We start from the raw sequence: 110,833 nt of genomic DNA, 5'->3' as shown, positions 1-110,833 counted from the left end.
GGTCAGACTAACCATGCTGCCTACTGCCTATTGTCTACTGCTAAAAAGGTCTACAATTCCATAATAAGCCTTATTTGTGTTTATTTCATTTATTTATGTACAACATTTTCAAATAATATGTTTTTACAATGAGAACTTTTGCACTATTGGAAATTTTTTTTGGAGATGATTAGTCTATCAATTTGGCATCAATGCATATCTGGAGAGTCTATCATGTCAGAGGTGTAGATTATTCCATGCAGAGAGAAAGCTTTGCGTTCTCTTTCACAGAATGCTTCAACTGAATTGTAAGACAGGAGATAAATTAAACCTGGACAGAGGAAAGGGATGTGATGATTTAAATCCATCTGAATATATTCACATCCACACTGACATGAATGAGTCTTACTGCTGAATCCCGTCTCACATCCCAGTGGGTGTCCAGCCAACCGTTTATTTGTGATAAATTCTGGAACATTCAAGTTCCAACTGGAGTGAGCAGGAAATTTGGATGACAGTTTGGCGCTGAAGCTGAGAGACATCCCTCACACAGAGTCCTCCTTCATCCCTGACCAAGTGTGCTGACAAACTGCATAATGTGCCTATTTATGTATCTAACCACTACTGTGTTTTTACCATCGCTGGTGTTTAAAATCAATTTTCACGGATGGATGTAGTCTCATGAATTCTTCAGAAACACTTGATCCTTTTGCTCATTCATCGAGCATCTCATGTGTCAGTGATGCCAAGTGATAGGTAACTGATGCTTCCTTGTTGAGCCGAGAGTCTTCCCTAGTTTGTAAAGTTTTTCCATGTTTGCATTTGTAAGTGCAGACAGTGGGTTTGCAGAGAAACTTTGTCGTATAGTGACTGCAGTACAGTAACTAGCTGGCTAGCTCTGTGTTTTTGGGGGGTCAGCAAGGCTTGAAAATGGAATAAATACGGAAAGGGGAGGTTGAGGGGTTGTGGTGGGGGAGGGCAAAGATAGATTCTTATTGTTTGCAATGTTATGTACAAAAACTGATGTAAAATATTCACCTATAGCCTGCCAGTTTCAGATTCCAGCAATCGTGAGTGCTTGCAGAAAAAATGCCTGTACTCCACCAGTGCTGTTTAACCTGGAGATCATGTTATCAGAGAGTACAAAAAGGACAGGTTTTTAAAAATACTTTCAGACAGCATGTGAACAAATTTTCATGTTATCACAGCCTAAAACCTTTTATTTCTGTTCTATTCAGCACACCCTTGCAAACATTAAAAGTCACATGCAAGGTCTCTATTGGACCATGACCTAACAATTCTGGAGAAATGGCAAAAAGAAAGGACAGTGATGTGAGGAAAATGAACAGAAAAAAAGTGTGATCTGGTGGGACTTTCCGATGGACAGAAATGAAACCATCTGTATGAAGCATTCCCTTCAGAGAGAGAAAAAGAGAGTGCATTATGGAGCTAAGAAGAAACATTAGAAGACCCCTGAGAGAAAATCTCCTTACTATATAAAATTATTTTTAGATTGTATAAATGTAGATGCTCAAATATATGTTTTATCCATTAGGAAATCTTCACAGTCCAAATAACTGATTACTTTAGAATTTAGTTCCACGGTGCTGGCATCTAGCCTGATATAACATGGATAAGAATACAGAGGCATTAAAATCATATTATAATTTAACGTTGCCAATGGACCAGAAGACTACAACACAATCCATATTATCAGCATGCCTTGATGTGGCTAATCAGTACACAATAGTTTCATGAAATGAGGCTTTCATGATGTAATCACACTATGATTCATGTGCATCATGCAGTATGATAGAATTTAAAAGTGAGATATCTGACACTTTGAAACTGAGCAGTGTTACATCCCGGGACATATTTCCTACGTGTTCTGAATGGCTGGCTGTGTTGTTGTGTCCTGTCTCTTTTAGGTTTACGTCGTGGGAGGAGTTGAAGCCTACAAGCTCCACCTACCATCTGCCTATTGGTCACCTCCACCTATATAAAGAGACTTCGGACAGTGTTCAGGAGGTCCCCAGGGTCTGCTAGGCCCTTACTCTGTGGGAGGTCCCCAGGGTCCACGGAGATATGCAAGGAGCTCCGTTGGGGATTTCATTTGTGTGTCTTGTGGCTTTGTGTGATAGACCCTTTGTTGTTAGCCTGTTAGCTTTATGTGCCCTTTTTGTTAACTTTTGTGCGTTTTTGAGTTATCCCCTGCCTGAAAATCCCTTTAGGCTGTTTTGATGTTGGTTAGTTGGGCTGAGTCCACTGTTTTATTGTACCTGTTAGCTCACTGTTAATAAAAGCACTGTTTGTATGCTTTGTTTGGTTGTGTGTGTGTGTGTAACAGGGGACGTCCTCCTCTCCACACCCTTGTCGCGTTTCTTACACCCCTAGACTTAGGAACGTGACAAGCAGACCTGTGGTTCCAATCATTTGGTGACATGAAAATATGTAAGATTCACAAGACTTACACGGAAGAGCAAAGGACAATGGGAGAAGAACATTTCAAAGGCATTTCTCAAATGCAGTTTCACACACAAGCCATCTCAGCCAACCTCTGAAAAGGTTGTCTTTATGTTTTTGTCAGGCCTGTCATGCCAGAAACTGGTCCTGCTGAGTCAGCTGGCACATGCCAGAGGCTGTAGTACTATGTCTCCACATGTAGCAAATATCCACATGAAACCACAATTGTCTGAGCCTTTTATGTGCTGCGTTGGGGCCACCAGCTGCAGAGACTCAGAGACTTTTAGAAGATATTTCCGTCCCAACAAGAAGAATAAATATCAACATCCCTCGGTCTGAATATGCTTCACAGCCCTAAATCTAAGGCGCGGTTACAGTACGTATCTGTGACTAATTTTGGGCATGTCACAACACCAGGGGAGCATTTAGAAGCTAGCTACAGCAGGGAATATGCAGTGGACAGGAGGGACTGTGGGTTCAGATACAAGGCATAGCTTAATTCCAATTGATTAGTCATTAGGATTTATAGACATGCATTGATAATTGATATATTTCTCTGCAACTGCATGCCTGCATTCCATGCAATGTAAAAAGTGACAGTAGTTTATGGCCCAGCAACGCGAGCGCTTACTCTCTCCTGAGCCACTTTTTCTTACTGGCAACTTAACCAGGGTGCCGCAGACTCTTCACAGACCACTGTCACTCGGTGGGTGGCAGGGAAAATGTTACCCTCTCATTCCTACCCACCTCCCCAGCTTTGGCCTTAAACCACTGCCACCCCCTTTACAACTCTCTCCAGGATTGAGAGCAGCTGTCACTTCCACACTTGCACCTTCACACACAAATCACAACTCTCGCCCCCCAGGACCAAGGTGTCCTGAGATTAGGAGCTGGACTCCTTCACAGTGTGTGGGGGCTTATCAAATTCTCCCTGGCTTCACAGTCCAGCCTGTTTAACCTGCACATGGGAGGAGGACACCAGTGAAAATAAAGCTCAGGGTCTCAGAGGGGCTGAGAAGCATTTCAGATGGTACAATAATCCGGCAATCGAATTATCATATCTTTCAGAAACACCGTATAAATAACCTGGAATTCTAAAAAGAACATTTACATTACCACTCAAAAGTTTAGGGTGATTTAAAAGGTTTTCATAGAAAACAATATGGTATCTGGAATGGCTGTTAATGAATGGGACATTTAGATGAATGTTGAGTTCCACTGGAATGGTCTATTTTATTACTTCATTGATTATTATAAAACAGTTCCACCTATTAAAGAAGCAATTTCTTTCTAAGAATGGTTCTAACTTTATTAATAATGGGTTCATTTTGAAATATTTTTCTATTAAAAGTAACCTCATAATTTTGTACATATAGAGATAGATATGCAAAATTCGAATCTAATGCATTGACGCAGATTTTTAGAGATGTTGGAAATAATCAAAATGCAAAGGAGCCTTTTGTTCCCCAGAGAAAAATGCCTTTCTGCAGGCGTGTCTTATAAAACCGACGCAGAGGGGTCACATAGAAACCCACACTGAGCAACTTGTTGACTAAACCAGCTGTGAAAAACACATACACCATCTGATCTTGATCTGACCATGACTCATATCTAGACATCGCGTTCCAGTCCAGTCTTTCCAGGTGCCGGTTTTAAGATGAATTTAAATATGTTTCTACGTTTATTCATTCATATATCGTTTCATTCATTCTTTCAATCGTTCCTGTATGATGACTTTTGAATAAATGTTCAGTCCTTCTGGATATATATCAAGTGCATAAAAAATAAGGCAAACAGTAAATTAAAATGACAAACAGATTAACTGTATTATTCAGGTATGTACTGGGTGAAGATATCTGATCTGAAAATCACAGCATGTACCTGTGGTTTCCAAAGTTTACATGTTGAAGCGTTTTCTTCCTAAACTATACTCAACTGATGGTCGCCACTCTGCTGGTAAAACTAATTCTGCTGCTTTATTCATCCTGACAAAGAATTTATTGTGTTCCAGTAGCTTAACATCCAAATAATAAGCTAAATGGAGAAATGACAAAATAAATTATTTTTAAAATAAATTAAATGTCAGATTTAAATGATTTGAAAAGCTGACATGCTTCACAGCAGCAAACAGTAAAATCGTTTCAAAATTTATGTTTTCATTGCATCCTGTCATTAATGCATAACGGGGACATTAGACGTGTTCAACTAAATTCTACTTTAGTTAATATTCTAGTTGTATGGAATGTTTCTGGAATTGTAGATTAGCCTGTAGATATTATTTGAGGCTAGTGCCAGCTAACTAGTGTTATTGCTAATGCTAACATTAACAAACTCACCTATCGCTGTGGGGATCTACTGGTTATATTAACCACTACTGGTAACATTTAACCAGTGTAGAGGAAGGCACATTATCAGCTCTGAAACTGAAGCTGAATGAAACACTGGCCCATGCAGCTGACCCCCAGCTGACCTCTGTTCAATTTCCGTCCCTTAATCCCCCACTTTTTCAGACGGACTCAACCCTTCCTCGAAGAGGACTCTCATTGGGTCTTGTTTAGATTTGAATATCACTTTCCAAAGCAGTGGATTTGGAGGAGATTTGGAAAGAGAGGAGGCAATAAAAGAGCAGACTACTGTACCTGCATCAGGCCAGGAAGAGAGGTTTCTCTGCACCGATGCCAGGGACACATTACTGCTGCGCTACAGTAATAGACCTGGATATTGCTGTTTTTGCATTATAAATTCTCTCTAGTGCTTGGGCAGCTGTTCTCTTATATTTGCTGTAGTTAAACCAGAAACTTTCGGGAACCTCTAAAAAGAACATTATCAGATCATCCAGTTTATTGCGTGATCGAATGCCCCAGAACACTAACATCCTGGAACACTCCGTTCCCACAAAGTCCCAGGATGAGAACCAAAAATAGAATTGTTAGTCTTTTAAATAAGTACAATGAGAAATCCTTCCATGTTTTTGATCTCTAACACACAATAGGATCTTCTCCACCATGACTACCAAAACAAGAATTTGCAGCGTGGGATGGCAGTGATCAGAGCCGAGCGCTACAAACCACAACGGCCTCATCTCCAAAAAAGTTCAGAGCAATTATCCAGCTGCTCCTCCTTTACCTCCTGCTGCTCTGTGGTCCCAGGGCCATGGGCGCCGGACACCATCTAAAACGCACCACAAATAGAGCTGCCAGGGTCAATGCGGCCTGTGCGGAACGTACCAGAGACTGCAAAAAAAAAAAAAATAAGTGGAGAGGCTTATTCCACAAATTTGTATGTCACCATTTGACAGCAGCTGTGTGTGAGATAAGAGTCGGGACCTGGTCCCCGAGTGGGGGCGCAGCATCTGCTTTGATCGTTTGGACGCCTACGTGTCCTCGCCTGTAGATGCTCTTTAAATCTCACTCCGTGGCTTGACCTCTAAAATGCCCCTCTGAAGCCCGTCATAAACACAGCGCTGTGAGAGACATTCTGCATGGTGAATGTGCACAGAGATTTACTGTGGGCATATTTGCAACGTCATTGGGCCACCAAGTGACAAACTAATTATAATTTTAAGAGCACCGCCATTGTTCACGTGCTGCTAAGCGCTCTGCTTTACTGCAGGGGTTCCGTTTTATTGTCTCTTAAATGTCAAGAGTGGGTGACAGGTGATTTAAGAGCAACTTTCGGGACAGCCTGTGTTGATCACACCGCATTACAAGCTCATCAATAGGTGCAATATCAAGCCAGGCCGACGCAGCAGAATTAAAAAATGGAATTAAAAACAGCCAGTGGGCTGTCCTGGAGGACACACTGACCCATGGATCAAAGCCACACCATCTCTGGTGCCACTGAGGGTTACCAGCTGTATTATTCTAAGATTTCCTGAGTGGCAGGCACTCCTTGACTGACGGAACCTTTGTCCTGTTCAGCATCTGTCAGAGCCTCGTAAATCCTGACAAGCCACCCCCACCCAGCACTCTTCCCCCCATTCCTGCCGAATTAACTCAGCACCCTGGCATCAGCTCACCTCCATTAGTCACCAGCCAGTGACACCCATCTAAAAATACAGCTCCCACTCTGCCAGGGCAGGACCAAACACCACGGCAACAACACAAAGTGGGAGAAGACCTGGGTACCGCACTTCCGGTCTTTATGGAGAAATGTTTCTGAGCGGTAACTTTACAGCTTTACTCACTGGCATGTGTACACATGCAAAATGGTCAATTAAATGGAAAACAAGAAATGCTGCTTTCTCAGCCTATGCGTTTTTAAGTGCCGCCCCCTACTGGAGTGGATGCTATTCTTTCAGAATTAATTTTCATATATTTTTCTCTGCCATCTGCCTAGATCACTAAAATAGAGGAACAGCAGAGGAGAAATTAAGCAATGCTAACATATTGAAAATGGAAATACACAGAAAATAATTTATTTGACATACTTGATTTTGACATACTTATGGACTTTCTGAAGGGTCAGAATAATTATTTAAACGTATTAACAGCACTAAACATAACCGGAAATATTGACACAAGTGTGCATTCAGGTTGCACAGTAGAACCAGAAACCTAAAATGAATATTTTAGTTTAGGCAACAATCTTGAATTGGTAATACAGCAGCAGGGACTGTTGTTTTAGTCCTACGTTGTTCCAACATTGGGCCCTTGTCCTGAGAAACCTTTCACCAGTTAACAGTGTGTTTTCCACTGAATTTCTCAAATTCAGGATGAATGCAGAGCTTCACTAATCGCATTTTACACCCAGCACCATTAATAATAAAGATATTTACACAAAAAATACAAATCCATTGAATGTCCTTCTCAAGATGTTGTATTTGACTCCACCCCTATTGGGGGAAATAGGGGAGGGAAGAAAAAAAAAAAAAAAAAAGACTTGACGTGTCAACAGGGGAATGGAACTAAGCACAAGTCTCCCTACAAGACCTAGGGGAGCCTGAACCTGCTGTGACCCTGAGGAAAACACAATTTCTCAGATTAGAAAGGGAATATCAAAGTTACAGTATAGCTTCCCCATGGAGCTATAAATGATTAACTTCAGACAAGGCAAGGTCACATAAAGCAGCATCGGTTACTGCAAGTGCAATGATAAAACTTTGAAAGTCACCATATATAGAAATCAACATTTTAAATATGTCCAAAAAGGGATATGTATAATGAACAGACAAGGATGTTAAAAGTCTGAACAAGGTTTCTCTTTAATAGACTTACTGTGAGTGACCCTCAAACACACAAAATAAAATTTATAGCATATGCACGCACTGGTTTTGCAAATACAGTTGATCCTGTGGAATTTCAAAGACTACTGCATGTCATGCTGGCTTCAGGTTCTGATAAAACTACCACAATGAATTGATGAGAATGAGCACAGTTGCTGTGGAGACGCACACAATACATTCCAACGTAGTCGCCCAATTCCATTCTCCTTTTGGATGCAAAACTACATTCCACCTGATGTCCACAGGATTTGAGTTTGCATACTCAAACTTATACAGTTGACCTCAGGTCTGGATTATTAAAATATTATTTGAAAAAAATGCTCAATTCTGTGCATAAAACAATACCATGAGGTATTATTTCCTGCAGTGCCAGCAAGTACTGCATTCAGCTTTTATAAGGGCAACAGGGAGATGCATTTATCCCATAGTTAAGAGAAATGCCTTGTTTTGTGACAAAAAAAAGAACAGAACCACGTAGACACTTGTCTACGCCAGCAGACAAACATACATTTACAATATTCACAAACTGTACCCGGGAGTCATATTTCAAATTAAATAACCATACGTTAAAAAACTAGTCTCCCATCTTCAGCTCAGCACTGTAATTGTTGTGTCTTTTTATTTTCGCTTTTGTCTTATCATCTGTCTGGAGGTGGCAGCTCCATCGCAAGTGAAGGCAAGGCAGTGTGCCAGCTGCAGCCCGGTGTTTCCTTGGATCGGCAGCGCAGTGACCCAATCATCCCAGAGGGAAGCCGTGAATTAAGTTCTTTTTTTGTGTGTGTGTGTGTTTTGGCACGAGTGAAGTTGGGTGAGGCAGGCAGGGTTGAAGGGGATGTGGGGACAGCAGGGATCCTCCACAGAAAACCAGTCACTCCTCACAGCACTTCTGCAGGAAAAAATAAATAAATAAACAAATAATTTTAAAACAGATTATTCATTATCTTAAAGCCTCCAGATGTGAGTAAAGGCAATCTTTAAAGAATTAAATGTCTTAGACACTGTGTGCACCAAATTGATTTTGCTGCCTTTAAACATTTTAAATGAACAGCAATGTGAAGCCTTCCTGGGATAAATTATTCATAATTATTAGAACAGAAGTGTGCAGTAAAAATAATTCTATGCCTGTGAGAGACTGTTCAGTCTGTGCTCCCTATGTAGTTTTTACAGGCCATTCTGTTAAAACGACCCCACGTTGCACTGTGCAACCGTGGAGTATAGCGCAGGCCGAGCAATGTGTGGAAGTGTGTTTGATGGTGCGTGGTGCAAGCTCTTCAGCAGACTGACAAACACCTGCCATGCGCTCTTGGCCAGGCATATTCAATTTAGCTCCTTAGCTACCATATTTATGGAAATAAACATAGAGCTGTTGATGGGGTTGCATCGTATAATCTATATTCATTCCTTCAGGGGCGGGGCAAATGCACTCTGCAAGAATCTGACTGTATACTGGATGGTGGCTGAAGATTAAATGAAATTAAAATGGAGTTTATGAGTTGATATTAGGGGAGAGGCAAATGGAGGTTTGACGCTCCTGTGTTTGCTTTGGCTTTGATTTATCGCTGGGATAGCTGTCTGCAGGATGGCAGGTGTGGGGGCAAAAAGAGAGAGTGTGTGTGTGTGTGTGTGTGTGTGTGTGTGTGTGTGTGTGAGTGAGCGAGACACGTGGGGTGTGATGGAAGTAATGCTGACCATGCCTGTGGAAAGGCATGCTGGGAGGGGGGGATCAGCCAGGGCGGGATACAGTTTCTAACCCTGCCCGCAAGTGTTCCCGGGATCGGCTGCCTTACCACCGCTCCAGGAATTCTGCATATGGTTCACAGCTGAGTGACTAAACCTTCAGCATTCAAACACCCATCCTAATCTGACCTGGTCTAATCAAACACTCCTCCATTTATGACATTTAACTACCTACAATCAGTAGTGACAGGGACAGTCCCCCTGGAGACACTCAGGGTTAACTCTCTCAGGGACACAATGGTAGCAAGTGGGGTTTGAACCTGAGATTTTGTTGCTTTCTGGTTCTTTAATGAGTGCGTGAGCCACTGGGATACTGCCACTGAGAATTCACTTCACTGACTTCCTCTTCCTTCCTATTCCCTACTGAAATGAAAACTAAGTCCCCGTCAGGGAGTGGAGCACCAAGAGTTTACCATCCAACCCTGCGGGGCCTCGGGGTGCCACATTTATGGCCTCCCTGTGAACTGGGGTCCTAACGTGAGAGGTCAGATGTCACTGGATGCAGCCAGTGTCAGTGTAAATGAACCCGACTCTTCACCAAGCCAAGAGATTAGACTCTTTTAAAACTTCTATTAAAATGTCTGGCCCGCTGTCATTCACGTTGTGATACGATCGGTATCAGATGATCACACAGAAATGGTTTGCCAACTCTCTGCTTATAAAACTGGGTCCTTAAGTTAGTCAGGAGCCAGGAATGAAGTGGCTTTGGATTCTTTTTTGCATTGCAGGGGGGTAAGTGCCATGCAGAATTTATAGCCCAGGACAAACCTGGGGATTACAGAGAGCAGAAAACAACCATGACATACAGGCAATGATCAAAAAAAAAAAGAAAAAGTGGTCTTGATCTCTCAAACAAATAGCTCCAATTATCATAAAAACCTCTCCAGAAATGTTTGGTGCTCTGTTCTCCTCTTTAATTACCTGCCACATGTTGAGACTTCATGGGGCCTGCTTTTTTCAGGAAGCCGTCTCCACTCTCGAAGGCTATGATTGGCTCATCAGTGATGTCAGTGTCTGACTTCTCCTGTCCGCCTCCGTTGGTGTCGCTGTGATTGGACAGCTGGATGATCTTCTCAAAATGGGCTGAGTCCCCTTTGGAGGACAAGCCATTTTCATGTTTGGAAGGTTGGACGCCGTTCACAATCACAGAGGAGCTGTTATAAGAAATATGTAGTCAGTAAAAGTACAAATCTTTTAAAAATAAATAAATAAATAACAACGATCAAAGAGTTTGATGTCTTGAGAGCAGTTGTAGGACTAATAATTAGCATGCTAACCAGCTAGCAGCATCGTGACCTGTCTTGACTGTATAAGAGGCACACAAGAAAAATGTCCTTAATATCAAAATTAAAATTTTACGTAATATAATATTGATACATAATATAACATACTAGAGGTTGTAAAATAAGAGGTTGGAATTTTGACAACATAGGTTTTTGTTTACATCTCACTCTTTTTCATTTTCACTTGAGAGACTTTCAGTTACTCAAATACCTGCAGGCCAATGAGGCGAAGCCCCGCTCACACGAGAGAACTGTGCCAGAAGTCAAACCATATTCTCAGGCAGAATAAATGTAAAATAGGCAGATCGACTGAAAAATCAAGAGTGAAACTGTAAAAACGTAACTGGAAAAAGTCTCAAAAAGCGAAAATAAAAAGGAGTGAGATGTAAGCAAAATTACAACCTCTTATTTGACATCATGAAAATTTTGTTTAAAAAAAATTTCGTTCACAAATCTGATTCCATATTTTTCTGACGTGAACACAGACCATTTTTCTGCTTATTGTAGCAAATAAAAGTGTCAGGTGTACGAGACCTTTATGGGATGCATAGTGATGCATCAATATCGAGGCAGCGATAATTGTAATCAAATCTAATTGTGAGACCAGTGAAGGTTCATGCCTCTACAATCAGCCATACAGTACAATAAATGTACTAAATAAATGACCTGTAAATGTACCCCAAATATTGAGCAATTTTCAAGTTAAAATTTTGAAGTTTAAAAACCAGGTAGCACCCTACCATGCAACAGTAAGTCTCGATTGATATGAGAAGTAAGGCTGTTGTTAGACCGTATAGTAGTAATTAACAGGTAATTGAGCAGTAAAGTCAAATTGAACAAATAGCAGACCAAACTGTTATGACTATGCCTTTTTATCAATCCCAGTTACTCCCAGAGAGTGACAATAAAACTAATAAGAGACAGTAAAGTGTTCCCTCAGACTGTCCCCTCCATGACACAGGATATGGTGGAATGCTCTATAACAGAATAATAATTATTCTGCAGAAGTGAATTCTGCAGAAGGAAATGAATTTCTCACTCTACCATTTTGCTGATCAGGTTTTTGAGCAGTTTTGAGCTTTAGCATGAAATTAAATTAAACAGTGTTCTTTTAACCCTCAGCACCACTGCTTTCACTGTGGTATATTGGTTTTAGACCACATAGCATCCCACATTCATAAACACATATCTTCGTTGAATGTTTGGACAAGGTGGAGTAAAATGAGTAAAATAGCCTGTTTACCTGTCTTTAGTAACCAGAGGCTGGCTATGCTGAGTCACCTCTGGGCTTGGCTGGTAATCGGCTGAAGATAAAAAAAAAATAAAACAAAGTGGGAATTATTAAAGCATTTAAAAAAAATGCAACTCTTCAAGGCTTCTGTGCCTTAAGGTCACAACCTTCACTTCCTGCCCTGGCTCTTTTCCATTATTTTTCTACAGCAGCGGACGGGCCTCAGAGCCGTTTGGAGACCTAGAGGAGCATTTCGTACAGAACCGTGTACAGATGATGTGCTCATTGGGCCACCCAAGGCCTGGACTGAATGATGTGAATAAAGAGTACAGCGTGTACCGCCCCCTCTTCTTTCATTTTGTCTCCAGCACTTCCTCTGGGACTGAATAAGCAGAGACAGGCCTTCCGACACGCATTGTAGAGCTGCATTGCGGCTTCAGAACGCCAGGGCGGCTGCCACTGCCACTCATGGGGGACAGCGAGGTCAGCCACAGAAAGATGAATATGAATATATGTTGCCATCACAAGCTCTCTGTAATAAGGGATCATATGTACTGGATGAGCTTTGTGGCTGTCAGTAAGACCCCAGAAGAGAGCGTGCTGAAGTAAAGTGAAAGAGCGGAGGCTGCTGCTGCTGCCTAGGAGAAGTGTTCTTAAATAGAACCACAATTTTATGAATTCCACTGATTCATGCATGAAGAATGGCCGCCAACATGGGGCAGCCCACATTGCACAACCCTCGACTCTCCAGCATATGTGCCAGAAAATGAACATGTGGTGCACTCTCCACACGCAGAGTTACCTTTGCCGCTGTCCGGGTCGGTTCTGGTATCTTTTCCATTCACTTGGCTGGACGAAGGAGACTTTGTGTCTTTCTGTGTGCGCAGGGAGGAGAAACGTTTACTCTGTGAGGCGTCGTTCCACTGGAGCCAAGAGAACAGAAGCTAGAGCTAAATTAGAACCGTACCTTGTCCACTGCATCCTTGTTGCGAGTTCTCTTCATGATCTCTTCCAGACGCTGAAGTCAAATGAGAAAATGGAGGAGTTTAGAATCAGGACTCGGTACAAGGACACCCCACAAGAAGTGCTTATTCCGATACTGCAATCTGTTGTACACATGGAAAGAAAATAATGGCCAAACAAGCCAATTCCAAATTCGGAGCCGTTCTGTGCCATATTTCTGTCTATCGCTTTTCACCCGTTCTGTAATTTATGACATTTGAACTTTTTTACCCCCACTTTCATAACCAATCGGTCATGCTGAATCTGGGTATTGCACCATAAACCCACCATTTCTAAACATCAGCAACAGAGAAGTGTTTCATATGGATCAATCAAGATCCCACTTGTGTGCTTCCCATGAAATGGAAGTGATTAAACTGAATCCCAACACAGAGTGCAGCAAAACCATACAACAATGCATAACAAAGTCAAGTAAACGTGGAAAACAGAAAATAAATCAGAAGAGGTTGCAGTATTGGCAGCTCCTTCATACAATGATGCAATGCAACACAATTTCATAAATCTGATATGGTAGGCCGATATTTCTGCACTCTTGAAGACGCAGGCAAATTGACCTGTCTTGTTTCATCCATTTCTGTTAATCCTGAACATTTGGCCATTTGGCTGAGGACCAACAGTTACAGGGTTAAATTAAATCTCAAAAGGAGGCTGCTCTGTTGCATCCTAATACAGGTTTGCAGCACCCCATATACAAGCGCACAAGGGCAGTAAATCTGTATACATTTTTTTTTTTCCCCCCACTATCTGAATGTGTGCACTTTTTCCTTCTCCAAAATAAGGGTGGAACGTAAGACACTGACGGTCTTTATAACGTCTTCTTCTGACTTGTTTCCTGTTTGGCCGCACTTTCAGAGCCCAACGGCTTGAATCTGTGACAGCTCTCACGCTGCAGGAGGATGGGCATGGTTGTAAATGCATGAAGTGTGTATTTTTGTGCATGATTCTCACACCTTCTTCCTCTCCAGCCTCTCCTGCTCCTCCTTTTGGAAGTGTTTCTCCCTCTCCAGACGCTGTCTCTCTGCCTCCTCTCTTACCTTTGCTTCAGCCTCCTCTTTCTGATGAAAAATGAAACAAATGAACAGAAATAAATGTCATAAGTAATGGATTAGTGCTATTACAAATGACTCAATTCCCTGAAATGTAGACGACAGACACTAGGGGGAGGTAATGCCACAAGGCTGGAATTACTGGCGACGTGAGAAAGTGACAAATATCTAGCAAGTGTTAATAGTTCATACAGACTCTGCTCAGATCAATGGATTTTCCGCTCCCCCGTGACCTTCTCCTTTTGGAAGAATTCCACACACCAGCCCATATCAGAGCCAAACACACAAGTGGTCACGACAACTTTCACTGAATGTAAATGGCAGCCAACAAAATGTCACAAGTTACAATTTCAAGGAGGGCAAAATAAGAAAAAAAGTTCCAACAAAACAACATTAGGTATTAAATTTGCAATAACTAAAACAGGCTGATATGACCTAAGACACAGTATGTATGGGATCAGCCATGCCGAGACAATGTAAAGTAGGCAAACAATAAACGCCCATTGCATTTATGAAAATAAGCAATGGTTTCCTGGCACTGTTCAGCCTATTCTCCTGAAGATACCCATGTGATACCCAGCAGCCCAATGCGGCATGGCAAAATGCCACATGAATCCATTATTGCACCACATGGCCAACTGGTGGACAGTGACTGTATTGCAGCTGAGAGCCACATTTTCAAAGAGCGGCAGCGAATCAAAGATTTTTCTTGTGTTTACTTCATGCGGAGTTTGGGTTGAGTTTTTTTTTTATTATCCAAAAATAAACAAAACAGCATTTGGACTTGCATGTCTTTACAAATCCCAGTGCAGCCATCTGTGGATGAGTTATCATTTACATTTATGACATTTATCAGACGCCCTTATCCAGAGAGTCTTACAATCAGTAGTTACAGGGACAGTCCCCCTGGAGCAACTTAGGGTTAAGTGTCTTGCTCAGGGACACAATGGTAGTAAGTGGGATTTGAACCCGAGTCTTCTGGTTCATAGGCGAGTGTGTTACCCACTAGGCCACTACCACCTTTATCATTACCACAGTTATCCAACAGCCTAGAGAAAATACATATGTAAGTGATTTATGTAGGTTTTGTGTATTGGTCAGATTTTTTTGGGCCATAAAAGACTCAAACTAGCTTGCAGCTTTTATTATTAGGTTTGGGAATGGCTGAGTAAACTAATCATAAAAATCACACAGAACAATAAGCTGGCTCTGGAAAACTTTAGAACGCTGTAGATGGGTGTGGTAGGATCCCTGATCTCCTATGATGCTTTTCTGTAGATGTTTTAATGGGGTGTCTACATGTTCACCTGTCTCTGCAGACGCTGGTGCTCTTCCTGCTCAGCCCTGGCTCTCGCGTGTGCTGTCGCCTCTTCCTGTAGGCGCTGCTCTTCTTCCCTCTGTCTCTGCTGTTCCGCCATCAGCCTCGCCTCTCCTTCCCGGCGCTGCCTTTCCTCTGCTTCTCGTGCCAGGCGCTCCTCATGCAGCACCCTAAAACACACACACACACACACAAAGCAACTTAGTTACAAAAGACTAAATTCATGTTAACCCGTACATATTGCACCAAGGAGAATTGTGTTAAATTACTGACACACTGCCATCAACACACTTCACAGAAAGATTTCCTACAGCCTTTAAATCAGAAAAGACATGCCATGTATTTTTAAATGGCAAAATGAAACCCTGGCAAGGTAGATATGGAGTCAGCAGCAGCCCAGCTGCCATGGCGATATAAATAAAATGGCCACATAGTGACCAACAGAACCCGGCCACAATAGGCCAGTAACCTCAGTGATCTCCAGGGGGAAAATCCTTTTCAGCTCATAAACTTGGTCATGGGGAACCCGAGCCACTGCTCACGTCAACAGCTACACACTCGCGCTGTAATGGACACACACGCACACACACTCAGGCAGGTGATGATTGAGATCCTACTTAAGCTATAAGTTACATGGTGGACTGGGTTTGTGGGATAGCCAGTCAGAAGCTAAAGATCTCACCGACTCACAGCTCATCTTTAAGGTCGTACTCCTCTGGATGTAGGTGTAGGTGTGTGTGTGTGCCGGGAATAAACAAATTTCAACACTTGCCAACAGCTGCATGGTCACAAATCAAACCCATGACATCGCAGAGGTCAGTGAAAGGCCGAAACGGAAACCCTTCATTTTCTCACTGCTTGTGTAAATGTGGACTCTTGTTTGACACGCGGGCTAAGAATGGCACCCATGATTCACAAAGCCCAGTTGTTCAAGTCTGCAAGCACTTCATTTGCTGGACATTTTTGCAGGTGGTTGAGACTACTAAGCTATTTCAACTCTTTCTGTACAGGTTCATCCAAGGACAGATCAGGTCAAAATAAGTGAGAATTCTACACACAACACCCCATTACAAAAAAAAAAAGAAAAAAGAGAAAGCACCCATTAATATATTTTAGACTAACATAAAAAAAAAATGTGGAACGAGTGATGTGCTGAATATTTTCTAGATGCACTACAGCATTTTAACCTGTACATAACATTTTAACAGCACTTGTAATTCCTAATTCCCTTGGTTCTTCAACAAAGAAATGAACCATAATAAATATTAAGGAGCACCAGCAAAACCACCCCGGGTAGTTCCAAGGTGTTCTGGAGTCACAAGTCTTGTGTGTGTGTGTGATTTATATCACACACACACACACACACACACACACACACACACACACAAACAAAACTGCTGCAAATATGTGACTGCGCCTTGTTCCCTCCACTCTTCTCTTCTCTTCTCTGGGTTTGTAGTAGCGAGTGCAGTACTGACCTCTCCCTCTCCTGCTGATCGCGTCTCTCCTGCTCCTCTCGTTCTTTCTGCTCACGGGCCTGGCGCCGCTTCTCTGCCAGAATCCGCACCGCCTCGTCCGGGTCGTTGGTGCCGGCCATGGGTTTAGCCGGGGATGGCACGGGGGAGGAGGCTGGAGCAGGGGAGGCTTGGGTACTGGGGGCAGGTGAGGACGACCGGACACTGACAGCCGGAGAAGATGGCTGGATAATGGTGGCTACAGCTGAGGATGCTGGGATGTGGTCTGAAGAGGGTGGGGTGACTGATGCTGTGACTGAAGGAGGGGTGGGTGGCATAGGGGAGATGACAATAGAGGGAACAGGGGAGGATCCTGAGGAGAGGAGAGGAGAGGAGAGGAGAGGACTTTAAGTACAGGTCTTTATCTGCTAATGTAGGGTCCCCAGGATTCATGTTAAAACGAAGATTGGTTATAACGCCATGGTAACTTACTCTGAGACTGGTCAGGAGTAGCGGGTCGGCGCCCTTCTCGGACCCTGTCCACAGCCGCTGGTGAGGCTGTGCGGATGTCCACACGAGCGGGGGTTCGGGCACGCTTGGGACGGGCAGAAGGAGGAGGTCGTGGGGATGCGGCAGGGCTGGGAGAGGCGGTCCTGTCTCTGGGTGTGGCTGGAGACGCAGCACGTCTTGATAAAGGGCTGGGGCTGGGAAATAAAGGGCAGATATAGTGCAAGGGTGGGGAAAAGCGATCATGACTCATCAGATCCAGGAGTTCCTACACACCACTGAACATTAAACACATCACATATAGGCCCTCCAGAGCTGTGCGCTCGCTGTTTACTGCAGGGACAGTAAATCAGGAAATGCACAGTCATCCAGAGGAGAAAACATCAATCCTTCAATAAATCACTGCTGCCCACTTTCACAGAGCCATCGGTTGTGGATCTATAAGTAACTGTCCGCACCGTGTCCTGGGGCAGGTGAGGACAACCAGTCCTGCTTCAGTGTGACCCACTATCACCATTATGATCAGTTGATGTAGACTACCTCCCGTTTCGTGCCTCGCTATGTTCCTCGCAGGCCGATCTGACAGCAAATTTACAAGTATCATTTGAAACATGCATCTTAAAAGTATTGTTTTTTTTCTTTTCATTACACATACCTTTTAAAAAATAAGAAATTGGTTATTTTTTCTAATGTAACAGTGTATACTTTTTAATTAGTTTGTTGACTAGAAGGTTTGTAAATGACTAAGTGGACAAATAGCTGGAGATTTATATACCAGTCTGATACCACAGGTTTAAATCTGAAAAAATCATACAGCTCCCCCATATGGTCAACTTTATAGAAAAAATAAACAAGGTTTAAATAAAATAGTATAATTAGGTATGACATTTTTGGAACTGTATAGAACAATTCATTGAATTGTGATCACAATCACAATTTTGGCTGCCACGATTACATTTATGATGATAGTTGCCGATATTAACTTTTGAATAGCGGGCTCTACTGCATATCAAATCAAGCACTTTCTCAAGCCAACTACCAGGGGGAAACAAAAGCATAGACTGTATGAGTGGCAACCTCTTGGCTCAGACCAAGAAATACAGCTCTAGTTCCAAGATCATTCAAACCCGCTTCTCTGATGGTACGAGCGAAGATGGCAGACTTTTGCGCCACGAGAGGCTGTAGTAATGAGCGAACAAAGAATCAGTTTGACAAATAATGTTATGTTACAGACCATGTATAGTCTTCCCACACAAATGCCATATAAAAGGCACATTTTCTGTTCTGACTCCTCTATATATTGCAGTTAGTTCATTGTGTATAGTCCTTGACAAATCTATACAAATATCTATGTATATATGCATCTATACCTCCAATGTCTATACATTTTTCCAAATAATAAGGTAAATGAAAAAATAAAGTATTTTCATAGTGACCAGGCCATCAGAAAACACTGACAGGATGTTTTTTAATCGGCAAAAATCTTTAGGACTGTAGTATGTTCCTGTTCCTTGTAGTATGTGCCTTTTCTGCATAGGCTTTTTTCCTTTGTTTGTCTGCACTTTATCATTGCTCTCTGCAATTTTTGTTAGCCCATTTTTGCAAAGTTACTTTTATTTGAGGTTTCATTTCACGATTAATAATCGTGATTATAATTTTGGCCATAATTGTGCAGCCCTAACAGAATGGTAAAGTAAGAGCACCTGGGTTCTTTCCGGACTCTCATGGAGGGTAATGACTGCCTCTTTTTCAGCACCTTCTCCTTGGCCAGGGCACTCTTCTCTTTCTCATTCTCTCGTTCCTTGTCTTTCTTCTCTTTCTTCCTTTTATCCGCCTAACATGGAAAACAGAACAAACGTAATCACCACCGGTACTAACACATAATTAGCTGGCACTGCTTCACACACTGGCGTCTTTTCAGAGAGACTGTGAAGGGGAGTTTAGTGAATTGTTGGCAAAGCTTTGTGAGGAACGGTGAGAGTGTTGACTGACTGGTGTAGAGTCACGGCGGCGTGGGTGCTGGGTTATGTCGGGAGTACTGGTGGTGGCCCTCCAGTGGTCGGAGCAGCGCCGGTGTGGCCGGTGGGCACACACGCTGAGTGGGCTGGCGGAAGCGGAACGCGGACACAGTGGGGACTCTACAGGGATACAGGGGAATTATTACAAAAAAGTATTCTTTCAGAATAACACTGTTGTTTGTTAAACTGCCACAAAGTTGACTACAAAGAGGCATACAATTATTGGTTAGTTAGGTAGTTATGCCTTTATTGTCATTGCACTGAACCAGGATGCTACATATACAACAAAATTGTGGTGGCTACTTAACAATGCAAACAGACAGTAGTCAGTGCCGTACAGACAGCAATGCAGACAGTATACACGGTATACACAATAAAGTCCAGTATATCTGGTAGACACTAGAAAAAGTTATGGACAACACTGATATACAGTTTAAAGGTTAGTATTGAAGCATTTTTGTATATAGCAATAATAATAGAATAACAGAAAAATATGTACTGTACAGAAGACTATTATTTAACACTTATTCCAATAAATTTTTATTATGTAGTTTACTCACAGTAAATTTGAAACATTTATTAAAAATGATAAAGCAGCCCAGATGTATTCAGATACTCACGCGAGTCTTTGCTCAGCACGCTGGCGGCACTGCGACTACGGGCAAGGAACGACAGGGTGGGAGTCATTAGACGATCCACCATGCTGCTCTCCCAAGGGCTCAGCTGTAGGCTACGAGCTGCAGGAAGGGACAGACAGTCAAATCTCCAACAAAGTTTCAGAAACTCATCACAAACCCTCCTCTAGGGGTGTGTCATTCTGGAGCTGCCAGAAAAGCGCTCCTGTCACACATAGCCTAAATGTGGTACGAAGGATACGGATAGTACACAGTGATGGCTATACAAGCACGTGGGGGGGGTGGGAAATACAAAAAAGGAGGAACATTAAAAACCCACAATGAAAGCTCATCTCTTAATAAAGCAGAAAACTGAGTATAAGTACATGTTTAAAACCCAGAGACATGAGCTACAACATTAAGAGGAATCAGATGCTGAAAACAGCTGTGGAACAGGGAGCAGAAAAGATGAGAGGAGGACAGACTCAAGGTCAGAGAGCATCTCAAACACTACATCCCACAGAATACTAAACAGATGTGCAAGGGTGAGAGACACACCCATGAAAATAGAAAACAAATGAAAAGAAATGCAAATCATAAACGTTGAAGCTGTGAATACACATTTAGATGGACAGACCAGGAGAGTGAGATAACCTTAAAAATGCTGTTGGTAGGGAAGTGAAGAGCCACTTGGCTGGCTGCAGGGACTTTTCTGGATGCATTATTGAACGTAAAAGAGAATGGGTTTACTTCGGACAGGCCCTACGGCAAGTTTGTGCTCCATTAAAAACATAAAATAGGTACGAAATATGAGTCCATCATCAAGACAGCAGTTTTCTTCTGCACATACTGAACGTGATTCACAAGCCAGATTGAAACAAATGAAATGTGAGAAACCAAAAAAGAAAGGAGCACCACCACCGAAGAAGAAGCAGGAAATCCACAACTCGGGCTGATTGGAAGGGAATGATTTGAACAGAAGATGGGGGAACACCAGTGTATGAATACATAATGATGCAATGAAAAGAATTTTGCATGTTCAAACTTAGTCGCTGGGATGGGAATTTTTTAAAAAGTAAAATTAGGCAGGGATCCAAAGATGGACGGAGAGCGGGGAGAGAGTTGATCCCAGGGTCAGGGGCATGTCCTTACTTCTGCTGGGGGAGTTCCAGAGGGTGGCCGAAGACTTGGACAGTCTCTTGTTTAGGACAGAGTCCACGTGTTTTGGCAGGTTGACGGCCGACACTGAGCATCTGCCTGTAGAAATCCAAACAATGCCACAGAAACACCATTCATAAAGGTGGACTACTACTAGAGGGACGCTGGACGATAACAGAAAGTGACCCCCCAAGTCTGACCTTAAATGGAAAATGATCATCAAATATAATGAAAAGCACATACATTTTAACTCACAGGAGACCAAAAACAAACTGATCGAAAAATTAAAGTCACGTCAGCCCCTAAAGCCTGGAGATGAGGGCATGATAACGATCATTTACACTAATCAGATTTTATACTCTGGATTGGACTAATTTACAAGTCAGACTACAAAAGAATCAAACAAAGTAACCTAAGAAAGCAACAGTCAGCATCCAAATCTGAAACAGGAGCAACACAGCCCCAAAATTAACAGATTTTTAAATAAAAAAAAAAAAAAAAAATTAAAAAGTCAGGAAGCTATGAGGGACCAACCATCTTACTTATTGGCCCATTGTTAAATGTATATTCAAAAAATTATAGATCTGAAATCTTTGTGCATTTGGAAGCTTATTATTGAGCTATTGCATTGTGCAACTGCATCTGGAACAAGGCACTGAGGAAGTACACTGGAAGGAGTTTGGACCTCCTGAAAGGGACACCAGATTTATTTTTGAAAATGAATAAATATATATACACCATGTGTGCAGCAAGTGGAAATATATATTTAACTCAGAGCTTCAACAAAAGAACCCTAAACATCTATTAGACAGCTGAGATCTGGTAAAACACTGTGTGGTTGTATAAACACTAATTACCAATATATATGCCGGAATTAAACATTTACAAAATAATGCCATGTGGTAGTAGCCTAGTGGGTAACACACTCACCTATGAACAAGGAGACCCAGGTTCAAATCCCACTTACTACCATTGTGTCCCTGAGCAAGACACTTAACCCAAAGTTGCTCCTGGGGGACTGTCCCTGTAACTACTGATTGTAAGTCGGTCTGGATAAGGGCGTCTGATAAATTCTGTAAATGTAAATGTAAACCTGCTTGATGCAGTTTATAGATGGGAGAGAGGAGGGATGAATACAGGAAAAGAAGAAGCCACCAGAGACTAAAGGCAAAATGGAGGTTGCCTCACACACACTCTTCACCAAAGACCACCACACAGAATGATTACCAGCCCTTCAACACAGAAAATGTCTGATGTTTCTCAGCAGGTGTTATACACACACACACACACACACACAATATTCAGTACAACACACCAACACCAACCTAAGTTTTAAGAAGACAACACACATGCTATGCAGTCACAGATCATGTGTGTGAGTATGTCTAAAGGTTTTCTCTGTACTCACTCCCTCTGTGGCTGGAGTTCTGGCTGAGAGCTCCTGCCCAAGACCACCTCTGCTGGCGAATCTCTGCCCATGTTTTCTTGGTAGATCTCTGAATGGCAGCTTCATATCGCTCCTGGAATAAAAGAAAATTCAGATTTTTTAAACAAGCTGACACAAACAGGAAGGGTCAAATGAAAGTGAGAAAAGTCAGACATGATATTAGATTCACAGCCTGGCTCTCCAGATGCCATCACGAATCAGAATATGGGGGCAAGAAGAGAGGCGAGCGCAGTACTCATCGGAAAAGGCATGCAGGTAGAGCTCAGGAACACCGTGGCCTACTTTCACCAAATTTAACATAATAATACATTTTCAGCTCCTCAGCATTCATTTTTGCATCTCTCTCTTGTGCTAATAAAAACGCATCACCTGACTGTGGCAGAGAATTGCAAATAAAGTTAACATATCATCTAAAAAATTAACTTTTAATAAAGCTAATACGTAGAAATACCATAGACTGGAAATTCATGTTTGGGGACCGCTCAACCAGACTAAAACTACAGACATTTTGCCTGAACCCGACCCGAGCAAAGATGTGCAGCTCTAGTCTGTGTGCTTCACCTTGTTCTTATCCAGTTTTTGTTTCTGCCTTTCCTCCAGGGCAGCTCTCCGCTGCTCTGCTTTCACCCTCTGCTCCTCCAGCTTCCTCTTGCGCTCCTCAATCTGCTGGTCTCGCAGGTGACGGGCTTTCTCCTCCTTCTCCAGCCACTGCGCCTTCTTAGAGGCTGAACAAGGATAGAGGACATTAAATGCCGTTAGAACCAAGCACACATTTCCTTCTTAGTTCCTTTAACATATTAACCCACACACAGCAGCCAAACATGTCTAGAATTGATGATGAGATGGGGTCTGATGCAATATTTGGTTCAGCTTATATGAACCCTGAGGAGACACTGCAGTTAAATTCATTCTCCACAAGGTTCCAGGCATTCTCCACTTAAACAGATAATTCACCAAAACCCTAACAACGAAACTAATACAGCCATAGAAATTAAATTTCAAGACAATATCAAATCTGTGAGTTTCTCAAAAAGAGATGCAGAATTAGCAAGAGCACTGGAATGTTATTCCGAAATCCCCTTCATTGACACGAAAATGCTATAATCGTATAAACGTCCTGCATCAGTTTTAATTAATGTGGGCCTTTCATATGTTAAGCACCCACATTTTCTAAGTGCATCTGGTGTGTGATCATGCCTGTGTGTGTGTGTGTGTGTGTGTGTGTGTGTGTGTGTGTGTGTGTGTGTGTGTGTGTGTGTGTGTGTGTGTGTGTGTGTGTGTGTGAGACTAGACTATAAAAGGTCTCTATTTTGTGGAATTTTATTTAATGCCAAGCTCAGGCATGATTTGGCTAGGATGTGCAGATCTCCAGGTTACAGGGGGGAAAACACTAATTCTGCTCTAACTGTTCCATAGTTTGATTACAAATTTGATCTAGGAATATATCCAAGAACTTTTAATGAGATCATGATGCACATAAATAATTATTTCTACCCCTGCCTATTGTCAGTTTTTCACTTTCAGTGTGGCCTTTATTTTCTTTCTATCATAGGGCAAAAGTGGCCCATAAATGGCAACACAGGGCTAAATTAGTCAAATTTTCCATCAAAATAATGAAAGTGACCAACAGGATAGCCTGCATTGGTTTCGATCAAACAATAATGTCAAGTGACCAACATGAACACTTGCTAGTTGACAGTTAAGTCCCTGAGGATTTCTCCTCTTCAGTGGACTTCTCTGGTGCAGCATAGGCCCACCATTGAGCATCCACTCTCCAGAAGCATTAAATATCCATGCACTTGCGACATTTTCACAGAACTGCTACATGAAAATTTGATTTACCTCATAAGGGACAGGCAGTGAGAGACGAGCTGCCCTGAAACCCAGTCCAAATTTAGCTGCACTGACTACATGGTGGTGAAGGGATGTGGCCACTCAGTCTAAAAAAAGCTGTGATGTGCAGGGCAATTTCCCTTCAAACACCAATTAGCGCTCCATAAATAGTATAGTAATGAGATTCAAACATCCAATCACACCATCATCCATCACCATGCCACAATGGCTACTGAAATACTGCCTCCTGACATTAAGGTCATTAAGGTTTTGTTAACTAGGCTTTGTTTTTCTCAAAATTATGGGAGGCATTCCCAACCTATGCATGCTTTTCTTCTCAAAGCTCTCATTTACTCCATTCAGCTTGTGATTATAACATTTTTCTGGGCATTAAAGCTGGTCATTCACACATATCTGCTGCAGAATTGTTCATTACACAAAAGCAAATTTATAATTATATAAATATAATATATAATTATAGAGAAAAATGAAAATGAGTCAATAAAAAAAGATGAGCTAAGTGATTAATGATTATTGTAAAAATGATAGTCCCTCTACCCTCTACCATAGTGCTATCCCTTAATTCAATTCATGGCTACTGATGGACTGTAAAATTAGCAGAGGATAGAGGAGTGCCATGACTTTTTTGGCACATCAATATTTGAATGAAACTCTTGCTGCATGAAAATACATTAAATTTTTTATAATTATCATGGTCCAATATATGGGTTGTCTGAAGATAATTAGACTGAAATGGGAAAATATTTTAATTGCAATTGGATGGAGGTCAGATTTTTGATGATGAATGTACAGTGTTTATAGAGAAGAAGAACTCAGAAATGAGGACAGGCACCAACACCACGGACACACAAGGCGTGGCTTACCTTGTTGCTGGCTACGCTGATCTGGAAGGGGTAAGAGAGAGAGAAGACAAAAGCGTGTGTCACTCATGCAAAGCCAAAAGCTGCCAGCGTGTCCCTGGGCAGGGACCAATCAGTGTGTGCAACACAAAACACACAAGCAGTGAGTAACATCCTCAGATACTGGCGTGTTACAGGCACAAACATGCAGCGAATGACGGCATGCCATATTCATACTCCATAACCATCAGGACTAGCCAATCACAATCTTCTTTAAGATTGAGCTGAACTGGGAAGAATTACCTTTCCACAGCCAGCTTTTAATGGTCCACAGCCCTGCTAGATTTATGTAGGTAATCATTTTGAAGCGCAAGACGTAATGTAAACTAAAGCTGGGTGGGTAAAGTAAAGAACAGCAGGAGTCCAGATGACATAAGAGTGAAGTGGCTGAAGAAACATTGTATGAAAACCTTGAAAATAAAGCCTGGGGAACAGGTTTGTTTTCTGATTTTCATTCCAGCTTTGGTGGTCATCATCCCAGTTGGTCTGAATAACTCCTTACCCACCCCAACCAGAAGAGGGCGACCTCTGTCTTTCATACTAGAGAGAGCTTACCCAGATACTTGGCCCTCTCCTCTCGCCGCTCCTTGGCCAGTTTCTGTCTGTCCACGGACTTTGAGTCTGGAGAAGGGGATAAGAGGGAGAGAGAGACGGAGGGGGACGGGAATGAGAGAGGTTATTGTGCAGTCACAGCTGCAGGTCCAACAGAGCTAACTCAACACAGTCCTGGCAGCAGGAGCTGGCATCAGCAACAAACCCCGGACCGATACCAGCCCCCATGGTTCCCGAAGGATTCATGCCACATTTCCCATCATTACCATGCAGTTAGTTTTAATGGCCCCCGACATGAAAATGTCACTTTGCAAGATTATTTAACATTAATACGAGTTCCCCTAGCCTGTCTATGGTCCTGCAGTGGCTAGAAATGGTGATAGGTGTAAAGAGTGCTTTTGGCCATTCTGCTTCACCATTCAGAGAGCAGCAGCTCAGACAGTCAGATCTGATTTTTTTTCCCTTGTGAAAAACACAGACACTACCTGCAGTCTGCACCAAACATTGTCATTTTTTCCATCAACTTCTATAGGCAGCTCTCCTGCTCATCAATCCTCTCTCCTCCTCATTAGCATTTAAAGCTACAGACATGGAACGGCGAATCCTGGGGAAAAATCTTATTGTGGGACTGGATCAACGTGGCTGTAATTCCACACCAAGGCTGAATTGTATGTAAAGTATGACAATATTATTGTGATATATAATTTTATCGTGATCTGTGTATTATCATATCCTTTCCAATACACACCATTAGTATTTGGGGAGACCTATATAAAGGCAGAAAATTAGTGTCAGAAGACCTTTAACATATAAACATCTCTATGTTGAATCTTCTTTTCTTGGTCAAATGAAGCTTTAAACAATAAACAAACAATTCCCTTTAATGAGCAGGCTTTTGAATCAGTTTGGGTTATGGAAAGTCACATTTCAATGATTTCTCAGCTGTTCCACCCTGGCAGAGTATATCTGAGCATTTCTCAGACATTCCAGTCCTGTTAAATCCCAGATAAATTAATAACAAGACAAAAATCAAATGGTCAAACACACTGGGACAGCATCAGTGGGATATTATTAGAAAATAAACATATATTACACATTGGTTTAAGTACTTATTTAAATCAAAAACAGTGTTTTTCCACTTACATTTAATCATTTAAAATATGACTACTGTTCTTGGGCTCTCATAAAGCAAAAATTAAAACGTAGACTTACAGCAGGTGCTTTAATATAAGTGGGGCATGCAAAGCTGACTTTAGCTGTACTTAGGGAATTAATTATCTAACAGGCCAATACTGCAACTGCAAGCAAAATCCAGTACTGGAGTTGAGGGGGATGTCAATATAATCCCCCTTCTGTGTACTATGTAAAACTGACGTAGCACCCAATTGTTGATAATTGATTTATTAACAAAGAAAAACTGAAATATGACATGGTCCTAAGTCTTCAGACCCTTTGTGACACTCATATATTTAACTCTGGTGCTGTCCATTTCTTCTGATCCTCCTTGAGAAGGTTCTACACCTTTATTTGAATCCAGCTGTGATTGTACTGGACTTGATTAGGAAAGCCACACCCCTGTATATATAAGACCTTACAGCTCACAATGCATGTCAGAGCAAATGAGAATCATGAGTTCAAAGGAGCTGCCTGAAGAGCTCAGAGACAGACTTGTGGCAAGAAAAAATTCTGATGCACTTAAGTACAGTGGCCTCCATAATCCTTAAATGGAATGTTTGGGATGACCAGAACCCTTCCTACAGCTGGTTGTCCAGCAAAATATCGGGGGAGAAAAGCCTTGGTGAGAGAGGTAAAGAACAACCCAAAGATCACTGCGGCTGAACTCCAAAGATGCAGTCAGGAGATTGGAGAAAGTTGTAGAAAGTAAAAATCACAATCACTACAGCCCTCCACCAGTCTGGGCTTTACAGCCCAACGGAAGCCTCTCCTCAGTGCAAGAAACATGAAAGCTTGCATGAAGTTTGCTAAAAAACAACACCTGAAGGACTTCAAGATGGTGAGAAATAAGATTCTCTGGTCTGACGAGACAAAGATAGATCAACAGTGAAGCATGGTGGTGGCAGCATCATACTGTGGGGCTGTTTTGCAGATGCAGGGACAGAACAACTGGTTGCAATCGAGAGAAAGATGAATGTGGCCAAGTACAGGGATATCCTAGACGACAACCATCTCCAAAATGCTTAGGACCTCAGACTGCGGCAAAGGTTTTTAGGTGAAGCGGAAAACATAGCATTCAGAACTAAAATGAAAAGAAGGGATTTAGGAAAAATAAAACTGATTTCATAAGCAAATGCTAAGGGTGCCATCCAGATGGCGCCACAATGAAAGTGGGGGGGTTCTTAAAATTGTTTATATGAATGTGTCTTAATATGAAAAGAACAAGACCATGTGAATTTACATGCACCCAAGAGCCTATTAATTCAATTCCGGCCACCTTTCCAAAACACGCAGCCATGGGATTCTTGCACCGTACTAGGAGGCCTTAGAGAACTAATTTTCCAGTAAAATTCTGTAATTCTTGATCAGAGTTCAGGTCTCTTGGCCATAAACGGACCTTTGGTGAACAGTTTAGAGGGTGTTGTACAGCAGTCTGTAGTTGAACCTTTGTTTATCTAGGTTGAGATAAGCTGTGGTACAATTGTTTCTAATAAAGTGTGTTTCTAATAAAGTGTGTACGATTTAATACACCGCACCAATGCTCACACAGAGCACTGCTTTGAAATATTGCCAATTTCCGCCATACACAGTGGAAAGAGACGTAAACACCATAAACAGCCAGAGCCTCAAAAGGAACAATCATTTTAGAGCACTCACAACGCTCACCTCTTTTAGGCAGTGGGCTGGTACTTGTCTGTTGCCCAGGAGATGCCGGGGACATTTGTGACTTGGGGATGACATCTGGTTTAGAGGCTCTCTGCTCTGCCGGTCTTGTATTATTTAATGGTTCTTCTGTTTTTGTGGTGCTCTCCACATCGACCGCGCCCTTCTCTGTGTCACTCCGTCTCATCTCAGATAAAGGTAGAGCTGAAGGACAGAATTAAACATCATTGTAAACATGAACTGTATGCATTAATCCAATGTAAAGATTAGAGTCTCAGGCATCAGAGGCGTGTGTGTGTGCGCGTTAATATTGTAAATAGCCAAGATCTCTACCAACTTATTACAAAGTGAAAAAGTGAAAGTCCTTGTGAAACACAGTAGCACAGCACACGGTGACAACAAAATGTGTCCTCTGCTTTTAACCATCAGCCTCAATGAGCAGTGGGCAGCCATGACAGGCACCCGGGGAGCAGTGTGTGGGGAAGGAGCGTTGATCAAGGGGACATCTGTGGCAGCTTAGCGGTTCGGGATTTCAACCCGCAACCTTTTGATTACGAGTCCTCTTCCTTACCTGCCAGGCCACCACTGCCCCTTTCATTACCCATAATATTGATAAAATGGGAACCATTTTTATGGCTCACAGCACTAAATTGTATGCTGGTTGGGTAATAAATCCATGATTGAGTTCTTGACTCTTATGATGAATTACTGTGCTGTAATTCACACCAGACCACATGACGGGCTTTAAACTTGCAGGAACAAGAGATCAACATAGTAGGAAGCTATAGGTTGCACCGCACAGTTAAAAGCCATGATCACATGATTTCCATGTATATTACCAGCGCAACAGACCGTAAACTGTCGGGTTGGATGAGTAGAGTGCTTCTTGCCGCTTTAAGTACAGCTTTAAGTACAAGAACCTTATATAAATGTGTTTGAGTGACAGGTGGCATGTGCCAGGCATGGCCCTTACATACATGATATTGACACTGCTTTGCCAGTAAATCATTAAATTCATTACACTTCAATGCATCTGATCAATTGTCAGAAACATGTGTCCTGATAAAGACTGTCCCTCAGGTGAGGAGAACCTGTGATGCCACAGACAGGTATGAGTAAGGGATGAATACGTCAAAATCAGTAGAATAAAATTTGCAGAATAATAATTAAATTATCAGTTAATCAGTTTAAATAAAGGAATTATTTCATTTATCATATTGGATTCCTAAGTGATGAACCAATATTTGTAATGAGCAATAAAAATGCTAGTTAAGAAAGAATGTATTAGAAAGTATAGGTAAGTAAAAGTGAAGGAATTGTCCTTGTGATATAGTGCAGCACAGCACACAACGAAATGCTTCTGCTTTTAACCATCACCCTTAGTGATACAAAGTGAAGTGATTGTCACATAGGACACACAGCAGCACAGCACACGGTGCACACAGTGAACTCCTCTGCATTTAACCCATCACCCTGAGTGAGCAGTGGGCAGCCATGACAGGCGCCCGGGGAGCAGTGTGTGGGGACGGTGCTTTGCTCAGTGACACCTCAGTGGCACCTTGGCAGATCGGGATTCGAACCGGCAACCTTCTGATTACGGGGCCGCTTCCTTAACCGCTAGGCCACCACTGCCCCTGCTAGGCCACCACTGCCCATGCCACCACTGCCCCTGCTGCCCCTCTGGTGAAGCAGAATGACTTTGCTATGGACACATTAACTGGTCATTTAAAAATTTACTAATCAAAATATATATGACAATATATAGTCCATGGTTCAATTTATATCACAATATGAATTTTATGCCATATCGCACAGTCCTCTATCATATACTTAAATTATATTGTATAATAGTATTATGATCCACTTAATGAGACCACCTGGACGTGCTCTTAAATACAGAAGGTCAGAAAAGATCTATGAGAAACCAAACCAGACAGCTACATTGTCTGCACCATTGTCTGCAACCCGCCTATTCAGCTACCAGTGAGGCGTAATGGCAGCCTGGACAAACCAAGGATGAGAAGGGGACAAAAACTAAATGTGTGCACTAAGTGCGCCGCCAAAGCAACAAGACTCACACTTGGCTGCCAAAACTTACATTCCCAGCCCAGCTCAAACTTTCAATTCTAAGCAATATTCCCTTTCTTACCTGCGGGAGCTCAGACGACACTTGGTTCTGGCATGCAGTCTGATCAAAGGCATGAGAACTGGCAGAACTGGTCATCTTCTGCATTTTCAATGACTAACAGCTTGTAGAGTTCAGTGAAAATTTACAGGAACTGTAGCTACAAATTGTCCCACAGGGTAGCTGCCAGTTTACTGCTGTGACTGGTTACTGTGACATGTTCAGGACGTAAAAATCCTGCAGTCAACAACTCATTTAAAATGTGATTTAATTCAATGTTTTGATGGGAGGTCTTTGAATCGTCTGGAGACAGGAAATGAGACAGGAAACAACATGGTGAAGAAAAGGCTTCAGTGGGGATGAGTATAGAATGGTGTGAGCACTGCAACTCCTCCCCTCCGTTGGGAGTGTCTAAAGCTATGGGAAGGCTGCCAACACTGTATAAGAAATATACAGGTCATCACAGGAAGTCCTGGCACAAAGGCAGAAAAGAGTCGGGTGCTATCGTGCTTATATACAGTTGCAGCAGAATAATGTCTACCCCATTCACAAACAAAACCCAGTTTCATGTTGGTAATCCTGCACATTAAATTAAATGTTTAACTATCTGCCATAAGCAACATGTAATGTGGGGCCTACAACTCATTTTGGTAGTGAATGGGAAATACCTTCAGTGACTCCTTAATGTCTGTGTGACCTTTGCCTTAGAGACGCTAGACTGCAATAATAGCAGCAGATTCCTGTGGAAAGGAATTATAGATGCAGTGACATGTACACAGCGGATTCAGTTGCTTAAAACAGTTGATCGCCGAAAATAGCCACACTCAATCTACATCAGAATTTTATTACTGTATGTGAGTGAACAGAGAATTCAGAGTAGCCATACACCACTGCCAAGCAGCAAAAGAAGAAAGCACCCCAGACATGACTGAAAAATGACTGCTGATGCCATAGAAAAATTAACTTTGTCAGATGTACTGTCAGAATAGCTAAATGTCTCAGATTGGTGTTTCCATAACAATATGGACTTGATTATCTCACATTTCCTTAAAACCTTGGAAAAAAAAGAGTTCTTCCTTCCCCTTCCAAATAAGGCAACACTACAGAGATGAAGGGGATATGTTCCATCTGTATGTGGAAGTGCAGATGAGGTGGGGCTCGTCTTCCATCCATCCCAACCTTCCTTATAGCACACAGCACAACTGGCTGTACACATACCACAGACGGTCTCAGATATTCCAATTACTGCTACTTTACTCTGATGTATCACAGCCCCATCAACCTGGACATGGCCGATCATTTCCAAACTGGTGCAAATAACACCAGACAACAAAGGCACTAACCACTTCATATTTCCCACTGTCACCAAACAGAGAAGCTACTCTAAAATTATAATGATGGGATAAAGTGCACCAGGCTGTTCCTGGGTGGTGAGGGGTTACTCCTCCTGACCACAAAAACCACAGAGGTGCACATTTCAGACAGTCTGGAGAGGATCTGCGTATTCACAGCCCTGGCTTCCCTGGATTTAAATATTGTGAAATAAATTATAAATAAAGCAAATTTACATAAGAATGATCAATATTATTATTATTCGGCAATCATGTCATCATGTTATGTATATTTCAATATTTATTGAACACATTTGAATGATCTACACAGGCTGTAAAAAATCGGAATGGGGAGAACTCTGCATGTCATTCGAAGCAGAGCTGGGAGCAGGGAGATTACCTCACCCTCCCCTCTGCAGCCCCTCACCCCGGAAGGGGTGATGTAAGCGGCTGTGGGTGAGGAGGGCAGCCAGAGTCCCAGACAAACCGGAGACCCAAAGTAAACAGCAGCTGCAGAGTGTGTGCCAGATTTTCTGTGTGTGTGTGTATATGGTGAAAGATCTAATCAGATTTAGCTTGTTTTCCATTATAGACGAACATATAAAGATGGTAAACACCTATTCACCATCCATCACTTTCGCACAAAGCCACCATCTCCAAGTACTGCAGGGAGCTCCGCTGTGCATCTTACAACAGGCCCATGTTGAGAGACGTGAAGAAATCGGAGTCCAGCGCAGGCTTTATGCCAGTTGGCAATGTCTGTGTGGGTTCAGACAGTTAGATCATGATCCAGAATGACAGAGATGGAAGTTTTTCTTTGGTTTCTCATCTGATCAACATTGTTTTTCAACACTAAATCAGAAAGGAAAATCCCAACACCGTACAATATACAACAGCTTTTACTCAGTCTACCAAATAGTCAAAGTCACTTGCCATTTTGTCTTTCAGTCACACAGTTGTTACATTTATGCATATTTTCACAAACACTGGTGATCACTGAACCATGAAAATAATTGTTATTCACAACACAGACATATTCAATAAATTCAATAAAGTCTAGTTGAGGAAGGATAATCAGACAAACTAATAGTATTGATAAAGTTCCAACAACACGTCCACATCAGTAAAGAGCGTCAGAGTGATGTTTTGAGCTAGAATATTAAGTAAAAGTGAGGTGATTGTCATTGTGAAACACTTCAGCACAGCACATGGAGACACACAATGAAAATGTGTCCTCACCCTTGGTGAGCAGTGTGCAGCCATGACAGGCGGCCAGGGAGCAGTGTGTGGGGACAGTGTTTTGCTCAGTGGCACCTTGGCAGACTGGGAGTGAGAAGTGACAGTCCCTTTAGGGTCCTAGATGGGTTTGACAATATGGCCTAATAAAAAAAAAATAAATAAATCTCTGATTTTAGATTCTCCAACAGCTTTGCGGTATTATTCCCCATGAGTACTGTGCTGTAGATATATATATATTTTTTTACATTTTGGTATCTCACATCTGGGCACATTGTTTTCCACCATCTAAATTAGGAGTGTTTGAATTAATCGCATAGGAAATGCAGACGTGGACTATTCTGTATCGATGCACTGTAGAACATAATTGATTACATAATAATGCCATTGCTTAATGATTTTCTAGCTGCTGTATAAAAGCAGCAACAGTCAGCCTTGTTCTGATGATCATTTGTTGAACTTCGAGAGCTTCGTGCCGTGACACATTTTCACGCAACCAATACAATGAAAGTAGGCGAGTTTCCTTTTAGTCACTTCAAAACATACACATGAACCGACAATGGTGAAAAAGCTGATCTGTAAAAACATTTTTCCTTTAACAAGCAGAAAAACGCTTCAGACTGTGCTCACCTGACGGCATGGACGTCTGAACCACGTGGTTTTCTGCCGTTTGTGGTGTCAGGGGAGGGTGGACTGAACACAGACCACTTTTCTGCTCATTCTACGAGACCTTAACTCTCGTATTAGAAAAAATCATTAGATTAGATTCAACTTTATTGTCATTACACATGTACAAGTACATGGCAATGAAATGCAGTTTAGATCTAATCGGCAAGTGCAGCATAAAGGTCTAATAAGTTATGTATATACATATGGTTGTACAGGAGATGGATACATTTTTTTATAACATATTTATAAAAACTTTTTTTTAAAGTGTATAGTCAGAATTCTATGTACAATGTAGTGCAATGATTATGTGCAAAAATGTGCAAGATTAGGTAGTACAGTGGTTATCAGGAGTGTATGGGGGGGAAGAAGAGTTCAGCAAGGAGACAGCCCTGGGAAAAAAGCTGTTCCTATGTCTGCTGGTTCTTGTCCGTGGTAGCCTAATGTGTCTGCACGAAGGCAGGAGAGAAAACAGTCCGTGTACAGGGTGGGAGGAGTCCTTAAGGATACTGCGACGCAGACTGGGCTTCCTCTGGATGTCCTCAATGGATGGAAGTGGGGTCCCTGTGATGCGCTGGGCAGTTTTCACCACCCGCTGCATCGCCTTACGCTCAGCAACAGTGCAACTTCCATACCACACTGTGAGACAGCTGGTTAGGATGCTCTCTATTGTAGAGCAGTAGAAGTTCACCAGGATGGTAGTAGACAGCTGGTTCTGCTTTAATGTTCTGAAGGAGAAAAGGTGCTGGTGAGCTTTCTTGACCAGGCTGGAGGTGTTAATCATCCAGAACAGGTCCTCTGAGATGTGGGTCCCCAGGAACTTGAAGGATGAAACAGGCTCCACAGCCATCCCATTGATGTGGATGGGTTCATGCGAACCTCTTCTCTCCCTCCTGAAGTCCACAATGAGCTCCTTGGTCTTGGTGGTATTAAGAAGCAGATTATTGTCTGTGCACCAAGTGGCCAGATGAGACTTCCTGTAGGCAGTCCATTGTTGTTGTCAATGAGACCTATCACTGTGGTGTCGTCTGCAAACTTGATAACGGTGTTTGATCCATACACAGGTCGGCAGTCGTGAGTGAAGAGGGAGTAGAGGAAGGGGCTCAACACACAGCCCTGTGGTACACCAGTGCTGAGCATGACAGTAGTGGAGCAGAAGTGGCCTAACCTACATGCTGTGGTCTGTTGGTCAGAAAGTCCATAATCCAGGTGCAAAGTAAGGTATTAATGTCCAGGGCTCTAAGTTTGGTGATTAACTTAGAGGGAATGACAGTGTTAAATGCTGAGCTCAAATCAACAAACAGGGCGGTAGTCATTCAGGCATGTTGGGCTAGAGTGTTTCGGCACTGGCACAATGGAGGTGGATTTGAGGCATGTTGGAACAGCTGCTTGGGCGAGGGACATGTTAAAAATGTCTGTGAAGTACATGTGACCATGTACAAAATGTATGAGTTGCATCCGTAGAGGCATTGATAATTGTAATCGAATCGGAAGACCACACCTCTAGTGTAAATGGGCCCTATATCTTTAATATGAAATGTAAAGTCTAGTCGTCTAGTCGTATTCTATACATGAACAAGATGCCTTGATTGTTGCCCGCAAGCATCTCAGAGGTTGGAGTCACGTGGATGCAATGAAGCACCAGCCAATGAAATCTGTTTATTACCAGTCAGTGGGGTTACACAGAAATTGCATCCAGACCACCTCCCAGCATGTGTGTTGGTCATTATATAATTTTTACTTTTCATTTTATACTTTGACTTCATTCATTTACACACCTTCACCCTACCTGTTATACATATTTTATGTTAAAGACATAAGTGTAATATTTGGTTATGTTTGCAATATTTGCATACTGGTTCATTGTATACTTGCAATATTTGCAATACTGTGGTCTGTAGCAGTCGCTAAAACATTTCACTGCATATCATACAGTGTATGAGACAAATAATATTTGAATTTGAATTTTTGAAGCTCAAATGGCATATTTCTGGACCATTTTTTCCAAACAGGATGACATGATTTCGTGTTATTCATAGTCTTAAAAGAAAAACAAATTAAATCCCAATTTTTATTGACCAGCTCTGCAAAAAAAATCATGGAGTGGTTACCATCATTCATCAGGGGCACTGGTGGCCAAGCAGGTAAGAAAGCGGCCCGTAATCAGAAGGTTGTCGGTTCGAATCCCGATCTGCCAAGGTGCCACTGAGGTGCCACTGAGCAAAGCACCATCCCCACACACTGCTCCCCAGGCGCCTGTCATGGCTGCCCACTGCTCACTAAGGGTGATTATTAAAAGAAGAGGACACAGCGCTGCACAATGACACAATAACAATCACTTCACTTTTATCCCTGAACTGTCTGGGTGATCCGTTCATGCAGCAAATTTCTGTTTCAAATTCTTTACCATCTACTGTATTGTTACATTATAATGTACTGTATACATTATAATGCAGTCATTGAGGATTACAATAGAAAAATAATTATACTGTTGTTGGGAAGGGCCATTGGCATTTGGCTCGATGACTAGTAACCCTGCTGGCCAGACAGTTCAACCTGGACAACAAGACACCAGAAATGAACAAGTCATACAATAAAATGGGCCAAAACCAGTAGAAGGGAGAGAGGGTGGCTTTAAAACAGACAGGGAGGTGACGTGGTTCCTAGAGAATGTCTTGCACATATCTTCATTTTGTGGGAGAACCTGAGACAAACTAGAAAGAGATAAATAGCTCAGGGCAATGGCTGACCCTGTAGAGGAAGGTGTGGTTTCACTTACTTGATACTGCACTCCACTGTATTCCCCGTACTTATTTAACCCCCACACAAACACATAAATTAGTCAATAAGTTGTCAATAATTACCATTCATGACGAAACCATGTTCTTTCTGGTCTAAGCCCATAAATCAGAAAGGGAATTCTCTTTCTTCAGTATGTACATAGGGCCAGATGATTTCCACGATGTAGGAAATGCAGAATCCAACAAATAAAATGGAATCCGTTGTAAAACGTTGAATTGTGTATAACTGGTGTATCTGGCTGCTGGAGCCCACAACATGGATGTTCACACACCAACACAATGTAAATGCGCGGTCTGCTAAAGTCTTATTTTAGGCATCCAGACATCCTTGTTTCTCGTTAAAGCTTCTGTTTGGGTTTCCAGCTCCACCCATGATCCTGGGGCTTTCCCATCTTTAAAAGCAAAGGTCTAATTATGGGCTTCAGACAAGCACACACACACACACGCGTGCTAATACACCACCTCACCTGAAATGCAAGAGACGGCTCCGCTTTGTCTGCTTTTTGACTGGTTGGCATGACTACTCTAGCTAGCAGATTCTATACTATTCCGTTCTATTCTACACACTCATATTAGGAAACAGGTCTGCCGCTCTGCTCTCAGCCCAATGTGTTTATTCTGAGCGAGTCTCTCAGGCCCCCTGCATTCACGACTCCAGTGCGGTGTGGAAAGTGGGCTACAGCTGTTAACAGCTAAAATTAGAGCAAGGGACAGACGACGAGAGAGAGAAGGAGATGGGGGTAACGCTCCAAACAGGCAGCATGACACTGCACTTCCTCAGAGCTCTTTAAAGGATTCCTGTAAGAGACATGTGACCATCTGAGTAGACCTGGCTTGATAACTGATGAGTCTATGACAGAATCAACTAAAAAAAAAAATATTTTAAAAATAGAATAGACAAGTTGCAAGATGGAAAAAAGCAACTCAATTAAATAATGGTTGCAAGTACTATTTGTCTTAATTCAGATTTTTTGTAACATAAAAAAATTGGGTTTGAATAGAATCTGTGTATTTTAAAAGTGATTAAACCCTCTGTCAAGTAAACGTGTCTACAGGAGTGGTAATGATCCCTGCCTCTACCACACTGATCTCTAAACAGTGAGCCTCCAGTGAAGCACCCAATAAATAATTCTATACGTTTCAGCAAAATGTAAAAATGTGACATGAAAAAGCCTGGCATCATGTCATAATTCTGATGACATCATACATTGAAACAAGAAGCATTTAACAATTCAGAAAAAAAGACAGTATTTTACATGAGTATATTTCTAAACAATCTAGATTTTGGTCAATCTAGAGGGAAGATTGACCAAAATTGTTCAATCCAACACAAGGCCCTACGGTGCAGATAACTCGTTATTGACCTGCATATTGATTGTTTTAGCAGGTCTCGTCCCCAAGGGGCAACTTGGTGTGGTATGTGCAGTTTATTTGCTTCAGGAGGTTAGTTCCTCATCACTGATTTTATTTTTATATGGACTAGGGGTGTGTATTGGCAAGGAAGCCACGAGATACAGATCACGATACATGGGTCACAATATGATTATATCACAATATCCTGTGATGCTGTACATATTGTGATATTCTACAAGTCACTGAAAATGTAAAAACAGAGCTGAAATACAAAACGTTGTATTCGGTCTCATGTTTTGCGACTTCCAAAGTACCCAGCTGTACAGCGCCATCTACAGGAGTGGAGGTTGTTGTTGCACGCTGATTCTCATCTCTGCTGACCTCACTAAAGAAAACACCCGTATCAATACAATATCACCATGTAAAATACCGCAATATATTGCTGTGTCGCTATTTTCAAACAGCCCTAATCTGGGCGCTACATGGGAAGCGCTGTCGCTGTGTCAACATGAGCCAAGCCCCTGGCCATGAGACCACGCTGGGCGGCACTTCCTCCTGCTTTCGCCTCCGTCTGTTCACTTGCTGTCTGCTGAGAGAGAATGGAGGGAATGGCTGCTTGGAAGGAAGAATACCAAACATTCCCTCTACGTCGTCATTATGCATGCGCAGACACCAAGCACACACAGAAACAACACAAATAACCCATACACAGAAACTGAGGAGATACAATATGTTAGATAACAGTAGCAGTAGGAACATTTATCATTTGAGGATGCCGGAAAAACCTGAAACGTGACTGTACACCTCAATTGACACAATCTATTGGAAATAAGAAAGATTTCATATTCCTGTTGTTGTAGAATAAAGTCATGCCTCAGCTGCTGTATGGGGATTAGAATTTGCTTAAGACGTTCACCATGCAAACACGGTTCCTGCCTTTTTCTTCAGAAACTAATCAGATTGGCACGTTGAGAAATGCAGACATAGCTAAACCTGCAAAAATAAGTGTGAAATGTAGATGATTTTTAAAAAAAAAATCTGTAGCCTTAAGGCTGATTATGGGCCTTTCCATTTAATCATGTAAAAAGCAGTCATCTTCTAGTACAGCGTTGATGCATCACCCCCCTAATCATGGAGCCATGCAGCAGACTGGGACTCGGCTCCATATATACACTTATAGACAAGCCAGCTTGTGTGAAGGAATTCCAGAGAGTTACAGTATATCTCTGATCAATCATTTCACAATTTTCCACATTTCATAAACCTAAATCTCAGAAGCTGTTCTTTGTCAGGTATGCCAGCGTCTCATTATGGACAAAGAACACTGCGCCTTTTGAGGTGCCATATCTTAGAAGACCTTGGTCTCCTGCCCAGCACCACCTCACAAAGACACTAACGTCGCCATCCCTGGAACACATTTTTCCCGCAGGTTACATAATGTTGGGTTCTCTGGAGCCAAACGAAACACGGCACGCCAGAGACGGGCAGCGTTACACAACCCGCCCCTCTTAGCCTGGTACTCGCCAATGGATTCAGACAAGCCGAAGAGACACAAAGTTACTCTCTCACTCATCACTTCTGTCCAGTTAAATGATGAAGAGATTACTCCCCTCCACATGACAAAATACCATGATGACCGTGAGTCACTGTCTCCATTGCCTGAACACTTCATTCAGAAAGACCTGATGTGTCTCGACGGGGGAGAGAAACAACACTTCATTCTATGAAGAAAAGTGAAGTGATCACAACATGGCTGGGGTCGTATTTAAATCAAAAGGCCCGTAGTGAGCATCCTCGAAGCTACGCTAGTGCAAAAGGTGGATCTTTAACAAAATCTTCACCAAGTGGTAGAATTCATTCAAACTCAAACACTAAGGGGGGTGAATAAGGCACAGCACATGAGAATGTAATATATCGGACATGGCACCGAGATGCCTGACACCACCAATGGCCCAAACGTAGCGGGCAGGATGGAGACGGCACCTTACGCTTCCATCGCGGCGCTCTGAAAAAGTCATTAAAGAGAAAGAAGACCAGCCTGTGAAAGATGCCAGCCATGCCGCACGAGTGTTCCGACACGAGTCCATGGATCCTGGCACATAAATGTACCATCATGCCACCGGCCGAGTGATGAGGCACAAGGGTGGCGGCCTTTCCCACGGCCCGGGCGGGGCCCACATTCTTATACAGTACGAATACGAGCCCAGTAAGGAAGGAAGCGCTGCCTGCTGAGGAGGAGGAGGAAGAGGTTTCACAATATGTACAAAACGGGGTGTGGACCAGAGAGGGTGCTTCACCCCTCCGTCAACCATAATCATATTTCCCCACCCGAGATGCCACGTACATATAGCTTCAGAGACATATAGCTTCTATCACATTTCCTCCGTTCACACAACTGCATGTCTGCTACACCATGATGCTGATATTGTGTTATTGTGTGTTGCCTGTGTTAAGATGCCCTTAACATTACAGACATTGACAAAAGAATTTGTTTTATATATTAATATATTTTTCACTGTTTTAACTGTAAGAGAGGCTCTAAGCCCTAAACTTAATCCAGTTCAGGCACTCCTGCATATTTCTGCATTTTCAGGGACCTTGTGGACCACACCTGAAGGGCGCATCCCTTGCTGGGGAGGATGTCGTCACACCTGTCACCGAAAACCACCACCATCATAATCATCATCATCGTCGTCGTCGTCACGCTCACAATAATTCATTATGGTGAAAACACGGAGGATACACCCGCCAAAAACGGGGGTCACGCAAAGATGCCCTTCAGTCCTTCCTGCGCCTTTCTCTACCCGAAACTGTCGTTTTAGGGAGCAGCGGGGACCTGGCGGGCTGAACCGCGACAAAAACGTGTCGCAACACTGAAACCCGGCATCTAATGAGACAGTCGTGGTGGTTTTAACTCAGTATTGGGGTGAAATGTATCGAAAGCACCCCCCAACACACACACATACACACACACACACACACACACACACACACAAACACGGGACTTACGCGGAGTTGACTGTCGCGCTTTTCCTCCCAGGTTAGAATCCATGCCTCCGCTTTCCATGTTGCTCGTTCAACCCCGCGCTTCTCGTCTCCCCCTCCTCTCCAGCTGTATCATTCCTCCGGCAGCAAAAGGAATTAAAACGCGCCCTTCTCTCTCGTTCGGTCGGACCCGGAGTCTAGCTCGCCCCTATTCCCTCCAGTCGAACCGCGCTGTGAAGGAAAATGAATGTTTGCGCGGAAAGTGGCAAGGACGCGCCGTAACGAGTGGGGGTACGGGCCCGGGGCGAGGAAACTTGTGAAGCGCTAACCGCACCTCAATACTCTCAGTCCAGCAGTTGCGGTTCTGCTGCTGCTGCCGCTGCTGTTACTCTGATTGAACGGACGGTCCCAGCTTGGCCTCCACACGGGGCTGTTTTACAACGGTGAAGAGTTTTTTCTTTTCTTTCAAACCCAGGCACGAATCGTAGCCAGGTTGTATCTGTGGTATGAAGCGTATAGAGTATTTGTAGGGCCAAAGATTTTTATTCATATGAAACCAAACTATACACGATGTTTGTTGAGCGGCAGCGTCGTCCCCCCCTTTTTTAAACTGGTATCGTCCAGCGTTCAGGCTGCCGCTTTTATACATTTCTAAAGCAATAATACAGTAAAATATCTTGAAATAAATCCTTGTACAGCATGAAGCTATAGTTTTCTAATATTTTTGTAACTCATACATGCTCAAGCACTTTCTCAGCTTCCTTTAATAAAAAATTACAATTGACCATATGTAGAATTAGATGAAGTGGTTCAAATTTAGACCTGCTCCCAGAATTTATCCTTTTGGCTTGGTGTAGCAATGAGCGGTCTCTGAATTTCATTTTATTTCACTGCAGGGCCTTGTGAGATTCCACTGACCAATGGGATTAGGGAAAGAGAGGGTGCAAACACTTTCATCCGTAAATCTCTTGCACTTTGACCTGAAAGCTGGTGATATTCTTGGTCCAATTAAAACTCTTGACAGAGACAAACTCTTGGCGGTTTCTGCCTTCTAATTTATAAGAGTGAAGATTTGGTGGGAACTGTTTCATCCAATGGATTTTATTTCGTAAAACATTTGATTAAAATATCATCTTATTTAAAAGGCTTGACAAAGGCATTCAGCTATTCAAAGTTATGCCTGAACAGAGGTGCCATGTTTTTATAGCTCCGCCACTCACCACCTGTAGGAAATAGAGAGCATCTGCCATGGAATGGGCTATGTTGGAGGGGTTGGGGCAGTTATTGGGGTGTGTTTGTGTGTTGGGGGGAAGGAGGGTGGTGGCAAAGCGGCACGCTTGAGAGATGACCCCCCTCCAGAAAAAAAGACCCCAGTTGGACTCCTTTGTGCAGCTGTTGAGCTGTGTTAGCACAAATCCTTATAAAAGCCACCTGTCACTGCAACTGGAAAAAGTGGGAGTTGGAGAAGGATGGGGGAGAGGAGGACGAGGAGGACAATGATGATATATATATATATATACACGCAGTGGTACAAATCTTATTTAAAATGTGGACATTTCTATCATATAAAATTAAGATAAGTCATTGTGTGGTGTCCAAAAATAAAGCACATGTGCATCTTAAAGTTTTTTTTTCTTAATTCACTCCTACAGACTGGAGGGGGAGTGGTGATAAATTGGAGCTAATGGGCTAGAAAAAGCGTGACGATTCATTTTCTGGAAATGAAAAGCCAATTACAAATTAACGTGCCCACCCCATACGAGGCCAAATTGTCATTCCAAGGAGAATTTATAGAGGAATAAAAATAGATCTAATTCTGTCTCATTAGAGTCTGGAGAAATGTTCCATTTCATCACCCCACAAATAGTTATGTGTGGTACTGTCTCACCATGTCCACTGAATTTAATTTTTGGACAAAAATTTGAATTTCAGGCTTAAGTAAGGGGGGGTACTCTTCCCTTAGAGGACTGAAGAAATATGCAAAGTTTGGATGCACAAGATTACTGCACACTGAAGCGCTGGTGACAATGTAGACGTAGAGACACAGGGGAAATTTAATATGGCCAAAAAAAAATGGTTTTGTAAATGAAAGTCACTCTAAAGTTATGTTAGATACCCCATTTCATCTCAAAGTTTACAAAATACAAGTTTTCAAAGTACCTTCCACCAATGCTCCGCTTAACAAACCACAAAGCGACACACTTTGTCCACAAGCCTCCACTTGCTCTTGTGCTCTTTGAGCCTTTGTGTGGAACATCAGTTCCGTCCACAGTCCCGCTCTCAACCTACCTCACTATTCAGTACAGACACAAATAAGCACCAAATAATGAACCACGATTTAATGTTTGTATGCAAAGTTTCTATGACATTTTTTAAGACAGGCTACAGTGTAACCAGAGAAGAAATAAATGTAATTTGATTCAGATTCATTTTTATTTGTCATATGCAAGTTGACACAGGGCCAACATTAAAATGAAATTTCAATGACAAGAAAAAACAAGTCACTCAACCTAATTTCCAATATATAATGCTCTAAATATATAAATATACAACTTGTCATTTTTACAAGAAGAAAGGCAGTCATAAGTTTACAAGAGAAAGGTGAGATGTGAATGAATAAATGTAACAGTTTACATGTAAATGAGGTGGACCGGCAGATGGGGCAAAGTGACAAGACTGACCAGCAAGTACAATGACAGCATTTTATAAAGTGCCGATGCATGTTACAGTCAGTCAGGTACTGTGTGTGAGTACTGCAATGTGACTATTTAGGTGTTTCTGTTGAGGAGTCAAATGGCCTGGTGGAAAAAATGTATCTTCAGTCTTCTAAGACTTCTGCATCGCATACCAGACAGTAACAAGGAGATCAGCTGGCAGGCTGCTGGATGTCATGATGCGACTTGTCTTGCACAGGGAGGTCGACGTTTTCAGTGGCAGGGAGACCTATGCCCATGTTGTGCTCTGCTGCCTTCATCTATCTCTGTAGTGACTTCCGGCAGTTGGCAGACCAACTCTCAAACCAGACTGTAACACAGCCCGTCAGCAGTCTGGTATGGGAGTTGCTCTGCCAACAGCCGCATCATAAACCATAAAAGGATGTGTCAGAGATAACAGTGAACAGGATTATACAAAAAAAAATACAATCTGCATCAGCTGCACGTTTGACAAAAAACATGAATGAAGATCAATCAGTAAAACGTCATTGTCAAGATTAGATCCTTTCATAGGAGCTGAGACATGACAATAAGCCTTTTGAAAAGTAGGGTAGAGGAAGCAGTAAGAAACCAAGGGGATCTCCATTAGCAGCCCCCAAATTAGCAGGATGATTTGCAGGATGAGGGTCTTTCCCTTCAATGATCCACTCATGGCTCAAAAAAGGGCTTCATTTAGAGGCTGCAGCTGCTGCTCTTTGCATCTTGGAGAACGCACTCACCTCACTCACTCTCACAGGAACGGCACCCCAAAACATGAATCCACACACTGCTACACAGTGTGCTACCCTTGGGGGCGGGCAGTCAGCGAAAGAAATGTCACAAGGAGGCAATCAAGCGAGTCATTATGCAATAACAGAAAGCAGAGGAACAACAAAAAAATTACTAGTCAAACACACCTATGGCATGAGCAAATGTCTAAAACCCAGATTCAGTTACCAATTTTCAAATATAATATAACAGCATTTTAAACAACGCTGACCTAAAAATTTGACTATTTCTTGAAAACTGATTTCAGCAACCCAGTCTTTTCAGCAATTTTTTGCTGCCCTTTGTAACATTAACCCCCATGCCTTTCATTAGATTGAACTAGGTCTTTAAGGGTTGTGGAGGGCTCCGGTTCAGCATGGGCCAGTTCATGGAGTCTGTCCATTGTCTGAGGGTCAGCTCTTATTGATAGCAGAGGTCAATCATGGCCCGGTAATTAAATAATGATGTAAATTCCTAGAATAGTTCCAGCAATGTGTATGTGCAGAATCCTGATGGAATTTTTCTTTCTATTGCTCCATCATCTTCACATGAAACTCAGATTTCCCCCCAGGATGCATGGTATTGATTAAAAAATGGCATGCATTGATTAAAACCAAGAAAGGACTAACCTTGTGAACTAAAAGTACTGACATGGGTAGTTAATGTTTGGTTAAGGTTAAACCTGTTTTTGTATGAGCAAAAATTATTTTTATGTGGCTCACTGATTCATTAAATTACTAAACTGAGAATATAGCTGCAATGAAACTCCCTGTAATATTACAAAATGTTCACAACTTGTTTCAAGGACAAGTATGGTATAATCACACTTTTCATTTTGAAAGGTAGCTTGAGACAATCCAGGGAAAGTTTTTGTCTTGCATGATGTTCATCTGTCTGTGTGGTACTGTGATTAGGACACACTGAGGTCTGGACACATGGGTATACCTTAAAGCACCTCAGCCTTTCTTTTATTGGTATATTAGTACCCAAACTTGGTCAAACAATCAGCTATAGCAGGTCCATACGTACAGTAACACTGCCTCTGGGCTACCAGCATAACATTTAATGCATTTATCAGACGCCCTTACCCAGAGCGACTTACAATTAGTAGTTACAGGGACAGTCCCCCCCTGGAGCAACTTAGGGTTAAGTGTCTTGCTCAGTGACACAACGGTAGTAAGTAGGATTTGAATCTGGGTCTTCTGGTTCATAGGTGAGAGTGTTACCCTCTTGGCCACTACCACCCTTAGCATTAGATAGGAATGATGGGAATCACAGGTCTTTTCTGGCTACACAAAATGTTGTTTGAAGATTGTAGTTTATTTTGGTTCAAATTGTTTCTAATGTGGATAAAACTGTTGTTTACTGTTTGATTTATGCATAAACTATATAGGAATTGTATACAGTTGAATGGTTTTTACAATGTTGCAGATAATGTGGTCATGAGTTCCTGTTCATCCCTAACTTTGACATCCAGTGCCTCACCATGCCCTGATACGCCCCTCCGTGTCCTCCAAACCCCCAATGGTGCAGTCCTCCCACAGGCCTCCTCATTACCATGACAAGTCAGAGACGGAGAGAGAAGATAAAGAGGGCGAGGGAGTGAGAGGAAAAGAATGGATGAATGTGGCACCCTCCCGTTCAACCTCTGGTCTCTTTGCATTCCATTTATCTTCCAGTTGGGAGAGGAACTTCCAGGACTCATCTGCATGTACCTTTGCTCTGGATATTTGAAGTAGATGGAATTGGACAGACTTCTTCAGATGTACACAGGTACTCATGGGTGTGGAGAGAGAAATATAAAGAGAGTGAGAGAGAAAAGCACAGCAGGTTAAGGTGAATTTGGGTGAAAAGGTCAGGTGTTTCTTCATTGCATATGGTTGCTTGATCTCTGTCTCTCCAAAACACAGACACACACACACATTTGCACACAATGATCCACATTCACAAAGCATGCAGAGAATGACCACAGAGAAGATAGTCTGTTTCTTTCACAACCTATTCTATCCCAGAATTCCATGCATGCTTATGTCACTGTTTCTACACCCCTCTATGGCAGCATGTGGCCCCCGTGGCGGTTACATCAACATGCACTGATTCACAAAGCCAATCAGGAAGCATCCTGTTATCGTTCATGCATCCTGGCTATTGGCTGCTCACCAAGCTACTGTTGCTCTTGGACCAATGAGCTCTGACACAAGGACAATATAAACAAAGTCAAGCGATGCAGAGGCCATCATTCATTCCCTCAAAAGCGTGCTGTGGTTGCGCGATGCAGTATACAAACAAACACACTCTTATGCTACGGTGCGCATTTCTGGCCAGAGGGGAGGTTAAGCTCCTGTCTTTGCCAGTCACTCTGTTTAACTGGGACAAAAATGAAACTGCCCAGGTCACAGTCCTGAGACTGTACACCAGTGAGTTTTATATTATATAAAGAAACAAGATGTGTATACATATAACTGCAGAAAAAATCACGTTTAAATTACTCTCTTTACTCTCCTTCTTTCTGCCCCGGTGGTTTAGTCTTTAGCAGGGGGGTGGTCTTTTTTACTGAGTGGGGCAGTGTCTCCCCCCACCGGAGATGAACTAATCCCTGAGGTGCTGGGCCTCCTAAAGGGACACCCTACAGGCAAAGCCTCTAAACAGGGTCCTTATTATGTCCTTCTCAATGGATTAAATCCAGTCCCTTCCTGCACACAGGTCTGACAAATGGAGAAAATAACAGGACTTAGATCAGCTGTCAGATGTGCTGTACTGAGACAGACAGCTCAGCAGCACACGTTCAAACTGGTCATGAAAATTCCATTTGAATGAATATCAAACAAGAACAAGAACTGCTCTGCTGCTCATGATTTTCTTTAAATTGCCTCTTCGCCATCACACAAAATCAATATGCTGGTGTGATGATGTGTGGTTCTCTCTTCTCAGGTTTTCATTGTTAAGGTCTAGATGCAGTAATGGAAGTTTTAGCACGCAGAAGCAATAATCCTAACTGAGAGACAGAGACACAATGGAAACTCATGTAGACTCATGTAGAAAGTAATGAAAGGGCTACCTTAATCGTGAGATTACATGCCCAGAAGCCAAAAAAGTTATGAATTTGAACTTGCATTTTCAGATGGCAGAAAAGACAGTGTGCACCTCCTACCAGTAGAACATGGAAAAGTAAGATGGATTCACTTGTATATGCGTTTAAAACAGGCCTCAACAATAATTGTTTAAAACCTTTAGATAGGATAATAGTGGCAGACGGCATCCAGACCCTAACGAACCACCATGACTGATGAGTTGTCATTCACCGGTGCTGTCCAATCTGGAAATTCTAGCAGTGTAGCATATTTTTAGAAGTGAAAGCTGGCAACTACAACAACAACAATGATATTAGTGGAAATAATAATTACATTTGTTCATTGCTTTTCATTTAATTTCTTTTCAGCAGACATTTCATTCCAATTGACTTTCTATCACCACTCACAGGGACTTTGCCCCCGAGGACACAATTGAACCAGGACCAACCAGTTGGTTGCTCTCTTGGCTAACACACCTTTAAAAAAAAAAAAAACAGGAGTTGGATGCAAAATGTTTATTTCAGAGCAAGTCTGGCATGCGTGCACTACAGCCTGTTCAGAAGTCTTTCTATTTACCTTGGACCTAACAGTGCAGGCATTGTTCCTTTGTGTGCTGTGCACCCATATTGCATAACTTTGGAACAATAACTTAATGATTATAAACAAACAATTGAGGGGACACACAAAATGCTCACAGTTATGTTTATTTGATCCCTCTTCCTCTTGTTCTCTATTACATCCAGATCAGCAGGTTCACTGCTGGTTTATTTTTTCTCAGGTTGATACTGCCGTCTTATGACTAAACTACCGCTCTCTTCACTCTGTCTCCAGCCATGGAAGTATGTGATACATCATCCCCACCTTGCATGCAGAGACTGCGAGTGGTGGAGAGGAATGCAGGCCAGGAAGCCAGCAGGGTTACATTCCACAGCCAGGCGGCAGGCGGAGGGACACAGAGGGACAGGCCACACAAAACACTCTTATCTGCCAGTACAGAAACCTCCCTGCCAGAGTCAGATTTCAAACAGTCCTGCTCCTGCAGAGCTGCTCCATCACATGGTGGGTGTTGATACGTGCAAGAAGAAGCAGAGTGCTTTACATGTCTGTTGTGCATTATGTGTCATTCCTTTATATTAAGGAATTACATACACAAAGACGGAAATGCATTCACAGGAAAAAGGAATTGATCTTGCAGGAAGTTATTGTGCATTTAACATGCTCCATGCAACAGAAAATTAGCAGCATAGACAAAACTAAGGTGCCATAGTGAAAAAATAATTGCACATAAAATATATAATTAGCAGAAATAACATCATATAAACTACAGAGAAATTATTTCACTGTTGGAAATAGAAAGCAGACCCTGCATAGGATACTCAGAGAATCGTTTCCATAGCAATGTCAACAATATGAAAACAGACTGGGAAGTGAGTAGAGCACGAACAAAATACAGTGCCTCATTTCTTCCACTGACATGTACCCATTCCCAAACCACGCCCTGTTATATTTGTACTACACACATTCTTTAAACAGAAATATCAGGCTTTTTGGAAAGAAATAACTTATCTTATTCTGTGATCAAATTCTTACTTCATTTTCATAATATAGAGCAGTCTGTTCCAGTCCTGGATAAACTAAATCCATCTGATCTGATTTAAACCTTCTTATCTCAATAACATGCTTTATTTCAGTTATCCATTATTAGTGGTTGAGTGTTAATTGATGAGCTTTCATCATGAATGATTTGAGTGGAAAAAGAGTGCTCAGGATGAAAGAAAATAAGTCCTGAATTTAGTCTTTCCAAATATTAATCTGCAAACAATTAGAAAATTTATTTCGATTCAGCATATGGATGTGAAAGATCCACTCGCACCTGTCTAATTTTGACACAATGCATTTTTTTAAATCTAATTTAATGACATTTAGAGTCACCATTCCTAATGGAAACAGTAGTATTTTAAAAAGAAAGTTGTTACTTTGAAAGCTCAGCCAATAATGACCAAAAATATAGAATTTACTGTACTTCATATTCAACTACCAAAACCACAAATCTTGTAAGCAGTTTACAAATTTAATCATAAAGCACACAACATTACTTTACATGGCAGTTTATATATACATAACTTGGCATCACTGTAACAGAATACATTAAACCTACGTCAAATCCTTTGTCAGTACAATGTAAAGTATACTTCTAATGTATAGAAATGTTAATTTATGTGCAATATAATCTGATAAAGTATCTTCTCTGTAAAACAGAGAAGTCATGAACAAACACATCAGGCTTCGCTCATACAAAATACATACAATTGCTTTAAAAGGCACAATTTCAACAAATCACAAAACATCTGTTCAAAAATGTTTAAAAATCATTTAATATGTCTATTGCTATTTATTTGCAAAAACAGTCAATAGCATTACGTAGAGCTTTGTGGTTCCGAAATTCATAAAAATAAGTTTCCTGTGTAAAAAGCAGTTCAGACAAAACACATGAAGGCTACAGGACCAGCCTGTTCTCAATCATGATGTCTTTATAGGACCGTGTCTTCACAGTCCTCGTTGACAGTACTGAGAGGAGACCGTTTCTGTTTGGCGATGGCTGCCCAGATACGACACACCATGCCCCCTCTGGGAGACATATAAGAACACATAATTACAGATATGAGTTCATAGAACAACTGAAATAATTTAGGTATTTATGGTATGATGCTTACTTTATGCTGCAGTACCGCAGGTCATCCCTAGAGGCAATGTGGAGCAGGCTGTCCAGAGTGAACCTATGGTAAACAAGCTGGAAAACAGGCAAAAGACAAAGTGCTTAAGAAACAAAGAACAACTGATTCTGGTTGGCTATTTCATTGTCTGAATACATGAGGCTGCCAATGAATCTCAAAATTGTGTCCAACTAAAAATGCTGGAATGCTAAGACTACAGTGGCCTGGGACGTTTTGTAGTCTGGACCATAATGGAATCATTGTCCTACTTACCTTTTCTATTGTGTCCGTGTCCACTCGGATTGCCTTTAACCAGCAGACCAGTGCTGAGCTCTCTGCAATGTGACTCAGATGTTCTGTGAGAGACAGGAGAAACGTTTTGGTCACTAAACAGTCGACAATTATTTGTCTCAGTTTGATAAGATATCCTTTTTGAAGGCAATCTCATTAGTAATCGTTTCTAGAAAGTAAGGTTGAGGCATATTTTCCATCCCATTCAAGGAAACGTAACAGCTACTCTCTGATCCACTTCGAAAGTGCTGCAGCCTGAGCAACAAAGCCTCACACCCCAACACAACCCAAACATGCCTCAGCCATGGATTCATAATAATCCTGTGTCATGATTCCTACAGGAAGTAATTACTGGAATATTTTTTTTTTTATTGAACTATGAATCACTTTCCAGGCACTTCATTTGTAATGGTGGCAGTGGTGGTTATGGAAGTGGACCTGTAATTGGAAGGTTGCCGAATGCCGAGCCACTAAGGCACTACTGAGCAAAGTACCGTAACCACACACTGCTCCCCAGGCGCGTGTCATGGCTGCCCACTGCTCACTAAGGGTGATGGGTTAAAAGCAGAGGACACATTTCACTGTGTAACATTTAGCTGTGTGCTTATCATTCTTTAAAATAACAATGACCTTCACTCATTAAAATTAAGGTAAGATTTAGGTCAGATTTTTACACACTTTAGTCTCAGCTGGCAACTGTATTGTAGTCAGACAATGCCTGAAAGCACATAAAATATGACAAAACAGGGTATAAACCTGTGGGGTCTGATGCAGTCCTGACCTCCTGGATCTGATGCTGCCTCCTCTGAAGGGAGCCTCGGAGCAGCTGTTGGTACTCCTGCTCCACCTCGCTTAGCTGAGTCAGCAGTCTTACACACACACACACACACACACTTCAGGAATTGGGCAAATACAACATTCCTATGTAAAAGGTTTTTCCAGTGTATGGCTATAAAGATTGTGTAACACCATGTTCTAGAAACTATTTTAGTGTTCTGTTCTGTACAGTTAGAGATTTTTTTATGAACTACCACTCATTTGGGCAATATTTGTATAACTGAGTGTGACTCTTGAAACATAAATAAAATACACATTTCATGTGCACCAAATATATATGATAAATAACCACAATAAAATAATCTGTTTAATAATGTGTACTAAATTAATTAAAGATTTTTAATATACCTTTTCTTTTGAATGCTTCTGTAAGGAATCTTCATGACATATGTGTGCAGTATGTGATCACCTGGTGGTTTCCAGTCGTAGCTGGAAGAGCTCTCTAGCCAGTGGGGAGCAGTTGGACTGCAGCGCCCTCAGCAGGCAGGCGCTGACACCATTCCCCGGCGGAGAGTGAACTTCCTTTTGGATGGTCAGAGTGCGTGTCTCAGGTCCCTCCTGTGGCTCCTCAGGTTCTGTGGAAGACTCCTCTGCCTCAAAGGAGGACTGAAGCTGTAGTTTCAGCTCTGATGAAGGGAAGAAGATCATAGACTGATGCACTTAGGTCACATATTGGACTCAGGGTTTAAAGTCCAGCCTGGATTGCTCCAGTAAAGACCTACTGTTCAGTTATTATTTTTGTCTACAATGTGACGACACCAGATGTTACAAATCAGGAGAATTTTTTAGTCGGTCAGTCTGTAGGGGAAAATAGCTGGACTGTTAACAGACCTGGGAGTAAAATGGTAATTGCCTCCTGCACAGCCTTCCTCAACAGGTTATCCAACGCAAACATCCAGTGAGGTTTAACCTGCTGCTGCCGTAGCACCTTCTTCACCTACCACAGAGACACAAACAAATACAGAACATGCTTAAATGGAGTATTATATTTTAGCTTTCATATTTCTGTGGATACAGTAGCATGTGGAGGATTGCTGATACATACTGCATCCTGGAAGCTGAAGAGCACCACCTGCAGGCTGCCGAGAGGTACTGCAGCTGCAAGCAGGCTGCAGCGCAGCTTTAGGAGACTGTTGGTCAGGTGCTTCCGGTCTGGGGACCGAATATTCTCTTTCAGGCAGCCTATGAGCTCTGCAATATGCTCTGGGGCGAGAGGTGGATCCTCAGACTTCAGGTGGAAAATAAATGGAAAACAATTTGGAAGGGGGAAAGCTAATACAACAAAACATTTCCAATCAAGATTTCACCATGACATGATTGATAAAAACTGTAGAAAAATATCTAGAAACACTGACAATGGTATAAACATTTGCCCATGTTTTTAGTACTAAAAATGCTGGTGTGTTAAAACTAAAAAGCAAGAAAACACTGTTTCCAGTGACAAAGAACACCACTAAATAGCATTTCTGAAGCCAACCAATCTGAACTGCAATATAATCATACCACCAAAAAAGTTGAGGTTTACACCACAGGTCAGTGCAGATTGCAGACAGACAAGAACAAAATTGCACATCTGATGCACTTTCAGTGATCAATAACGCTGCAATCAAGAACTGTTATGAAACAAAAGATCAGATATTATGCAAGTCTTACAGACAAAGACATAGATTAGTGTACCTGGGGCAGAATGTCCTGTATGTCGTGCACCACGTTAGTGATATACTCTGTGAGGACTCGGTGCAGGGTGGCCCTCCTCTCACTGTCCTTCCTCAACAGGAACAAGCCCAGGTGTTCTCCTGACACAGCTGGGCTACTCAGGTCCCCCGTCGTCTCCTCAGGAAGCCTTAATACACACCAACACCACATGATACACTTCAGACTATACACACAAACACTAGAAATATCAAGATCTGAGAAAAATATATAAAAATAATAATAAAATAATATATATGTGCTCAGTTGTCCTCCTGGAATAATAGCTTTTTGTAATCTATAGGACTTGTATCCAATGCATGTTTACAAATAAGAATGGCCCATGTTTGGTGGAGCTTCATTTATTGTCATTTAATATAAGAAAACAACACCATAACTTATTTTCTGATAATTGAGTGAATTGCAAAAAGAAATATTACTGACAGAGGGACATATTTTTCCAAAGCACTACAAAAGATGTAGCTCATAGGGCGTGCTCACAAATATTCAAAAGTTCTTGAATTAAAGTGTTCATCAAGGTCCGTGAAGTATTGACAGGAATGAAATTTAGGAAATTGTGTAATGAGATCAGTAATTCATATTTCATCCTTAACTTTAAACATAATTAAAACTGACCCTCTGGGTGAGGTCAGGAAAAATTACACATCAAAACAACGGGGGTTAGTTCAACAGTTAGTTCTTCCTCTCCAGGGTCCTGTTGATTTCATGTGACATGCGAACACTGCTCTGGTAGAAGGGGAGCGACTTACGAGAGGAACGTTGCTGTGTTAGTTGGGCTCTCAGACAGGTCAGTCCTTACATGGCGCAGGTCCAAAGAGCAGGAGAGGTCCACAGTCTCGGTGTCGGCACCCTCTACTTGCACTATGATAGGAACTGACATGCTCCTCTGGTAGTCGGCTGCATCACAACAGAGAGTAATAAACAGAATGCATTCGCATACTAACTTCGCCTTAATCTATTCTACAATGCACAAGTCAATTGTGGTCTAATACAAGACAGCTCAGTTCTGTCCTTACTGTCACCAATATGCCTAATAGAAGAATTTTGTTCACAAGCTGCACCATTCTAAATAAAGTTGACAAATGCAAAAAAGATCTATACGCTGTACATAATTCATCACACCCTGTCTGTATGATCTATCTTCCGACAAAGTCATCGGAGATGACACTTTGAGCAAGTTCAGGTTTTACCAGCTCTGACCGGGGGCAGTGGTGGCCTAGTGGTTAAGGAAGCGGCCCCGTAAAAAGAAGGTGGCCGAATAGCCCGTTTAGAAATCCCCTTACAGACAAAAATGCTAATGGGTCAAATAATTTTTTTCCCCCCATTCTGTGTATTTAGGCATTCTGATGAAAAATCTATCCAAAAAATATTAGCATGTAAAAACATTTAAAAAGAATTTGCCAATTTTGGCTAAACCTTTTTACAAAAGGAACTAAGTGTACCTACCATCAGTTTACAAGTTCAATAAATTCATTCCAGTCAAATTCAAATAAATGTGAATGAATATATGGTTTCATTACACATACTTTAAGGGATGGACACATCACAGATGACTGGTGATTAAGACTGGTCTTAAACGGACCTGAAATCTCTTTTTGGGAAGAGCTGGGTCTGTTCCTCTTGCGATTGGCGAGCTTGAGGAAGGAGCTCCTCAGCAGCTCCGAGGCGGTGGCTCTACGGTCTGGGTCTGGTTCAAAGCATCTCATGATGAAGCCTTTGGCCTCCGCTGACATGCTCTGTGGCACTTCAGGGTGGATTTTGAACATGCCCACCTGGAGCAGTGACAATGGTGTCAAGGTGGACGTTTACCACAGATAATCAACTTCACCACACAAGAACCACAGGAACTTGGTTGTTGTCACACAGGTAGTGGACTTATCTCTCACTACTGTGGTGCATTAAAAAGCACAGGTAATCAACACATACCATAAACACACGGTTGAGTACTCATAAAAAGTTAATTATATAAATATATACATATAAAATAATTATAAATACAAGCGTTTTGGTTAGATGCACTTGAATATGTTATATGGAGCGGTAGTAGCCTTGTGGGTAACACACTCGCCTATGAAACCAGGTTCAAACCCCACTTACTACTATAGTGTCCATGAGCAAGACATTTAACCCTAAGTTGCTCTAGAGGGCCTTAAATGTAAAATGTAAATGTTATACTTATTATTAACTCACAGTTTTATAAAACATATACCCCAACACAGATACTTCAAGTTCCTTAAATTGTGTAAGATTGCACGGCACCTTAAACATGGCCGCCTGTGGGCTGCCCAGCTCATAGAAAGGAGTCTTCCCAGTTGCCATCTCAATAATGGTGCAACCCAGTGACCAGATGTCTGCAGGCTTCCCGTAACCACGAGGACCCTTGTCGATAATCTCGGGTGCCATGTACTGCAGTGTACCTACCAAAACACAATGCAATATGAACTGCTGAGCCACTCTCTCTCACACACACACGCGCACACACGCGCACACACGCGCACACACGCGCACACAAAAAAAAAATGTATACTGCTCACCAGTAAATGTCTCAGTACATGGATTAATCCCAGCGAGACGTTTGGAAGTGCCAAAATCTGAGATTTTCAGGACACCACTGTATGTATTTATGAGAACATTATCTCCCTGCAGGAAGGAAAACAAGTATTTCTTTACTACAGAATCCTACTCCTACATTACATTACAGTGTAACGTTATGTATTTTAGAGATTTCATTGAGAATGACACAAATAATGATTTTCACAAAGTTTGCTGCTTCCATTTTTATGAAGAGTGATCAGATGAATTGCAAAGTCCCTCTTGGCCATGAAAATTAACTTAATTAACCTATTGAGACCGGCTGAGATCATTTCAGTGATCCTCTTGTTAACACAAGTGAAAGTGTTGAGGATAACAAGGCTGGAGATCATTCTGTCCTGCTGATTGAGTTAGAATAGCAGACTGGATGCTTTAAAAAGATGGTGATGCTTGAAATGAAATACTGCAAGGAAACACGTGCAGTCATTATTGCGTTACATAAAAAGGGCTTCACAGTCAAGGATATTGCTGCTACTGACATCGATAAATGGTTGATTTAGGTGCAGATCAAAAATTTCATGGATTGAAATTCAAGTGTGAATAAGGCTTCATGGTGCCCAAGAAAGTCCAGCAAGTACCAGGACCATCTCCTAAAAATTGCGAGATTGCAATGGCAGCAGGCAGGTGTGAGGGCATCTGCGCACATACAGTGAGGTGGAGGATGGCCTGGTGTCAAGAAGGCCAGCAAAGAAGCCACTTCTCTCCAAGAAAACATCAAGAACAGACTGATTTTCTCCAAAAATGACAGGGATTGGACCGCTGTCATTTTTGTGAATTTAAGAGGTCTTAAAAGAAAAGGAAAAAGGGCAAACATTCCAATTATTGACTCTGCAAAAACATGATGTAATTGGCAATAAAAGCCTTTAAAACTTATACAATTATACTTCAATACACCACAGAAACAACTGACAAAAAGATCTAAAAACACAGAAGCAGCAAACTTGGTAAAAAACTGTATTAATGTCACTCTCAAAACTTTTGGCCACGACAGAATTGTCATACCTCTAGGTTTACAGACGTGATTTACCTTAATGTCCCTGTGGACTATCTGGTTGTCATGAAGATACTTGAGACCCTCAAGGATCTGTTTTGTATAGAAAATGATTGTAGCCTCGTTATCCTTCAGAGGTCCCCACTTTGACCGCAAGAGGGAGGAAAGACTTCCTACCAAACAAACAGGAACAGGGTTCACAAAAATAACCAGTCAGGGGAGGTGTTTTTCAGTTGCATCATCTCAGTGATTCTCCAGCATTGCTCAATCTGGAGCAGTATCCAACCAGGGCTTCCTGGAGCTCTTCCTGCCACAGACACGCCCCCACCCTCCTCCCCTCCTTCACAAGCTCAGTCACGGACCCTTTCCTGTCAACCATATATGGATGTCAGTGTCGCAACCAGCTTTCACTTGTCAGAATTTTAATGACATCATAAAAAGGCCACAACCTGTCTATGAAATTTCCCAGACATGAATAAACAAAATTGTGGAGTGAGTCAATGGACAAAAGCTTATAAGAGGCGTGTACCTCCAGGCACCTCCTCCATGAATATTTTGATGAAGCCTCCTTCGCTGACTGAGCCCAGGTATTGCACTATATTCCTGTGCTTCAGCCGTTTGTGCAGGGCTATCTCTTCATGCAGCGGCTGGGAGTATCTGCAATTCACACACATGATAAAGAGGGAGGGAAGGAGCACCAAAAACAGAAGACCGTCACTGACATGCCATGAGACTGCAAAACAATCCTCAGTAGAGGAAGCAATATATAAATGGACCGTAAAATTATTAGTAAGCCTTCAAATTAATTAGAAGTTTGTATTCATAATTCAGTGGACATATGGGAAAAAATGTGGCTTAAAAAATAAAAAAAGAGGGCTGGGCAATACACTCTTGTCAACAAGTAAGTATATTCAATATATATTTCTAATTAAGAGGCAGCCGACATTTTAATAATTAGGCATAAATTATGTCTTGTGCCCAGCCTTGTGCTATGTTCAAATAAAGTTTATGGACATGAAATGACAGAAATGTTAAATGGGAAAAAGGTTAAATTGCCTTACGTGCTGTCCTTTTCTGGGATTTCTTTAATTGCAATTCGTACTTGGTTGCTCAAGTCTCTGCCTGCATACACGACTCCATATGTCCCCCTACCCAGAATCACCTTCTCTCCATTTTCAATGCTTTCATAGACATACTGGAAAAAAGGGAGAGAAAAGCAGTCCTTAAAACATGGTGTCTTTTCTTTTTTTGTTACTGCCAGCAGAATAAGAGTTCACAGAAGAAAGTAAACAGCTTCATGAGCAAAACAAGTTCCAGTAAATGACACAACAGGAAGCACAAGCTGATAGACAACAGCCTGAAGACTTTAACCACTTTGATGGGGTTGAAGATTTAGAAACATCTTCAACTTACATCAGCGACTCTTAACTTTCACTCCAAGCACAGCTACTTAACCGGGCTGTTCAGTTGTCTACATTTGACATGAAGCTTGCATAATGAACTTTACAAAAAGTTAAGATAGTAATACCAGACCAGAACAATGATCAGAAAGACATTGTTGTAAATGCTGAGCTGTAAAATTCACCTCCAACACCCCTCCAGTCAGAGGTCTGGAATAGTCCACTGCACTGACCTCCAGGTGCAGGAAGGAGTTGACCAGCTCACAGAACCTGGAAGATGAACATCAGATTACTCCAAATGTTATAGAACCATAGAGTCAACTGCCCTAAACACACATATATATACATACATACATACATACATACTACACACACACACACACACCATCTTGATTTTTAATAAAATATATTATCTTTTAATCACTGTCATTACATGAGATATCAGGATCTCTGCTTACCATTACCATTCTTTTTGGAGCTAACGGGCACTGACCAAAATGAAAAGGGGAAACCTTATAAAAACCTAATTTTAATGACATGATGTGTGTAGAGAAAAAGACTGTTCTCCTGTCCTCTGCAGAGCAACACAATATTGCTCTCCCTCTGTGGACTTTTGCTTGTTGAAGATTATTCACAGTTGGAAGAGAGACATCAACATGTCTACATATTAAGTTTTCCACAAATTTAATTAAATGAGATTTGACACCTTTTCTTTTTGATAATGATTGTGTGTTTTAAACTTTTAGGTCCAATTTCAGTCCTGAAACCTTTTAAGTCAGTTTCACTACTGCACACTTCTATACACCACTAAACTCATATTTGTGTTCCAATTTGAACCAATTTAAAGAATTTGCTTCAAGGCTTTCTTGGATAGACAAAGTGAAAATAATCCCTCATGTGGTCATGTGACTGCTTGAGCAGTGCTTTATAGATATTTCCCAAAAAGCACAAAAGCACCAGAGATGGGTGCCGCTGCACCCACCCTTTGCAGTGAGCATCACTGGGAAAGCACAGCTGGAAGTCATCAGAGTTGTAGCGGACATACAGGAAGCAGCTTCGTTCATCAAACTTGGAGACACTGCAGCGGACAAGGGAAAGTTTATGAGGCTTCGGACGCAAAATGCAGCTTAGCCAATGTTCATGCAGATGCTACATATAAGCACAAATGACAGAAACACTGAACTTTTCAAAAGAAAAAAAAAAGATGTCTCAGGCTGTGTTTGTAACCCCATTTTCCAGTGGTTGTACTTGTAAGAACAGATATATTCTCTGAACAATTTGTTATTTGTGTACAAATTTCATGTTGATACATTTTTCAATTTCCCTGCTACAATAACAAATCAGCATTTATTAAACATTCAGCTACGCTGCACAATGAAGAATTTAACTTTAACATAGTGGTCATGTGTGAAGATTTATTTATTTATTTAATGTCCACAAGAAGAAAATTGTAAATAAAATATGTTAGTCAAATTTTTAAATGAATATTTTTGCTTCCAGAAATTAATCATGTGAGAACCCCCCTCCCTCTCACTCACCTAGTTTCTACTAGGACAGAATGACAACATGATGCCAAAGCTTTTATGCCTTAATAATAGAGGTGATATCAGAATTCCGAGACCTTGTTCTATATCTTTAAACAAACTAAAATGGCTGTCCATTATCTAACAAATTCATTTGACTCATTATTAGGTTAAATTACAAAAATGCAAATCACTTACAGATAAATTATGATTTAAAATTCATTTAAATTAATTTGAACTTCATTGAGTCAATTTTGTTCAATTGCACATGGCACTATGTGCAACTACATTTACCTTGCAACCCTTGTTTCTAGCTTCTTTGAGCAAAGACAGGCAACTAATACATTCACTCTGTTTATTGGATGACAACAGCCCATGCTTCAGCCACAGGGTATGCTGTTGACCGATGCTGTTTACGCAACAAGAGAAGCAAACTTGCTGGAGGTTGAAGGACAAATATGGAAAAGGAAACAGCCCTGCTGAGCTGGTGACAGCACACTGCTCCCAGTAGAATACAGTCACTAAGGTCCAAGACCTTCTGAACATTTCTTGTTCACATACCTCACACCTCTGATTTCAGAAGCCTGGAAAGTCCACTCGTTGAGGCCTTTCTGTGAAGATGGGAGATGGGTGAAGAAACAGAGTAAGAGTTACTGCAGTCACACGTGAAAGATCTTTTGTCTCTGCAGGACAATATCCATGATCCCCATAATAGGTCTTATGTTACAGGCATAAATTATTCATATGCGTTTAAAATGTGTGGCTCAGTTAGTTTATTGCACGTTAGATAAAAAAAAAACAGGAACTGTGCTGGACAGAGGGTCCCCAAGATCACATCTGAGAGCTTCGGGAATTTAATCTCAGTAGGTCAGAATCTAGGTGCGGCACATAGAGAAGCAAGACAACAAAGCCTTTGTAATGCATATTCTTCTCATGGCCTGCTGGAGCAGTTGAGTCTATTTTCTTTCTAGATACAATATTAATTATCCAAAACATTGTTTTTTAAGCAATATAATAAAATTCTATAATAATTATCTATTTGATTTTTTTAACAAAAGTGACAGTCTTTTCACCTAAAATCAGCTGATCAAGCAAGAGCCATCTTACAAAACTACTAATAGAACATTAGAACCATATTAAAAATCACAGAATTTTTACTTTTACTTCGTCCACCACTGACTGTTACACCCCTGTTTACTGCACATTTTTAAATGCCACTTTTGGCATTCTGAAATTTCCCCATAGATTTCAGGTGAATCTCCATGAATGATGACGAACAAGTGAATGAACAACGTCACCCAGTCAGCAGATGGTTGTCACACTACATTGTGATCGGTAAAGCAGGGTAAAAAAGGGGCAGAATGACATGGATGTGGTAATACTGCTAGTTCTATGAGATATCAGCACTCTTAACTTTCAGCCCATAAACTTGCAAGGCAGAAAATATCCATGAGTTTCTCACAGAGCAGAGAACAACAAGATCTCAACTTACGTTACACATTGCTGTTTGACAAACTAAATGTGATGAAACCAACATCCCCAAATAGCTACTTCCTTGGTAACTGAATGAACTATGCTTTAAAAGGTCCCCTATTATGACTTTTTTTTTTTGCTTTTATATCAGTCATAGTGTCCACTTATACTGTATCTGAAGTCTCTTTACGAAATTCAGCCTTGGTGCAGAATTACAGCCACTTTTATTCAGTTCCACTAAGAGATTTCCCTATAGAGCGGCCTACAGAAGTTCAGGGGGCATTCAGGGAAATGATCATGAACACCATTCACCAACCACAATGTTTGGCACAGAGAGGAATTAGTTCTGGCGTTTTTCCAGAAAAAAAAATACATTTTACATTACTGGTTCTTCAGAGTCTCGCATGACTGAAAAACAAACAAACATTTGTGCTCATTTTCATATCCAATCACAGAGCAACTGCAATGCTTCACACGTTTTCAAGCCACGGTGGTCGGTGGAGTTCCTTTCTTCTCTGGGTGGAAAAAGCATGAGAAAGCTGAGGCAGCCTTTCCTGACCTCTTATGATTACATAAGGGGACAAATTCCAGAACGTCTGAGCCGCTGCTCTCTGACCATCAAAGCAGAATGACCAAAGCACTCTTTATACATATCGCCATTTCTAGCCACTGCAGGACCACAGACAGGCTAGGTCAACTCGTATTATGTTAAATAACCTCACAAAGTCAAATTTTCATAATTGGGGACCTTTAATGTTGTACTATGGACCTACTAATGTTGTACTACATTCCAGATGTTTTGGGTTTGTACCTCCAGAGGTGTGACATGCCTCAGCTGCACAGTGCAGCTCTCATTTTCTTCTTTCACACTGACAATGGCAGGTTGGAAAACTTTACTGGGCTCCAAAATGAGAACCTGGAAAAGAGGGAGTATTAGATTGGCTAGGAAACCTCTCTAAAATGGGAACACGTGACCATTCCTAATCAATATTAAAATTAGAAGATGAGATCAGCAGGTCAGCTGAACCACATGGACGCCAAACACAACGTACTAATTTACAGCAGTCCTGTAAGAGTTTGTCTGGTCTTACTGGGCAGCGGGCTGTGGACACTGTGGGTTTACACGTCTGCATCATCAGCTCCATCCAGAAATCCACGGTCTCCTGTTTTGGATGCTTAAGTTCTGGTGGTTTGACAAATTTCTTGTACAGGATGTATGTCTCCACAATTGACGCCAAATACCTAACAAAGTAATACAGATGGCAATATACATCTTTTTAAATAATATATTTCATAACAGATTTTTGCAGCACCATTCTGCCTTATTACATGGTCTATGATGAGAGCATCACAAGGTGTTGAAACCACAGGGTCATAGACTGTTCCAAAAGACATGAATTAATATTCTAATGGCAATAATAAACCTACCAGACAGGTGCTTTGAGTCTGTAGAGTTTCTCAGAAGCATCAATGACCTTCTTGGGCTCACGGTTCAGGAGATTCGCTCCCAGGTAGAAGCCAACATCCCAATAATCCTGCATCCGCTCTAAACTCCCTTTCCTTCCTAGCAGGCTGCTTAGTGTTACACCTGGCCACACAAACAAATAGCAGCTAATCAATAACCAATCAGGGCTTCACAAATCAGGCCTATAAAATGAAGTGAAGTGATTGTCACTTGTGACACACAGCCGCACAGCACACGGTGCAGACAGTGAAATTTGTCCTCTGCATTTAACCCATCACCCTGAGTGAGCAGTGGGCAGCCATGACAGGTGCCCGGGGAGCAGTGTGTGGGGACGGTGCTTTGCTCAGTGGCACCTCAGTGGTACCTTGGCAGATCGGGATTCGAACCGGCAAGCTTCTGATTACGGGGCCGCTTCCTTAACCACTAGGCCACCACTGCCCCTGCTAGGCCACCACTGCCCCAAAAGACATTAGTCACAATAAGTGTACACTGTACTTGTACATAAATACTTTTGTATTTTTACTCAAGTAGAAGTTTAAATGGAAGACTTTTACCGGAGTAAAATTTTACCCTGGCTAACTCATGGTTTGTGTACTTAGTCCACCACTGACAATGATGTATGGTAGCGTGCAGTGGCTGTGTTTCCACATGTATTTCCCACCACCTCCTCATAAATTGGCACACGTTACGCACCATTCCTTCGCAGCTCCATGGATGTGTCAAATTCATGGCCTGCAGACATCAGGAGGACTATGCAGTTAATCCCGGAATGCAGCGTGGGCTCCGTCTCAAATGCTCGACTGTACCTACGCACACAGTAATTAGTCCTACTGTATTTACAGGGAGTAGTTCATGAATATGCAACACACACACTGTAAACTCCACACACATGGTGGAGTGGTAGTAGCCTAGTGGGTAACACACTCGCCTATGAACCAGAAGACCCAGGTTCAAATCCCACTTACTACCATTGTGTCTACCTGTACTATCTGAGCAAGACACGTAAACCTAAATTGCTCCAGGGGGACTGTCCCTGTAACTACTGATTGTAATGTCGCTCTGGATAAGGGCGTCTGATAAATGCTGTAAATGAAAATTTAAATTTCTATGTAGCATTGTGGCACAGGCATTGGTGAACAAACAGGTTAAAAAAGGTTAAAAGGAGGACACACACTATGTGACTATGTTTTTAACACAAAAGCACCCATTTATACTCATGGATTAAATAAAGAAAAAAAATATCGGAATGATTTAAAAAACAATAAATAAATAAATAATTTAACCAGATGCTTGTAGGTGTGGCCATTCTGCTGAGTGTAGCGCTAGACTCTTCAGCTGCTCATCCCATAGCAATTCCCATAGCCGTGCATCCCATTCAGAGTGCAGCGTTCCGTATGTAAAAGGTCCTCAAAAAAGGACTCAGTTGACAGACATCAGTCACAGCAACAGAAAACGAATAATTCCTTTTTGTACCACTCTTTTGATTGGTAGTACATTACCCAATACTCAATAAGAGTCTCATGAGAGGTTAACAAATTACTATTCATGGCTTGCCAGACTGGTGTGAACAGCTCTGATTTGTAAAATTCTGAATGGCAAGTGTCTCACCAGCAGCAGGCCTGGTCTCGACTGTGGGCATCAGTGAAGCCGGAGCTGATGAACATGTCCTTGTAGATGCGCCCACAGAGGCAGTAGACATCTGATGCCACTCTCTCTCCAGACTCCACAATGGGCAAAATGAGTGAGAGCGCCTTCTCCCGATCACCATGGCGGTTCCTCCTGCAACCACAACAGAACATTCTGCCTGTATAATGCAGCTGTTCATTCACCTACAGATCAGGCAGATCACAAACACTGGGGTACCTGTTCAGTGCAAACACATAGTGGAATTTTATTATCTGCTGCGCCGTCACCACACAGGCGGGGAGGTTGCTGAGAGTCTCCACCAGCTTGATGATGGCATCGTAGTCCTGGTGGCAGGATTGTGTTACAATACAATATTTATATAGTCGGTACTTCAATGCCATCATTACATTCAATACCTGAATGACTGTCTCTTTGGTTCATAGTGATATGACTAGAAGCATGTGTAATATATGACCACAAGATCACTGATTATATTTATTTTAATCACAAATGTATGCTTATTTTCCTGCTGCTTAAAGAGGCTTTGCATATCAAGTTTGCATTGTGGACTCAAACTCGGTCACCTCTGCTACACAGTGAGACGAGACAATGTGGCTCCACTTTTACAGTTACAAAAGAAAATACAAAAGTCACTCAAGTTTGGACACCTTCTCATTCTATGGTTATCTTTTTCTTATTTCCTAAATTTCTGTAAATGAATTCAAATGACCTTCAGACTATGAAGGGACACATAAAAATTATGAAGAAAGCAAGCACCTCGTTACTTGTTTACTGCATAATTCCATATGTGTTCATTCATACTGTGAATGTCTCCTGTTTTAACCTACAATGTAGAAAATAAAAAAATTAAAGACTAAGAAAAGCCATTGCTTGAGAAGGTATGTCCAAACGTTTGACTGGTAATGTGTGTGTGTGTATGTATGTATGTGTGTGTGTGTGTATATATATATATATATATATATATAAAAACAATAAATAGTACAAAAAGTGCAACTGAGCTATATAAACAGATACAAAGATGAAGTGACTGCTTGCTATTTGTCAGTATTTTGGAGAAGATGAACTAACTACCTGCCATGCCTTTTCATGTGTGTCAGTCATGTCCCAGACATTAATGTGCTGCATGCGTATTTATATAAAAAATATATATATTTTTTTTATATGTAATATAAAAAAAACAAAAATAAAAAAATAGAAAAACTGAGTACACTAATATATGAACAGCACTTCAGACACTTTCTGAAAAGTTACAAATTACAGAGAGTAACATTTCATGTTCTGATACAGGTGAATTCAATAGTTTGCAGTATTTCCAGTGATTCATTGTACCCAGTATAAGCCTCCAGGACCATGACAACTACAAAGTCAAGCAGATTATCAGCACTGTAACTGAATTTAGTCATCAAATATGATGCACTAAATGGACTGAAAAGCCTTTCTGTAGACACGGCAACACAGCTTTGTGCCCAGTTTAAGCCTTATTTTGAAAGGTATATTGTATTGATAAATCAAAGGAATGGTTGCATGTAGCAGATCATGACATTTAATTCACTGAGGGGATTGGGTAGAACCATGTGTGGACAATGTTTTTTCCACACCTGAACATCTCTGTAGGTCAGCACCAGGTTCATGACAATGTCAGGGCTGAGGAGTTCCACTGTGTCTAGCCGCTTCTGGATTTTCCCCAGCTCCTGACTCAGAGCCAGGCCGGTGAAGCGCTCGCGTGCTGTACGGATGTCCTGCTGAATGGATTCCCGGAAGTACTCGCTGTTAAAGGGAATGTGGCAACAGGCACAATTACCCCACAACACAAGGAACAACCCCATCAACTGTACACTATAGACATATTAGAGAACCTCCTGACCTGGAATGAATATGAACGCCCTCCAGAACCTGAACCAGCTTGTCCAGCAGTGGCCTCAGATGAGGCTCCAGCTTCAAACCAGGCTGCATCAGCTCCTTTACTCCATTAATCACAGAAATGTCGCAGGCAAACATCTTTCCCTGGGGTGACACCATGTAGGGGATGAAGGTGTAGCTCCCACACTGCTCCTGAAAGGACAGGACAAACGACATTTACATACACAGCATTTATCCTACGCCCTGAAACCAGCAGTTAAGTTGAGTTTGGACCTGGGACCCAGCCCAGATGAGAGCAAACACCTCAAACTTAAACCTGTGTGCACAGCAACCATGCAGATGTGCCAGAGTACAGACCCTGAAAATTTGTCTAGTCTAATTAGTCCAATTTAGTCTAAAAGCTTTATTTTTTTATCCTCTTGTTATTGTAGTTTCTATTATCTTTGTAGTTTCCTCCCAGCAGACATGCTCATATTCTTCTAAACTAAAACTATACAATGATTACTGGGTCAGCTATTGTTGTATTTTATGTGCATAATAACTGTAGTGTTTTACATTTACATTTATGGCATTTATCAGACGCCCTCATCCAGAGCGACAATCAGTAGTTACAAGGACAGTCACCCCCTGGAGCAACTTAGGGTTAAGTGTTTTACTCAGGGACACAATGGTAGTAAGTGGAATTTGAACCTGGGTCTTTTGGTTCAAAGGCGAGTGTGTTACCCACTTGGCTACTACCACCCTACAAAGCTGATACAAAAAATTCAATGCAAGCAGTCAGTGAAATAATAATTGAAAATTGCACGTATACTTTCAATCAGTATCATATAATTCCCACTAAACGAGAGACAGTACCGGATTTTCGGCCACTGTGGGGACCGTACCTGCCTACTTTACACTCGTAATTATTTCTGATTACTGGAGTCCTCATAATGAAGCAGAAAGGTGTTTTTTGGGGTACCTTCAGGGCCTGCAAGTCGCTCTCCTGCTTGTTGCAGTACAGGATGATATTGTTGGACATGCTGAAACTCTCCCTCACGGCCAGATGGTAAAACAGGGAGGGCTGGCAGAACGAGTCGCTCATCTCCACCACAGAAACATCTACAAGGAAAGCCAAAAACGGGGTGTCTCCTCAGCCACGAAGTAGTCGTTCTCAGCAATATGAATCATTCAAGTCGCCATGTTCGCATAAAAGTCTTGGTCTAGACACGCCAGCAGCAGCTGAGGTGACATGCCGATACTTGCCTGCGTTGTAGAAGTTGTCCAGGGCGTCTGTGGCGCCCAGCGCGATCCTCTCGTAAGGAACGCTTTTAAAATGCGCTTTCGCGTCAGCGCACGCTTCCTTCAGGCACTTGGTGGACGGCTTCTCCTCGGCGGCGTCCTCCTCCACCACCACGCACACCACCGACAAAGCCCTGGTGCGGCTGTGGGGAGAGACGCACTTGCCCGCGCCGCCGCTGAGCTCCATGGCCAGGTTGTCCTGCCACAGAGCCCCGGCGGGTACCTTCACGGAGTCCCGCCGTCGGATCTCCTGCAGGCTGCTCCGGCGCCGCTCGTGGTGCTGCATGGTGCCCGACTAAAGACGCGTCCCCCGCCGCGCCGAAGACTCGCGTTGCGCATCGGTTCCTGGAACTTCCAAGGTGAGTTTACCCAAGTGCGTCCGCCCCCAGCTCCACAGACACGGTCACCTTCCAGACACGCAGAGGCGCGCCCCCTGCCGGCTGCTCCCGCCTTTACACCCGGGAAAATACTCGATAACATGGTCTTTTAAATGTATATTAAATAGTTGGGACACTCGCGGCGCCTGGTAGCTTCATTTAACACTTTCAATTCCTACACTTCAGCATACAATAGAATAGACAGAATGGCGTTTATTGTCACTATACGCATGTACAATGAGATTAAAAGCAACTCCTTCAGTGCAGACATGAATGTAGAAAAAGTGAAAGAAATATACAAAACATACAAAAAGACAACGAAATTCAATAAGGAGTCAGGAATTACAAAATGACAAGTGACAGCGCTATATACATATGGGATTAATAAATAACTGGATATGGTTTTGTACAGTGATTACAGAAAGTATTCAGACCACTTTAAATGTTTCACTCTTTGTTGTATTGGAGCTATTCATGTTTTTCCCTCATTAATGTACACACAGCACCCCATATTGACAGAAAAAAAATGAATTGTTGACATTTTTGCAGATTTATTAACAAAAAAAACACATGGTCCTAAGTATTCAGACCCTTTGCTGTGACACTCATATTTAACTCGGGTGTTTAATTTCTTCTGATCATCCTTGAGATGGTTCTACACCTTCATTTGACTCCAGCTATGTTTGATTGGACTTCATCAGGAAAGCCCTGTCTATATAAGACCTTACAGCTCTGAAGAGCTCAGAGACAAACTTGTGGCAAGGCGCAGATCTGGCCGGCCAAACTGAGCTATTGGGGGAGAAGAGCCTTGGTGACAGAGGTAAAGAAGAACCCAAAGATCACCGTGGCTGAGCTCCAGAGATGCAGTTGGGAGATGGGAGACAGTTGTAGAAAGTCAACCATCGCTGCAGCCCTCCACCAGTCTGGGCTTTATGGCAGAGTGCCAGTTTTTATCTGCAGAAATGTCAAAAACTCTGTGTTTTTCTGTCAATATGGGGTGCTGTGTGTACATTAATGAGGAAACATATGAACTTAACACAGTCTTGTACACAGTCTTGTTCATCAGACCACCGCTATAAATATTTAATACACCATCCAGTTCATCAGACCATTGTATAAGGGTACGAATAAAACATAAATTAGTATATACAATTTATATCAATATATATAAATGACCCCAGTATATTCTATTATTGGATAAAATGGGAAATTGAATAGATTGTACTGTGCTTGTGGGACTGGATTAACAGAGGAATTTTTTTCTGATTTTCTGACATTATGCTCTATAATAATCTGCCTTTGCCGGGACATGAGGCGCATGGTAATGCCACACCATAGAGGAAGCATTGTTGTTATAGGGAAGTTTCTTGCACACAACAGGCACTTCACCTTCGGAATAAGTAATATTAGTTGATATAGTTGTGATATAGCTACTGGCTCCAAATTAAGACACAAATAACAAATATACTTACCACAAACTAAACAGTATACCCATGTATAGTCCACGTGAGAATTTGCCACAAACACTTTGTTACGAATGCTTACAATGCAACAGCTTACATTGCTTTCATATTCTCAAAACTCTAGACGACCTGATAGTATTTCTCATGTTGCACAAAAGCCAGGTTTCCTCCAGAACTTCCCCCAATGCTGAAGATGGGCTTCAGGTTCATCTGGCCATCATGTGAATATTGTGAAAAGGAAGCAACTTTGACTGACCCTTAAATCTACATGCACAAAACACAAATTCACCTAGTGTACATGCCTTTGGATGGCATGAGTAAGCTGGAGATCCCAGAGAAAACTACTACAACATGGGTGGAGCAAGCAAACTCCAAACACACACAATGCTAGAGGCCAAATTTACTCATGACCTTGGAGGTGTGAGGCCATTTGGCTGACTGCCGCACCACTGTGTGCAGCACCTGCATTTCTCACTTCTTCATTTTGCTTTGAGATTGGATATTATGACAAGGCTTCATCAACTTTTAGGACCTGGTTTCTTCATGTGCACATACACACACAAATAAACACAGGGTTCCTACACATTTTAACAATTTTTTTTTTTTTTTAAATGACTGTAGGAACCCTGCAAATGTGGTCATGGTGTTTGTTGCATTGTAAGCCATCCTGTGTTGCGCTGTTGTAAGTGTTTGCACTATGTGCTGTCGTGTCCTATTGTGAAGTTACACACTCTTATATTCTTGTTTTTTGAGCACCCTCAGATACTTAAGGTCATTGAAACTGATACATATAGGACCCAAAAAACTATTTTGTGTGTTTATTTACAAGAAACAAAACCAAAAAATCTAAAAATGACTAGAATATAAAAATTACAGAGGACAGTTGTAATCATCAATAAAGCTGAATTTAACAATCTGCTGCCGGGTTGATTCAAACCCTGGACAACGACTAGGAAACTAAGAAAGAAATCATGTTGCTGTGGACACAGACAGACCAAGAAGAGCTAGAGCAATGTGATCTTGAGTTTACCAACAGCACAAGTACAGAAGCAGAGAAGCTTGTGAACAATTTCAGCTCATGGGCAATATGTATAAATAGAAATGCAGTATTCAACGCATTTCTGTGAATTTACTGAAAGCGACCTGCACACGACTCTAGAAGGAAATAGTATGTGTTCAAACGGTATTGTCTAAAATATAGATTTCTCTGGTGTATGAGTGATTATGCATTGCCATTGAGCACTTGTGATGAGAGAATTGGCATGAGCACTGTCGGGCAGAGGAAGATAACCAACTGCACCGATGCGCTTCTAATAACAACCTGAGATAAGAACGTTTTGCAGACAAGTCAGGCAGGCTGCAGCTTTTTTTTTTTTTTTTTTTTTTCCAAACATATTTTACACCTGGCAAATTATTATTCCACAACAACATGAGTTCTCAACCGAGTTCTACTCGTCCACTCCTTCATCATCCTCCTCTTCTTCCTGCCTACCAGCATCCACCTCGCTGGTGTCAGAGAACTCGTGGAGCAGAACGTATTCCCTGCTACTGTAGCCGAATTTCAGGACATCCTTCTCCTTCAGCTCGTAATATCGCTGAGGCTCGATGCGCTGGTTGTTTAGGAAAGTCCCATTACCGGAGGCCAAGTCAATAATGTATGGCTTCACACGGCGGCCTGTGGTTCCATCAGAACGTGTGAACTCCACCAGCCTGGAGAGAAAAAAAATTAACCATAATAAATCTAAACATCCTTCACAACTATACTAAAATAAATACAAGGATTTATTTTAATTATTACATGATTTTCACACAGACTTTTCTGGTTTTACATAATTCTCAATCTTGTACTCAAGAAATAATCATAATGCAGGTGAAACCCATTGGAATTTCTGTATTAATTATTAATAAAACATTCAGTTATGTTCCAACTTGCACAATAGGGGCGGTGGTGGCCTAGCTATTAAGGAAGTGGCCCTGCAATCAGAAGGTTGCCGGTTCGAATCCCGAACTGCCACTGAGGTCCTCTGATCAAGGTACCGTCCCCACACACCGCCATGGCTGCCCACTGCTCACCAAGGGTGAGGGTTAAAAGCAGAGGACACATTTAAACATGTGCTGTGATGCATTGTTTCAAACTGACAATCACGTCACTTTTCACTTTCAATAGCCTGACCTGTACTGGAAAACAGCATGTTGCTTGGAGCAGGAGGGGTGGTCGATTGGGATATCGGCGATCTTCCTCTGGCGCCCCAGCAGGTAAGCGCTTTGTCTGTGTACGTACATGACCGGAAGTGCTTCATCATTCTTGAAAGGGTAGAGGCGCCATCTCCGCTTTGGAATACGGGCTTCGGGCGGCTCATTGTATTTAATGACCACCCCCCTGAACGTGTTGGTATCTTCCACCAGGGCCCCTGACAGCTCAAAATTGGGCTTTTCTTTATCAACAGGAGGGGCATCATCATCATCTTCATTTTCAGAAGCTCCAAACATGGTGGCACCTCCCCGGTCACCATTGGTCTCCTGCCTGGCCCTGCGGTCACGCCGTTGCTCATTGTGCTGTTCCCTCTCTGCCTGCTGTTCCTGGAAGGCACGAGCGTCACGCATATTGGAGTGTTCTGCCCGATGTTCCTCTCCTCCTCTTCCCCCACCACCTCTCCCTCGCTCCCTCTCAATGTGTCTAGGTCCTCTTGCATCTCGCTTTCCTCGCCAATCATCAGGCTCACCCCTTCTGTCACGCCTCCGCCTGTCATCGTCACTGCGGTGATCCTCACGCTCCTGGAAACCAAGACGATTTATTTCTTTAATCAGCTCTCACAAGGCGAGTCTGCTAGCAAATTTCATTTTACAATATTATTCCAAGGATTTTAAAATCCAACTGTGATTTTAGGTAAAGCTGAACAAGGTTTTAATTGCTGTAATATTTTTAAATCACCCGTTTTATTCTGGTATCGGGGCAAAGTGGGCTTCGGCTCTTGTACTGAGGTGATCTATTGTCCCGTCTTCCATCTTTCTTTCGGTCTTCTCTTTTTGGGGACCGCTCCCTTCTTCTGGCTGGTGACCTTTTACAGACATAACAGAAACATTTTTGCTAACACAGCTTGCAGTTTACTACTGATTGTAAGGCGATCTGGATAAGGGAATCTGACAAATGCCGTAAATGTTAATGTATTTTATCCACCTGACAAACAAAAAGTGAGAGAAAATATTTTTTCTAGTCCACCAATTCAGTAGATAAACCAGAAAAATGGTTGTTCAGGAAGACGCTGTAGGTACATCACAACAAGGACAAACAGACTTTTTTTACTTCCTTCCTCGATCATACAGCCATGCAATATTAATATTTATTTAGCGTTGATTTACTGTGCAATATCTGTGTACTGTACATTTCCATTATTCCCACTTTCCAACGTCCACTACACGTTCTTAATTACTGTGAATTCTTCTAATGTGCAATAACGTGCGACCCACATACACTGTATATAAAACCTCACCCAGGTATTTATTAATGCCATATGTATATCGCACGGTCAACTATCAGTTTGTAATTTTGTATATCTTTTTTTCTACATTCATGTTTGCACTGAAGGAGCTGCTGTTTAATCTCATTGGACATGCATATAGTGACAATAAATGACATTCTATTCTATTCCATTCAAATCATGCACAGGAGTCTGTACTCTCCCGAATTATCAATCAATGCTTGCCACATTTGGATATCTGGCGGTTCTCTAATTTTTTTTTATTAAAAACAAAATATTCTCAGGGCTATTCTGTCACCCCGATTACAATATTTGCTTCATAATGGTGTGGAAAACTGTCTGTGGTGCTTGGAGTTTGTAACATAAAATTCGAAATAATGTAAAAAGGCCCACATCTGCCGTTAACTGGACTTCGATTAGAAAGCTTCTTTTCTGTAGAAGCCGGGTACAGACCCACCTGCTGCCCGCTCTTCTCGGGGGACTTGGGCTGCTGCGGTTGGAGCCCGGACTCGACTGGCGGGACCTTTGAGGCCTTACCGGGCTGAGTTGCTCTTGCTTAATTTTGATTTTGGTTTCCTTTGTCGGTGATTCCTGTCTTTTGTGCCGCCTCCCGCTGTCCATGGCAGTTGACTGGTACGGCGAACTAGTATCAGATGGAAAGAAAAACTCTCATAGCAGCGAAAACACGTTCGTCTCGTCCGCTTCCGCTCGCAGCGGATTGTTTGATCAAACAAGTCCGACTAGAAACATTGCTGTTTCATTATGGTTCCGCATGGGCTTGGCTATTGTTTTTGGTAAACACATATCACAAATACACATATACAAAGAATAAACTGTATGAAATACATTTCTAAAACAATATTTGATAAAACATAGTTTTATTAAAGAAATTAAAATTGGATAATATTAGCACTGATTTTGTAGTGCTCTTGTTGCACTGATTTTGTGGTGCTCAGGCCATGATTTTGTCTGGTTAACATTGGGACAGGTGTTATTTGTGTTATGTTATTTCGGATTAACTATTCAATCCAGACACATGAATGTATACAATTTAAGAAACAACAGACATGCATACAATAAATTCTCTCTATAAAGAAAAAAGTTACATTTAAGTTTGTTCAACATTAAGTTTGAACAAGCAACCTGTCTTGATCCTTTGTATTTATTGTGAAAAATAAATTATTTGTGAAGTTTTAGTAACTAAAACCCCTTGTTCAGACTCAGCGCTAACTGCAACTAGTCCACCTCAAAACAACTGCAACAAACTAGAATTTGGATCACTGGTAAAAAAAAATGTGATTATAGTTATTAGGTAATTAAAGTTTATTCACTGATACGTAAATAATGAAGGGTAAATAATGACTTTATCTAAAAAAACAGAATTTTACCTCAATATTAGTATGTTGCAGAACCACCTGCTATGGGCTTCAGAGTTGCTCGTGGAGTTGTGCTCATTCCCTTCATCCCTCATACCTCTCTCATCATTCAATTTACAATGATTATTCAATATCAATAATCAATGGAAAATGCTACACTTTAATGAGTAAATTTAAAAAGGGTTTAACTAGTCCAGATTGTGGCATGGGATGTTCCATTTTAAATTCAAATTTAAAAATATATTTCTTCTGGGTGTAAGAACTAATAAAATCCTTTAAAAATGGTGCCAAACTGCCAATAGAATGACCCTCATCTGACCATCATAATCTGAACTGACTGCCTTTGTCCTCTGTCAACAGTGACTGCATAATTTTCACCTGTATCTGTGTGAGCGTTTCATATGTGTGTGCGAGTTTTCAGTAGTATAAATGCATGCTTGTCAGTTTCATATGTGAATGTGTGTGTGTTTCACATGTGTTTGTGTAACAAAAATCTGAAATATTTCCTTAACGGCCCCTCATACTGGTGGTTCAGATTAGTAATATAGTAATGTTTTTGGCCTTGAATGAAGAAGGTTAAAGATCCTGAGGTCATCCAAGCAGTTGTTTTTTAGGAGGATTTTTTGCATTCCTATATCAAGCTCATGTCTGTCTTGGCATGAATTATTACTATTACGCATGTGAGAGATCAAACACAGCAACAGGACGTAGCAATGGAGAACCAAACAAAACCAGGGTCTATGTGTATTTCAGGGTAATGTAGGATGCTGGATTTAGAGGTGCTATTTTGCACAAAATGCTGAAACACATTAGACATAATATCAGCATTAAAGAAGAGGGTATAAAAAAAACGTGTTGACCAAGAACTACTGGCATTTATCGGTCTCCGAAAGATAGATACAGATAGATGCAATCGTCGATACTATGTTACACCAGAGGATATTAGGATGATCAAGAAGAGCATAAATGCTCTTATTTTTCCTGATGTAATAGACAGTATCAAACTGGACATAATATGCACAGCAGAGTTAAAGTAAACATTTGTTTTAATCAGCCATTTAGTGATGATCAACCACTGATTAATGTAGTACAGGACACTCAGCAGTAAGGTGCATACTTTTAAGAAGTGTGTGGGGTGATAATGGTTTATTTTGGAGGGATGTCATGAGATTAAAAGAAGGACAGCTTTGGGAACCAAGGTGACCTTCCTCCTCTGTGTTTTCCAGTCAGGAACATCGGAGCCGGCGTTTGAAGGGGAGCTACTCAAAGGCGGAATTCAGAGGGTGTGAGGGGTCTTTAATGACCTTAAGTGCTAGCCTGCATGTCTGCTGGTCACAGATGTGTCAGTCCAATAATCTTAGAGCACACGCTGACAGCGCTCTATAGCCGGTTTGCGTGCTGCGTGCCGGTGGAATGGAACCAGCAGATGATTGAAAATGAGATGACACGCTCATTCCTGACTCCAAAGGATTTGAGCTGCCAAAGGAGGTTTTGCCATTAATGACACTTTCTGAGAAACTCCTCTGTATTGGAGGAGAACTTCAGCAGGGGGTCGAGGATGGTGCCCAGGTATTTACAGTACAGTCCAAAAGTTTGGACAAACCTTCTCCTTCAATGTGTTTTCTATATTTTCATGACAATTTACATTGGTAGATTCTCACTGAAGGCATCAAAACTATGAATAAACACATGTGGAGTTATGTACTTAACAAAAAAAGGTGAAATAACTGAAAACATAACATATTCTAGTTTTTTCAAAATAGCCACTGGTTTTCCAACAGTATTGAGTTCCCAGAGATGTTTAGCACTTGTTGACCCCTTTGCCTTCACTCTGTGGTCCAGCTCACCCCAAACCATCTCGACTGGGTTCAGGTCCGGTGACTATGGAGGCCAGGTCCACAGTGTGTTCATTCATAGTTTTGATGCCTTCAGTGAGAATCTACCAATGTAAATGGTCATGAAAATAAAGAAAACACATTGAATGAGAAAGTGTGTCCAAGCGTTTGGCCTGTACTGTATACTCCTTAACTAGTTCTACTGGCTTCCCGTGGATGGAGGTGGTAACTGCTGCAGCCAGGTCTGCTTGTTGGTGAAGGTCAGTATTAGCAGTATTTGTATGAATGCTTTTCATAACCACTAGAAGTACCTGTTGTTAATACAGAATTAATCCTTGATGTCTGAATAAATTCAGTAAAACAACTTTTACGCAGGTGTGTATACAGTTTTGGTGCTCTCTTTGTCCCAGGCCTGCCTTCTCCAATTCAAAATTTCTTCTTTGTCTGGAATAACATCTTGTCACAGAAGAATCTGTGTGTGAATTTTTTTTTTTTTATTGTCTTTGGCATCAAGCATGATGCAGTTTGAGGCCTCAAAAGCCTTAATAAAAGTAAGTTTATTTTTGTATATAACCTTAATGTAATAGTAATAGTTTTTTTTATTACACATTAAATCATCCAAGTAACATACCATTTGCCATTTAGATGTTCTCTTTCTCAGAGTATCCCACCAGGTGTGGGGTTAAACAAGCTACACCTGAAACCTCTTCGTGAATCATTTTCCCCGCGTTCCACTCGCACCATGATGAGTAGATGTTCCAGCACCGTCACCGACTGACACAGTCACTGACCTATCTGAAGGTTGACTAACCAGCACGACTAATCTTCAACCTTCCCAAATTCTCCCACACCACCCCACTGCTACGTTCCCTCCACTGGCTCCCAGTAGCTGCACGCATCAGGTTCAAAATACTGATGCTGGCTTACAAAGCCAAACATGGAGCAGCACCATCCTAGCTCACAGCCCTTATTACACCTCGCACTGCACCTCGTTTACTCCAAGCCTCCAGTACTGCTCGCCTGGTCCCTCCATCTCTGAAGGTAAAAGGAAAACATTCATCTAGACTCTTCTCCGTCTTGGCCCCTCGGTGGTGGAATGAACTTCCCCTCGAGGTCAGAACAGCTCAGTCACTGAGCACCTTCAAACGACAGCTCAAGACCTTCCTCTTTAAAGAATATTTAGATTAAATTGTAATTTTCTTGTTGTCGAACTTTGTGTACAGAATCTACAACAGAGTGAATAAAATAGATGTATTCATAGTTGGGGTCCTAGTGAACCGGAATTGATCTCTTCATCGATGGTAAATTGAAAGCACGTTGTAAGTCGCTCTGGATAAAGGCATCTGCCAAATGGCGTAAATGTAAATGTAAATGTAAATGTAAATGTAAATGATTTGAACTCCTCACTTCATAAGCTGTGGTGGAGAAGGCTCTTATCAAGGTGACGTTGTTAGTGAAGGCCTTGATGAGCGATCTGACAGTTACACTAATAACGTCAATTCTGCTTCATTTATCAGGGCCTCAGAACCAAGTGTTCTCCGTTATTTTTACAACTCTTGTGTTGCCATAACTCTACATGAACAAATCACTTGTTTTCTCTCGTGCTAATGTATTCTAGTGAGGCGCTGATCAATGAATCGGAAGTGACGTTGTTAGTGAAGACCCGCCTTGATGAGAGGTCTGACAGTTTGCAAAACAGTTTGCAAAAAAATTATCAAAACAATTTGCAATTCACTGATTTGATATTCTATTTATTATTTAAATATTTGAAATTAATAAAGGATTACATCAGCACTTTGTACATGAATTGCTAATTGCAAAATGTAATATCAATTTACATGCTCAGATTGAATATTGAATTGACAATTGCATTCTCTGACTAAATATTGCATTGACAAATTCCAACTGAATAGCAATTTAAATATTTTTGCTTAAAATCTTCCATACATGTTTAGCGCTGACAACAAAATTTAATTTCCACTTACTAAAACGCAATTAATAATATAAAAATGTTTTAAAGGAGTGAATGCTGCCACCATATTAAATAAACAGAAATAAATCTACTGACGTCAAAGTAAACATCAGTAGACCTTGTAAATGAGTGAGAGAGCTTTTTACAGCCATCTAGTGGACATAAGAAATCATTGCAATTAAGAATGCTTGAAGTTGTACTTTTAAAAAAAAAAAAAAAAAAAAAAATGTTCTCTCTTGAACATTGAAAAGTATATATTTTAAAATTGATTCTTCAAGAATGAACCTCTATGCAACGTGTAGCAGTTTTAGTAAACAGTAAAATAAAATAATATAATTAAACTAAATAAAATTCAGTTGCTGAAGGTTAATTTAATTTATTTGGACAGTAAATGTAAATAATTTGGCTATTCAAAAATATATCAAACATGTATTTTGACCAGAAAAAAAAAAAAGATTTTCAGTTCTAATATGCAAAGGTGTAAATATGAATAGAGAAAATGTTTCTGCTTAAATATGAGGCTCCTGATTGGCTTCTCAGTGCTGTTATATGTGAACATATGCTTACAATATACAGTTGCTAGGCAACACTGAAGGAGCCATTTGCATTTTCAGACAACAAATTCAAGTTTTTACACCAAAAGCCTTTTTAAAGGCTAACTTTTTTTTACTGTTTTAGCACTATTATTAGTTAGTGTTTCTAGTTTAGACTTGATAACTCTTAATTTATTTTGTAGTTTCTTAATTTTAGTTTATGGTTGAGAGATTAACTTAGCGTAGCAAAACTTAGCTTAGTATCACTTAGCTTAGTATAACTTAAGTTAGCATAATTTATTACCTGCATAGTTTTCTTTTTAGGACACAGAGAGAGAGATTTTTCCAGGTGAAGGATGGGCCACCCTCGGAAAAAGGGTGGTAGTAGCCTAGTGGGTAACACACTCGCCTATGAACCAGAAGACCCGGGTTCGAATCCCACTTACTACCATTGTGTCCCTCAGCAAGACACTTAACCCTGAATTGCTCCAGAGAGACTGTCCCTGTAATACTGATTGTAAGTCGCTCTGGATAAGGGCATCTGATAAATGCTGTAAATGTAAATGTAAATGGAAAAAGACCAAAGAGCCACTTACTTACTAGTGATCACTAGTAAAGGTAAACATGAACGTAAGTATTTAGTGACGGGCGGCACGGTGACATTGTGGTTAGCACCTTGTCTCACAGCAAGGAGATCTGAGTTTTGGTCCCTTCTGTGTGGAGATTTGCATGTATTTTAGAAGTGAAACAAAGTTTATAGGATTTAGAGAAAATAATTGTTTTAATTGGGTGGGTGCATAAATTTAAACACTGTTTTTTATTGATTCCAAAACCTTTAGAGATAATTATTGGAACTCAAAATTGTTTTGGTAAGCTCAGTGGCCCTGGACCTCCATACACAGGTAAATACAATTATGACAAAGACTATTTAAGGGGGGCAATTGTAAGTCTCCCTCCTCTTTGAATATTCTCTGAAGAATAGCAACATGGGGGTCTCAAAACAACTCTCAAATGATCTGAAAACAAAGATTGTTCACCATCATGGTTTAGGGCAAGGATACAGAAAGCTGTCTCAGAGATATCAGCTATCTGTTTCCACAGTTAGGAAAATATTGAAGTATGATATATTTAAGTGAAAATTTTATCACAACAACACACCATTTATAAAGGAAAATCATTAAGATTAACAAGGCTGCCCAAACTTTTGCATCCCACAGTTTCCCCTGTGTCAGCGTGGGTTTTCTCTGGGTTCTCCGATTTCCCCCACAAAACAGCTAGGCCAATTGGAAATGAATTGGACACGAATTGGCACTAATTTAACCTGTAGTTCCTTCAACAGTTTCATAATTAACAGTAGTAGCAAAAAATTAAAGCCAAAAAAGGCTTGAAGAGTGAGTTAGTGATGAGTTAGTCAATCTTAAAGTCAATACAGAATACTAACAATACTTAACCCTGAGCTGCTCCAGGGGGACTGTCCCTGTCACTACTGACTATAAGGTGCTCTGGATAAGGTTGTCGGATAAATGCTGGAACCTGTTTGGTGTTCCAGGTTAAGTGCATCCTAGATCATGTTCTGTTGATCTAGTGTTCACACATTCACATGCTCACCTTTAAATTACATAGCGTGATGTTCTTTTTCTCTTCTTTAGATTTATAAACTTTTCAAAATCTGCTAGTGTTTAACATAAACTACCACTAAAATCATCTTAGAATTTATATATGTCAACCTTAAAATAAAACTGAAATTGCTGTGTAGGATACACATTAGCCAATTGTGAACATGTTACTGTATTTTATATTCTGTTAATTGTGTCCAGGCCGTGTTCCTAAGGCCTGTACTTAAGGTTGGTGCTCTTAGCAATGAACATTCACACCAATCAAGATGATGTCTCTTAACTTGTGAATCTATTGTCAAAAAAAGGAATCTGAAATCAGTGAAGATCATTCCAGGTCAGAGGTCGAAAAAAAAACATTGACCTGGAGGTATGTAATGGTGTAAATGTGTGGTGGTTTACATAGATTATGCTAGAGTATATACATTCCGGGAACATAAAGTATCAGGAACCTGATTTCAAGCCTGAGTAAGAGCCTCCATTACTGGGCTCCTAGTTAGAACTACACCTGGTGGTCGTGGATGGGATTGGATAACAGCACCATCCCCACACACTGCTCCTCGGGCGCCTGTCATAACTGCCAACGGCTCCCTCAGGGGATGGGTTAAATACAGAGACCACATTTCACTGTCTGCAGAAATAAATCTGCACAATGTGGTAATAAGATAATTGCTTACACAGAGGTTGTTTGTCTTGTTTTATAGAATTCGAGGTTAACAGGGTCAGTTTGTCTTTTTAAAATGAATTTACTTTTGCTGCTCATTTATAGCCATAGCAGCAGCTGTGGAAATTGGAGAAAAGCTTGCAGTGTAACGCTATTTGAGCTTGTACGCTTTGTGTCATTCTATTTCCTGCTCAGAATTTGGCCGTGTACAGTTACTTTACAGTGTTATATAAGGCCAGGAATGAAAAAATATCTGACCACTGATAACACTGAGCAATTCAATTATTTAAAGAGATGCAGAAAATGTAAACAATATCATCCAACATCAACAGTTTATTAGAGTCCTGTAGAGAAGAAGGGGAAAACAAAGGATGAAGGTGGATGCCAGATGTGATGAAGTCACCAAAGTGGTGACTACTGGCAGTGGTTGCCTAGTGATTAAGGAAGCGGCCCTGTAATCAGAAGGTTGCTGGTTTGAATGCCAATTTGCCAAGGTGCCACTGAGGTGCCACTGAGCAAAGCACTGTCCTCACACACTGCTCACCAGGCGCCTGTCATGGCTGCCCACTGCTCACCAAGGGTGATGGTGTGCACTGTGTGCTGTGCTGTGTATCACAGTCACTTCACTTTCACTTTACTTTCGCTAATGCTTCAGGTCACATGCCACCTAATATATGGCGGTTTGTGATTTGAACCCGTATCCTTTTGGTTACAAGTCTGCTTCTTTACCTGCTGTGCTCCTGTATATCACATGTGACAATCACTTCACTTTAATTGATCTATTTGACGATTTAAGGCCAAATGCATTAAGCCCTTTGAGAACTGGGCCAGTAATATTTATTTCTGCCTGTTTTCACTACTTATACAATTGTCTTCATTTTTGCTCATCAACAGTTTGTCCACATGGTGAAAGACCACACACATTTAAAGATTTAAATTTAAAATTTTTCCTTATTTATATGTAATTTCTTCTCCAAACAGGAGAGCAGGAAAGCATCGGGTCTAGACGGCGTCTCCTCTTCCTCCCTCAAAACCTGTGCTGACCAGCTGGCTCCAGGTTTCACTCACGGACTGTAAGCACTGGCTCTCCTCAGGGACGTGTCCTCTCCGCAGTTTTCTAGGACCGCCTACAGAACTGCTGAAATGGGTGGACCAGAGGGACCTAAAATTAGGTAAGAGATAAACATTATTAGCATTATCTGCTGTTTTTATAAACCATCAACCTGCTCAATAGCAGCGTAAAAGAATTTCACAGATACAGAGGACAGTATGAATCTTTACTGAAGGTAAACCACACTAGATTAGGGAATAGCCTCATGTAATGTTTTTTTATTGCATATTAAACATTTAGACACTAGATAGGCAGCCATTCTGAAAATAGACTCCACAGGGAGTTGAACCCCGCCCTGATCCTGAAGGTCAGGTGTGCCACCACTGGAGCCTTTTTTTTTGGCTTTTTTTGCTACTACTGTAAATTATTAAACTGTTAAAGGAACTACATGTTAAATTAGTGGCAATTCGTGTCCAATTCATATCCAATCGGCCTAGTTGTTTTGTGGGGGAAACCGGAGAACCCGGAGAAAACCCACGCTGACACGGGGAGATACAGTGGGATGCGAACTTTCGCATCCATGCAAATCTCCACACAGAAGGGACTGAAACTCAGATCTCCTTGCTGTGAGACAAGGTGCTACCCACAATGCCATCGTGCCGCCCATCACTAAATACTTACCTTCATACTTACCTTTTACTAGTGATCACTATTGGTGCTGCTAGTGCTACTAATAGTGGTACTAGTAAGGTGGAGGGAGGAGGCACATCTCAAAATCCATGTCCCAGATGACAGGAATGGCACTCAGCTCCTCCACAAAGTCCTCCAGACTGGCTTCCTGGTAGAGTCCCTGTGGACTGTCTGCTGCTGGGTCGCTGGTCATCATTTCTACCTCCATCTGGTCCTGAAGAATCCAGCACTCCTCAAGCTCCATGGATGATGTGCTTGTGGAGGGCTGATTAGTGCTGGGGATGGAGGTGACAGGGACAACGCCTGGCAGAGGGGTGGCAGGACCATCCTGTACCTGCGGCCTGCTCCATGGAAGCAGGATGCCCATCTCCACAGCCAGGTCCCAGATTCCAGGAACAGAACTCAGCTCGTCCACAACGTCTTCCGGAAAAACAATCTCCTGATTGGCTTCCTGCCGGGGTGGCTGTGGAGTAGCCTGCAGCTGCTGCATACAGGGAATGCTCCACAGCAGAGCTGGAGGGGAGTTAGTGTCCCTCACACATGCCCACGGTATACCTGAGAAGCACAGTGATATGAATACATTGAGATTTTTGGTGATAATTTATATATGTTTACTGGATACAAAAATACAGGATTTACAGTGAGCTGCACCTGTGGTTTGTTTTTCTTATTGATCCTGAGTTATAAATATGAGGAAATCAGTAGAATAGTCAAGAGAAAACACAGTATTATGTGGAGTTTCTTAATGTCTTACCAGTGTGAAGCATGTGAGCTGGTATTTTTGGCAGGATCCTACGCGGTGGCCTCCTGGTGACCGGTGGTTCCTTGGTCTTCCGAGGGCGACCCATACCTCACCTGGAAAAATCTCTGTCTCTGTCCTAAAAAGAAACTCTGCAGGTAATAATATGCTAAACTAAGTTATACAAAGCTAAGTTTTGCTATGCTAAGTTATGCTAAGCTAATTTCTCAACCAGAAGCTAAAATGAAGAAACTACTAACTACATTTAGTTAATTTAAGTCTAAACAGTAACACCAATGAATAACAACACTAAAACAGTAAAAGAAGTTAGCCTTTAAAAAGGCTTTTAGGGTAAAAATTATTTTTGTTGTCTAAAGAAAGCAGGAGTAATGCAATTATAACTGGCTCAATCAGTGTTGCCTAGCAACTGTATGTTGTAAACATATGTTGACATGTAACAGCACTGAGCAGCCACATATTTAAGCAGAAACATTTTCTTTATTTATATTTGCACATTTACACATCAGAACTGAAACTCTATATTTTTGTGCAAATAAATGTTCAACATGTTCAAGTAAATGAAATAAACCTTTAGTAACTAAATGTTATTTCATTTTTAATTAGTTTTACTGTGAACTAAAACTGTTAGATTCATTGATCTATTTTAAAATATCTACTCAAAAGAGGGCATTCTTAATTGCAATGATTTCTTATGCCCACTAGATGTCCAAAGACCTTCCTCTCTCACTCCACTGTGGTGCCACTGAACAAAGAACCGTCCTCACACACTGCTCTGTACACTGTCATCATGTGCTGTGCTGTGTTTCACAATCACCTTCACTTTAAAACACTCATATGGTAGTACCTTAAAAAGGTCGTAAGTATTCATATAACTCTGCATGTGCCCAGAAGGCAACACCCTGTACGCCTCCCTGAGACGCAGAACAGACATATACTCTGTGTATCATTTTGCTTGATAGCCTGTCCGAGTTACAATTTATATGCTGCTTGTAATACATTTTTAAATGGTATATATGTTTTGTGGACACCTTGTATAAATGTACCACAGAAGTTGCATGTTTTGTCAAAAAGAAAACTTCACAATTCAGATCATTAATATTCATTAATGAATTATGCTCCCCACTAATGATGTATAACATTGAATATGGAGGATATTCTGAGAGATAACAGTTCAACCAGGAGTCCTTTGATGATCTGAAGACAAGATAAAGTCCTACACAGGGCTCCTTAACTTCTGCTGGCACTGGATATAGCCTGTACTTGATGCCTCTCCATACAGTCCTGGGTCAGATGTGGGAGTTTGATAGGTGGTCATGTGAAATTTGTTTTCTGAAAAAACTTCAGACCACATGCAGGTTAGTTGAACATTTAATTCATAAGGTAATTTAATATCAAGTGAAACATTAGAACAGAAAATCTCCAAATTCCTCTCATTACTTAAACTTTTTCATCTAAAAGATGAAAAGAAATGACCAGACGCTGGTATTATGAGATGCTTTACAAGTGTGTGTGTGTGTGTGCCAACGTGTTTATGTGTTTGTCCGGGTGTGTGTGAGTGTGTTTGTGTGTACACAGCTGTTTACACCTGTTCTGGGTCAGCCAAGTGAATGAGACCAGCATGCCTTGCGGGTTTGTATGTAAAGGGAATTTACTTTTAGTGTGTGTGTGTTTGTGGGAAGCGTGACACCGTGGGGTAGATGTGCAGCAGCAGAGGGTAAGAAGTGCTGCTCTCTCACTTGCAGTTGGGCTTGAGTAGTAAAAGTTGTAAGAAAGTTCATAGTGAAAGGAAATAACGTTTCTCCGGAACCTGGTGCTACATGTAACATTTGAACAATTAGACAAAGTTACATACTGACATTGGTTGATTATTGAAATTCTGTAATTAGGGGGATACAGATTTAGGGGATCGCCACTTTAAACACTGAAGAGTTTTAAATGCCATCATCTGGCCTGTTCCTGTGTCGAGTGGAGGATTACAGCAGGAGGGAGGAGGTCCATCATGTAGTTCTGATAGACCCGAGGGTTTTCAGTGTGGGAGACAGCAGACACCCCAGCAGCAGCATCTCATCCATGATACAGTGTCCAACTCAGCTGCGTCCAGGACCTTCTTCTATACGGATCTTCTCCATATACAGTGCTTTATGGCAGAGTGGCCTGACAAAAGCGTCACAGTATCTCTAGCATCCAAACATATTCATAATGCATCAGTTTTCTTTGCAGTATGATGAGAGCTCACCCAATCAGTTGTTCATCAATCTTCTCGATAACGCTCTATGCATGCATGCAGGCATGCACTACTGGCTGCCCACTGCTCACCAAGGGTGATGGTTCAAAGCAGAGGCTGTGTTGTGGTTTCACAATGACGATCAGTTCACACAAAAAAATGTGTCAACCTGAAATTGAACAAATACATGTGAATTGGCTGAAAGTCACTGACATGTGTTGTCTGAGGAAGAACTGAGTCCTGACCCAAGAAAAACATGAGCCATAGCTGATATGGAGGGACCACAATGTAAAAAAGGATGTGAGGCATGAGGGATGGTGACCTACATGGCAAAGTTTATCCCTAGATTGTCCACCATATCTGCGACGCTCAGGATGTTGCTGGAACAGAAAAGAGAGCAGCAAGAGAGTCGTTTCCAGATGATGAAGAAGATCCTCATTTCAAAGCCGGTGTGAAGAGTGCAGCAGCTCAAACAGTCTGATCTGGAATTTGTTCCCTTATGTCATCATTGCAGTTGTTCTCTGAAAACGAGCACAAAGGTATTTTTTAGTTACTTCGTGCAAGAGTGATTTATTTAAAGTTTTTTCTGTAAAAAATAGAATTAAAACTGTCTGCACCAGACATTGTGATTGGTGTGATGACATAATTTTCACTAATGCCCCCTCAACTTCTATAGGTCTATATGTAAACTCAATTTCTATAGAAACCGAACAAGAATTGCTGGTGTCTTCCTCTTGTAAGTTGCTTTGTATAAAAGCATCTGCTAAGCAAAGTAAAGTAAAGGCCCGCCTCTCTTCTCCTCATTAGCATTTAAAATCTACAGACATCGAAACTGTGCGTCCTGGGGAAATCGCATTGTGGGACTGGATCAAATTGGCTGTAATTCTGCACCAAGGCTGAATTTCAGAAAGAGACTTCAGATACAGTATTAGGGGACACTAACACCAATATAAAAGCATTTTCAGAAAGTAGATAATTTTTACGCAAGACTTGAAGAATATCGGGGAGTGGGCGGGTGTGTTGGGGAGTGGTAAGGGTGTAAACGTGAACATGAGAAATTAATGGGTTTCACAGCAAAACACAAAGCAAAGAAGAAAAATAGTGCAGTGATTGGCTGGTAAAGAAGTGGACACGCAATCACTTTCTGTCTGAAAGCAATTTTATTACTACTACAAATATGCGTGTAGAAGCCTGTGACGTGACAAATGTTTAACACACAAACAAAGCACATTATACAGGCTAAGATGATTAAAACAAACCATTCAAATCGATCAATGCGATTGTGAGATATGCCTGCGCGTATTGAACAGAATTACAGGCAAAACAGTCCAGAACACAAGACAGACACGGCTGTTTCTGTAGATTCTGAAAGAAGACCAAACTATGATGGCGCGACAATGAAGCAGGTTTTTATGACTGCCCCATTTAAACTGCAGTCCACCTTCACTGACCCCACCACTGCCAGCGCACTCCGAGTTTCCTCACTTTGCTCCACATAGCGGAAGAGAGGAGGGGAAGAGTGCAGCCTGAAACGAGGACGGCGCTGCATGACATACTGCTGATCTGCACGGGGAAAATCAAGAGTGGGGGACTTGATTGGGTGAGATTCGGACCAGTGGACCTCTTTCCTGGTCTGGGGATGTCGGGTGGCGTACTGACCTCTCGCTGCTTCCTGTATTCTCTCTCCGGCGAGGATGTCTCTTTCCTGGCCGATGACCTGTTCCGGCCAACAAGAAACACAGGACATTAACGTATTGTACCAAATTTAAATTGTATTACACTGTAATAAAGTAAACATTAGCAGGCAAACTCTCAACAGTTTGTAAGCACTTCCATGATGCCTGCAGAGCATCAGGAGTTGGTCTATAGTCTACCCTATACGGTCTACCATGTTATCTCTTCACAGCATTGTCTTCTAACATCTTGGCAAACGTCTCTGGGTTCTGCACTTGAGCTGGCATCTGCATATTTGGATCCTTTGAGCAGAGAACCAGGAAAAATTAGTAAAGTTAGTTATCTAATTGTACATTGCTGTTAATGTAATAAAAAGTAATAAATAAAACATAACCTTCAATTTTTAAGATGGACTAGTGTTACGTCCTGTTGTTTTGGGTGTGTTTCTGTTCTGTGTTTGTGTTGTTTGCAGGTGCCTGGTGATTGTAAATTGAGCCCACCTGTGCCTGCTGTGGGACAGACAGAATAAAAGGAGCCTCAGTCTCCTTTTTCGGGGCTGCGCTTGCCGTGCCATCCACCTTTCCGCCTTCCTACCATTTCCCTTTGACATCACTTCCGGTTTCCCCTGCGCTTCCCCTAGGAGGCGACGCAACTTGTTGTGTCGGCCTGCTTCGGTGTTTGTTTGTTTTTCTCTGTTTTCCTGTCTTGTTTGCCATTATTCGTTGTAATTCATTTTGTATGTATTTCATCTTTATTTATATATTTAGTTGTTAATAAAATACTTGTTAAAATTATCCGTTTCGTCTTAGTAGGTTTACGTTTGTGTCCTTTCTTTTGTTATGGGCCGGAGCCCCTAGACCGGCTCGTAACAACTAGTAGTGCAGGTTTAAATAGTGTTGGTGGACAAACTGGACAATGGACTTTTTTGCAACAGACATTGCAAGTATTAAGCTCTAGTGAGGATCCTGCCTTCAGTATTGATTGATTAATTAATACATTACAAATATATTTATATCTGAAAACTGAAAAACGATTATCTAATTTCTTTGTATACATAAATGTATTTCTTCAGTAAGACTCTTATTTGCTGACTTGTCCTCAGCTTTCAACACCATGCAACCCCACATCCTGATTAATAAACTTTCCTACAACTTTCATCTGGACAACCCTGTACTTTTTAAAAGTATGCACCTTACTGCTTATGTACAGTTATGTACAGTTATTTATCATTGTTCATAGTGCAATATACAGAACGTTGCTATTGTGTGTCACCTCAGGATCTTTAACCTTCTTCATTCGAGGGCAATAATGTTACTGTATTACTAATCTGAACCACCAGCAGTAATTATGCTGACAGCACAGCTTTGTCCTACATTACTAATAGTAACTACTGCTTGCAACACAGTCTTCCCCAGACCTTCAAAACCCTACACCACTAATAAGAGATCATAATAATGTAGAAAAAAAGCCATATCAAATACCAAACCTAACCTGAAGTGATGGCTGGCAAAAATGAAAAATATAATATCTCTGTTTTTACAGCAAACTTTGATTTTCATAAGTGGTTATAAAACAGGCAAATATGAGTCATGCATCACATGCAATCAGCATTTCGTCAGAATTTTCATGGTTGGTTGACTACTAATGCTAGCTAAAAGTTAAAGCTAACTGAATGCTAACCTGCTTTAAGCAAAAGAATAATATAGAAGCCTCAAAATCAATTTCTAGTAAAGCCTGTAGACAAAAAATAAATTTCAAATAATCTTACTTTTGGATTAAGCGCAGTGAAAAATACATTCACGGATCCTGCCACAGAGACTTCTTTTTAATGCCCACATGTCTCCGCCATTTCTTTAGACCCGCCTCCTCTATGGTTCTCTCCCTGAACCAATCAATTTTTGTTCTGCCCTCAATGTTTTTGAGTAAATTCAACTCCCACAAGAGAGAAATACAGGCGCTACTGTATTTTCATGTCCAATGTGGTTTCCATAATGGATAAAATATGATGTATATATAAACGTAGTACAACGGCCAGAGGAAGTGGATCACAAACGTTCAAGTGCTACTTTATTGGATGTGTATGTGGGGCCCTACCCAGAAGTCATTGTGGCTTCAGAATGATGGTGCTACTAATGTGATCTATCACATGTGCTAGATGTATTTAACATTAGACATCACTGTGATGATGCAGAATCATGATGCAGATTTTTTTTAGGCTGATGAGCTTAATGGTCCCAGCCCAGCAGATGTGGCTGGAATTTAAGTCCCCGATGTCCAGCACATTGTCATGAACCACTCACATGAACCAGCTCTTCTGTTGTTCACTAAACTGAGTCTTATAAATTGAAACTCAATTTATGAATGACTGAATGCACATAGCGCCAATGAATTCATTGAATCTAAAACAACTAAAACAGCATTAAAAATATCAAAGAGTTATAAACACTAATTACAATGTATAATCTCATAAATATCAACTCTGTCAAGAACAGTGAACAGCATTTTATAGCAGTACCATTACTGAACACCAATTACTGAATTTGACTTTAAAGAACAGTGACCTTGAAGGTGGTCAATTTACACCCACCCAAAACCAAACTTTGTGGACTTCAAAGCTGCTCTAATATTTTTTTCTAAGAAGCTCCCACATCTGCCTGGAATCTTTAAAGTGGTGAAGTAAGAGGAGGCCACTGGAAAAGTGACAGTACTTCAATGTACATATGGTCAGGCAGGACTGTCCACCCAGTACAGATCTCAACAAGCTCATTAAGCTGTGTTGCAGAGGCTAGGAAGAAAGAAACATTCATAGGAATATGTTGTGTTTTCCCCCTTTCATTTCTTGTAAATGGCCATTTCAAAATTGGTATTCACTGAAGTCCTTTACAACTACTGTTTTCCATTTATCACCTGTATCAGTGTATTCCAGTAGGAATCTTCCTCATCACATTCATGCTCTCATCACTTCGGGGCAGCCCCATAATCAGAAGGTTGCCGGATCGAATCCCGATCCGCCAAGGTGTGGAGGTGCCACTGAACAAAGCACGGTACCCACACACTGCTCCCCGGGCGCCTGTCATGGCTGCCCACTGCTCACTAAGGTGGATGAACTATAAACGAAACACATTTCGTTGAATCATCGTGTGCTGTGCTGTGTATCAATGACAATTACTTCACTTTCAATTTTTTTCCACTTTCACTCACAACTTTTACGCAGGTGTGTATAGTGTTTTGGTGCTCTCTGTGCTGTATTTTTACCAGAAAATGTAAGTCTTCTTTGTCCCAGACCTGCCTTCTCCAATTAAATTTTCTCTGCTATGTCTGGAATAACGTCTTGTTGCTGTTTAGCCAGACAGAAGAATCTTGTGTGAATGTTTTTTTGATTGGCATCGAGCATGATGAGCAAGTTCAAGATAAATACCTTGCTCAGGGGCAGAATTATGACCTTCTGGTGTTCTACATGGACGGTCTGATCCCCAAATATATCCCACCAGGTTTGGGGTTAAACAAGCTACACCTGAAACCTCTTAGTGAATCATTTACCCGCATTCCACTCGCTCCATGATGAGTAGATGTTCAGGCACCTGACACTGTCACTGGCCTATCTGGAGGTTGATTTGATCTCCTCTCTTCAAGATCTGTGGTGGCCTCTCAGAGAAGCTGTACAACAGACTTTCACGCAAATTCATAATTCAAGTGAGTCAATATTTTGTGACAGTAGTCGTCATATATTGTGACCCCAGAAAAACTAAAGGAAAAAACAGAAACTCTTCAGATGACTCACCATGACTAGAAATAATAATCTGGAGTTTAAAATTTTTGCTGCTGCAAATTTTAGGGGTTACATTTTGTGACAGCAGCCGTCATATATTGTGACCCCACAGAAATAGATAGAAAAAAATAGAAACTGGGGTACCAAAGCATGTTCAGATATGTTTGGTCTGAAACAGGGGAATAAGTAAAAAGGATACTAAAAAAGGGTCAGGAAACACTTAGAGGGGGCATGAGAGGGTACAATTGTTAAATTGGTGAGCTCAGATTATTTCTGATCGAAATCAATAGCATTATGAATGAAAGACTGCGTTGAAATAGCTTATACCCTGTCTAGCAATAACTGCGTGACTGAGTTGTTCTAACAGTAGGAAAACCGGACTCTATAACTTGTTTATTTATTACTGATTTTAGTAATAGTTAGTAGTAGTTTTTTTGTAGTATTTAACTGCATGTGTAACTGCTTATTTCTCATTTAATGAACCTTCTTTTACAAGTCAAATCACCAACATAATATCCGTAGTTACTTCATTTAAATTTGCCGTCACATTTTATAAAGGCCTCTTGAGGCCCTCCGCATTTGTTTATCATATGTTGTTATGATATTCTGAACTGTTTTCAGTTTTGTATCCATTTACAAATACTTAAAGTAAACGTTTTCAATACTAATCATTGTAATTTTCTTCAAATCAACACTGACTTTGAGTTCTCCATTGTATATTATATTGTGTATTATGTTGTGTATTTAATGTATTGCTTAACCAATGACCACAACCTATTCCAGTGTTTGTAAAAGGTTAACTAATTTTTACAAAAACATTTTTTTTTATCTAAGATGTTGTCCTCTTCTCTTTCACTGGTGTAAGGTACTTCAGCCACTGAGCCAGCTCACCAGCTTCTCCATCCTTCTTGATGTTGTCTCCCCTGCATAGAACAGGACCACTAACAGGTAGAACATGAACAGGATCTTGCTGCAAGTGTTGAATGTCCTCCCTTCACTACTATGTGCAGGCAATGACGTTGTCGCATCAGATGAAGCATGTATTCTTTCCAAAGCGTTTCCGCGTCGGCTCGGGTGCTCCTCCTTGGGTTGCCGCTGGTAACCACTCCCTGTCATAAGCGAGAAGCCCTGACAAGTTATCGGTGGCAGGTTGGAGCGAGTGCTCACATAATTGATGTAGCAGTCAGTCAATATTGAGAAGGCCAGAACTGATGGTCAAATGATGATTTATTGAAGCCGTCCGTGTCATCAACCAACGTAAGAGCTAAGCAAGAGCAGATAACAATAATTACAATCACATGCACCGTCATGCACAGCACCTTACGTTAGCATATTTCTTTCCCTTAACATAACAAATCACGTCTTTTCTCACAAACATTACAAGTTGCTCAAATATACTTTAGTCATCGTTACAAACCTTGTTCCCTTATCAACTGATGCTAGATTTGTTGCTTTCAACTTTTTCGGTTGTCCTTTTCTCTGCGTTCCCACTGAGCCTCTCCTGCTTTACCTCGCGTCTTCTGTCTTACCTCAAGCTCAGTTCCGTTACCGTACTTCCGCTCACAAAGGGGTTATCAAAATAAGAGCGGGTAACATTATATTCATGTAAATCTTATGTTTTTGGTCTTTACACTCCCATCAAATTATTTTCTGTTGAACATATGAAACATAAATAATTTATAAAAAAAACTTTGTCAAAAAAAAAAGAATAACATAGTAAACATCTTAACACTGTAACTTGAGAAATGTCCATACACTCAATCATCAGGAATTTACATTCCACTATCTTCCAGCAGCAGAACTAACTTATGAACTGGACGTTCTACCACTGACATTTTATTCACACGCTGACCTCCTTTGGTAAGATTTCTGTCAGCAAAGGCTATTTTAACCTTTCTGACAAGTCCATCTGTATCTTCTACAGTGTCCAAGATTCGGCCAAGCTTCCATTGGGATCGAGGTCGCATGTCATCTTTGTCCATTACTATGTCACCTATTTGCATGTTCCTTTTAGGTGTGTTCCATTTTTGTCTGGTCATAATGTTTTGAAGGTACTCCTGTCTCCATCTGCTCCAGAACTGCTCGAGTAAGTACTGTATTTGACGCCATCGTTTGCGTGCATACAAGTCCGCTTTAACGAACTGTCCGGGGGGAGGCGGAGCCGTTGAGGTTTTCATTGTGACAAGGTGGTTTGGAGTAAGTGGCTCCAAACTTTGTGGATCATTGAGATTGTCTGTTGTTAGGGGGCGGCTGTTTACTATTGCAGCTGCTTCATAGAAGAAGGTTCTGAGGGAAGAATCAGTGAGTCGACCGGGTGTGAGAGCCAATGTTGCATTAAGAACATTTCTTACAGTTCGTATTTGTCGTTCCCACACTCCACCTGCGTGACTAGCATGAGGTGTGTTTAGGATGAATTCACATTGTTTTTCTGCAAGGAAGGTTGTCAGTCTGTCAGCGTCCATTCCACTTTGTGCTGTGTTCAGCTCATTTTTGGCACCTATAAAGTTGGTACCCTGATCACATTTTATTTGTCTGACTGAGCCTCTTATGGCAATGAAACATCTGAGTCCATTTATAAAAGTATCTGTTGACAGATCCTCTAACATTTCAACATGGACTGCACGTGAATAGAAGCATGTGAAAAGGAGGCCGTACCTTTTGTGCTCTTTCCGTGCTTGTTTGGTCAGGAACGGCCCAAAAACGTCCATACCACAGTATGTGAAGGGTGGAGTGTGTTCAATTCTCTCTGTGGGTAGATCTTTCATTTTTTGTCCTTCCACAGGTCTCCTTTGTCTACGACAAAACACACACTGGCGAATATAGGATGCAACCTTTTGGCTTAACCTTGGAATCCAATACCCACTGGATCGTATCTCATTCATCGTGAAGCCTTTTCCTTGATGACTGACCCTTTCGTGGCATTGGGCAATTATCAGTTTTGCGATGTGATGTTCTCTGGGAATGATGGTTGGATGTTTGAATGAATTTGGGAGAGATGAATGCCGTAGTCTTCCTCCCACCTTAAGCACATTATCTTTGTCCAAGAAAACATCCAAGTTGTGCATTTTGTTGTTCTTTGATAGTTGTTTGCCTTTGTTTAGTGTATCTATTTCATTTTGATATGCTTGTCTCTGTAAGTCCTTGATAATGACAGTTTCTGCATTTTGTCTTTCTGTCACAGTGGTGATCGTGTTTGATTTGTCTTTAAGCAGGTATCGTCTGAGACGTGCTACTGCACTGACTGCGCGGGACCAGGATGAGAACTTTCTGAGGCGGTCACTAAGGCTTGCATGTTCAGCAGTTTGTGTACTTAGTGTCTGCACCTTTTTCACTTCTGGGTCTCCTACTAGGAGTTCAATATTTTCCTTTGGTGGGTGTTGTATTTCTCTTTCCCATAGGAATTTAGGGCCAGTAAGCCAATTGGATGAGAGTAGTTCGTTTACTGACATGCCCCTGGAAGCCATGTCTGCTGGGTTTTCGGCAGTAGGCACATGAAACCATTGTTGTGGTGTGGTATTGTTGCGGATTTTCTGCACTCTATTCGCGACAAAGGTGTGAAAACGCCTTGCCTCATTATTTAGGTATCCTAGAGTCACTTTAGAGTCAGTCCAAAAGAACTCTTCGACATTGTCATAAAGTAGTTCCTCTCTCAGCATGTTGCTCACGGTGACTGACACTGTGGCTGCGGTAAGTTCCAGCCTTGGGATTGTGGTGATTTTTGTGGGTGAGACACGTGCTTTGCCCATAATGAAGGCACAATGAACTTCCTTGTCTTATGCAAGGCTGTTCTCTTTGGCTAAATGTTTCAGTCCATAGTTCGCACAACCAGGTGACGAAACAGCGCCAAAGAGATGAACTGTCATTCTGTATGCTTGCGGTTGGCTGTTTATGTCACCATCTTTCCACCATAAGAAGCGCAAGTAATTGCGATCGCTTTCTTTGACCTGAAACTGGTGGAACATTTTCTCGATGTCACACATCAGCGCTATTTGGTGCTGTCTGAAGCGCACAAGAACACCCATAAGACTGTTGATCATGTCGGGGCCAATCAGTAAATGTTCATTAAGACAGGTACCTTTGTGTTTGGCGGAACAGTCGAAGACCACACGTAACCTGTCAGGTTTCTTTGGATGATAGATGCCATGGTGTGGTATGTACCATGTCTTGCCAGGGAGTCCGATATCATCAGTCTCTTCTGCATCACCTCTTTCAATGATGTCATTCATGTATTTCCTGTAATCCTCCTTGTATTTTTCGTCTTTCATGAGTTTGCGTTTGAGCTGGTTTAGTCTGGTTTCAGCAAGTTGTCTGTTATCTGGCATTTGTGGCTTTTCTCTAAATGGCAATGGCATCTCCAAATGTCCTGTTTCCGTCTGTATTATGCCTTGCTTAAGCTTCTGGAGGAATATTAAATCCTCTTGTGATACAGTCTTTTCGTTTCTGTCCGTCTCTTTGAAATCTCTTTCCAGAGCAAGTATTGCATCTGCTGGAGTGGAGTGAGGGATTTCTTTAACTGTGACTCTGTGGCAGAGGCTGCTGTCTATATCCGTTTCATTGCAAAGCGCTGCGTTGCCTACTATGCTCCATCCTAAGTCCGTGCGAATAGCATAGGGCTCACCATCTTTTCCTAAGATTATTCGTTTAGGTGCAAGAGCCCTGGGACAGGTGTAACCTATAAGGAGACCCACTTCACAACTGAGGAGTGGAGGGATCTCATCTACAATAGGCAGTAGATGACTCCACTGTTTGGCTGTTTCACATGTGGGTATGTGCTCCCTGTTAGCAGGTAAGCAATCCTTGGAGTATGCCGTGGGGAGCTTTATGACTGTGGCTGAGTTGTAACCTCTCACCAAAAGATCAGACACCCTTCCACTACTTACGACAGCATTTTTACCCATCATGGTAGTCAATTTCAGTTTTACTGGACAAACATCTGCCTGCAGCTCCTGCGTTACATCCTGATCCACAAAGACAGCATCGCTCTGAGTGTCTAATAATGCATAGACCAATTTTTCCTTGAGTGGATTGGTGGTGGTTGACAGCCATACTGGGACTATCATTGAGGTGCTGACGGTCTGTTCTGATCTGGCAACATTAAGTGACATGGCTGTAGCAGTTTCAGGTGAGTTACCTTGATTTGCATTCTCCGTACTCCCATGTGTTTGTCTTTGCAAACCGTTACTGTAGTTTTCATCATGAAGACACACAGGATGTCTCTTTGTGCAGGTTTCGCAAGTGAGGCGGCGTCTGCAGTCCTTAGCACTGTGTCCTTGTTTCAGACAGCCATAACAAAGTTTATTGTCTCTCACATATTTCTTTCTATTTTCTAGAGACATCTTTAAGAAGTCTGGGCATTTGTGAAGCTGATGTACATCCTGGCACAACATGCATGGAGAACTGTTAGGTGTCTTTGTTATTGTCCGTTTGTCACTTTGTACAGTTGCATTTGTGTTAAATACACCTGCTCTACTGCCACTGATTACCCTTGTACTCCTTTTATCAATATTTGTTTCAGTGCGGCGAAGTGCGTGAATGGAGGTGACTGGGTTGCAAGCAACTTCCGCTTCTAATGAGAGGAAGGAAGCAAAATCACAAAAACTTGGAAACTCACCACCCTCCATCAAAGTTTTTGTTACCTGTCTATTCCATCTTGCATTTATCCAGTCCGGTAGTTTGTGCAACAATCTTTGGTTTTCTTCGCAGTCGTTGAGTATTTGTAGTCCCTTTACGTGAGGCATAGCAAGCTTGCATGCATTTATGAAATCTGCAAGGTTCCTTAATCCATCAGCGTCTCTGGACTGCACCTTTGGCCAATTCGCTAGCTTCTCTCTAAATGCCTTTTGTATCATGAAAGGTTGACCGTATCTTTGTATGCCTCTTCATCGTTTCTGAAGAAAGTTCCTTCAAGACATTTGCGAGCCGACCCAGTTACATATCTTTTTAAGTAGTACATTTTATCTGCCGCTGAGAGGCCCTTTCGTTCAATCAGGGACATGAATGTGGATTTCCACTCTATGAAATTTATTGGATCACCACTAAACACTGTTGGTTCTGGCGTGGGAAGTTTGTTCATTTTTATGCTGTCTTGCACTGCTTGTGCTAGCTCAGAGACATCCGAGTGAGCTGTTTGCACAGGAATGAAGGGGAGCGCTGGTATGGGCTGTTTGGGTGTGAAGTTTGGGCTAACTGGTTCGCCTTTTATTGACTGTTCATCCTCCACCAGTGATAACTCTCTATCATATGCTTCCAACCTGGCTCGAGCTGCTTTTACTTCCTTCTGCGCTCTTAAGCGTTCCAGCTCTGAATTTTGCGCTGCCATTTTTTCCTTGTGCTCCTCCTCTAGAGCCTTTATCCTTTCTCTTTGTCTTTGTTCCTCTAATACAACCTCATATTCTGCCTCTTTTGCTGCTAATTCCGCTGCTGCTTCGGCTCGCTTTGCGGTAAGCTGTGAAGCTGAGGATCGTTGGCTGTGGTTTGATGCCGCGGTCGAGCCATATATGGACAAGGCATAGTCACGCTGTAAAAGTCCACGTAAACGAGTTCTTTCACGCTCTGCATCAAAATCTCCATCAACACCACTTATTCTCTCCAGAATTATTCTTACGACTTCATGAGTTACTGCTTCACATGCATCAATCTTTCTCCTTATGTCAGATGCTGGTGCCGTTTGGCTTCTCATTTCTGAATAGAACGTCAATATATTGTCTCTCCTTTGTTCTATTATGTCTGCAAGTTCTGACATCTCTTCGTCTGTGATATCTGTCTTTAGCTTTTCTCTTGTTTCTCGAACTTGCATTTTCCATTGTTCATAAAGAGTTGTTAGTCTCCTTTCCTTTTGGCTCAATTCTTCCTTTCGGTATGTTAGCATCTTTTCAGTTTGTACTTTAACTCTTTCAGAACGTCTTGGTAAGTCTGACATGCTTTGAGCTTTATCTTGAAGCTCACTTAACATTTGTTCTTTGCATGTGATTGGATCTTTAATGTCTTGTTGTGAACTTGCAATCTGTTCATTTGTGACCGTTTGACTTAGTGATGCAGCTTGCACATCTTCCATTTGAGACTCTTTCGATCCGTTTCGTCTTCTGACCAACTTCTGCCACCTGCTGGACGTCGCGGGTATTACCTTAAACCACGTAGTTCAGCGGGAGGCGGCGGTCAAGCTCTTACTGTAGCAGTCAGTCAATATTGAGAAGGCCAGAACTGATGGTCAAATGATGATTTATTGAAGCCGTCCGTGTCATCAACCAACGTAAGAGCTAAGCAAGAGCAGATAACAATAATTACAATCACATGCACCGTCATGCACAGCACCTTACGTTAGCATATTTCTTTCCCTTAACATAACAAATCACGTCTTTTCTCACAAACATTACAAGTTGCTCAAATATACTTTAGTCATCGTTACAAACCTTGTTCCCTTATCAACTGATGCTAGATTTGTTGCTTTCAACTTTTTCGGTTGTCCTTTTCTCTGCGTTCCCACTGAGCCTCTCCTGCTTTACCTCGCGTCTTCTGTCTTACCTCAAGCTCAGTTCCGTTACCGTACTTCCGCTCACAAAGGGGTTATCAAAATAAGAGCGGGTAACATTATATTCATGTAAATCTTATGTTTTTGGTCTTTACAATTGATATGCAGCCATGACATATTATTAGAGGTCTTTTGTATCATTTGTGGTGAGGTTGAAAAATTGAAGAAGACACCATTCTTCTCTATGCAATGCAGAAATTAAGTTATATCATGGAAGAACTCATTGAACTCATTCTGACTAGGACACGGTTTCTTTATTAAACAGAATAACATCACCCACTTTAGTTTAGGCTAAATGACCAAAGCAAGCACAGCCAACAGGAGAAGAAATGTTAACTTTTGATAAAAAAGTCATCTGCTGAATTTCACACAGAAATGTTCATTACAGAACAGAAGACAACATTTTAAACAGAAAAATTTAACATCATGGTTTGGAGTCAGCAAGAAAGTAGCAGCACATCTTATAATCTGTGTGTGTTTTCACCTTGTATTCGGACCTGGGCTTTCGCAGCTCCGGAGCGTAGACCCTGATAGATGTGCCTGGGAGAGCTGGGAAACGGGGAACAGACTGCGTAACATCGCTTACTGACTCTTCTTCTCACATCACCTCTGCCAACACTTTTGCTCACTACCTATTTTTCTGCACTACCCCACAGTAACTGTTCAGAGAGGACCCATTTCCTAAAAAATAATCCTTCATATCCTCAACAGTACCGAAAGAAAGTAAAATAAGAAAGAAAGACAGCCTGTTCTTATCCTCCAGAACTTCTTGTAATCTATGGAACTTCTGAGGGGATTCTCTTCCTTCTTAAATCTGGTGAAAATTTGCAGCAGCAGTAACCACAGTGTGGCAACCACAAAGGGATGCTATGCTGACATTTGTCTTTCCTGGAACCTTCCTGCCTGTACAATACCTGTTCCACGAAGGTCCACAAAGATCTTCCAGGCAACATTACCCACCTGTTTACCTGTAGGATTATGCAGGATTCATACACGGAACCAGAGACTCGCATGTCTGTTCAGGCGCTGAAGAAACAGGCGGCGCTTTCCCCACCCTGTTCATCCTCAGTACCTACGTACTCCTGCTGGCGGCCCATACACCAACAATAAGTTTGAGACAGATATGACTCAATTAAATGATCTTCTTAATTCAGGAGGTACTGTCCGGACCTTAGAGGACAGCATGAGATGGTATGGAGTTCCCAGCCTGCTGATGTGATTCTACTCAATGATTCTTCTCCACCAATGGGTGAGCACCCTTCTTTACTTCAGCATGAGACCACAATGTCTACGTCTTTAACTCTGACGTGAACAAGGACCTTGAGGCCCTGGAAACATTGCTCACAGGACAGACTAGGGTCTTTCTTATTTTCTTATTTTTCTTACTTTCTTATTTTTCTTATGGGGCAGTGGTGGCCTAGCAGTTAAGGAAGTGGCCCTGTGATCAGAAGGTTGCCAGTTCGAATCCCGATCCGCCAAGGTGCCACTGAGGTGCCACTGAGCAAAGCACCGTCCCCACGCACTGCTCCCCGGGCGCCTGTCATGGCTGCCCACTGCTCACTGTGTGCACCGTGTGCTGTGCTGCTGTGTATCACATGTGACAATCACTTCACTTTACTTTCATTATTATTATTATTATATAGGGTCTTTCTGATTGTATTCTAACCAGAAGCTCCTACAAGGTCTTCTGACAGGTACAGATAGCAGCTTCCAGAGAACAAGCCAGTTAATTAAAAGGAGTACAAGTGAAGGAAAGTGCATAAGATAAGATGAGTAAAGATGATCCTTTATTAACATTGTCACGGCAGGAAGTGGACAGTAAAAGCAGCAAAAGATAAAAGCACAGACACTATGTCGACTGTATAATATAAAAGTTCACTGTACAAAAAAGCAAAAAAACTTAAGAGAAATGGAGATGGTGTACTGGATGGGTGGTAGTAGCCTAGTGGGTAACACACTCGCCTATGAACCAGAAAACCCGGGTTCGAATCCCACTTACTACCATTGTGTCCCTGAGCAAGACACTTAACCCTAAGTTGCTCCAGGGGGACTGTCCCTGTAACTACTGATTGTACGTCGCTCTGGATAAGGGCGTCTGATAAATGCTGTAAATGTAAATGTAAATGTAAATGGATGGTTGTGTTTGTGTGGTCAGCTATGGTAGAGCCTTACAGCGGTTGAGAGGGGCATGAATCTTTTACTTTGCTTTCTTGAAATGAAAGACACCAAGTAAACGTTGGATCCATGTACCAATGACCGCTGCTGACAGAGTTGCCTTAATAGCGGCAATGTCATAGGGTTCACAAAGGACATGAACCACGTGGTTCTTCAGGCGGTCTTCTTTGCCAGAATGCAATGAAGGCCCTCCAGGATGTCCACCCACTTTCTCTTTTCTGTGAAACGGTCTTTGCTGCTGAATTCAGCAGAGATAAGGTCACCTGATGCAGAAATGGCCACCTCTCTAGGCTGGGTGGGCGTCCCTTCTGGCACCTTATGCAGGAAAAGCTTACAGTCACACAGCATATGCCCACTGCCAGCTTTTCTTCACTCCAGTAGGACCTGGAATAAATAAACAGTATGAACTTATTATATATTAAATGAACTTATTAAAATATTATACAAAAAGGGGTTTACTGAGCAGATTTAGATCTAAAGCAAGTTTTAAAAGTTAGTGACCATTTTCTTTTCATGGATTTCAATGAAGAAAGCAAGAGACGAAAATCACCATGATATGGTGGACGTGTCCACCAGAAGAATTTGCCAAGAATAATATTAATAATCAAATTATGATTTTTATCCTTCAGGAGAATACTGAAAACAAGGAGAAATCAGGAAGTTTGGGGAATAACCAATAATGAATGTCAGTCCAGAAGGCCTTACTATAAAAGAACTCATAGAATAAACCACCTGTTATTTCAAGATCAGTTTCACAAAAGCAGTGTGTGGGGATGGCACTTTGCTCAGAGGCACCTCAGCGGTACCTTGGCAGTTCAGGATTCGAACCGGCAATCTTCTGATTAGCTAGGCCACCACTGCTTAAAATACACTGCAGAAAAGAGATGCCTGCAGCACTTTTGCTTGATGAAAAATATTTCCCCGTTGCACAGACGTTCTTCAGGGTTATTTGGTGGGTTCTCATTTCTCTTTGCTGCATTGTTCTTGTTCTGCACCTTCAGTTCAGACAGTACAGACTGGCCTTTCTCCAGCGCCGTAGTCTTACTTAGATCACCGTTCCTGGTGCAGCAGACACAAAACACCAGCCTCTGTGGAAAAATCATAAAACCACTGTACTGCACAGTGGAACCAGCTCAGACTGTAATCTGTCCATTCTGTAAATTCTCATTCTGTGTGGTTTGCACTTGGGCTGCATGATTCTGGCTCCTTTTGTCAGCAAAAACATTTATTGCACTAAAATTAAAATCCTTTCTACACAGGACTTTCAACAATGAAACAAATACAGCACTGTACAGCGGGAACAGGTTACTGAAACAAAACAAATATCTTGTTTTATCTTAAAATCTGTTGACCATAAAAAAGGTATTACTCAACATTGCTCAAATGAACCGCATACTGTTTAGGTCTACCTTCTTGTTTACACTTTGTGACTGAGAGTTAGAATACATTAGAAATTTAATGACTGAATATTAATTATAAAATCCAGGTATATACAGCTGAAAAAAAAATATTTTGAATGAATAGAGCATGAATAGGCAATTTGATACGTCTACGAATATTGAAATAAAACATTGCCACATTGTAACACCAATAAGTAGTGATGTGTTCAAACATTTATACAGCCTCATACACAGCCAGCTGTGCTGCTCTTTATGTTCTGACTATTAAGTGCACTTTTTAGCAGTTTGTGGTCCAGAAGCTCTTCTGTTGGATAAAACCAGATGAGCTAATCTTCAATCTCCATACACACCCATATAAACACAAAAAACATGACTGTTTTGCAGGTAACTGTCCTTCAATCACTTATTAATAACTTAATATTTCTCCACCAGAAGTTCTGTTTTCTTGTACAACGTATTATGATGATGGGGCTTTTTTAATTGAAACATCTAATGTGGCAACCTTTAACACTCAAAGAACCATTTGGACCCAGTTTCCACAAAAGAGAAAACAGCAGGAGCTGCAAATCCTTTTTGACATGAGAGATGAAGATATCTGTAAAGGTTCTCAGTCATCCAGGTCATGGTTATCTAAAAAAAAAAAACAGAAAGCCCTCTGGAATGGAAAGGAAAAACGCTGTCAAAAATCCATAACAAGTCCAGTTGCCAGTGAAATAACCTTTTTTGAGAGCGATTATTTTTTACTTTTATGCTATGTATAAATAAACTAGACTAGTGTTTTGCTTGTGAAATTGTATAAATGTCATTTGCAGCATTTGCAGCATTTATCGGACGCCCTTATCCAGAGCGACTAAATAAACATAAATGATTGCATTTTAAGGTTACAAACTGAGGGCATTCATCATCCTTCAGGGCCAGCTTTCTAGAATGGTCTGTTGAAGGTCCGACAATAGCAGTCTACTCCATCCAAGATTCAAGATTTTTATTTGTCATCTGCATAGCTTACATAAGCTGTATAAAATGCAGTGAAATGCATCCTGAACCGTTGTTTTATAGTTACAAAAAAAAAGTTATAAAAATAAATCTAATTTATTTAAAAAATTTTACATGAATAAGGCTGGTACAGAAAATTTTGCAAATATTTAGGTTTGAGGAGAACAGAAGACACAGGCAGACAGCACTGGGTGGTTGCTATGGATACTGAATTGACACAGTATGAAGCAATATGGAATGTTAAGTGAAATCAATAATTAAAAAATCAACAATATAGTGATCTTGGTTTTGCACTTCAGGGCCACCGTACTACAGCACTGGCTACGTGTTGAACTTTAGCACCGACATATGATCCGGTGTAGATTTTCTGTCTTCACAAAAGTCATGCCGTCATGTCAGATGCTCCTCCATCCTTAGGATTTGGTCTGGACTCCTGCTGAATCCTTTTGGTTGTTTACTTGTCTGTGCTGGTGCTCCTTCATGGGTTGCCATGGGAATCCATGTCCCATGAAATGTGACATCTTGGTGTCATTCCCACATTTATTGCTCAGTTATGTCACACCCTGGGATATAACCCTGACCAATGGTCTTTTTTCCACCCTGGATTCAGAGTTTTTAATTAAACAGTGTAATAATAATAAAAGGAGGACAGCTCCAGCATCACAAATCTAAGAGTAACTGTTTGAATAACTGACACTAGCAAAGCCTTAAGAGGAAAATTGGATTCTGTTTATGGATCTCGCAACTTTTGCATTGCCACACCCCACAGGTTACAGATGTGATAAACAGACCACCAGGTCTTCAAATTAGACCATTTTTGATAAAGAATGGGTTTCTTATAAATGTATAGGCCAAATACTTTTACTAGTATACTTTTTTTTTGGATCATTTATCAAAACCAAATTCTTTTGGATACGTATAACAATAATGAGATCTTCTGTGTTGATTCTTATTTTGTTGCATGTCCATGACTGTGTGTTGTAAATACGTGTTAGTAAGCACCCCTAGTGCATCTAGCACTCTTAACATTGATCCTGGTGCCGACTATTCGTATTGATGTGGTAGTGAACCACACTCCGGTTAAGGTGTCTTGCCCTGTTAGCAGTGCCTCACTTCTGTGCGTGCTTCTGTGTTGAGAACAAACAGGACAAATACAAAACCCACCAGGAAGAAGGAACACCCAAACAAAGGGAAATGAACATAGAAAAGAGAAGAGAGGCAACTTACATAACTTTATTTATATCCAGGTGTATATAGGGGGAATTAATTGTACAAAAAATACATTAAATTATATGAGAAGAAATGTGAGCAGCACAATAATTAACAGCACCATAATTAAAGAACTTGCTTAAATGAACAACAAATGTAAACAATCTACACAAATTTGACATTATACAGATTCATTGTATGCAGGCCTCTATACCTGGAAATTTCACTTCATAATTTCGCTTCATAATCTAACACTGTCTCTGTCTCTCTCCATGAGATTAAACAGGTGTAGCCTATGAAATCACAGACCGTAGATGTCTCACATGCATTAGGCTGAAAAATTATTTGAAGAGTATGGACATGGAAAAAGTATGATACTGTGGTGGAGGCAAATGGCATGCATTGCGAGTGGTAGGGAAATAAATTCTGCATGTGCAATGTAAATAGCTGAGTGTTTGAATGTGTGCTACATGTTAGTATTTGTATATACTTTGGTTGTTATACATGCAGTGAAGTTGACGGGAATTAAGCACTGTTAGGAAGTGTGCAGGACTGGGCAATAAGGGTGACCGCACTCCCATTGCTGGGCAAGCCAAACTAAAAGTTGATTGCTTGACTGCCTACTGGCCTTTGTATCAAAATAAAGCAAAGCTGTTCTGTGAAGCGTCTGTTGATGAGACAGAACAGTTTTCTAATGCCCACACAGGCCAACCCCTCAAACCCCTTTAGTATATGACTGTAATAATAAACAATCAAGGCATAACATTTCATAAGTAAGACTTTCTTTTCTTTTCTTGTTTGTTATGAAATTTTGTGTTCGTCAAATAACGTTATTCATGTTACATCTGTCGTTCCACCCCCACCATATAGGAAAGGCACAGATTCTGTACCGACACCTGTATATATTTACATTTACGGCATTTGGGTAAATGCCCTTATCCAGAGCAACTTAAAACGTGCTTTCATGTTACCATCAAGTAATCAGTTCTGGATCACTAGGACCCTAACTATGAATACAAATAATTTTAATCACTTGGTCTAAGTATTCTATAAAGAGGTATGTAGTCAGGGACTGTACTGTTCTGACCTCGAGTGGAAGGTAATTCCACCACCTAGGGGCCAAGACAGAGAAGAGTCTTCCTCACACTTTCAACGGTGGAGGAACCAGGCAAGCACTACTGGAAGGTCGGAGAGTGCGAGGTATAATACGTGCTGTGAGGTATGATGGTGAAACCCCATGTTTGGCTTTGTAGGTCAGCATCAGTATTCTAAATCTGATGCGTGGGGCAGCTACTGGGAGCCAGTGGAGGATGAGTAGCAGTGAGGTGGTGTGGGAGAATTTAGGAATGCCAGTCAAGCTGCTGTGTTTTGTATTAGTTGTGGAGGCTGGATGGCATTCAGAGGTAGACCTGCCAGAAGGGAGTTACAGTAATCCAGTCGTGAGATTACTAGGGACTGAACATGTATCTAGGCGACCTGTGCTGATAGATAAGGGCGGATACGTCAGATAATGTAGAGAAGGGAATCTACATATTGGTGATGTGAGTCGAGAAAGAGAGTTGGTTGTCTCCTTGGTAGATAGCAAGATCCTTATAAGGTGAAGAATATGCTGGAATGAATATTAGTTCCAGGGTTTCGGCAGGTTTAAAGGATCCAAATTTAAGACTTTTAAAGACCTTTTTATGGTCACGTTCATCAAATTTAAGACCCTTGTAGATTGTCAACTAGTTTTATACAAGGGCCAGATTTTTCTCAGCAGACACTGTGAGAGCCAGATGCTTCTCCAAAATACAATATTAAGTAATATAGTGTTATTTCATACATTAATTTTGTTATTTTTCAGCCTTTGTCAATGTTAAAAGAGAAGATGAGTTGTGTGTGTCAAGTACAGCGACTTTTAGTACGGTGTTATTGGTTGTGATGTGTTTTTGGTTTTACTGACTGGTGCTCATTAATGGGTCCAGGACTAAATGAACACTAATAATAACTGGCTATGTTCCAGCTTTGAAAATTGTTCTAGAGTAGATGGAGAGTCTTTTAATGGTAGAGTAAGGGTTGTTGTGTATATGTTGTATATATTGTATAGTTAGTTCATTGTCTATAGAAAGTATATTAAATATAAAACATAAAGTATTTTTTTCTTGTCAGAAAAGATTTATTGTGTACAGCTCATTGTCTATAGTTCTATACAAGTCTACACAAAGTTTATCATGAAGACTGTCAGGGTCTTTCAGTGAACATTGCTGCCCTTTTTTGTGGTCTTTGTATTTGCATTGTTCTGCATGTATTAGGGGTGTAGCGTATGTTAATTTCGAATGAAAAAATACCTATATGCAGATTACATTTTGAACATAAGACATATGCTATATTTTCAAAAACCGCTTCTCTATCCAGTTATTTACGACTCGGTCGTAAATACATGTCTGACAAACCAAGACAAATTTGCCGGTTTATGGTTCTTTAATTCTGTATTCCACTTTGGCCCTGACAGACGTCCATTCCTGTAAATTGAGCGCCACCCCGTCCCAAGATGGCGGCTCTGATGACGCATTCGCTCTTTTAGACGCCCCCATTCAACGCGGCATCTAGTGAATATATTGTGGCAGGCGGGGGAGGAGAGCAGGACTCGGAGTGGCGGTGTTCTATTATTTCATCCTACATATCGAAACGTCCTACCAAAGGCAACTGCGCATGAGCATGCCCTTAAACGCTAAGTGCTGCGGCATCTGGAGTACTTAAAGGTAAACACGGCAAGTACAGCACCAAATAATTGTGTTTCTGAGCTATCAGAACATACCTGTGGTTTTTGGACAGTATAATAGTATAATTATTATATAAAGAAGTTGCACATGGTATTTATACAGCTAGCCCGTACTTGATAAGTGGCTTTAAACGTCTATCGTGATATGAATGATGATGTGTTGTGTGTTTATTGATGTATGAATTTTTAAAGTGAGTCGGGAAGTAGGGGGCGGGGTTAAGTCAGCGAGAGCTCAGTTTCACGAGTGGAGTGGAACATGCATATGAGCGCCTTTTTGGGGGGAGACCTGTGTTTGCAGTGATTACGACTGTGTGTCCTGTATTTGAAGTGTGTTCACCCGTTTTTATTAATTGCAGTGTTAATGACCGTGGGTCCTGAAGCGAAGTATGTTGACTCGCTCTCGCTGTGAGCTGTTTGTTGCGATTATTTAACCTTTGTTGTCTTCAGTGATTCCCCCCCCCCCTTTTTTTTTTAACTTTGCCCTTCTTTTTTGTCTGAAAATAACATGGGATGTTCCATACTATGCTATTTGTATTTTTGTAAATAACTATTTTTATTAAATTACATTTTTTATTCAAATTTATAGCGCTGTGGTCTTTCTGGTGACAATTTCACCCTGTCAGTTTTAGTGGCGCCATGGGTCAAACTATTGCCCTTTCCAGGCAGACAACATAAAATGACTTCGAAAAGTCACAGTCACATGCACACATGCACCCCCAACACACACACACACACACACACACACACACACACACACTTCAAAGCAACAGGTATTCCAACTCTCAGACACACATTGGGGCTCCAGTTAAAACATCTGTGGACATCTGTAAATATTGTTCATTTCACACCTTTGATGTCTGATTGGGAACAAGATAACAATAAACACTAATGTGACAGTGGACGAGTGCCTGATATCATTCAGAGATCGATGTGAATTCAGACAATATATATACCAAGTAAACCCGGCAAGTATGGCATCAAAATCTGGACAGAGAGAAAAACAAGGGCCAGCGTGTGGTTCTCGACATGACAGAGGGTCTTCAGGGACACACTATCACATGTGACCTCTTTTTCATATCCTATGCCCTTGGGCAGGAGCTGCTAAGGAAGAAGCTGAACATGGTGGGAACTGTGAGAGAATAAACCAGAGCTTCCCCCTGCCCTTCTACCAATGAAAGAAGGAGAAATTCTCTGCCGAGTTTGTTTTCACTGATACACAAAAAGAGGAAAAAATGTGCTTCTCATGAGCACTATGCATCGGGATACTACACTTGGTGCCACAGCGGACAAAAAGCCCCAGATCATCTTGGACTACAACAAGAACAAAGGGGGATTTGACAACCTCGATAAGGTATTGTTACTTTTTCCTTGTAATATTTGTCCATTCAGGTCAATGCATTGCATTCATGTGTAAGAAATTAAGAATTCATTTTTTGACAAATTTGTTTATTACTTTTGCTGCATGCCACCAGTGTGTACAGTTGTAAACGGATGACAGCCCGTTTGGAGGAGGCTGTTCCTTGAGGAACTTGGAAGGGAACTTGTGACACGCCAGGTCCTTCATCGCACGCCAGCCTGTGCCAGCTTGGTCATGGAGGTCCAGCAGGACGCATCAACCTCGGCAACTGCCTTCCCTCACCCAGCAGCTTCTCCTCACCCATTATCCAAAAAGAAGAGGTGCAAATTCTGCTTGTATGACAACAAAACCAGTAGGAGGTGCAAGAAGTGCAATGCACATATTTGTAAAAAACATTGTAATCTGCCTCTCATGCACACACTGACTATTTTTATTTTATTAATTTTAAGAAGGTGTGTGCAAATCCCATTTGTTAGCATGCTCTTATCATGTAAATGGTTTATTGTTCATAAAGTATATGCAGTATGTGCTAATGTGTTGGAATGTTGGCTAACAATATATAATATACAACAATATATATGTGATCATTTTATCCCTTGTGATTTATAAGCAATGAAACACCCCAGGTTTTACCAGTTTCTGATATTCTGATATTCTAGTTTTGTGCCTCTGATCATAACCATAGTGAAAATATATATATTTTTTGGAAATAATTAGTATTATTTTGGTTAAATGGTCTATAATACCACGTTTTTAAGTGTAAAAATTTATCTTAAAATACTGCAAACAAGCTCACTAAAAGAGTGAAATAAATAAGTGTGGTTTTCATTTAATCTCTTGTGTTTTATAAGCCAACACACCAGGTAAAATGTTACCGGGAGGACAAAAGGTGCGTAGTAAACGAGAAGAAAACACAAGGGTTAATAAAGCTACGGCATTTTTCTACATCCCTGGACCTGACCAGATTATAAAAAAGGTGGTGGCAGCAACCCGATCTGAATTTTTCTTACTTCCCAGTCTTGTATTTTATGTTTCAATAAAAAAAAACGCAAAAGTACCTCCATAAAGGAAACACAGGAGATTATTGTCCGAACTCGGACTTTTAATTCATTTGAAATAATTTAATTCAGAAACCTAATTAAAACATTAAGGACGACAAAAACATAATGGGGCGAATCATGAGAATTAAGGAGACGCTTCAGTCATCTCACCCAAAACAGAAATCGCTCTTCATTTGCACTGGGGCCAGCAGGTGGCGCCACCAGATTCTCTTTATCTTCAAATCCACTTGGAGGTCGGAATGCAGGACTTCTCTCCGCCTGGTCTTGCCTGACTATCTACACTACTGTGTACCGCTTCCCATGTAAATTCCCCAATTTACAGACCCGCAAAGCATGCTGGTCTCAAACCCTTGGCCGGCTAACAAATATCATTCTCATGATTCCCGCTACATCACCATTACTAAACATATCGGCAATGTTTTGCATACAAGGTTAACATGACTTTCAAGAAGTAACTGTAATGTAATGACAACTGTTTCCTCTAGAAATTGTAACGGATTACAATTAAAACGTTTATGTAATGAATTCGTTGCTGTAACTCGTTACTCCCCAAAACTTTACCATTAATACACCTGGCCACTATATCCAAGAGATATAGACCAGGTCTGTCAAGAACGTACATTTCATTAGAAATCACAATATTTTAAATCTGTGATCGACCACAACATGGTGTAAGTGCTCAATAAATGTTCTTTTCTATTAAATCACAAGTTATTTCACGTCTTACAATGAAAGTCATATTCCCACGAATTCAGACACATCAAAGCCAAGGAGCATTCCCATACTGCTTTTGTGTGTTGATTAAATATTTGTTAAAATAAGGTCTTATGCTACGCCTGAGCTGCCGGGGTCTCTGGGAGAAACAGAAGCGTCATTGTGGTCCGAAATAAAGCAAATCGGCTCCACGTGACGCGCGGCGCTGGCCCGGCGTCCGGGTTTTAGTACCGGAGGCGGAGAGGCGGAGAGGCGAGCAGCGCGCACCGTAAGACGTTTCTCCTGCTCGGTCCGTGGCGCCAGGTTGGGAACGGGAATGCTATAAAGCGGGAATAACGCGGTCGCGTGTTTCCCAAACCTCGACGACATTCCGCACGGTTAACAGTTATGGCGTATAAATGCACCACTAGTTATTTAGCATAACGCTAATCACCAAGATATGGCAAACCATGAACGCGTCATAACAGCGATTTTGCGAGACGTCACATTAGAAGCAGTGTTTGCTTGTATGGCCGTAAGCTGTCATTTCTGCGTGTCGCACAGGAGCTAGCAGCGGTCTGAGGATGGCTTGCAGCGGGGAGACAGAGTTCAGTAGCCTCGCCCAAACATGCAGCTCCAGCGTTCAGAAGATCACACAGTACAGTGAGTGACAGCCGTCACCTCTCCTCTCCTTCATGCATGAAATCATACTCGT

The 110,833-nt window shown here is 41.4% G+C and overlaps 4 protein-coding genes and 1 long non-coding RNA gene across 11 annotated transcripts in view; 2 read left to right on the top strand and 3 right to left on the bottom strand.

Moving 5' to 3' along the window:
• Window positions 1–7,620: 7,620 nt before the first annotated feature.
• Window positions 7,621–41,522, bottom strand: map7d1a (MAP7 domain containing 1a). 5 transcript variants are annotated; one of them, XM_028980098.1, is made up of 19 exons: window positions 41,167–41,522; window positions 28,649–28,849; window positions 25,811–25,876; window positions 25,220–25,240; window positions 23,064–23,227; window positions 22,464–22,575; window positions 21,050–21,154; window positions 19,904–20,020; window positions 19,258–19,403; window positions 18,969–19,099; window positions 17,251–17,462; window positions 16,783–17,131; window positions 15,294–15,474; window positions 13,891–13,995; window positions 12,885–12,935; window positions 12,720–12,792; window positions 11,930–11,990; window positions 10,325–10,557; window positions 7,621–8,552 (listed from the first exon to the last, which is right to left on the bottom strand). In XM_028980098.1, exons 1-19 carry the CDS (start codon window positions 41,222–41,224, stop codon window positions 8,542–8,544), a joined length of 2,397 nt encoding a protein of 798 aa, XP_028835931.1. In that variant the 5' UTR covers window positions 41,225–41,522; the 3' UTR covers window positions 7,621–8,541. The 5 variants fall into 5 exon arrangements, with proteins under 5 accessions (XP_028835931.1, XP_028835933.1, XP_028835934.1 ...); XM_028980100.1 differs by lacking the exon at window positions 41,167–41,522 and adding an exon at window positions 37,272–37,427; XM_028980101.1 differs by lacking the exon at window positions 21,050–21,154.
• Window positions 41,523–49,726: 8,204 nt separating this feature from the next.
• LOC114790600 (mitogen-activated protein kinase kinase kinase 5) lies at window positions 49,727–67,846 on the bottom strand. Its single transcript, XM_028980789.1, has 28 exons — window positions 67,426–67,846; window positions 67,142–67,281; window positions 66,185–66,372; window positions 65,919–66,087; window positions 64,537–64,643; window positions 64,282–64,452; window positions 63,367–63,479; window positions 62,637–62,796; window positions 62,300–62,450; window positions 62,020–62,124; window positions 60,297–60,346; window positions 59,195–59,290; window positions 58,398–58,482; window positions 57,874–58,007; window positions 57,342–57,469; window positions 56,849–56,985; window positions 55,764–55,869; window positions 55,489–55,646; window positions 54,812–55,001; window positions 53,979–54,126; window positions 53,194–53,359; window positions 52,562–52,744; window positions 52,348–52,453; window positions 51,926–52,142; window positions 51,436–51,548; window positions 50,662–50,744; window positions 50,389–50,465; window positions 49,727–50,302 (listed from the first exon to the last, which is right to left on the bottom strand). Exons 1-28 carry the CDS (start codon window positions 67,745–67,747, stop codon window positions 50,206–50,208), a joined length of 3,900 nt encoding a protein of 1,299 aa, XP_028836622.1. The 5' UTR covers window positions 67,748–67,846; the 3' UTR covers window positions 49,727–50,205.
• A 2,258-nt stretch (window positions 67,847–70,104) lies between these two features.
• Window positions 70,105–73,500, bottom strand: snip1 (Smad nuclear interacting protein). The gene is made up of 4 exons (XM_028980791.1): window positions 73,238–73,500; window positions 72,234–72,360; window positions 71,475–72,076; window positions 70,105–71,011 (listed from the first exon to the last, which is right to left on the bottom strand). The coding sequence occupies exons 1-4, from the start codon at window positions 73,399–73,401 to the stop codon at window positions 70,750–70,752; spliced, it is 1,155 nt and encodes a 384-aa protein (XP_028836624.1). The 5' UTR covers window positions 73,402–73,500; the 3' UTR covers window positions 70,105–70,749.
• Window positions 73,501–106,857: 33,357 nt separating this feature from the next.
• On the top strand, window positions 106,858–108,623 carry LOC114791347 (uncharacterized). The gene is made up of 3 exons (XR_003749980.1): window positions 106,858–106,987; window positions 108,103–108,358; window positions 108,480–108,623. It is a non-coding gene; the product is annotated as an uncharacterized LOC114791347 (long non-coding RNA).
• Window positions 108,624–110,272: 1,649 nt separating this feature from the next.
• stx12l (syntaxin 12, like) overlaps window positions 110,273–110,833 on the top strand; it is a 5,124-nt gene continuing 4,563 nt past the window's right edge. For 2 of the 3 annotated variants that reach the window (XM_028980688.1, XM_028980686.1), the window contains exons 1-2: window positions 110,273–110,407; window positions 110,683–110,781. In XM_028980688.1, coding sequence (XP_028836521.1) covers window positions 110,703–110,781 — 79 coding nt within the window. In that variant the 5' untranslated portion in view covers window positions 110,273–110,407; window positions 110,683–110,702. Of the gene's footprint in view, window positions 110,443–110,682; window positions 110,782–110,833 lie in introns of all 3 variants that reach the window. The other variant, XM_028980687.1, reaches the window with a different exon arrangement.

Source organism: Denticeps clupeoides, chromosome 5 (assembly GCF_900700375.1).
Source record: "Denticeps clupeoides chromosome 5, fDenClu1.1, whole genome shotgun sequence".
Lineage (NCBI taxonomy): Eukaryota > Metazoa > Chordata > Actinopteri > Clupeiformes > Denticipitidae > Denticeps > Denticeps clupeoides.
This window is presented reverse-complemented; position numbering and strand designations above follow the sequence as displayed.

Bases quoted from the DNA above. Each gene is read 5' to 3' on its own strand.
- map7d1a (XM_028980098.1), bottom strand. From the start codon at position 41,224: ATGGAAAGCGGAGGCATGGATTCTAACCTGGGAGGAAAAGCGCGACAG. The intron at 28,850-41,166 runs GTAAGTCCCGTG...TCTGTCCTTCAG, and splicing joins AGCGCGACAGTCAACTCCGC to CTCTACCTTTATCTGAGATG. The intron at 11,991-12,719 runs GTAACTCTGCGT...TTTTATCTTCAG, and splicing joins CGACCCGGACAGCGGCAAAG to CCGATTACCAGCCAAGCCCA.
- LOC114790600 (XM_028980789.1), bottom strand. From the start codon at position 67,747: ATGCAGCACCACGAGCGGCGCCGGAGCAGCCTGCAGGAGATCCGACGG. The intron at 54,127-54,811 runs GTCCGTTTAAGA...GTTGTGATGCAG, and splicing joins TTCCCAAAAAGAGATTTCAG to CCGACTACCAGAGGAGCATG. The intron at 50,745-51,435 runs GTTTATACCCTG...TGTCTCTCACAG, and splicing joins GACTGCATCAGACCCCACAG to AACATCTGAGTCACATTGCA.
- snip1 (XM_028980791.1), bottom strand. From the start codon at position 73,401: ATGGACAGCGGGAGGCGGCACAAAAGACAGGAATCACCGACAAAGGAA. The intron at 72,077-72,233 runs GTGATTTAAAAA...CTTGGTTTCCAG, and splicing joins CCGATACCAGAATAAAACGG to GAGCGTGAGGATCACCGCAG. The intron at 71,012-71,474 runs GTCAGGCTATTG...TTTTCTCTCCAG, and splicing joins CATGCTGTTTTCCAGTACAG to GCTGGTGGAGTTCACACGTT.